Here is a 144179-nt window from a genome sequence, read left to right as displayed (position 1 = left end):
GTAGGCGGGGCAGCATGACAAACTCCTCTCCTCTCACAGTCCGCCCTGAAGACCAGAACTGCGCGGGAACACGGCGAGAGGAACGCGCGGAGTACAGGTAAGTGAATTGACACAATATGGAAATGAATTACTATAGGGGGGATGAATTACTATATGGGGGATGAATTACTATATGGGGGATGAATTACTATATGGGGGATGAATTACTATAGGGGGGATGAATTACTATGGGGGATGAATTACTATATGGGGGATGAATTACTATAGGGGGGATGAATTACTATAGGGGGGATGAATTACTATGGGGGATGAATTACTATATGGGGGATGTATTTTCAGTTTTAAAAATGTGGCTCTCAAAATAAATTTTAATCGTGGTTTTGGCGAGATTTGGCTCAGTTGAAAAAAAAAGTTGCCCACCACTTAGGTCCTAAGGCTATGATTGTGATTATGATGATACACTGTGGCCCTGATTAACCCTTTGCTTACTGGGCCCTTAAACCCCCTTCATGACCAGAGCGCTTTTTGCAATATATGCAGTGTCGGATTTGTTTTAAATGTTGCAATGGTTTTGCGGCTCCCAGTCTTTTTTTCCCTCTCGGAAACGGGTCCAAGTGGCTCTTTATGTCTTAAAGGTTGCAGACCCCTGCCCTAGACCTAATCTTTTGCTGTACCCTATTGCTGCTTTTTCCTTGCCATGCATTAATTGTTAAACTTTGATTGCTACCCAACCACCCTAGACTTGCTCTTTGATGTTCCATATTGTTGCCCTATGTTTCTGTTGATTGCCTTTTGCTGCATGCTGTTCTGCTGTCCTGTCATCCTGCTACCTGTCCCTTTCTGTGCCAAGATTTCTCAGCAATGATTGCTGTCCTGTGTTAAATGTGCTGTATTGCCACCATATTTTTCTGTTAGTTACCATTTGCTGTGCCTTGGACTGATATACCCTGTGACCCTGAACTTATTCTCTATTATACCAGATTGCTTCCTTATGTACTTACCCCTTTGATAAACCCTCTGTTGGTTAAACCCCTCAGAAAGGGTTCTTACCAACTCTTGACCTCTATGTCTGCTTTGTTCCATCTCACATCTCCATCACATCTAGTTATTTACACATAATTAGGCAATAAAGTGCAAAAAAACTATCATTTTTACAATACATTAAAACATTTTATGCCAATATCACTGGGAATAACCTGAAAGGGCTCGGTAGCAGGGGTGGACTGACCATTTGGAAACTCGAGCACTGCCCGAGGGCCCGGGGTCAGTAGGGGGCCCCATGAGATGCCCCTGGTACCTTTTTGATAGGCTTTTTTGAGTTTGGGCAAGGATACAGGGGCCCCATGATCCCCTATTGCCCGGGGGCCCCATGAGTTGTCAGTCCGCCCCTGCTCGGTAGCATAGATTTCATCAAGAAATAGCTTTATTCTTTGGTAAAATAGCCTTTGCCTGTAACCAGACTAAGGACAGTAAAGTATATATTCTTAACAATCAGTAATATAGCTTTACAACAAAACCTCATTCAACTCTGTAGTTATAACCACTGTAGAGAAATTAATCTTCAAAATTTACAGTGGAAGCTCTGAAATCCCAGCTCATCTCCCCTTCTCTTTCACAACATCAATGACTTGGCAGTCTGCCACCCTTCTACAAAAACATTAGGTACTGTAAGCTGACATATGTCTTCAGAATTTCTGTTGTGATCTTTCATTAAATGAATGACTTCACAGTACATGCATCTGCAAAGTGACGACTTGCTTTAAAGCTATTTTACTGTTTATTAAAAAGATGTAAATACTTTAATGTCTAAAGTCTAGACGCAGTTGCACTTTAAGATCATCTTCACAAAGATAAAATCTACTGCTAGTGATACGCACCCACATTTCGGATATGGGCACCACATAAAGAGTTACATGATCATTGTACATGTTTGGTGATGTGGCTGCCATATAAGTGACCTTTCAGTTTTGCCTACTCAGTATCAGAATGATTTAACTGGTCATCAAAAACAGACAAATTTTACGGCTAGTTGACAAATACATAACATGTTTAGCATGCAATTTACTAATGGAAGCAATTTGCTAATGGAGCTTTGCTTATTCAAACTCCAAATTGGTTAAGGAAGAAACTATAGGAAAATTTAAAAGACCATCATGTAATCTACTTGGATTTCCTTTTTTCCTTTTTTTTTTTTAAGATGAGTTTGTTTTTGTATTAGGCTTCTGTAATCACTAGCATAGTAATGGCTTGTTTACACTTGTGTTGGCCTCCGAAAAGTGATCTATACTGCTTCACCCTTTATAGAACATTTGAATGTCATTTAGGAGGCATTATGGTGGATTCAGTTGTGGTGCAGCCCCAGTCGACACAGCCCCATTTCAGTAATGCCTTTCAAATATGAAAATGGAGATACATTTTGCTGTGCCATGATCTTTGCATATGTACATGCCCCATACTCTGCCTTTGCAGCTTAAGGTGAAGCAGCTTGGGGGCAGTAAAAATGTGCCAGTGACTTTCAGTCGCCTGCTCTTTGCTTGACCTTCCAGCGCTCACTGGAGCACTGGGCTGTGGAGGGGTCAGGAGCGGCTGGATCAGGCTCACTGAGAGGCTGAGCAAGCTGCTGGTCCAGGCATCTGGGCAGATCCTGACTGTAAAGTCTGGACCTTTCCTGAGTCTGGACCAGCTGACTGACGTCAGTAGCGGGCTTTAGCCGAACAAACTGCACTTCTGTGGTCCCCAGGAGAAGTACAGCCAAAATAACTTTGGCTATACTTCTCCTTTAAGCTATTTGCCTACAAGTTTAAAGAAAACCTTTGCTAAGGAAAATACAAACACTGCTACAGCATACCTCGTTCTGAAAATGCTTGGTACATAGAACTCCAACTGATTCTTTGTCTTCCACAGTTTATAATGCATTGACCCAGAATAGGAATTCAGCAAATGAATTCAGAATAAAACCAGATTTCCTTACTTGTTCTGGGTCAGTGACTCAGAAAGTATTGAAGTGACGCTGTGTCATATAAACTATCTCATGACATGGCACTGTAACTTGCCCAAACCTTAATAGCATCATATGACAGTTCTAATGATTATCACATTCGGGTAACTGTCATCTGGACCAGGTACCTTTTCAGCTATAATCATGTTCAAATGTAGCTGTACATTATCAGATAATACACTTGATATGTTATGGCCTACATAATTATATACTCTATATATCCTGAATTTACTAGTAGTTTTATTCTTTTGTCTAAAAAAAAAACAAAATTAACATCTGAAACTGTGTTTCATGTTTTGCACTTGCCTAAATTGCAAATTTACAGTTTAGTGACCCATGATAGTCTTGTTTTACATCACTGCCTGCATCTGAACTTTTCAATTATTTAACAGTTTAAAAGATTTAATAACGATCTCAGCTCTAAAGCAGAATTCTCTAACTTGTTAAATATACAATTTAGAAAGCATAATCAGCAGCACTTTATGAATGGTTAATAAACTTTAATTGCACAGACAGGGGCAGACTGACAACTCATGGGGCCCCCGGGCAATAGGGGATCATGGGGCCCCTATGTCCTTGCCCAAACTCAAAAAAGCCTTTGAAAAAAGTGCTAGGGGCATCTCATGGGGCCCCCCACTGACCCCGAGCCCTCGGGCAATTTCCAAATGGTCAGTCCGCCCCTGTGCACAGATAAGATTAGTAGAGAAATATAAAGTGATGCATGAGCTGCCAAATTTATAAATCTATAGGGTATTAATCACTTGCTATATAAACATTCAGCAGAATGTCAATTATGCCAAACTATATACTGTATATGTATATGCAGTTCACCCCCTACTGTGCACACTCTTGTGCATGTTCCTGCCAGGGCTGGCTGTCATTTTGACAGCCAAATTCTTGGTCTACAAAGAATTTGGCTGCAGAGTAGCTCATAATTCAGTGTATGAGTAGCTCATACTTCAGTGATTACTGTAAAGAATTGTTAAAAGCAACTTTTCAAAATGTTACAGCTCCACTGCAAAGGATAATTTTGAAGTTGCCAAGAGTTGAGCTTAACCAGTTGCCGACCGCAGATAGCCAAATGATGGCTACACTGCAGCCGGCCAGTTCTGGGAGGGCGTCATATGACGGACACAGCTGATCATATGATGTGGTAAAAGGCCAATCACAGCGGCTTTTTACCACATGATCAGCCGTGTCCAATGACACGCTGATCACAGGGAAATGCAATTGACGGTTCTCGGCTGCACTTTCCTCACACTGTCAGATCATGGGGAAAGTACTGCTGAGAACCGGCAGTTGTCAGAGCAGAGATTGGCACTGATCATCAGGGCACTGATGATCAGTGCCCTGATGATCGGTGCCCAGCAGTGCCACCCACCAGTTCCACCCACCTGTGCCCAGCAGTGTCACCCATCTGTGGCCCATCAGTGCCACCCACCTGTGTCACCCAACTCTGCCCATCAGTGCCACCCACCTCTGCCCATCACTGCCACCCACACCTGCCCATCAGTGCCACCCAGCAGTGCCCATCAGTGCTCCTAGTCAGTGCCCAGCAGTTGTGCCAGTCAGTGCCCAGCAGGTGCGCCAGTCAATGCCCAGCAGTGCAGCCAGTCAGTGCCCAGCAGTGCAGCCAATCAGTGTCCAGCAGTGCCACCAGTCAGTGCCCAGCAGTGCCACCTATCAATGCTGACTATCAGTACCCATCATCAGTGCTGCCTATCAGTGCCACCTCATTAGTGCTGCCTATCAGTGCCCATCAGTGCCGCCTATCAGTGACCATCAGTGCCCATCAGTGCTGCCTATCAGTGCAGCCTCATCAACGCACATCAGTGAAGGAGAAAAATTACCTGTTTGCAAAATTTTATAATAGAAACAAAGAAATCTTTTTTTTCAAATTGTTTGCTCTTTTTTTGTTTATAGGTCAAAAAGTAAAACACGCAGCGGCAAGTAAATACCACCAAAAGAAAGCTCTATTTGTGAGAAAAAAAACGATAAAAATTTCATATGGGTACAATATTGCATGACCACGCAATTGTCATTCAAAGTGTGACAGCACTGAAAGCTGAAAATTGGCCTGGTAAGGAAGGGGGTATAAGTGCCCGGTAGGCAAATGGTTAAAGTGGTTGTAAAGGCTCAAGGTTTTTTACCTTTATATATTCAATGCAGCCCCCCTCAGCCCCCCTACACTTACCTGAGGCCCATCGCGATCCAGTTATGTGTACAAGAGCCTTGGCTGGCAGTCACCACTGTCTGCAACTGCCCTTCCAGTGCACACTGGTGCTCTGGGCTGTGGAGAGGGCAGCAGTGGCTGGCTCAGGCTCTCAGTGGCTCACTCAGAGGCTGAGCCAGGTGCCAGTCCATGCTCCTGGGTGGATCCTGACCATATGGTTGTGATCTTTCCCCAGCCTGGACAGTAGTGAAGTCAGACGACAGCAGACTTTAGTCCATTGTCGGTTGAAAACGGGTCACAGGAGTGCGAACTGTACTCTTATGATCCGCAGGAGAAATATAGCCAAACAAACTTTGGCTGTACTCCTCTTTTAAATTTGCCACTAATTGCACCAAATTTTCTTTAAAATATTTGTAAGAAAAACATTTCATGTGGTTTTGCTTTGGTGACAGAGATCCCCCTGCGCTACTATGGAACCTCATTTCTATATGCTGCTAACACCCTATCCTCTACCTATAAATGGACAAATATAAGTGATAAAATATAATAGTGGTGTAGCACTGATAGCTAAATGTGCAAAGTCCACAATAATAAGATAAAAAACATAAATCACATAAATGAATGAATATAAATATATAAGTGATAGATCTTTCAAGATCTAGAAAAACAGTGTCTCAAACTGTGATATTATCAGTACACAAAGTGCATATGATGAAGCTGGTCCTATGCCCGGACCTTCATACAGTGACAATACCCAGTCCCACTTGGGACCAAACCACAAAAGACTAGGTGCTATATACAGTGGATCCCAAAATAAGGGATATGATCACAAACAAAGTGAATGATATATAAAGTGTATCCCAAAATTGTGATATAAACCAAATAAAATGACTGGTGAATAATGTTAAACACAATATATAAACATAAACTTCATAAACGCATAAAACGATAAAAAGTGTCCAACAGGATAGCAAAGATGGCAATGACTGCCCAAATATGCCTATATCTTCAAACCACGTACTATAGTGCTGGTGCAGATGGTGAGCATATATCCTTAGATGGCAGGCATGCCCCCTTACCTCCTTACTGCGACCCAAAAGGGTCAACACGCCTCTTGGATCACTCTGGATCCTACAGGTACCAACTCTCCAGGTTTCCACTGAACCTCACTGGTAACTTCCTTCCAATATAAATCACTCTTCCATTCAGGGATAAACGCAGTGCAGGCCAATAAATGAGTATCACATTACAGCCATGAAAGGACAAAAAAAAAGTGTCCCATAGTGCAACACTATTTAATATGTTAAAAGCATGTTAAATCGTCAAATATTGCACTCACATTAACGCAGATCAAACAAGGCTTGTCACACCAGTCAGTATGGGTGTACTGTGTAAACCTGGTGTAGCAAGATGGCGCTCTGCCAGAAGTGCATCACCACGTCGCATCTACACGTTGCGTCACATACACTGACTTCCTCAGGATAGCATCGCTGTGTACAGCATCCATGACAAGGTAAAGGTACAAACATTAATGTTATGGGTTCACTTACAGCAAACAGGTTTTTTTTTCCTTTAGGGATAAAGATTTTACATAAATAAATAAAAGCTGATCATTGTAAGCATCCCTGTCAGTGGTAAATGGTTTGTCATATCCCTCTAACTGCTACATCTGCAGGAGAGCTTGTGCTGTTGAAAAATAACAGACTTACTGGTCAGATCACCAGATGAAAATAAAGAAAATCTATAAAAGAAACCTAATGTGGCCATCACATTTAAGAGGGGTACCTGGGCAGTGTGACAGAAGGGGGGAAGTGTTATAAGAGGGGGGCAGTGTGACAGTAGGAGGGCAGTGTGACAATAGGGGGCAGTATGACAGGAGGGGGGCAGTATGACAGGAGGAAGGCAGTGTGACAGGAGAAGGGTACCTGGGAAGTGTGACAGGAGGGGGGAAGTGTTATAAGAGGGGGGCAGTGTGACAGGAGGAGCAGTGTGACAGTAGGAGGGCAGTGTGACAGGAGGGGGCAGTATGACAGGAGGGGGCAGTATGACAGGAGGGGGCAGTATGACAGGAGGGGGCAGTGTGAAAGGAGGGAAGGCAGTGTGACAGGGGGATATTGTGACAGGAGATGGGCAGTGTGACAGGATGGGAGCATTATGACAAGAGGGGAGAAGTGTGACAGGAGGGTATTGTGACAGGAGATGGGCAGTGTGACAGGAGGGGAGCACTGGGACAAGAGGGGGGCAGTATGACAAGAGTGGGGCATTGTGTCAGGAGGAGGGAGTGTGACAGGGGGCAGTATGACAGGAGAGCGCAGTGTGAGGGGAGCAGTATGACAGAAGGGGGGAATTATAACAGAGGAGGCAGTATGACAGGAAGAGAGAATAGTGTGACAGAAGGGGCATTATGACAGGAGGGGGGCAGTGTACAGTGTTACGGGGGAGTATGAAAGGAGGGGGGTAGTGTGCAGTGTGATGAGGGAGTTGGACAGGAGAGGGCAGTATGATAGGAGGTATTGTGACAGGAGGGGGGCAGTATAACAGGGTTCTTCTGTATGCCACCCCACTGCCCCTCTTATCCAGGTGTAGAGAAATGTGACAGCATGGGGCCTGGGTCCCAATTGTGACCCCTGCAACCCCTATAGTTAAGTCTCTGATTTAGTGTAATTTTGCAATTTATTGCACAAGGAAAGTACACCTGCAGTAAATATTTGGAGAATGTTACATTCTTTATTAACATACTCCTTATAACCATTTTGGTCCGATTTGTTTCTTGTTGTAATAGACATAATATTGTTCTACACTGTTTCAACTAAAAGGTAGCAATATCATACTTAAAATATATTGATAATAGCTTTATCATACAACTGCTTTGTATGTGTCCATAAAACCACTGAGAGTTACAACTGGCTTAGCATTTCCTATCATTACAATCTTGCTTTCCTAGCGTGCCATGGATTTGAGCTCAGCTATCTTTCTGAGATGTAATTTTATGAAAAAGAAAATATTTAAACAGTTTGCAGGCACCCGTACAAATCTTGTGTATTGATCCAAACTCTGTGTGATAATAATAGGATTTCATTTTTACACATAGCTGAAATGCTGTTTGGAATATGAAACAGAGAATGAGATTTCCAAAAATGACAGGTATGTTTTGTAAGGCAAGGAACAAAAGCATGTGCTATGTTAGAGTTTTCCACTCCCTCCAATACTCGCATTGTTTTATTGTAAGTGTTTTTCACAATTTACAGCAACTGTAGCTTCACCTAAACAGCACCTGTTGGTTGGTACAAACATCCTGTGCTGTATCTTTTATTTTCTCTTCTTGTCTGAAGCACAGACAAAACTTTTTTTTTTCTTTTTTTTTAACGTGTATGGAAGGGATAGAACCTATTTTGATTTTTATTATTGTCTGGCTCTCCCATTATGGAGAATTTGATTCACTGGCTTCCTGGATCACTGGAATAAAAAACAAGGAATGCTGCACAATAGGAACAGGAACAGCATTTTAGTAGACAATCACTAGTGCCTCAGTAAATGTTTTAATGCTGCTTTTGTCTTCCTATCCCAGTGATTTCTGTTATCTTCATTTATTTCTTTCTGGAGTCAAAATGATTAAAAAGTAAAGGAAAATTCCTCCAACTGGGTCTCAGACATAAATAAAACATGACAGCAGTTCTAATCATTCCCTTATGTATGCAACCCCCCCTCCCCAAAGAAAAAAAATAGCTGGAGTTTTGTTTTATTGTAATGCTAAAGAAGATACTATAGCTCCAATGTTGCCCCTTACAGCTCCATGTCTCTCTTCCAACTGCTGTTGAAAATGTAGCCCATCAGCCTAAAATTCCAGTGTTTTCAGGTGCCTGGGAGGCACAGGTGCAGCATTTTTGAAATGTATGAAATTTGCTGCAGCTGCATATGACGGGATGCTATACCAAGCAGTACTTGCACTCAGGTCAGTATGTGTCCAGGAACATTTTCCCCAAACACAGGGGCATACCTCCCTTGGAGATTACATTTTAGTACCTTAGTACCACTCAGTACAAATTACAGCCATTGGATATTTGAGCTTGTCACTGCACAGAAGCATATCTTTAGAAACCCCCCAAAAATGCATTTAGGATTTAGTTCACAAGTTTCTTACGGGCAGGCTCATGACCTTAATGAAAAACACTAAATTGTTTCACAAATTATCACAGTAATATCAGCTGTCCCTACTATAGATGAGCTAAGTGTTCAGTCTGAGTGTAAGTTCAGACCAAACACAGACTGTTCAGATGTTAGTCCGAATGCTGAACATCTACTGTAGAGCATTCAGCATGGGTGAATGTGACAGATTCCAGCTGTCAATGGTTGCTATGAAACAGGGGCAGACTGACAACTCATGGGGCCCCCAGGCAATAGGGGATCATGGGGCCCCTGTGTCCTTGCCCAAACTAAAAAAAGCCTATGAAAAAAGTACCAGGGGCATCTCATGGGGCCCCCTACTGACCCCGGGCCCTCAGGCAGTGCCCGAGTTTCCAAATGGTCAGACCGACCCTGCTATGGAAGCATCAGCTGCTTGCAGCCCATGTGCCCTTACCAACAGCCAACATCACTTGGCTCATCCCCTTACATGGCCAGGAATTCCTGGCCATGTAAACAAATGGACAGGGAATGGAGTGGGTTGCTTTATTGCCTAAATATTGACACATGGGCATATTTGACCAGTGGTGTCAATGATTGTTAAGGAAGCAGCAGCTACTTGCAGCTGCCATGTCCTTACCTCAGAGTCATTAGGCTCTGAAGAAGAGGTTCTGCCTCGAAATGCATCAGCCATTTGGTGGCCTACAGTCCCCCAACAGCCACCATCTAGCGAGATTGGACCATGCTGTCTTTTTTGTGGTGTTCCTTTGATTTTATTCTTTTGTGAGTATACTACTTTTTATTCAATAAATCTCTAGGCCCGTGCACCTCCTTCTTGTTTCTTTGCATACATGTCCTTACCAACCACTGACGTCACCTGGCCCATGACTTACATGGCCAGGAATCTCCATCTATGTAAGCAAATGTGCATCAAAAGCAGTCTAACATCATTGTCTAAATATGGCCATGTGACTATATTTGGGCAATAACATTTCGGCACTGTCCAAAAAGAGTATTCCAGTAGTTAGTGGTGTGGTTTCCCTGAAAGATATACCATATAACCTAGAATCTGAAAATTAAATATGTGACAATATAAATCTGTCCAGGATGTGCAGCAATATTCAGTTATCTCTACCTGTTACAGGTGCCTGGAGGTAGTAACATTTTGCCGATTTGTACAAGTATTCAGCTGCAAGTTGCTTGTATTGTCTAATGCTGCACATAAATAAATACTGCAATGTTTTCTGTGTTTATTAGTTGATTCTACTGTGCAAAATAGTGCAAAATTCAGAGTATTATGTTCCTAAAACATCAGCATCAGGAAGTTTTATTTAAGTGCTGTCATTTTGTCAAAATACATAGAAGTCATAGAAGGACATTTTAAAGTGTATACTGTATATAGCCAAAGCTGTTTTGGATTAACCACTTGTCCTCCGGAAGATTTACCCCCCCCCCCTTCCTGACCAGGCCATTTTTTGCTATTAGGGGCTGTGCTATTTCAACTGTTAATTTCATGGCCATGCAGCACTGTACCCAAACAAAATGTGTGTCCTTTTTTTCACACAAATAGAGGTTTATTTTGGTGGTGTTTGATCACCACTGCATTTTTTATTTTTTGTGATATGAATTAAAAGATACCGAAAACGTTGAAAAAAATATTTTCTAATTTCAGTTACAAAAAATATCCAATAAACTGAAAGTTAGTCATAAATTTAGGCCAAAATGGATTCTGCAACATGTCTTTGGTAAAAAAAAAATCCCAATATATGAATATTGATTGGTTTGTGTGAAAGTTATAGTGTCTACAAACTAGGGTATATATACTGGAGTTTACACAGCTTTTACTTTCTGACTGCCTATCACATTTCTTGAAGTGCTAAAATGCCAGGATAGTACAAACACCCCCCAAATTATCCCTTTTTGGAAAGGAGACACCCCCGAGGAATTTGCTGAGAGGCATGTTGAGTTCAAAACACATTCTGCTACTTCTCCCGAGTATGAGGATTCCACACGTGAGAGACTTTTTGGCAGCCTAGCCACATACAGGCTCCCAAAATCCAATGACCACTTTCAGGCTTTCAAAGGACATATTTCCTCATATCACTTCCCCACTACCTATCACACCCCAAAATGACCCCTTTTTGGAAAGTAGACAATCCAAGGAATTTCATAAAGGGCATGGTGAGTATTTTTCAGATATAATTTTTGCCACAGGGTTTTGAAAATGAAAAAAAGAAAAAATAAATTGTTTTGATTCTTCATTTTCCAAAAACGTGTGGCAAAAAATTAGATCTGCAAAATACTCACCATGCCCCTTAGCAAATATCCTAGAGCAGTGGTCGGCAAGCCGCGGCTCGCGAGCCACATGCGGCTCTTTACAAACTTAAATGCAGCTCTTCTGTGTGCCGGGCGCCCGCTCCCCTCCCTCCTCTCGGGCGGCCGCCCGCTCCCCTCCCTCCTCTCGGGCGGCCGCCCCCTCCCCTCCCTCCTCTCGGGCGGCCGCCCCCTCCCTCCTCTCGGGCGGCCGCCCCAAAAGTCAGGACTCTGCAGCTGTCAGGATGTAGGCGGGGCAGCAGGGATGTAGGCGGGGCAGCCAGGATGTAGGCGGGGCAGCGTGACAAACTCCTCTCCTCTCACAGTCCGCCCTGAAGACCAGAACGGCACGGGAACACGGCGAGAGGAACGCGCGGAGCAAAGGTAAGTGAATTGACACAGGGGGGACTTACTATATAGGGGATGAATTACTATATGGGGGACTTACTATATGGGGGATGAATTACTATATGGGGAATGAATTACTATATGGGGGATGAATTACTATGGGGGATGAATTACTATATGGGGGATGAATTACTATAGGGGGGATGAATTACTATGGGGGATGAATTACTATATGGGGGATGAATTACTATGGAGGATGAATTACTATGGGGGATGAATTACTATATGGGGGATGAATTACTATGGGGGATGAATTACTATGGGGGATGAATTACTATATGGGGGATGAATTACTATGGGGGATGAATTACTATGGGGGATGAATTACTATATAGGGGATGAATTACTATATGGGGGATTAATTACTATGGGGGATGAATTACTATATGGGGAATGAATTACTATAGGGGGGATGAATTACTATAGGGGGGATGAATTACTATATGGGGGATGAATTAATATGGGGAATGAATTACTATAGGGGGGATGAATTACTATATGGGGGATGAATTACTATATGGAGGATGAATTACTATATGGGGGATTAATTACTATGGGGGATGAATTACTATATGGGGGATGCATTACTATGGGGGATGAATTACTATATGGGGGATGAATTACTATATGGGGGATGAATTACTATGGGGGATGAATTACTATGGGGGATGAATTACTATATGGGGGATGAATTACTATATGGGGGATTAATTACTATGGGGGATGAATTACTATAGGGGGGATGAATTACTCTATGGGGGATGAATTACTATATGGAGGATGAATTACTATATGGGGGATTAATTACTATGGGGAATGAATTACTATATGGGGGATGAATTACTATGGGGGATGAATTACTATATGGGGGATGAATTACTATATGGGGGATGAATTACTATATGGGGAATGAATTACTATATGGGGGATGAATTACTATGGGGGATGAATTACTATATGGGGGATGAATTACTATAGGGGGGATGAATTACTATGGGGGATGAATTACTATATGGGGGATGAATTACTATGGAGGATGAATTACTATGGGGGATGAATTACTATATGGGGGATGAATTACTATGGGGGATGAATTACTATGGGGGATGAATTACTATATGGGGGATGAATTACTATGGGGGATGAATTACTATGGGGGATGAATTACTATATAGGGGATGAATTACTATATGGGGGATTAATTACTATGGGGGATGAATTACTATATGGGGGATGAATTACTATATGGGGAATGAATTAATATGGGGAATGAATTACTATAGGGGGGATGAATTACTATATGGGGGATGAATTACTATATGGGGGATGAATTAATATGGGGAATGAATTACTATAGGGGGGATGAATTACTATAGGGGGGATGAATTACTATATGGGGGATGAATTAATATGGGGAATGAATTACTATAGGGGGGATGAATTACTATATGGGGGATGAATTACTATATGGAGGATGAATTACTATATGGGGGATGAATTACTATGGGGGATGAATTACTATATGGGGGATGAATTACTATGGGGGATGAATTACTATATGGGGGATGAATTACTATATGGGGGATGAATTACTATGGGGGATGAATTACTATGGGGGATGAATTACTATATGGGGGATGAATTACTATATGGGGGATTAATTACTATGGGGGATGAATTACTATAGGGGGGATGAATTACTATATGGGGGATGAATTACTATATGGAGGATGAATTACTATGTGGGGGATTAATTACTATGGGGGATGAATTACTATATGGGGGATGAATTACTATGGGGGATGAATTACTATATGGGGGATGAATTACTATATGGGGGATGAATTACTATGGGGGATGAATTACTATGGGGGATGAATTACTATATGGGGGATGAATTACTATATGGGGGATTAATTACTATGGGGGATGAATTACTATGGGGGATGAATTACTATATGGGGGATGAATTACTATATGGGGGATGAATTACTATGGGGGATGAATTACTATATTACTATATGGGGGATGAATTACTATGGGGGATGAATTACTATATGGGGGATGAATTACTATGGGGGATGAATTACTATATGGGGGATGAATTACTATGGGGGATGAGTTACTATATGGGAGATGTATTTTCAGTTTTAAAAATGTGGCTCTCAAAATAAATTTCAATCGTGGTTTTGGCGAGATTTGGCTCAGTTGAAAAAAAAGGTTGCCCACCACTGTCCTAGAGTGTCCTTTCCAAAAAGGGGTCATTTGGGGGGGTGCTTCTACTATCCTGACTTTTCAGGGCCAACATTAGAAGCTTCTGCAACACATCTAACCACCTGAAGAACAAGCCTTTTCTGACACTTTTTCTTTACAAAAAAAAATTTTTTTTGCTAGAAAATTACTTTGAACCCCCAATCATTATATAATTTTTAAAGCAATGGCCCTAGAAAATACAATGGTGGGTGTTGCAATTTTTTATGTCATATGTATTTGTGCTGTGATTTTTCAAACTCAAATTTTTGGGAAAAAATACACTTTTTTGAATCTTAATGCACAAAAACAAAATATATTGCTCAATCTTTGATAAAGTATAAAGATGATGTTATGCCAAATAAATAGATACCAAACATGACATGCTTTAAAATTGCATATGCCTGTGCAACGGCAACAAACTACGTAATTTTTTATATCGATAGTCAACACTTTAAAAGCCTTTACAGGTCACCACTTTATATTTACACATGAGATCTAGTGTTGACATGCCCTTGATCTGATGTTCGTGATGATACCTCACATGCATGGGGAAATCTCTGTTTACATACTGACACAGAACGCCTTTTAGCTTCACCTTTGTGCATGAGCACAGAAAGGGGGGTGAAGCATGAGTGATTTTAATTTTTTTTTTACACTGTCTTTTTCTTCTTTTTTTGATCATTTTTATTGTTAATGTGATCATATGCTTTCCCAATTGCTTTCCCAGTTGAAAAATGGTGCTGTTAATATCCGGCAAATTGGAAATGATGAAATGCTCGTAGCTTCCGTAGGCCATTTTGGTCTCCGATCAGCTCTATGGTCAGTTGGCGGAACTGCTGGCTGCATTCTTGGATTCCCCTGTGGGACAGGAGAGCCCAAGCTGTGAAAGGCAGCTGGGGGAGGGAGAGACATGTTTGCAAAAACATTCAAGTATGTTGCTGGTCCTTGTTGGGCATATGAAATAGCAGAGTACGTGGGCATATGACGAATCTGGTCTGTGGACCAATATGACCGCAATTCATAATTTTTTGTAATGCCCATTTTGAGGGTTAGGCCCAGAAGTTTTACATTCAGAAACTGTGATAGATTTCCATGCAAATTGTCTGGCAAGAGCTGAATTTGAGTGGGTGGCCATGTATTTTTTTTACGTATAAATTGCTTTGGCCTGCTATCAATTGGTATAAATCTTCTGTGAAAAACAGCGGATGGGGCTAAACTCTAGTGCTGGCAGCGAACGGGGCTGATCCTACTAGCACTGCATTTTGTGCACACTATACAAAGGAGGACTAGTATAGTTCTGTTTGTGCTATGCTAGTAATGGCGGTGATCAGCGATCTATAGCGTAAGTGTGATAGTGTGCAGGTAATCTAACACTAGCTGACCCTGGCTGGGAGGGGAGCTAACTGACCCTGATGTTATCTGATGTTGCTAGTGGCAGGAATACAGTGATCAGTGAAAAATTCTATATACTGACACTGTACAAATGGCACTGGCTGGGTGACAAGGTGATCAAAGGGTTACTAGGGGCTATCCAAGTGTTAAATGTGCTAATCTAAGGTGTGCATGTAAAATGTAGTGCTTTTACTCACAATGCGATGTTCTGTCTTCTCTGTCTGGAGCTGGGGGGGGCAGTGGGGGACACAGGTGCATTCGCAATCTGAAAAGGAAAGCAATGTAAGTTTAGGTCGCTTTGCCCAGAGCCACTACTCACCCACACAATTTCTTACATTTTTAGATATATATTTTTCAATACTGTCATAAAACTAGTGCAATGTTACTATAGTAACATTATACTACTTTGGGGGGATGATCAGAGTTTTTTTTTAACACTTTGCATTACACGAGCAATGAAGATCATGAATAAGTTAGATTCATGACAGTTCAATATAATAGTGATCTGTGATTGGCTAGAGCTGGTCACGTGGTACAGGAAGCTGTGATTGAGCCAATCACAGCTCATCAGGAAGAGTAGCAGAGCTGTTATGAATCAGATTGATTCATAACAGCTTTGCTTACATTGTGATCAGATGATCTCATAGTGATGATCATCAGGTCCCTTTCACCGGGATCTTCATTCCTCTGTGTCCCTTGGACACAGCAGTCGAGGGTGGGGAGCACTGCTTGCGGTGCCCCCCTCTGTTAGTACAGCCAGAGCAATGTACGGGTACTTTGCTTTGCCTGTAGCTGCAACCTATCTGCAGTACATTGTGGACGAGCGGGCGGCAAGCAGTTAAACAGATTCATAAAAATAAATTATTAAAGTAAATCTCCTGTTTATTTTTTTGCTGCCAGTTTCCATTTAGAGTGTCCTGAAATGCAACAAAAAGTGAGAGGAAAGTTCAATAATCTCTCCAGAACTCAGTCTGGTGCACCGGGCAATACAGGCTGATATCTTGATGACTCGAGGTTCTCAAGTATGCAGGTTTCCTGTTCTTTCTGCTAGCAGCTCATATGCCTTCCAGCATTTAGGGGATGCTACTATAAGGGTAAACTATTTCAAGATTCAATAAACAATAATCTCTGTGCGTGTTCCAGTGCTTTGAAATGCCACAGAGAGCAATAATTCAATGAAATATTTGTTATTTAATACAAAAAAGAATTTCTAAATGTTTGCTGAATGTACTCCTCATTAAAGGGATGATAAATGACTCATAAACTGCAGAAATGGCCAGAGAAATATACAGAGAAACACTTTTATTTTCCACCAATAGCACAGACAGGGCGTTCAATACAAACACAGAATAGAACAATGTTTTTCTATAGATAACCAGTTACACTTATTTTTTTTCAGGGAAATTGTGTAAATGTGTTTTCTGTTCAGATATTTTCTATGAATAATCTAGTTGTGAGCATTCACAGTCAAGTGCACTTACAGCTTTATTTATTTTTGCTTAGGAGGAGGTTACAAGATCTGTGATGTCTCTATCATGTCCTCTTTTGAGGCTGATGTGAAATAAATGCATAACAGCACATATTTATCCTAATTTTAAGAATTGAGTGGTAACTGTGAATCGAGACTACTGAGATATGTCAAAGTAGCAAGATAGTTTGTTATAGTTTTAAAATAGATTAGTTTACCTGAAAATAACACTTTAAACATTTCAGCAGACCTTCTGTTATCTGAAAATATTATTTATGTAATAAATATATTGTATTTACTATGTATACATTTAGTGTTATAGACTGACTGTATGCCTTTAAAGTGGTGGCAAAAACATGCTGTGATGGAGTTGTTTAAGAATAAAGGTGGGGGGCCATGTCTTGGACATCCTGACCTTACCCATTTTGTATCGGGATCTATCCTCTTGCTGCCTTGCTCACCTCCTTCCTCTTGGGGTGTCCTACTTACAGGGAAATATGACCAAGAAGAAAAAAGATGATCCAGCAGATGCGGATAATTCCTCTCAGGATGGCGCCAGCACCCAGCCTCAGTGTTCAGTGAAAGAGAAGCTCTACCGCTGCCTGTATAGAACGCTTCGCTTGTACTCCAGCTAAGGAATCCAGCAGGTCCAGTACTGTGTTGGATCTGGTTAATTTGGTGGCTGCAGCAGACCCCCAAACTGCAGGTTCTATGGCCTGGGAGTAAGATTCTACCACTTGGAGCCTACCTGAAGGCTCAGTGCGTAATCTGGCCACGGACATTAATTTCTGTTTTGCAGACTCTCCTGCCCCAGATCCTGAACCTACCCTAGTCAATATAATGAAGGCAATCACATCCTGCTATAGTTAATTGACCACTCTCACTCAGTGTGTCAATGGTATGAGGGAGGACATAACATTGATACAGCTGAATATGCAAATTTTAAGGAAAGGGTCTCTGTGGTGGAGGGAACAAATTAGCACTATAGGGGACTCTGTCCAACCTATTATTCAATCCTCTAAGGTCACGTCCCAGAAACTTGTTGCACATGACTCCCGCTTAGAGAATCTGGAAAACCAACTTCGCTGGAATAAAGTCTGAATAATAGGCCAGTGGACCAGTGGACTTTATTGAACGGTGGCTTAAAACAACATTTGGGGCCGAGAATTTTACCCCTCTGTTTTCCGTTGAGAGATCACATGGGGTCTCTGCTAGATCACCTCCTGCAGGATTGGCCTCCAGCACCTTCCTTCTGAAAATGCTAAATTACAAAGATAGAGATTTTATTTTCTAGAAAGCTAGACAACAAGCTGATTTGAAGATGGATGGCTCCATGATCTTCTTCATTCCAGACTTCTCTGCAGAAGTACAATGCCAACGAGCCAAGTATGCTGCGCCAACTTGACCTATCCTATTTTACATTGTATCCAGCCAGATTGCAGGTAGTTGCTCAGGGCACTACTTTTTTTGGAATCACCAGATTTTGCCACCCACTGATTAGATACCTACAGGCACCCACACCTCATCCAGCCTGACCATTTGAGTTCCAATGCCTGCTGAAGCCCCATACCACTTTTATGATCTACAATCAAGACATATGCAGATCTACCTTGTCTAAAAAATGATCAAGTTATGTTTCAGGTTATTGCCTGGGTCTGGGTGAAAGTTTTTTCTGTTGTGTGGGCCTTTGTTTGCATCCTGCATTGGTGTGCTCATAGTTCTTTTCCTAGTCACAAGGACCGCCAGGTAGTGGCTCCCAAGTGGAGCAAATTTTTGTGTTACTCTGTTGATCTTATTGACTGGTTCTTAAGTTACTTTTTCAATTTTTATTTTTTCCTGCTTTTACAAATTTTTATTCTGATTTGTGCACTTCACAACCTTTTTTATTGTACAATTCAAGAGACTCTACCAGACAGCACCAACCATTGCTTACCAGAGTATGATGCCGCTTTGCCTTATGATGTACATGGGGAGAGATCTGATATTGGCTGGTCCCACAAGGACTTTCTGCACTTTTTATTAAACATTTACCATCCTGTTTTTGATTTTCATGATTTTCCACAATTGATGCTTTGATTTCTTGGAGTATTAGGGGTTGGCTATGTTTACTACCCTCAAAAGGAGTTCTCCTTCAGTAATCTGCTTGCAGGAAACTCATTCCCACCCAGACACTTTACATTATTTGAAAAGGAACCAATACAATCTCCAAAACCACTCTACATACACTTCCTATTCCAGGGGAGTTTCCATTTTAGTGGCTATCAGTGTGGATTTTTCTTGCAGGTAGGTTCAAAAGAACAATAAGGGGTGGTTTATCTTCTTATATTATACTCTGTTCAAAAAGCCTTTTGTATTAGTCAATGTTTATATTTCACCCCCATATTCTCCTGAGGTCTTTAAAGAATTCCTGAAATTTGTCTCATACAAACTTGATGTCCCATGGTTATTAGTGGGGGATTTTAATAACTATTTTTAGATAAGTAGCATTCCACAGTGCACCAGTCAATTTCCGCCTGTACTGCTTTCGCTACTTATCTCCAGGAAATTAGGTTACTAGATCTCTGAAGACAGTGCAACCCAGTTGATAGGTATTTCTTCTGATTTTCTTGCACCCATAGAGCTCTGTCCAGAATTGACTTGGCACTGGGTATGCCCTCAGTTCTGCCCTTTATTTCAGATATAACCTATGCAGTGAGGGGTTTCTCTGATCACTCCCCCCTAGTTCTTACACTATTATTGTAATTAGATCCAACCCATTCCTTTTGGAAAGTGAACCCCTATTGGTTATCATTAATTTCTTCCCCAGAAGGTATACTGATAGACTTAGTGGTATACGGTACCACTAATAAGTCCTCAGTGGCACTCCCTGTACATTGGGATTCACTGAAAGCTTACCTGAGAGGGATCCTTATATCACAAATCTCTAAGATAAAAAAGCAATCCAGGGCATGGGAAAAGTTGCTAGCAGACAGAGTAGTTTGGGCAGAGTTACAATATATTGTCAACCCTACCGCGGACAATCAACTTGAATGAATGCAGAGCCAACAGTCTTATGCAGAAGTTTCTCTTAGTAAGGCAGAGCAGAAACATTTTTTTCTCCTACAGCCTTACTATGAGAAGGTCGAAAACAGAGACCACCTATTAGCTACTATAATAAAGGCCCAAAGACCGCCAACATATATTTCAGAAATTCAAACACCCTTAAACACCATGGTATTTGATACTCAGGGGATCTCCAGTTTTTTGTGACTTCTTTCAGAATTTGTACGGTAGTAAGGTTTCTTACTCCATTGAGGACCTATCTAGTTTCCTTAATCATATTAAGCTGCCAGTACTGTCAGTAGCAGATAGAGAGTCCTTAGATGCTCCATCAACTCTGGAAGGATTGCAGACGGCTGTTGCTAGTGTCCCTAATAACAAAGCTCCTGGAGTGGATGGCTTGCCCAGCAAGGTGTACAAAACTTATGGGGATTTTCTTTTACCATAACTATTGGAGATCTTTAGTGATGCTTTTGACAAGGGGTTTCTTCTGTCTTCCATAACGGAGGCTGTTATTATAGTTTTGTTGAAGCCAGTAAGAACCTGCATAGCCCAGAATCTTACCGCCTGGTATGTTTACTTACCTCAGATGTTAAGCTTGCAAAAGTATTGGCCACTTGGCTTTCGAAACATATTGCTAAAATGATTCACAAATTACTAGTGCAGCGCAACTCTCTAAATTAATAATTGTTAGAAAACATAATTACTCCTGTGAAAAACATATACAAGTGATAAACTAAAAAGTCCATAAACTATCCCCTTAGTGATGTGTATCACTTCTTTGACTATCTTATTTAGTAATACAGTGGTACATCGGTTTACGAATTCCACGGTTACCGTGATTTTCAGTTTACAAATGGTATGGATTTTGAGGGGAACTCCCATGCCAAAATTAAAAAAAGAATTGCGTGGGGGGCCCCCCCAAAATCGATACCAGACCTTTATCCGAGCATGCAGCCTGGCAGGTTAGGAAAGGTGGAGGACGAGCAAATGCCCCCCTCCTGAACCATACCAGGCCACATGCCCTCAACATGGGGGATGCTTTGGGGCAGGGGGGCTCCCCCCAAAGCACCTTTTCCCCATGTTGATGGGGAAAAGGGCCTCTTCCCCACAACCCTGGCCGGTGTTTGTGGGTGTCTGCAGGCAAGGGGCTTATCAGAGTACGGAAGCCCCCTTTAACAAGGGGGACCCCAGATCCCAGACCCCCATGTGAATGAGTATGGGGTACATGGTCCTCATTCACAAAAAACAAAAATTGTAGTGTGAAAAAAGACAGGACACGGTCTTTGACAAGTCCTTTATTAAAAGAAAAAACTAAAATAATGTCCCCCACAGTAGATCCAACGTCAACCATGATGCCCGCCTGCTCCGTTGGTTTGACAGTGCTTAAATAGGTAAGGGGCAGGGCCACCCGGGGACATCACACATGTGACCCCACCCCATGAGACATCAATGATGTCCCATGGGGAGCCTGCCCCCTAGGGTGTCTTAATAATTTTGATTTATATTGTTTTATTAGTAATAGTTGAGTGTTTTAGTCGGTATATATTCTTGTAGGCATGTGCATTTTGATTTATTTAAGTCAGATATTGTAATGATACAGCCTGGGTATATGCATAATATTCATCATTTATGTTTTTATGTATCAGGGTTTTGGGGAGGTAGCCTGGGTAGGTATGGGGTTAATGTAGGCATCTGGTCTTTTGTGTGGAGAATGGGAGAGAGTGTTTTATGCCATGGTTTGGTGGAAATCTCCTGTCACCCTCACTTAAGATGTCCACCGGTGTACTTCCGGTGGTGTGTGTGCAGTTCATGAGCAGAGAAGAGCCCAGTATTGGCACTTCTGCCCAGGAATGATGGCGCACTTCTGGTGTCTGTGTTCGGTGGAAATCTCCTATTACCCTCACTTAAGATGGCCACCGGTGTACTTCCGGTGGTGTGTTTGGGGCTATAAAAAGGCTGTGTTAGAATGGCTCCCCACCTACTGAGGAAGCCCTGAGATGGGGCGCAACGCATCTAGAAAGCAGGAGACGGTACTGTGTTACCATGCCACCACAGTCGGAGCGGTGAGCTAGATGTGTATACAAATTTTATGCTTTTTGTGCTTTTATATCTGTAAGTGTCATTTTAGTGGAGGATACAATAAAGTGTTATACAGAGAGAACTATGTTTCAGCCTTTCTGTTGCATGAGATCAATTTTGGCCTGATGCCAGAGTGAGTGGAAGGTGAGAGGAGAAAAGAAATTTGTCACTGCGCCTGAGGAGTTGAGTACACCCAGATGAGTGCATATTTTCTTTTCTTGAGGTGAGCAAGTTTTTCACCTGATGTGGTGGTGGATCACTGAATATTACTAAAGAGGATCGTCATGGAAGTGATACACGTCACTAAGGGGATTGTTTATGGACTTTTTAGTTTATCACTTGTATTTGTTTTTCACAGGAGTATTTATGTTTTATAACAATTATTAATTTAGAGAGTTGTGCTGCACTAGTAATTTGTGAATATGTTTAGATAGTGAGGTGGAATCCATTGTTTTTGTGTTCAGCAAGCAACAACGAGGTATTTAATAGTATTTTGGATTTAGGTGGGGATTGAGATTGCGCTGATTGAAAGAATACAGATACACATATTCTATCTATTTATTCTAAATATGTAAGTTATAGTATATTTTGAAAGGTACCATTAAAACCCCTCCAGGCAGTGCCATTAAAACTCCTCTCCCCCTTAATATGCTTGTACACCTTGCAACTCTAAAAGATTAGGATGAGTAAGAATGTAATTGGTTAGTAGGGCCTCCATACATTATATAATGCTTATAGGTTAGCATTGGTTTACAAATCAGCAGACCATGAATGCAATTTTGTGCAATTTTGTTCTGCTAATTTGTGGACTGATATGTAAGGGCTGATTTACTAAAGGAGTAGAGCATGTTTATTTTTCACTTAGTTTGGTGAATGTGGTGAATAGTAACCTTGCACAGAATACCCAAGCAAGAAAAGTAAAAAAGAGGAATGTTTTTGCTTGCAAATGATTGGATGCTATCAGCCAGCATAGCTTAAACTTTTACAATAGGTTAAGGAAAAATTACCTTGCAGCGTGAAAATTCACTTTAATAAGTATATAGCCTATTTGCCTTTAATAAATCAACCTATGGTGTATTATGCAGAAATGTATGTTGATCTTATTTATGACTAGAGGTCTTCAGATGTTATAGCAACAAGAAAACGTTTATAATTTTAAGAGCGAAAAGCAGGATCTAGCCTTTACATGATATCTGCTAATAAATGATATTTTCACTTTAAAGTGCTTGGCTATAAGATTTACACACTTTTTGCCTAAGCTTTATACCTGTGTCTATGTTATACAAAAAGGGTGTGGTTATTATATTATTATTATTATAAATAATAATAATAATCTGTTTATTTGTTTTTCTCAAGAAGAAAAAAGCAATAAGAAAATATAATAAAATATTCCAGCAGGTGTTTTACAACTGAGGAAGCTGTACATCTGAGTTTCCATGCAATCACAACAGTAATGGTGGAATTCAAAAGTATAATCACCATTGCAGTGTCACAATACAGGGAATGAGATGTAAATAAATCACTTCTTTTCCTTCAGAAAAAAAGCTTACATAGCACCCTTTAAGCATATACAATGCCATAATGTCCAGTAACAATACAGTTGAACAAAAAGGGATGATTGTAATCATAGCTCTTTCACAACTGAAACATTTTGCAAAGGATATACATATATCAAAGAAAGTCAATATATAAGAGGTGGAGAAGGGGGATGAGTGGCAGTAAATAATACAAAAATGTGTGGGGGGGGTGAAGGTCACCAGGAGAAGAGAGAGGTAAAAGTTGACCAGGGTACTACAAACCCCCTCAGACTGAACAGGATCTAATTCACCCCCAGCAATGTCAATAGGATCCAAAAGCTAAAAATAAGAGATAAAGTCTGTAAAGTGCCAAAAGCTAACCCGCAAGGACCACAATTGCTCTCATCCGAATGAGCATTTGTTCCATGTGGAATATAGGGGGAGATTTACTTAAGCCTGGTTCACGCCTTTTACTTTTTTAAAGTGTGTTGAAGAAACACACTACAGTCCATTTAACATAGTTTCTTATGGATTATGGATTTAGTTCACACCTGTTTGTTTTGAGCAGGTGCGTTTTTTTCAGAAAGGGTCAAGGACTTTTTTTCCCACAACAGATTGTGTTTTGCATTTAATAGACTTCAATGGACCTGCTCCCAAAATACACGTGTTGCATTTTTTATGTGTTTTGCATTTTGCTGGGCTTTTTTTCTAATAGAAAGTATGACAGTTCTGTTCATGTAGTATAACTTTGATGCGACTTTGATGCAACTTTGATGCAACTTTTCACTCTCTGGCACTCAAGTAGTATCAAAGTAGCATCAAAGTGGCATCAAAGTCACATCAGTGTAGTGTAGGAACCTTTTTGCATCCAAAGCTGCATGTTAGGGGTTAGGATTAAGGGTTAGGGTTAGAATTAAGGGCTAGGGTTAAATGTTAGGGTTAAGGTTAAATATTAAGGTTAGGTTTAAGCTCTAGGGTTAGGAATAAATGTTAAGGTTAGGGTTAAGGGCTAGCATTAAATGTTAGGGTTAGGGGTTAGTGCTAAGGGCTAGGGTTAGGGTTACATATTAGAGTTAGGTTTAAGGGCTCAGGATAGGGTTAAGGGCTACGCTTAGGTTAAATATTAGAGTTAGGGTAAATAAGAAGGTTAGGGTTAAGGGCTACGTTTAGGATTAAATGTTAAGGTTAGGGTTAAGGGCTAGGGTTATATGTTAGGATTAAGTGCTAGGGTTACATGTTAGAGTTAGGTTTAAGGGCTCTGAATAGAGTTAAGGGCTAGGGTTAGGGTTAACTGATAGGGTCAAAGTTAGAGTTAGGGTTAAGAGCTAGGGTTAAGGTTAAGGCCTAGGGTTAGATGTTAGGGTTAAGGTTAGGGTTAAGGGCTATGGTTAGGGTTAGTGTTAGAGTTAGGGTTATTGGTGATTGTTAGATTTAGAATGCTAATTCTAAAAATTACCACTAACCCTTACCCAATTCCTCCTAAGCCTAATGTTTACTGCTAACCCTAACTCTTACTCTAACCCTGACATACTGTATAACCCTAACCCAAGCCCTTAACCCTAACATTTAAATATAACCGTAGCCCTTAACCCTAACATTTAACTCAAACCCTAGCCCCTAATCCTAACATTTAACTCTAACCTTTAACCTTAACATTTAGCTATCATCCTAGCCCTTATCCCTTACATTTAACCCTATCCTAGTCATTTACCCTAACTCTAGCCCTTAACCCAAACCCTACCATTTAACCCTAGCCCTTAACACTAACCCTAACATTTAAGCCTAACCCAAATATTTACTCTAGTCTTTACCTCTAACCAGGGGCGGGCTGACCATTTGGAAACTCGGGCACTGCCCGAGGGCCTGTGGTCAGTAGGGGGCCCCATGAGATGCCCCTGGTACATTTTTCATAGGCTTTTTTGAGTTTGAGCAAGGACACAGGGGCCCCATGATCCCCTATGGCCCGGGGGCCCCATGAGTTTTCAGTCCGCCCCTGACTCTAACCCTAACATTCAATCCTACCCTTAACCTTAACCACTAGCCCTTAAACCTAACATGCCACTTTGGACACATAAAGGTTCATGCACTACTTTGATGTATAAAGAATCAGCAAGCGCTTAAATAAAAGAGCAGCTATGAACTAAAAGGAAACCATAAAACCTTCAGAAAGACATATACAATATTTGTGCAGTGCTAAAATAATAAATATAATCCTGATGCGTGTAAATTAACATCACAAAAATGTACATTTCCAGCTTGTGATAAATAGAATATAATCCTGATGTATATAGATCATATATCACATGAATGTATTTAAAGTCTGTGATCAATGTATGGATGAATAAAATTAAGACCCAAGGTGACACAGTTATTCAGTATATCAATCAGCAGGGTTCTGTGAGTGGCGATAAATAGATAAAATGCGCACTCACCAGATGCGCAAAAGGTATTGCACAGTATATTAATCAATGGAGGTCTTCCAGGAATCCCTCTTTAAGGTGGTACAGGAATCAGCCCAGGATAGATGAATATCATCAGGGTTGTAAGGTGGCGTTAAAACCAGAGGTCTCCTTTAAGGACGTGAGTGCAGCCTCTTTCAAATACAGGGATGGTCACCAAGGGGAGCTCTTTGTCTCTTCTTCTCGGCTTTCTCATTTGCATATCTATATCTCCCGGCCATGTTTGTGTGGTCTGGGAGATGTAATATATATATTCTGATATGCACTATAAAATTACTGATCTAATGATCCACTAGAAATAAATATAACTTCTATAGTGATAATATTGTGTGTTAATTAGGTAAGAACAACAGAATATTAAATATGAGAAACCCTAACTCCATATTAATAAAACCGAAGGGCTGCCATATAAGTGGAGACCAAAAAAATAAGTGAATGTGATATGAGGAAAGATCACCAAAGATAATTAGAAATAAAAAGAATTAAAACACATTTATTAATAATAAGATAAAAGTAAAAAAACTTTGGTACCTCCCATATTTCTTAGGAACTACCACATGGTTAAAATTAAATGGCATAATGTCTATAAAATCACTAATATTAATTACTAAACTATATTTATATTATATAAATAGAATACTTTATATATGAAAAAAATAAAAATAAATATAGGTATATATGATAGTGTATTTTGAAAAAAATAAATAATAGAATAAAAATAAAAAAATATTAAAAGATGGAATAAAATTACTAAAAATATATATATATATATATATATATATATATATATATGCATATACGTAAAATTAATTTGAGGTAAACCTGTTCTACCCTAACTGTACCTTCATGAAGTCACGTGACATCTTGATATAATGCGTGGGCTCGTGGTGACACAACTTTCGGCGTGTTGGCTCAACTTCCGGGGAGGACGCCATCTTGGAACTCCTATTGAGGTCAATGTATTAGTACACCCACAGCATGTGGATAGGTACTAAAAACTTATAATTTCAAGTTAAATTGTGAGTGGAATTTGATACGTTTTTATTCATTTTGAGTCATTAAATGTTAATACACTATGGGAGCACTTTGCATTCTCTTTCTGGGCGAATGAGGAGCTATCACTTCGAGGACCACTGAGAGGAGGCTGTATGCAGGACCTTGGCCATCAGAGAGGTAACTGACATGGCGGTGGACCTGACATCTGTTGGAGGGAGTCCGGGTTCCAGACCGGTGGTATTTGATTGTCTAAGGTGTTATGACCCCGCAGGGTCACTGCAGGGAGGTGAGGGACCATTGCACCTAGAGTGAGATTCATAGTATCCTGTTGCACAGTTTGGTGATCACAGGACTACAGTACACCTCCACCATTTGGATGGTTCTGGACACTTTTTTAGATTGGACATTTATTTATTTTTATTTTTTTCACTTTTTAGGATACGATAATTTTTTGTAGTTTTTGGTTTTGTTTATGTAGGTGGGTGGATTATCCACTGTTGATTTATGTTTGTGGATATACGGAAATTGTGAAGCACTGTTTGAAGTCACTTATTTTCATGGTTATTCAGAACTCGCATTTGGGGTTACGAATCATCAGTATCTATAGGCATTTAGCCTATTTTTTTGGTGTTCACTTATCCCGGTAGGGGGTCACTATCGTTTATTTAAGTGATTGTTAATGATTTACAGGCGGTGAGCCTGATTTTCTCTTTCTTTCACAATTACCACCATTTGTGGTTTCACGGATCCACTGTATTTATCCCATAATGGGATCACTGGCATTGTTTAGATTCACAAATCATTTTTTGCATATTCATGCGTTTGACTTTTTGATTCCTCTTTTCCTTTTTTTTTTTCATGTTTACCACAAGTAGTGGTTTCACTGATTCACTTTGATTTTTATCCCCTAGTGGGATCTCTATTATTTCTTTCAACCTGCTTATCCAGGGCATGTAAAGTTTACATGCGTTTATGTCACTATATTTATTCACTGGTGTTGCCATTCAGGAGTTAATTCGGCATCACGGCATTCAATATATGTGTATAATTATTGTGTATGTATGTGTGGAATATTTTGTTTATGTACTCACTTAGTAGAGGTGGTGTAGAGGTATATTTTGGGGTATATGTCATATTTTGATTTAATTGATTTATAAGGAGATATTGTTTACCCATTCACTGAATATCACGTATTGGGGTTCACATATAGTTTATTAGCGCTGCTGATTGATATACTACCAATAATAACTGTGTCACCTTGGGTCTTAATTTTATTCATCCATACATTGATCACAGACTTTAAATACATTCATGTGACATATGATCTGTATACATCAGGATTATATTCTATTTATCACAAGCTGGAAATGTATATTTTTGTGATGTTTAATTTACACGCATCAGGATTATATTTAATATTTTGGCGCTGCACAAATATTGTATACTACTTTGATGTGACTTTGAATCTACTTGAGTGCGAGAGAGTGTAAAGTTGTATCAAAGTCATGCTACATGAACAGGACTGTCATACTTTCCTATTAGCCAAAAAGAAACACAAAACACATTCCCCTCTCCCATTGACAGCTACTGATCTTGGTTGTAATGCTCTGCAGGGTCCTTTAAATAAATAAATGCACTTTTTTTTTTAAACCTGCAACAAATGTATATTTATTATTTTGTTTTAAGCAAGAGCTGCACCTTACAATGTTTCCAAGATTTTTGATTGGGAACTTACATTTATTAGTATACAGTTTATAGTAAATGCAGCGATTCACAATTGTATACTCATTAAGATTCCCCATGGTTCCAGCTTCTCTGTACAAATTACAGTCAGTGCTTTCAAAACAATCCCACAAAGAATTTATAGCTCTATCTGACAAAAATGTCAATGTTTTTATTGATGGCTTTGTCTTTTTGATAGCCTGTGCATACATTGATAGGAGAACAATTGAAATATGGTCTGATGTTATAGAATGTGGATACGGGACAGCTTTAAAACCCCCAGAAACATTTGTATATACATGATCCAGGGTGTTTAACCCCCTAAAAGGGATATGCACATGTTGGTAAAATTTGGATAAGTAGATCTTACTGTAAGTCTGCAGCATTAAAATAACCAGTCCATTGGGATGTCTCACCATTTGCGCACTAAACATTTCATACACAATCAATAACCCATTTTCATAATTAGCATCTGTTGGAATGCATACTGCAAAATAAAAATATTCATGAAACTCTCTTGGTAAGTAAAAATGCCAATGTTTTATCATTAAGACCTCCACATCCAACTCACCACCAATACAATACTTTTCCACCAGGCATCATTTATAAAAATCCAGAGACCTTCACCCTTTAGTTTGCCTGAACTCTGCATTCTGTCTGTGTGATATAAAGTCCAGTCCTGAAGCCTAATGACCTCATCAGGCACATTACAATGGAGCAAACTTTCTGTAAAAATGCATACACAGCAGTTTCTCAGATTACTATGCTGTTTCAGGCACAGCCTTACTTCATCCATTTTCCACGCTATTGACTGACCATTAATCAGCAGTAGACTAGAAAAGAGAGTTAGCTTAGGATCCAGTTGCCTCATCCTCATTATAATCCTGGCTCTTTTCCCTCCTTCTTCCTAGGGTGATTGGTTCTGGTGATGTTACATTCCATTTACCCAAAAATGGAGGACCAGGGGACCCAGGAGGGGGAACAACAAACAGCCAAAGAAAAGAAAACACAGATTGGGATCAGGCTCCAGCATGCTTGCAGCCAGGTTAAGCCCTGTACATCCTCTCCCCAGCTTCAGGATTGTTGAGTGGTGCAACACCACCAAGGGCCTCCTTGAATCAGGCAGCTCATGATCAAACACAGCACAAACCACACAGCACAAATAAGAGCTACTGGCCACAGCATTTGCATGTGCCACAATCTAGTGGTTACTTAAAGTGCACAGAGACAAAGCGCATCATTGATCACACTTTTTCACAAAGATAAGCACTTGGAAGGTTCTCATGACTGGAACACAGATGGGCAACTGGAGATGTGGGGCCGCCTAACTTGAAGTTTTGTTCTCTGGTAGCAATTGGAGAAGTGCTTTCCACAATCACTGGTTTTCCATGAAAGCTGCATGCTTTTGGAATTCTGCCCAACTGTGGACATGTGGGTAATAACAGTGGAGAACCTTACTTATATTTGAATATCATATGCCTAGCCACCTCTGCTACATCAGGTGTAATCTCTCTAAGCTACTGAGGGTGGGAAACATATTCACTTGGTGTATACAGGGTCGTTGTTACCACTAGGGAAACTAAGCAGTCACCTAGGGTGCAACCACGGCCGCTGGTTTCACTATGCCATGGCCAGATCTAGGGGGGTGCTGGGGTGGGAAACTCCCCCCTCAGATTTCATTTGTGCCCCACAGGCTGGTCTTTCCATGGATGCTGTGCCTAACCACTCGGTGCCTTCCCCCATCCCCGCACTCACGGCTGGGAAAAGGGGAGAGCAGCCTGGAGAAGTGAATCCTGCAAAGGAGAAGGGACAGAAGAGAGGCAGGAGGTGTGGGCTATGCTCTCATCTTCTGTCAGTAGAGCGATCCTCCGTAAAGCAGATGACACAGCATCACTCTTACATTAGCATGTTCAGTGATTGATTCATTCCCTGGCTCCCTGATGCCAAGAGATAAGTGGCCATTGGAGTTAATAGGGGGCAGGGTAATCAAACTGTGTACAGCCTGATCCAAGAGCAATTTTGTACCATCTGCTGTATGGAGGATCTCTCCACTGACAGGAGTGAGAGCACAACCTACAACTCTACCTGGTGGTGAGCTTACAGGCCAGGGGGGACTGTACTCAATGAAAGGAGGGGGAGGGTAAGAATCATTTGTGCTGATATGAGAGGTTTGTGCAGGAGGGAGGATGGGGGCTATTTATGCTGGGAAGGGTAATGGGGATAATGAGGATAGGGGATTGGGGGGGATTGTGCTAGGAGGGGGGATTGGGAGGGGTTGTACTAGGAGGGGGGTTTGGGTGGGGAGGAAGAATTTGTGCTGGGAAGGGTAATTTAGAGGGGTTGTGCTAGGAGGAGGCATTAAGGGGAATTTGTGCTAGGAGGTGGAATTTGGAAAATGTATTCTAGGAGGTGGGATTTAGAGGGATTTGTGCTAGGAGGCGGGACTGGGGTGATTTATGCTTAGAGGGGGATTTGGAGGAGAAGATTTGTGCTAGGGTAGAAAATTTGAGGGGAAAGAGGATGTGTGCTAGGAGGGGTGAAGTCAGGGGTGGACTGACAACTCATGGGGCCCCGGGCAATAGGGGATCATGGGGCCCCTGTGACCTTGCTCAAACTCAAAAAAGCCTATGAAAAAGGTACCAGTGGCATCTCATGGGGCCCCCTACTGACCCCAGGCACTCGGGCAGTTCCAAATGGTCAGTCCGCCCTTGGGTGAAGTAGAGTTATAGAAGTTTTATTGGGTTTTTTTTGGTGGGGTGCAAGTAGCTGGTGTTGCCTTTTTTGGGGTGATGAGAGAGGTTATGCATTTTTGTTTTCCAGTGCATGGAGAACCAAACAGAACTAGCATGGAACTGAGATGGATGACCAATGGGCTGTGTAAGATTGTCAAGTTCCATGGCTTCTCCTAGGGGTTCTTAAAAATAATGGTAGAAAAGCAGGAGGCAGCCCCTATTGAATCACTGGTAGCCATAATGTTTGTGACTCACTCGAATTGGTTCTTCAAAACCTTCCTCCCCCTATGGGTCTCTCTGTGTTTCTTGATGCATTTGAGGAGCTTACATTTTAGTTGTCTTGTTTTTTCTTCAGTTCTTTTTCTCTGGATATCATAAACTTACACATATAAAATAGGCTTCTATAGGACAACTTGAGGAGCTTCTTTCCACAGTGTTTGCAATTTTTCTTGCATGAATGTGCTTTTACATTGGACTAGCACTCTGTCCCCAGGTTCAAGGTCGATGGCTGACATTGCTGACTCTCTTTGCTCCACATATGACTGCTCTTTAATGAACTGTTTGTCTTCAAACATGTGTAATTTTCATTCATTAATCCAGGACAAATTATTATTATTATTATTATTATTATTATTAATAATAATAATAATAATATTATTATACAGGATTTATATAGCGCCATCAGTTTACACAGCACTTTACAAAATGAAGGTAGAGATTACAGTTACAATAAAATTTGGTACAAAAGGAAACAGAGAGCCCTGCTCACTAGAGCTTACAATCTAGGAGGAAGGGCTGAGTGATACAAAAGGTAATAGCTGAGGGGTTTGAACTGATGGAGGAAATAATTGGCAGTTTATTAGTTAGAAGCAGGATAGGCTTCTTTAGAGAGAAAGGTTTTCAGGGATTGTCTAAAGGTGGATAGATTAGGAGATAGCTGGACAGATTGGGGTAGGGAGTTTCATTGGATGAGAAAAGCTTGGAAGAAGTCCTAAAGGTGAGCATGGGAGGAGGTGACACAGGAACTAGAGAGTAGAAGGTCTTGGGAGGATCAAAGAGAGTGGTTTGGTTGATATTAGAGACTAGGTTGGTGATGTAGCTGGGGGCAGAGTTTTGGATGGCTTTGTACGTTGTTGTTAGTATTTTGAATTGTATTCATTGGGCGAGTAGAAGCCAGTGGAGGGATTGACAGAGAGGGGTAGCAGACACTGAACGGTTGGTAAGGTGGCTGAACCTGGCAGCAGTATTCATGATGGACTGGAGGGGAGATAGCCTATGTAAAGGTAAGCCAATGAGGAGGGAGTTGCAGTAGTAGAGGCGAGAGATAACCTGGGAGTGAATAAGGAGCTTTGTGGTATTATTGGTTAAAAAGGGACATACTCTTGAGATGTTGCAGAGGTTGAGGCAGCATGATTTGGACAGGGATTGGATGTGGGCCTGAAAGGATAGTTCAGAATCCAGGGTTACCCCTAGCACCCTGGCAGGGATGGGTTGATAGTGGTGCTATTGATCCTAACTGAGAAATCAGAGGAAGAGGCACATGGGTGAGGAAATATCATGAGCTCAGTTTTGGATAGATTGAGTTTTCGGAAGTGGTGTGACATCCAGTCTGATATGTCTATTAGTAAATCGGTGATAAGTGAGGAAACTGATGGGGTGAGCTGAGTAGGAGATAGATTTGTGTTTCATCAGCATACAAATGGTATTGAAAACCATGGGAAACTATCAGCTGACCTAAGGAAGAAGTGCAGATCGAGAATAGGAGAGGTCCAAGGATAGAACCTTGGGGAACCCCAACAGTAAGATGAAATAGAGGAGGAAATAGAGTTGTAAGTGACACTGATGAGATGATGAGGCGTGATGAGATAGGTAACATTTGAACCAACAGAGAGTACAGTCATGGAGACCAAGTAAATAGAGTATTTTGAGGAGGAGGGGGTGGTCAACTGTGTCAAAGGCAGCAGAGAGGTCCAAGGGTAAGAGTACGGAATAGTTACCATTGGTTTTAGTGTCTTGTAAGTCGCTTGTGAGTTTTATGAGAGCAGTTTCTGTGGAGTGTTGTGGGCTAAATCCAGACTGAAGGGGATCGAGTAGATTATTCCGGTTGTAGACTAGACATTCAAGGAGTTTGGAGGCAAAAAGGAGTAAGAAAATGGGTCTTAGGTTGTTAAGATTGGAGGGGTCCAGTGTTGCATGTTTTAGAGAGTTGGGGAAGATGCCAGTAGAAAGGGAGGGATTGAAGATATGAGTTAAAGAATGAAAGATAGAGCCAGAGGGTGACCGTAGTATTTGCGAGGGAACAGGGTCCAGAGGACAAGTGGTTAGGTGGGCTTTAGAAAAAGGTTTATCAACCTCCTCTATTGAAGCTGGGTTAAACAAGGGAAGCTTAGATTGTGCAGGTGGACAAAGAGTGTAGGGTGAGGGAGATATCTGTCTCGTCATGAATTGTATCAATACTATTTTTGAAGTGATTAGCAATTTCCTGGGCAGTGAGTGAGTTAGTGGGTGGAGGTAAAGAAGGACGAAGTAGAGAGTTAAATGTAGAAAAGAGTTGATGGGGATTGCATGAGAGGGTGTGAATGAGAGTGATGAAATAGGTCTGTTTGGCAGTGTGGAGACAGGAATTGTATTTTTGAAGGGCAGGTTTATATTGGTCAAAGTCTTGCTGGGTCTTAGTCTTACGCCATAAATGCTCAAGAGCATGGCTACATTTTTGAGGCATCTGGTATTGTCTGTTTGCCAGGGCTGTAGTGGTCGTTGCCTAATTCTGTGTGCGGTGAAGGGGGTCAATGTGTCCATGGTGGATGACAGTGAACTGTTGTATAGATAAGTAGTCAGGTTGGGGCAGGACAAGGCTGAGATTTTGTCATAGAGACAATCTGTTGCTGAAAAAGAAGAGAAGGGTTAAGATATCATAGGTTTTTATGGGTAACTATTTGGTAGTTGGAAGACAAGTAGGATGAAGCCATGGAGAGAGTGAAGCTAATAAGGTAAGGTGATCAGAGAGAGGAAAAGGAAAGTTGGTGAGGTTACAATGAGAGCATAGGTAAGAGAATACAAGGTCGAGGCAGTTACCATTAGAGTGAATAGAAGCATGTGTCCTTTGTTTTAGGTAAAAAGAACGGCTCAGAAGTTTAGAGGTAGCAGGGGTGTTAAGATTAACAGGGATGTTGAAGTCACCAAGAATGATTGTGGGAATTTCAGAAGAGAGAAAGTAAGGCAGCCAGGCAGAGAAGTCATCAAGGAAGCTTGATACTCATCCAGGAGGACAATAGATCACAGCAATTCTTAAAGAAACTGGAGAGAATAGACAAACAGAGTAAACTTCAAATGAGGAGAGGGACAGAGAGGGAGGTGAATGAAGGACCTGAAAAGTGGTTTGATGGGATAGGAGGATTCCAACTCCACCTCCTTTCCATACAATAGGCCTGGGAGAGTGACCACCATGGGAGAGGGAAGCAGGAAAGGGAAAGTCAGATTCATGAAGCCAGTTTTCCGTAATTGCAAACAAGTTTAAGGAGTTTTTGATAAAAAGGTCATGGACAAAGGTGAGTTTGTTACAGACAGAGGCATTCCAGAGGGCACAGGAAAAAGGAAGGCTGGTTCTAGGAAGACAAGTAATAGTAACTAGCGTGTGTGGATTGTGGCTGCTGTTAGAGGATAGGGGGTGCTGGATGTGTTGATCAAAGGATAAAGATGGTGGTCTAGGATTTGGGAAAATGTCTCCAGTTGTTAGGAGAAGCAGAAGGGTGAGAGAGGTAATACAGGAGTATGACTTATATGGAGGGACATGTCCCAGTGTCTTGGAAGTTTTATTAGTGTGTGGGTTCCGAATTAGCAGGAGTTGATGAGTACAGTAATAAGGTGAAGACAGGAGTGAGGGTGATATATATATATAAGCTGCGGGGTGGAGGAGAGAGATTTTGAAGAGATAGGATACAACTATGAGAAGGAGGAATAGGGAGTGCATGTTACAGAGTGGTGAGATGAATAATCAGACTGGGTAAGAGCTAAAAGAGCTGGATGGGGAAACAGGTCACCTGTAGTTTGTTTAGTATTTGAAATTGTTGGCTTCTAACTTTGTGCATTCGCTGAAGGGCAGAGCCAAAATGCAATGCTCAATACTTAATCCAAGATCAATACTTTAGCCAAGATGATAGTTTCCAGATAGTTTTCCGCTCTCGCCTTGCTCAATAGCAACCCGCAGTAACTACAGGCAGCTGTGAAAGTCGGGTCACACACTGCTCCGACACCCAGCAACCCAAGGGGAAAAAAAACCCTAAAGGACCATGGAGACTCACAGAGTTCTTCCCGCGGCCTCACTCTGCACCCAGCCAAGATGGCGCTAAAGCAGGGACACAGGCCAAGCAGTCAGAGCTGCAGCAAGATGACACGTCCCTGTCCCCCTTGGCATCTGACACAGATATCGCAGATCCTTCCTTTCCGGTGAAAGAGATCGGTAAGAGACCAGCTACATCTCCTTTGCACTCACGCTGTACAAAGGCCCCAGCAGGGGCTGACTGACCATTTAGTCACTCGGGCACTGCCCGAGGGCCCGGGGTCAGTAGGGGGCCCCATGAGATGCCCCTGGTACCTTTCATAGGCTTTTTTGGGTGTGGTTTGAGTATGGGTGAGGACACAGGGGCCCCATGAATTCCTATTGCCCGGGGGCCCCATGAGTTGTCAGTCCGCCCCTGGGCCCCAGTGAACAAAAAAAAAATCAATATACTTTTCTGATGAAAACCCAGGAATATCCGAACCTATACATTTAATGGCAAAACTACCAGCCTCAGATACCCCTATTACAGCCTCCCTCATGAAACAAATGTTACTATGATTATATAAAGATATACAGTTGGATCTGCAAAAATCAGTGCACCATATCCAATCACAAGTCACACATCTTGGAGAGCGTATAGACTCAACAGAAAGAAAAATTCAAGAATGTGTAGCAGCACATAATACCCTGATAGATGCATTTGAAGCACAATCACAGGAGCTCACAAAAATTGCTCACATGGAAGATTGTTCAAGGAGAACAATGTAAAATTCAGGGTGCTCCCTGAATCAATAATCCCATATAAACTACCCCAATATTTGGGGCGACTCCTTAAAACGCTTTTACAATCAATGTCACCAACTGAGCTTATTATAGATAAAGCTCACAGGTTACTGAAACGTAAGCATCTAGCTGATAACATCCCACAAGATGTCATTGCCAGAATTCATGATTACCATGCTAAAGAAGCACTCGGGAGGGCTATGAGGAATCTCAAAACTCTTCCAGCTCCATATGAGAAATTTGCAATATTCTCAGATATATCCGCATACACTGTACAAAAATGCAAAGAATTTAAACAAATCACAGTGGCACGTCTAAACCATAAAATAAAATACCAATGGGGGTACCCTACAAAAATCTTAGCCACCTATCAAGGCAAAGTGACCCAAATTATGACTCCTACTGAAGGGCTGAAAGTTCTGACATCCTGGAATATTCCTATACCAACAGAACCACATCACATGTGCAAAGAAAAGCAAACCAAAATTCCATTAAAATGGAACACCATTCCTGACACTTGAACACTGGCTCCTTTGTCTTTTATACTGCCTATCTTCTTATTAATAGGGAGAAGATAAATCCTGGATATCTCAGGTATATTACACACCCCACGAATCAATGAGCCTGCTATGCATACTCAAATTTAGTGCACTTTTGTTACTCTTTTCAACTTGTTATTTTTTCATGTTACTACTATGTTTGATACATACTCCTTCCATTAACAAGAAATGCATATTTGTACTGCTGGATATATATATATGAGGAAATGTACGCACTCACAGACACAAGGGGGATAGCCAATGCTGTGCTCGGTACCTACATTCCCTAATATTATCTCTATATACTATAATGCAAACCTATAGAACCCAAAATGGTTTTATAATGTCCCTTAACGCTAGAGGACTCAACAGCCCATACAAATGCACATCTTTATGGAGAGAATCCCTAAAATCTAAATGTGACATCCTGTGCATCCAAGAGACCCACTTCAATAAAACAAACCCACCCATATGCAAACACCGAAACGTCACTCACTACTTTTTTACAAACTCTGATAAAAAAAAAGAAAGCAATGATTGCAATAAAAGACACCCTTAACAATTCAAATTCATTCAATATTCTCAGACCCACATGGCAGATACATTATTTTAGTGCAAAAATGGACAACTCTTTAATGACACTAGTAAATGTATATGCTCCCAACAAGGGATATAAATCCTTCTATAAAACACTATCAGCCAAAATTTGCATAATAAGACAAGGAGCTTTAGTTATTTGTGGAGACTTCAATGAGATAATTGACATAAGTCTAGACTCTACTAACAAATCACAAAGACACTCCAACACCCTCTCCTCTTTTTTAGAGGAAGAAGATCTATACAATGCATGGAGATGTCTCCATGGAGAAGAAAAAGATTACACATATTTTTCCCAATCACAACAATCTTATTCACGGATCGACCTGCTATTAATAGATAAAAGGTCCTTACAACATATAACAAAAACAGAGATCGGATCAGTAACGTGGTCAGACCATGCCCCACTTACATCCAAACTCTTTAAACAGCATTGCCCAGCACCCACTCTATATGGAGATTGAACTCAGCCCTACTTACGAACCACACATACAAATCTCAGATAGACAAGGAACTACTCTCATACTTCAAAACTAACTCTAATGATGATATGGATGACTGTGTTTTATGGAATGCCCACAAGGCATACATAAGAGGAGTATTCATCAAATTGGGAGAATACGAGAAAAGGAGGAAAACTAAACAAATCACAGACGTCCTAACGCAAATTAAAGTCCTTGAAACAAAACACAAACAAAATCTTGACCAAATCACACTATCTCAACTACGTTCTCTGCGAGAGAACCTAAGACTCCGTCTTATCAAACAATACGATTTTATGGTGAAAAAATTGAAATTCCTTTCATACACACAAGCAAACAGAGCAGGCCCATACTTAGCAAAATCATTTAAAAAATTTAAATCTAAACCTAAAATTGCTTACCTAAATGATCCAATTAAAAGAAAAATTGCGAACCTGCTAGATATAGCCAATGCATTTAGCAAATATTACGCAACACTATATATTACATAAATTTCACAGGAATTTATTCCACCCACGAATGAACATATCAACACCTTCCTAGACTCACTATAACCCCCCAAAATATCTACGGACCAATTAGAATCACTCTCACAACCCTTTACCATCGCCAAAATTTATAATGTCATTCAAAGTTTTCCAGCCCATAAATCACCAGGTCTAGATGACTACACCAATGAGTATTATAAAACATTCCATCCGACTCTCATTCAATATCTATGTAATTTTGCCAACAAACTAACTACGCCTGAATCCATCCCAAAAGAGAAATTAAAAGCCCTTATCACATTACCCAAGCCAGGAAAGTCTCCCACATCACCTCTTAATTTCAGACCCATATTGCTTTTAAACACTGACACGAAAATATACGCTAAACTTCTAGCCATTAGACTTCAGTCACTAATGCCAAAACTAATTAGCCCAGACCAAGTAGACTTTATTAATGGGCGTCAAGCACCGGATGGCACACATAAATTCATAAATTTAGCTCAATAGGCACACCATACACAAACACTTTCTCTGCTTATGTCACTGGTTGCAGAGAAGGCGTTCGACAGAATCTACTGGCCATATCTATACCTGATCCTTAAAAAATTTGGATTATCAGCAACATTTGGATTATGGCACTATACACTCACCCCAGTGCCAAAGTATGGACATCGGGACTACTATCAGAACCATTCCAGATCTCTAATGGTACTAGACAAGGGTGTCCTTTATCACCCATAATCTTCGCCTTATGTATAGAGCCGCTAGCAGAAGCAATACGTATTCAACATGACATCAAAGGTATCCAAATAGGACAAGTAGCACACAAAATAGGACTATATGCAGACGACATCATAATTGCTATAACTAACCCCATATCAATAGTGGCACTAAATAAAATCCTAGCACAATTTAGCACAATATCCTTATACAAAATAAACGAAACAAAATCATCTATGCTACCTATAGAAATCTCATCTAAATTGCAGACACAAATATCATTGATCTCCCCTTTCTCCTTGGCAACTTCCTCTCAAATTACATACCTAGGAATACAACTAACATCTCCATACTCGTACATACTCAAAATCAGATTTTCAAACCTACTTATCAAAATTTCAGAATTATGCAAGGAACTATCCAATAACTTTGTCTCCTGGGCAGATCTTTATACCACATATGGTGGGACTGTACACATATTAGCAACTTTTGGAAAGAAGTATTTTCACTTATAGTGCACATTTCAAGCTCATCTCCAACTCCTGACCCAACCTTGGCACTCCTAGGTATAGGAATAGATTCCTGGCCTCCTCAATCCAGAACTATACTAATTCATACTTTGATAGCCGCAAGGCTGAGTATTGCAAGGCTCTGGAAAACGCAAACCTCACCATCCACTCAATCAGTAGTTGACTTATTGAACATAAAATTTCAGAATTATGCAAGGAACTATCCAATAACTTTGTCTCCTGGGCAGATCTTTATACCACATATGGTGGGACTGTACACATATTAGCAACTTTTGGAAAGAAGTATTTTCACTTATAGTGCAAATTTCAAGCTCATCTCCAACTCCTGACCCAACCTTGGCACTCCTAGGTATAGGAATAGATTCCTGACCTCCTCAATCCAGAACTATACTAATTCATACTTTGATAGCCGCAAGGCTGAGTATTGCAAGGCTCTGGAAAACGCAAACCTCACCATCCACTCAATCAGTAGTTGACTTATTGAACATAAACATGGCCTTTGAAAGAACCTTTGCTTGGATACACAACTCGCTTGACTGATTTAAAAAAAAAGGAAACTATGGCTCAAAGATCATCGATGTATTATGGTATAAAGCAATTCTTTGACGTACCCAATAAGTACACCCTCAACCACATCTCATTCATCTTTTCACATTAATCTAAATATTCAACATCTCATCTAAAGAATCTGTATCTAAAGAATTATGTTATCTTGAAGGAAATATGTAATGTTAAAGACCTAATTCTCACCTTACTACTTTGTTCTAATTTCTATACTGCTTCCCTTCTCATAATTTCAACTTTCTCTCTCAAATTACTATACTACTGAAATCCCATCAACGCTATAGGAACTCTAAACAAATGTACTAACGATAGTAACAACTGTTGAAGAAAGATAACCTGTATCGTTTGTATGTAATTGTTAACATGCTTCGATTCTAATGTTTTAAATGTTACAACAAAGTATTATCATATTACGAAACCACTGCCTATTATTGTAACCTGATAAACGTTCAATAAAAATGAAAGTTAAAAAAAAAAAAGAATTAGCATTTATACATGGCATGGGCTATAGTACAGATGGCTATTGCTCGCAGACATTTACCTGTAGTGGGATAGAGAAGAGTTATTCAGGTGATGCAGAGCTAAAGTGCAATGCTCAATACTGAAGCCAAGATCAATACTTTATCCACGATGATAGTTGCCAATGCTACCCCTGGCTGTGTTGCCCCGGCTGTCAAGGTCTTTTGTGGTAACTGGGGCCCAAAAGGTCTGTGAACCCCCAAGAGTCAGGCAAAATATAGTATTGTACTGTGAATGGCCTGTCCCTGAATGTACCATGAATAGCTGTATTTCCAAACCACTTCGGCCAAGTAAAAGTTCAATTTGCTTTGCTTCTCCCAAGCTAAATCTCTAAGCAATTGTATCAGGGTGAGATTGAATCTCTCACATGAAAGGTGTAAGGTAGTGTAGTATATGTCTCCTTAATGTCTATTGAATGGCAGCATTCTTTGAAGAACTTTCCAAACAGGGCTGATTGAGCTATCATGCCAGGACATAGTATTGTCTGAATTTTGTTACGCTTCTAGCATCTTAAGTACAGAATTCCTCTCTAGCTATAACTGGGAAAGAATCTAGAAAGTTTAATAAAAGACCACATAGATGAGTTATTGCTAGAAAAATAAAACATTTTAAGCAACAGACAGCAACATGGATTCATGAAAGACAGAAGTTGTCAAACAAATTTCTTTATGAGAAGGTTAGCAAAACCTTAGACAAAGCAGTGGCTGTGAACATAGTATGCTTGGATTTTCCAAAAGCTTTTGACACAGTTTCCCACACATGGCTAATGTGGAAGGTAAAGTCTACGTGCTTGGAAAAATCAGTTTTTAAATGGATAGAAAACTGGCTAAAAGACCACATTCAGAGAGTAGTGGTTAATGATTCATACTCTGAATGGTCTGAGGTTTTTAGTGGTGTACCACAAGGTTCATTGTTGGAACTCTTACTTTTTGGTATATTTATAAACAATATATGGTCTGGGATTGATAGTACAATTTCAGTCTTTGCAGATGACACCAAGCTATGCAGTGGAACAACATCCTTACAGAATATTTCCAACTTCCAAGCTAACCCCAATACACTGTTTGATTCAGCAACTACTGTATGTGGCAAATTAGGTTTAGTGTTGATAAATATAAGGTTGTGCACTTGGAGGCTAAAAATATGCATGCATCCTACAAACTAGGGGGAGTTCAACTGTGGGAATCAATGATGGAGAAGGATCTGGGTGTTTTGGTAGATCATAAGCTAAATAATAGCATTCAGTGCCAAGCTGTGACTTCCAAAGCAAGCAAAATCCTTTCTTATATTAAAAGAGGTATGGACTGCAAAGAGAGAGACATCATTTTGCCCCTCTACAAATCATTAGTAAGACCTAATCTGGAATATTCAGTTCAGTTTTGGGCATCAGTAAACAAAAAGGATATAGGAGAATTGGAGAAAGTGCAGAATAGGGCAACCAATCTGATAAGAGGCATGGAGGAGATCAGCTATGAGGAAAGATTAGATGAACTGAAAGTATTATCTCTTGAGAAGAGATTAAGGGGGATATGATCAACATAAATACATAAATGGTCCATATAGTGAACTTGGTGTAGAGTTATTTACCTTAAGGTCATCACAGAGTACAAGGGGGTACTCTTCATGGCTGGAGGAAAAGAGATTTATTCTGAAAATATGGAAAAACTTCTTCACAGTAAGAGCTTTGAAAATGTGAAATAGACTCCCTCAAAAGCTGGTTCTGGCCAGCTCAGTAGATTGTTTTAAAAAAAGGCCTGGATTCTTTCCTAAATGCACATAATATAATTGGATACTAATATTTATAAGTAAAGTTGATCCAGGAAATATCTGATTGCCTCTTGAGGGCAAGTGGTTTCCAGCAGAGATGTGAGCAGATGTTTGCTGAGTTCTCTGCTACACATATCCTGTACTAACCAGCCATAGCCATCTCCAACTAAAATAGTTTCAGAAGCCAGAGATAAATTGGAAAGATTTCACTGACTGAATAAGGTCTGCCAAACTCCCAACCCAGAACATGTTAAAGTTATGAAGGCAATAGCTGTCTGTTAAAAAATCACTGACCTCCACAAAAATCATGAAGTAAAGATTGACATCTCTCTGCTCTGACAGGTTTTACAAAAACTCAAACACAGGTGGTGTCCTGATTAGGCAGGCTGAATGACAAAACAAGGCCTATGCTGCCATTTCTCACCGACATAGATAAGAGGCTGGAAGTTGTGCAACAATGCAAGAACCTTTCCTGCAATCTGTGGTTAAACCTCATTTCTTCTAACCTCAAATAGTGGTTGTGATTCCTCTTCAAGGACCTAAGAGTAAATAATTTAATACAATCACTGAAGTCACCTTTAATATATTTGTATATTATTATTATTATACAGGATTTATATAGCGCCAACAGTTTGCTCAGCGCTTTACAATATAACGGGAGACAATACAGCAACAATACAGTTCAATACAAGAGGGATAGGAGGGTCCTGCTCCTTGGAGCTTACAATCTAGGAGGGAGGGGCTAGTGGTAGAAAAGGTAGTAACTGTGGGGGATGGACTGGTTGGAAGAGTAGAAGATTCCATTATTAGCAGGATAGGCTTCCCTGAAGAGATTTTCAGAGGTTTTCAGAGATCACCTAAAAGTGAGCAGAGTAGGCGATAGTCTGATAAATTGGGGTAGAGAGTTCCAGAGGATGGAGAAGCTCTGGAGAAGTCCTGGAGACAAGCATGGGAGGAGGAGACAAGGGAGCTAGAGAGTAGAAGGTCTTGCGAGGAGTGGAGAGTACGGTTTGGGTGATATTTAGAGACAAGATCGGTGATGTAATTTGGGGTAGAGTTATAAATGGCTTTATATGTTAGTGTTAATGTTTGAATTTTATCTGTTGGGCAATGGGAAGTGGAGGGATTGGCAGAGAGGGGTGGCAGATACAGAACAGTTAGTAAGGTGGATAAGTCTGGCAGCAGCATTCATGATAGACTGAAGAGGGGATAGCCTGCAATTAGGTAAGCCAATGAGGAGGGAGTTACAATAGTCAAGGCGAGATATAACAAGGGAGTGAATAAGTTGCTTAGTGGTTTCCGAGATTAGGAACGGCCGTATCTTGGAGATATGAGCTGAACACACCAGGTTTTAATTTGGGGTACATTCAGTGAACTGTACCTAAGTTTGAATTGAATTCAATGGGTGCTGAATCTTAGAAATCAATAATAGCCATCTTCTAGGGTAATAAGCATGTGACTATCAAACAAAGGCCAAGGAGATGTTAGCAGTGCAATGGGGGACATCTACTATACTAACAAAAAATGGAATTCACTGCAATTTTAATCATGCTCAAGGTGAAACATTAAACATGCAAAATTCCTTTACCTAATATGTTTGGGGATGCCTTGAAACTGCCTGTGAAGTGGCACCTCTGTGGGCCAAGGATTACCTTCATCTATACCAGACTTTTATCCTAGTTGAGGGCCTGGTATAGATATTAATGAAAAAATAGGAAAAAGTAGGGTTTTCCCTAAAACACATTCCAGACATTTATCTTTGATTAGAGTCTAGTATGGATATCAAGATGGACCCCCCCACAAAAAAAACCAGTAGACCAAAAATTCCAGACCATCTTCCTGAACCATACCAGGCCACATGCTTTCAACAAGGGGAGGTTACCTTGCTAGGTGGTCTATATTGATGAGACCAAGGGCTTCTTCCCTTCAACCCCGGATCAGTGGTTGTGGTGATCTGTGGGTTAAGCACATATCGCAATCTGGAAGCCACATGTAAAATGAAAGGCCTTTTCTGGTCTCTAATTCACACAAAAAAGAAAAGTAAATAATACACTGACATTAAAAAAACTGAAACTAAAAAATGTGTGGTCACTCCCTTCTTTAACTATTACAAATCATGGGGTGAGTTTCCCTAATACATATTAACTATATTAAAATAAAGGTTAAATTACAGGTAAAGGAAACCACTCAAATATATGCAAAAAAACTCTATTTAAATTACCCCTAATAGGCTCATTGGGAAAACATTTTGTGGAAAATCATGGGGGTTCCCCTAGGGGCATTGAATTGAAATGTATCTTTGCACTCCACATCAGTCCTCAAAGGAATACTTTGATACCCTTGTGTTACAAAAGGAATGCTTTTAGATATATATATATATATATATGTGTGTGTGTGGAAAACTAGCCCCAAAAGGACTAAAAAAGGAATTGAAATTAAATGTATTCCTTTATACTTCAATATTTTTATTGAGAATTGGTTTACAGTGGTATGCATAGGAACAATAACATTTCCGCCCACATGGCGAAATGGTGAGAATGAACAAAGTCAAAGAACATATAAGCACATATATAAAAACCAGCAGGGGCAGGGGGGAGAGGGAGAAAATGAGAGAGTCAGCTGCGGCGTTGTTAAGCAATGGAGATATATCTGATCCATGGTTCCCATATTCCCTCAAATCTAGATTCATCATTATTGACAATGCTAGTTAACTTATCATTTACCATTATCCAATTAAGTTTTTGTTTAACCCCGTCTAGCGGAATCAATGATTGTCTCCAACTTCTAGCTATGGTAATACGTGCCGCCAGTAAGAGGTAATGAATTAGTTTAGTCGACTTTTTGGGAACGGTAGTAGGTAGCAGATGAAATAAGGCCACTTCTGGTGTTCTACGAATATTAATTCCCATAGATAGTAGATAAAATTAAACATTCGGATCCAAAATCTATTCACTACCGGACATTTCCACCAAATATGGAACATAGTTCCCTCTTGTCTGCAGTGCCGGAATCAATTAGGTGATACTGAAGGACATATTTTAGAGAGGCACGTAGGAACCAAGTACCAACGAAGTAGCATTTTGTAATTGGATTCAATAAGAGCAGTATTAATCAATATCTTTGATAGAGAATGGGCCGCAGTCTGCCAAGTTTTCAGATCTAAGGAGCTATTCAAGTCCCTTTCCCATTGAGTCATATAGGATAATTTAGTGAGAGGATCGACAAGGAAAGCATAGACAATGGACAAACGACCCCTCATCAACTCAGTTGCCCCACAGGAGACTTCTAAAGGAGTGAGTGTACAAGGTTCCGCGATTAATTTAAGTTTGCTAGAGATAAATGAGATAATTTGATAATAGCAAAACAATTCTCTGGGAGGCATCTAGTACTGCATCAGAAAATACTGGAGAGAACGAGGATGAAGTCCATCCAGGAAGCCTCCAATACGCAGCAAACCCTTATTCAACCACCATTGAAATACTGATGGTGACACCCCAGGAATAAGCTCAGGATTATAAAAAACTAGAGCTAATGGAGTATGTGGGGAGAAGAAAGGTTTGCGAGCCCGCCATCTGTCCCAAACCATCAACGAATAGGACAGCGTAGGACACAAAATAGGAGGACATAAGCGACTGGGGAGCCACATAAGAGCACCAATAGCATAAGGATGGCAGGATAAGGCCTCAATGCCAACCCACTGGGGGACATAACCCCTGGCTGTAGTACAAGTTAACTGTGCTATCTGAGCCGCATGAAAATAAGATAGGAGATTAGGAAGTCCCAAACCGCCATGCTTCTTTAGGGAAAAGAGAGTTGACCTGTTGACCCTAGGACATTTTCCCCTCCAGATAAATCTAGAGACTGCAGCCTGTAATAGTAGCAGTTCCCATTTGGGAACCATGATCGGTAACGTCCTAAAGTAGTACAATAGGCGCAGTAAAAAAGTCATTTTAATAGAGTGGATTCTACCAAACCAGGAAAGTGGGAGATCCTGCCATTCTAGTAAATCAGATTTAAGTCGCTTGAAGAGCGGAAGATAATTGGTCTTGTACAAGGATGAAAAAGATTTCGTGAGGTGAATCCCCAAATAGGGGAGAGAACAAGGGGCCCACTGGAAATCAAAAATTGTCCTGAAGGTAACAAACCTCCGAGTCAGGCAACAAAATATTTAAGGCAATTGTTTTAGAGGAATTAAGAGTAAGACCAGAGGCCTCTGAGAAATGATGAAACAGGTGAAGGAGACCGGATATAGAAGTGCGAGGATCAGATATGTACATAAGGACATCATCAGCAAATAGAGCGCATTTATGATCCCGCTGACCGCAGCGGATGCCCGAAATAGTGGGATCAGAGCGAATGGCGATCGCAAGCGGTTCCATTGCCAGAGCGAATAATAGTGGAGAGATAGGACAACCCTGTCTAGTACCATGCCCTATCGACAGGGAGGCTGACTTATAACCACGAATGGAAATTTGAGCCGAAGGATTAGAATAGAGGGCCCGTAGCAAGGTTGTGAAAGAAGGGCAAAACCCAAACCTATCTAACATCTGAAATAGGTAGTCCCATGATAGACTGTCAAACGCTTTATGAATATCCAATGATAATAAAATTTCCCTCTATGAAGATTTGTCCCAATTAGAATGTACGGCTGACAGCAAAGCTAAAGTCCGGCGAATTTGGTCAGATGTTTGTGGACTGCTGATAAATCCTGACTGATCATCATAAACATACAGTGCTAGGAATTTATGGAGGCGTAAGACCAAAATTTTAGTGAGAATCTTTAGATCACAATTAATTAATGAGATGGGCCGATAATTGGAAACTTTAGAAACATCTTTGAGGGGTTTGGGGATGACACTAATGAAAGCCTTATTTTCGTCGGGGGGCACCAGTCCCCCATCCCATAGATAATTAAATTATTGAACCATATGGGGAACCAGGATATCAGGGAAAACTTTGTAATAATTGTGAGGAAGACCATCCGGTCCTGGGGATTTATAAGGAGCAATAGATTTCAAAGCATCCCTAATCTCTTCACACGAAATGGGCCGTTCCATCGACTCCCTATGAGCCTCCTGGAGACAGGGAAGAGAAACAGAACTCAAGAAGGAGTCGAAAGATGAAGAAGCACCTCCCTGAGGCGTACTATAACGTTCAGTGTAAAAAGAGTGAAATTTTTGAAGAATCTTACCCGGATCTTGGGATAAAGTGCCGTCGTCTAATCTGAGCTTAAGAAGGGCCATTTGAGAATGTCTGGGAGTCAACTTGCGGGCCAATAAGGTACCAGGTCTATCCCTCCAAGTAAAAAATTTATGGTTAGACCATCGTAGTTGTTTGTCAGCCATAGTAGTAAGACAAAGATTTCGTTCCAGCCGGGCTTGATCCAATTTAAGCAACAAGTCCGGACTGGGATTTTGCTTATGCTGGGCAACCAAGTCAGAATATGCTTGAGTTTTGGTGGCTAGAAGGCCATTTCGGGCTTTTTTAAGTCGTGAAGAGAGCTGAATAATAAACCCCCTAACCGAGGCCTTATGGGCTGCCCAGTTAATGGCCGGGTTCGTATCCTCTGACTTACTAAGTTCAAAGTACATTTGTAAGTGAGAGGAGATGTCCTGACAATAGGAAGAATTACCCAAAATAGATTCATTAAGGCGCCAACAATAAGCAGTCCTACCAAGCAGCCCGGATGACAATGTTATAGAAATCGAGTCATGGTCGGACCAAGGAGGGGAGAGGATTTTAGCAGTGAGGAGTCTAGGGAGCGAATGTGTATGAAGAAATATATGGTCAATGCGAGAATAACAATTATGAGCCCTAGATAATGGGAATAGTCTCGAGAGGTTGGGTTAGCCTCCCTCCAAGCATCAACAAAGTCAAACCGATACAATAGCTGGGCCAATTTACGGCTTTGTCTAGAAGGAGGCTGAAGCACAGCGGTTCTGGAACGATCCAAAATCTGATCTAAAGCTAACTTAGAGTCACCAGCCAGAATGACATCGCCTTCGAATTCGCTAGCCATAGAGTTCAATAGGGAATGAAAAAATGCCACCTGGTTGGTATTTGGAGTGTAGTAAATTAAAAAAGTAATCAAATGTCCTTGCACAAGAAGATACCGTCCCTCCTTGTCCCGGATAACTTTAAATTCGGTAAAGGAAATACGGCGAGATAAGCAAAGAGCAACCCCCCATTTCTTCTCTGAGGCATTAGCAAAATAACAGACAGGATAATCTTTATGTACGTATCGTGGGGTAAATGAAGGTGGGAAATGCATCTCCTGTAGGGCGACTATGTCCGCTCCAAAAGAGCGGTATGAATTAAAGGCCTTTATGCGTTTGGAGGGGGAGTTAAGCCCCTGAACATTATGAGAAAGTAGACGGATCGTTCCGCTATGAGACCGTAGGGAAGACATAATCGGCAATTAAAAAAACTAGATAGAATGGGGACCCTCTACTCCTGGAGCATAAAAAGGGTCCAAAGGATCCAGATACGCCGACAGATGACCCTGGCAGAGAAAAAAAAAAAAAAAAGGAGGGAGGACAATAAAGAAAAGAGAGGAAGGAAAAAAGAAGGAAGAAGAGACATCTGGAATAGAGAAATCCTCATGTCAAGCAACCAAAGGTGATATACAAACTTTTGTAACATAAGCAAATCAAACTTCACACCCGTAATAGCAGAGCAATAGCCCTGCAAAGGAATGGGTCCACCCAGAAAAAACAACTCAGGGAAGAGTCTTCCAATCAGGGAGGGTGCATAGACACTCCCCGGAACCAACAACAACCCACCAATAACATAACAATTAGTAGGCAAAAATGCAACCGATCCCTCCAATAAAAAAATCAGCATGTAAATAAGAGGTAACCCTAAGGCCCCTACCCCCGCCAAATCTCTTACAACAGCAGAAAAGTAGTGGCCAATGTTCCAGAGGAACCACTGAGAGGCCACCACCCAACCGTGGAAGAAAAAGAAAAAAAAAAACACCCAAGGAGTCCCATGAAAAGCTGTAGAAACTTAGGAAGTCTACTTGGGTGATTTCCGCGGCCCGGTTTTTCGAGGATTTGAAGCAGTCCACAAAGGTGAGAGCGACTGAGGTCGAGAAGCTGATCTTGCTGGGGAACGAGATGTAGGACTCTGAGATATAATGCCCAATTGAAATAACAATTGCTCGCCATCCTGGAATGTGGAGAACCCATAAGACTTTCCATTAAGATTGAATTGTAGATGAAAGGGGAAGGCCCAGCGATACCGGATACCCTTCTGCACCAAATGGGAAAGTAGAGGCTTAAAGGATCACCGTTTCTGGATAGTAGTCGGAGAAACATCAGCAAAAATTTGTATCTTATGACCTTCAAAATCCAGATCTGGAGTCTTTCTGCTCTACTTCATTACCGCTTCTTTGAATTGGAAAAAATGAGGCTTTACGATGATATCTCTAGGAGGCCCGCCTTGTCTAGGGGGAATCAGCGCTCTGTGGATACGATCGATTTCAGTATGGAGATCATCGATATCGGGTATTGCAGATCGCATGAGGGTGTGTGCGCAGCTAGTGAGATCTTTAACCGATTCAGGGAGACCTCGAAAGTGGAAATTATAGTGCCTTGCCCGATTCTCCAAATCATCAATTTTAGAGTAAGCCTCCTCCAAGCGATCTTGCAAGTCGGTAATCATAGTAGAGTTTTGGGAAACTCTATGAACTGTCGTAACAACTTTAGCCTCAATACTGTCTAGGCACTGGCCCAACTCCTGAAAATCCTGTTTGAGGTTTGCTGTCAATTTTGAAGTAGCTCTATCCAGTTCGCGTTGCAGTAAATCAGCGAACCGAGCTATTAGGGTTGCATCACTCGAATATTGTGGCGGATCAGGATGGATTGCTGGCGAGTGAGCGGGGCTGGCATCCTCGGGTTCGGGGCCACTATGCTGGCTAGAAAATATGGCCTCTATCTCGCTTCCCAGTGGTGAGGAAGCAGGGGAATCAAGGCCCAGTGAACAGGCCGAAGCCTGGGACTCGGGTACCACAAGGCTGGAAGGTGACTGAGGGGGCTGTCGAGATTCACTCACCCCATCCTGTGCAACATCAGCGGTCCGGTCCCGGCCCATGATGGAGGGAGAAGCAGGGTCCTGTGTCACCCTCTGTGGGAGAGGTGCCGCTCTGTAGACAGCAGATGAGGCGGCACGAGCCGCAGACGCCGAGCCGGGTGCCATCTTGGGTCCTTTCCTCCCTGCAGGGAGTAATGATTGTGAGTCTCTTCCCCGCCTTCCTTTCCTGCATTGTGCAGGGGCACTAAAGTCCGGGCAACACCCGGGGGAAATCCCGGAAGCAGCGGGGGATTGGTGCCCGTGCACAGGCTGTCACTGGGTCCGGGGATGTGCGGAGCTAGTGCCGGACCATCCCGTCCTGCCGGCCGCGCATGCCCACTCTGTAAATGTATTCCTTTAAATGTCACTCCTGGAAGAAGGCAAAAAATAACAAACTAATAAAAAATATATAAAATGTAATAAATTTTCAAGGTAGATACCTAACGATTGGAAAAATTGAGGAAACAAGATCCTCAGAAAATTTTGAGTGCAATGGTTTTCTCACAGAGAGGTCCATTTTTAATATTTTTTTCATATCTGTAGTATAAAGTCTAATTTAGTGGATATGTAAATGCCATGTCAGCAAAGTATAAAGAGGTTAGTGAAACGCAACCATGTAGTTGATTCCCCTGTGTATGGTGTTGTCACATAATCATATGAACAGAATGACATTGATTGCCAATTCATTTTTGGACCCTACTAACTGACTTCAAACCCTAATAGGGATGGATTTGTACGAAAATGGACTATTACCCAGTCAAAAGATAAGTAACTTTTTTGTTTCCACATAAGTGTGGAAACAAAAAAGCACAGTGCAAACATGGAGCATCTCTGATATCAATGAGGAGTATACTGAATTGGCACTTGTGTGGACAATGGATACAATAGACACAGAATATAAAGTGTCAATGTTTTGTTACTTAAACAACCAAAGAGGACTTTCACCTTTTGCTCACTAATCCAAGAAAATCCAATCCTGATTCCACAGGGTCTGTTCCCTAAAGATTACTCACTCCAGCAAGGAATCATTGCTATTTGGATTCATGAGCTTTCAGTGGTCTTTTAAGTCCACTTATACTGTAAGTATAAGTCATACTTATGCAATATTACGTATCCATACAGTGTAGCTGAAGATAATATCTTCAATATGATAAACACATTGTCCCAGGTTTGGATCACTTTTGGAGAATGAACATTAACTTTGATATTTTTCTACGCCAATATATATTTATTTTGTTTACTATTCATGTGGATATGCTACTATCTGAGCAATTGGTTTGAATGATGTCTTCTGGGAAAATTAACCAATTGTCTAATATTAATATGGTGTGTCATGGGGGAATTATTTAAGTTGGTACATAGGTAATATAAATAAGGTAATTGTGATCTAAAGATTCTTACTAAAATCCTGGCTTTATGCCTCCACACATTTTTGGCCCTTTATATTCATGATGATCAGTCAGGATCAGCAGTCGACAAACATTCGTCAGACTTTGGCCCTGCTGTCAGCTGTACAATCCAATTGGGACACATCCTCACAGAGGGAAGTCTTACTGTTATTACTAGATATTCATAAAGCGTTTGACAGTTTATCTTGGGACTACCTATTTCAGATGTTGGGTAGGTTAGGGTTTGGCATTACTACGGGCCCTATATTCTAACCCTTCAGCTCAAGCCTCCATTCACAGATACAAATCAGCCTCCCTTTCGATAGAGCGAGGTACTAGACAGGGATGCCCTCTTTCTCCACTACTATTTGCTTTGGCAATCCTTGAACATCTTTACCTGGTTTCCTCCACCTGTTTCATAGTTTCTCTGAGACCTCTGGTCTTACACTTAATTCCTCTAAAACAATTGCTTTAAATATCTCTTTATCTGACTCGGAGGTTCATTACCTCCAGGACAATTTTGATTTCCAGTGGGCCTCTCGTTCCCTCTCTTATTTGAGGATTCACCTCACAAACTCTATTCCATCGTTATATAAAACCAATTATCCCCCGCTCTTCAAATTACTCAAATCTGACTTACTAGACTGGCAGGATCTTCCACTATCCTGGTTTGGTAGAATTAGCTCTATTAAGATGACCTTTTTTACCAAGACTATAGTACTACTTTAGGATGTTACCGATCATGGTTCCCAAACAGGAACTGTTACTATTACAAGCAACAGTCTCTAGATTCATCTGGAAAGGAAAACATTCTAGGGTTAACAAGTCAACTCTATTTTCCCTAAAAAAGCATGGCGGTTTGGGATTTCCTAATCTCTTGATCTATTTTCAGGTGGCTCAAAAAGCACAGTTATCTTGCACTACTGCCAGGGGTTACGTCCCCCAATGGGTTGGCATTGAAGCCTTATCTTGCCAACCTTACACTATTGATGCTGTCATGTGGCTCCCCAGTTGATTGCGTCCTCCTATCCTATGTCCTACGTTGTCTTATTCGTTAACGGTGTGGGATAGATGGCGAGCTCGCAAACCTTTCTGCTCCCCACATACCCCATTAGCTCCAGTTTTTTGTAATTCTGAGTTTATTCTTGGCTTATTACCGTCTGTATTCCAATGGTGGATGAATAAGGGTTTACTGCGTATTGGAAATTTCCTGGATGGACTTCATCCTCGTTCTCTCCAGTGCTTTTTGACAAAGTATCAGATGCCTTCCAGGGAATTGTTTTGCTACCATCAACTTTTATCTTTTATCACTAGTAAACTCAAATTACTCGTAGAACCTTGCACACTCACTCCTTTAGAGGTCTCCTGTGGGGCAACTGGGATGATGAATGTTCAGTTGTCCATTATCTATGCTTCCCTTGTTGATCCACTCACTAAATTATCTTATATGACTCAATGGGAAAGGGATTTGAATAGCTCACTGGACCTGGACACTTGGCACTTGGCAGAATGCGGCCCATACTCTATCAAAGATTTTGATTTATACTGCTCTTATCGAGTTCAATTACAAAACACTATTTCGCTGGTATCTAGTCCCTACACGCCTTGCTAAAATGTATCCATCAGTATCACCTAATTGCTTCTGACACTGCAGACAAGAGCGTACTATGCTCCATATCAGGTGGAAATGTCCGGCAGTGAGTAGATTTTGGATCCGAATGTTTAACCTCATTTAATCGGTAACAGGAATTAATATTCGTAGATCACCATAAGTGGCTTTATTTCATTTGCTACCCGCTGACATTCCCAAAAAATCAACTAAATTAATTCTTTACCTCTTACAGGCGGCACGTGTTACCATAGCTAGATGTTGGAGGCAATCATTAATTCTGCTAGACGGGGTTAGACAAAAACTTAATTGGATAATGATAAACTTACAAGCATTGTCAATAATGATGCTTCTAGATTTGAGGTGACCTAGGAACCATGGATCAGATATATCTCTATTACTCAATAATGCTACGGCTGACCCTCTCTCTCTCCCTTTTTTTTTTTTCTTCTCTCCCCTTCTCCTCCCTTCTTTTCTGACTTATCCTGGATCTTTTCTTTTGATTTTTCTATTTTTAATCCTTTTTCATCTTTTTTGGTTTTCTAATTATTGGTAAATCTATGTGGAACTGCCTATGTTTACTGTCTGATGGAACATTTGCTACCCTGTGGGGATGGTGTTTCCTGTTTACAACATCATTGACTAATGTTTTTTCACGTGCCTATATATTTTATGAATATGTTTATTCACCCCATCTCACTATGTAGTTAGGCAATGTTTCTATTGCTGTGTATACCAATTTTTCAATAAAAATATTGAAAGATAAATAAGGTGATTGAGGTGATTCAAGTCTTTTGGCACACCGCCTAATTTTGTGCATATGTGGTGGTCCTGTCTATGTATGCAGGGCTACTGGTAGCAGGTTGTTAATTTCATGATGTAACTGGGTCCCCTCTGGCTCTTGACCACATGGGTATGACTCCTTTGGGATACTAGGCTTTGCCCTATAGGGCCATCTCTTCAACAATGTTTAAAAGAAATAACCTTTATTGCATGAAAATGTCTTTCAAATTATTGAATAAAACTTGAAACTTCCAACTTGGCAGAATAAAACAAAATGCTAGACGTCCTTACTAAAAATTGATTTACATTTAAATAAGATTATCAGGGAAAATGTAACAGCATTTAGAAATATAGATTTACCAAGTAGAAATCTTACTATCTGATCTCTCTTAACAGGTGGTTGATCTCAATAAAACATGATGGTAATAAACCCTTACATGTATACACTGAACTGACTTGCCTCAGTTGATACACAGAGATGAAACAAATCCTCCTAAACAATTTGTACCTGTTTATCTTCAGCCCTCTATTTTCAACATCATCCTAAAATACATTGATCAAAGGTTATTTCTCAGCAGTAGAAGGCAGAAGGCAGGGATCTGACATTATAGACACTACACAGCTAGAACACAGGTCTCAGTGAAACCTGAAACCCCAGTGGAGGGAATGGACACATACTATTCTACACAGAATCATAGGGAAACATTAACAGCTGAGGCTCTCAGTCAGCTGCTGTGCGCTGGGGGGCTAGCTGTCACCCAGGATGCTGTGGAGTCAGTGTGTACTATCAGTGACCCATGCAGATAGCAAAGGGAAGAGATAGCAGAGAGACACTCTGTGTTTTGGATTGAGGCTATTACACACTGCAGAAGAATATGCTTTGTTAATTTTTCATTTTAGAGGTTTACAACCCCTTATATGCTCAGGTTCTGTGACTTGTTTATGGGTGCAACTACTCCCATGCTTTGCCTAGCCATGTCACTCTTAATGCTTAATAGGGAATATGGACCTGATCTGCATACATGGCTCCTAACCACTGTACATGATGCTTAAATTCTTGTACTTCCACTTTGACTTTTATCACTGTACCATACGTTTTACATTCTTCTTTTTATAGTTATGTGTTTGTGTGTGGTGACTTCTATACTATAATGCAATAGCATTGTGCCAAACATTGTTTTTGTTTTATTCTTTATTATTAAACCCATTGCTTATTGCAAAAATGCCTACTAATATAAGGTAAACTGTCACTGTGACACGATGTAAAACACCATGTAGTCATTCAGAAACCAATCTACGTCTCAGTGTGCTAATTCCTTTATTATAAAAGATAATCTAACTTAGCTGAGTACTCATAATTATAGCTGCTCACTCCACCGGCACTGTTTTTACCCTGTAGGTTTTCAGTCCTATGCAACATCTTTATAATTAGTCTGTAGGGAGTCCCAATAGTGTAAGGCAACTGTTTTAATTGAGCTCATCATGACTTGACCATGAGAAATCACAAAACTCTCTGGCTATAAGGCAAAGATTTTTCTCAAAGTTCTGAATGTCAAAGAGCTCATTTTAAACTGAAGCAATATTGTCTGTACGCTCACCAATGTATAACATTTACTAGATGAATTAAGACAAGATGTTATCAGTGCACAGTGACTATATGGCATATTTGACAAATATCTGTTACCCCTAAACAGTGTAATTACTATACTTAATTAGAAACTGTTCCATACACACCAGTCCTATTAGTTTAAAATGATTATTTCTTTAAAAAGGGATCTGTAGACAAACTATGCAATTAATAAAGTATGGCTTAATGCTTCTTGGAAGTGACTTATTTTTCTTGGTATTTTTATTTGTTACTAATGAATGCTTGGTACTTTGTTTGGGAAAACATATATTCACCTCTGGGTCAAATATATTTTATTTACTGCTTTTTCACTTTATAACATATTTTATCATTTTGACTCTTTACATGCTTGGAAGGTTTATTATTTAAGCAGTGAAAGTCTTTTTCAAATGGAATGATCTTGCACCAAGAAAAAGCATGTTGAATATCCATTTCTTAAAGCAGACCTTAGACTCCAGTAAGTACCAAATGAAAGCTTGAAGAACTGAATGTGGTTCTAAAAGCTTAATTTTTTTTGCCTTAATGCATTCCCTGCAAGGTAAAAAACGTTCTGTGCCACAGGATCCCTCCAGCCCTGGCTCTCTGCTCTCTCACTTCCAGCACAGGTTGGTATTCAGCCCGCACGAGTGCCTCCATATGCTTCCTGTGGGGCATTCACTGAAAAGGTGGAACCCGGAGTGCTGGTGGAGGACCTCAGAAGAGATGGATTGGGGCCATTGCCCAGAGCAGGTGAATAGAACATGTTTATTATTGTTTAAAAATGTGAAGGTTTACAATCACTTTATTCTCTATCAAACTTATCGAAAATCAGTCCCATATATGGGGTTAAGAGAGAGGGCAGTGGCACAGAGACCATTACTAACCAGGCTGTCAAACCTGAGCTTGGTGGATGTCCAGACTGATTCCTTGGGAGATTAGGCAGTAGGGATCAGATTACTGGAACAGTTGTGGGTGGGAATGAAACAGGAGGACTGAGGTGATTATGAGGACTCTGCCACTGGGAAAAGAGTTTGTGCCCCCAAGTCTGTGAAGTCTTGTCCAAATATAGACTGGTCAAGAATGGAGTTTGAGAATCTAGCAGGGAGGTCACCTTACTCATGTTTTTTTCTCCAGTACTGGAGACCCTAAAGAACTACCTAAATTGATCCATTTTGAGAGGATATTATTTAGGGGAGGGACAGAGCATAAGAATGACAAAATCACATTGTCTCAAAAGCTATAATGAAGGAAGAAGAAAGCCAACATGATGAGTGGAAGCTTTCTGGGATTTCTTAGGTGTTCCCAAACTCTCTACAAAAAAGGACTGTCCCCTTTTTATGATTTTAAGTTTGCTGGCTGTTTGCAGCCCTATAAGTGTGGTTGGCACATTTTTGCAGAATGAGTGTGATCCAGAGGCCCCATCGCATGGATACAGTGTTCCAAATAACTGCTGGACCCCAGATTTTATTGGTGATCCCTTGGTGAGAAATGCCCTCTAACATTGCACTAGGCATTTCATTGCCAGAGGTACATGATGTAGAAGTGTATAGATAGGGTAACCTTGCACTTGGACCATAAGAATCTGGAGCCCTCTCTTCCTTGCATGAATTGTGAGGAGCATAAAATTTTGTTTTATCATGGAAACTGAATGGTGTCCAATGTTTGCAACCCTGTAACACATGCTGAGTACTCAGCCTGGGGTAAATGTAAGTCCATCTGGACTGGAAGTGTTTTTCTGTTCCCAAGGGGAGTGGAAACCATTACATTACCTTCCAACCCCACTGTCCACTGTGCTTATTTAACCCATCCCCATCTTCTCGTTTGAATACTCCCTGCCCATAGAAGTAGATGGGGTTGTAATTTACATACATGCACAGAGCAAGCATAGGACAGCTGAGGCATGTATCACTGTATTGGAATCTTAGCGAACACATTGCCAAAACTCACGCAGTAGGAGGTGGAGGGGGTTGGTAAGAAAACTTTCATTAAATCCTTATTGAAAGTTTCCCTACACTTTAAAGCCAGCCATAGATGGATCAAATCTCAACCTGCTCATGCAATCACTACCTGTGGTTATAGCCTCTAGTACTGAATATTGTGTTCTGCCACCAGGAAAGGTTCCCCATTGGCAGAATACAATAGAGCTGCGGGAGGGATTCTCACATTAACACTGATTGTGTTGATGGAGGAGCTAGCAATTATATAATTAATGGCTTGCTTAAGTCTATAATATTGTTTATTGGAGAATCTCCAATGAGCATAATAGGTTTTCAAACTAGGCAGGTCAATTTATTAACTTCAAAGTAAAACCAATAAAATGGAATTTTAAATAAGTGAGGCTTTCAAACAGTTTGGCCTTACTAAATGGGGAGCATTATTTTAGACACAATTTATACCAGTGAAATGCTTTTCTTAGAAACAATGATAATTGTAGTAGGGTATGTATGGTGTTCAGTGAGCATAGGTGTACCCTTTTGTGAAACGATTTCCAATCAACACTAATTCTAGCTTTAATGCTACCTCTGATCCTTGATGTCCTAGAGGCCGTCTGACGGATGAATCATGAGAGACATTAACATCCTAAGCTATAGGTTCTTACACCTGCCTGCAATTTTATTGGTGATATGTCAAGAAGCCCAAGTTTGCTTGCTGCTTACCTCACGGTGCCAACGACAACACAGCTTCCAATGCTGTAGCTTTGCATATACTATACTACATGAGACAAGTACAGTAACAATACAATACACGAGGGGTTCGAGGACCCTGCTCTTTCGAGCTTACAATCTAGGAGCGAGGGGGTAGAGGTACAGGAGGAAGTGGCTGTGGGGGATGGAGCGGTAGGAGGAGTGGAGGAGAATGGCTGTTAGGTGAGGGTGGGGTAGGCTTCCCTGAAGAGGTGGGTTTTCAGGGAGCGTTTGAAGGTGAGGAGGGTAGGTGATAGTCTGATGGATTGGGGTCGGGAGTTCCAGAGGATGGGGGAAGTCCTGGAGAAGTCCTGCAGTTGGGTGTGGGAGGAGGAGACCAGGGAGCTAGAGAGTAGGAGGTCTTGTGAGGAGCGAAGGGTGCGGGTAGGGTGGTATTTGGTTATCAGGTTAGTGAGGTAGTTTGGGGCAGCGTTATGAATGGTTTGTATGTCAGAGTTAGTAATTTGAATTTAATGCGTTGGGCAATCGGGAGCCAGTGAAGGGATAGGCAGAGGGGGGTGGCAGAAGTGAAGCGGTTGGTGAGGTGGATGAGTCTAGCCACTGAGTTCAGGATAGACTGAAGTGGGGATAGCCTGCGTTGGGGTAGGCCAGAGAGAAGGGAGTTGCAGTAGTCTAGGCGTGAGATAATAAGGGAGTGTACAAGTTGTTTAATGGTGTCTGGGGTTAGGAAAGTATGTATCTTGGAGATGTTGCAGAGGTGGAGCCTGCATGAATTGCCAGTGATTGGACATGAGGTTGGAAGGAAAGGTTTGAGTCCAGGGTGACACCTAGCACTTTGGCTTGCTGGGTGGGATTGATGGTGGCGTTGTTGGTCGTGATGGAGAGGATATGGAGGGGTGCGGGCTGGGGGGAAAACTAGGAGCTCGATTTTGGAAAGATTTAACTTGAGGAAATGGAGCGACATCCAGTCTGATATGTCGTTTAGGAGGTGGGTGATGCGGGCGGAGACTGAGGGGGTGAGGTGAGGGGTGGAGAGGTAAATTTGTGTGTCATCGGCGTAGAGGTGATAGTTGAAGCCGTGGGAGTGTATAAGGGAGGAGGTGTAAATGGAGAAGAGAAGGGGTCCGAGGACAGAGCCTTGGGGGACCCCAACAGAGAGGGGGAGTGAGGGGGAGGTGGCAGCGTTATAGGTAATGCTGAAGGAGCGTTGGGATAGGTAAGAGGAGAACCAGGAGAGAGCAGAGTCCCTGATGCCAAGGGAGTGTAGTTTATTGAGGAGAAGGGGGTGTTCTCCTGTGTCGAAGGTCGTGGAGAGGTCGAGGAGTAGGAGGACTGAGTAGTGGTCGTTAGCAGGTCGTTAGTGATTTTGAGTAGGGCGGTTTCGGTGGAGTGTAGGGGACGGAAGCCGGACTGTAGTGGATCAGTAAGTCAGTAAGGTGGGCACTTAGGCGATTGTAGACTAAGCACTCAGCTTGAAAGTGAGTGGCAGCAGGGAGATGGTTCTAAGGTTGTTCAGGTCAGTGGGGTCCAGGGAGGGTTTTTTTGAGTATGGGGGTGATTTGCGCGTGCTTTAGCAGGGAGGAGAATGTGCCAGTAGAGAGAGAGAGATTGAAGATGTGGGTGAGGGAGCGGATGATGGAGGAGGGGGGTGACCGGAGGAGTTGAGAGGGGATAGGGTCCAGGGGGCAAGTGGTGAGGCGGGCTACTGAGAAGACCTTAGTGACCTCCTCGGTGGTAGCAGGGCTGAAGGAGCAGAGTGCTGGGGAGGTTATAGTGTGCGGGACGTTAGGTGTTGCGGGGGTCAGTGCGGTTGCGAGGACAGAGGAGGGGAGAGTTGAGGGGGTGATGGAGGGGGGGAGGCTAGGTGGAGAGGTAGAGTGTGAATTGACAATGTCCTTACGGATTACGTCAATCTTGTTTTGGAAATGATTGACAATCTCGTGGGCGGTGAGTGAGGTACTGAGTGGAGGTGGGGGGGGGGAGAGCAGGGAGTTGAAAGTGGAGAAGAGCCAGCGAGGACAGGTGGAGAGGGTGTTAATGAGGGTTACGAAGTAGGCCTGCTTGGCAGCGTGGAGGGAGGAGGTGTAAGTGAGGAAGGCGGATTTGTAGTGGGAGAACGCTCGATGGGACTTGGCAACTTGGTAGGCCTCAAAACTCCCACCTCATCGTGAGCTTTATGAGCATTATCGCAAAACTTTCACCAACTCATTAGACATTCTTTATGTTATGATATGTGGAGTGGTCACCGTTCTGTAAACAAACAATACTCTTTCTATTTTACAACACATGAAACACATGCTAGAATAGAGTATTGTTTAGTGAACCTTTCACTGCTTTTCCACTCTTCCAACTCTGGAACAGGCCCAATCACGTGGTCTGACCACACACCAATTCCTATGACCTTCTCACTCACACCCTAAACCTTGAAGCATTGCCATTCTCATTTAAATGTGAGTAATATAAACTGCTGTGTTCCACACTTGTTGAGAAGCACATACAGCTGTTTACCTCGGTAAATGCATTGTCATAGCAACACAAATTAAGCGTGATTCAAATAATCTACCTCGAATCAACACTCAAATACCATCTACCGCTACCCTACATAAAATCAGGAAACATAGGACTCAAGTAAAACAACTGGCCTTAAAGTGATTTAAAGGAAAGTTTTTGGTTTTTAATAATGTTATACTTACCTACTCTGTGCAATGGTTTTGCACATAACAGCTCCGAGCCTTCTTTTTGGGTCCCCCCCTCGGGGCTGGTCCTTGCTCATCCCTCCTAGCAAGTGCCCCCAGTAGTAGTACTCCTACTACTTGACCTCTCTGCGGCTTTTGACATGGTTGACCACCCCCTCCTCCTCAAAAAACTGTACTCTCTTGGCCTCAGAGACTCCGCTCTCTCCTGGTTCTCCTCCTATCTATCGCAGCGCTCCTTCAGTGTTCCCTATAATGCTGCCTCCTCCTCTTCACTCTCTCTTTCTGTAGGGGTCCCTCAAGGTTCTGTCCTTGGACCCCTTCTCTTCTCCATCTACACCTCCTCCCTTGGCCAATTGATAAACACCTACAGCTTCAACTACCATCTCTATGTGGACGACACACAAATCTATCTCTCTACCCCTCACCTCAGCCCCTCAGTCTCCAATCGCATCACCAGCCTACTAAGTGACATATCAGCATGGATGTCACTCCACTTCCTCAAACTCAACCTTTCCAAAACTGAGCTCCTAGTATCCTCCCCCCCCCCCCCGCCTTCTCCATCAAGATCAACAACACTATCATCAGAACCACTTTAGAACCTTTAGAACCACTTTAAATAGAGAGGAGAAGCAGCTTGTATCATTGAAACAATGGTATTATGAAAAAGGAAATAAGGTCCAGACACTCTTTGCTTGTAAGCCCAGGAAATCCAAGACTGTGCATACTATTAGGGATACAAAAGACATACGCCACTATGACCCATTTAGGATTGCTCTAATATTCAGACTACTACACCAACTTTATATTCTTATGGGCACAGCCTACACAGAAACTTGTGCCATGCTTCACTCAAGAATAAATCTCTACCTCAAGTCTAGTAAGATCTCTACATGGAAACATCAAACATGGAACACTCCTACTGAATTCAGGGACCCAATTAGGGCCATACCAGGCAGCAAATCCCTTGGTCCAGATAGTGTTACCTATATGTCCTACAAGACATTCTATTCCAGTCTTGGGCAGCATTGCAATGACTTTCTACAGGTACACCCTATCACTTCTTCCATGGCACATTGATATAATAATGTAAATCCCTAAGAATCCCTAGGAAAAGAAAAATATTTTTCTAACTGAACACATTACTGACCAATATCCCTACTGAATTCTGAGCTATTTTTTTTAACAAATATGTTTATTTCATTTTAAAGTAAGGTAACAAAAAAGCAAAATACCAGGCATTTGTGACTGTAAAGTCTTCATCACAATGCCTGTGATAAGTACATATCCATGTAAGATATCTAGTAGCTAAGGAAGACAGGCCTGATCTATTACATATGGAACTGTTAACTATAAGGTACATACAAGATATCCTCAACCCAGGAGACTGAGAGTATACTGCATTCTAAGCTAGAGGCTTGGACTCATAACACTGTCACTGGAAAAGAGAGATGGTATCTTCGCACCTCTGTGGCCTGAGTAGATCATAGGAGCCTGCTCTAGGAGAAAGTAGGATAACTCCCCACAATACTATAAGAGAGAACAAAAACAAGTCCTGCAAAAATAAACTAAGCACTGGCAGCATTGAGAAAAATAAATAAACAGTGAATTTGTATTTTGGCAAGGGAGTTAAAAAAGGTCTGCTTTAAGATACCACACAGTATATCTGAAAGATTACATCAAAATTGCTAGTTCAGGCGATGAAAGGGTGTGCTTGATGAAAACTCTCCATTTGCAAGAGAATTTAACTCTACGTCTAACTTCTCTTTATATAGGAAAGCAATGATTCCTTTTAATCATGCTGATTGTGGGGGTTGAAGGGGTTGTCCAAGCCTTTAGGATTAACCTTCGAGCAGCTGGTAGGCACAGGTGAGTCCATGTGAACATCACTATTGCTGGACCATCTGAAGGAAGAGAAGCATCTTTATTGTAACTGAAGACATGTGAGAGGCGCTTTAGGTATCCGTGTCCCTGTGATACTATGGATATAATTAAGGATTTGGTCCTAGAAAACGGTTATTGCTGAACACATCCAAAAATGGTGAACCAGAGATGGCAGAAGTTGACCACACTTAGTAGGTAGGAATGGCATCTTTAGTAGGTAGGAATGGTACAAAGGCCCTATGTTATAATTTAAACTGCAATTCTCTCCTGGATTGAAGCCAATGGGAGTGAAGGCACATAGCTGCTGATTAACTGTAGATATGCAGTAGAACCAGTCCTTTATTGGACAATCAATCAGAGAGGTTTTGAAAAGGTTGGATTGGTCTGGGTGATCTCAAAAAATTTCAGCAAGATTATAATGAATAGGCTTCTACTGGTTCTTCCAGTGCTTCTACATAAGGGCCAAGTGGGTTTCCTCCCTTTCCAACAGACATGTGACAACATGCACAGAACTATTGACTTGACTGACATTCTACAATGAAATTGTGATAAAGAAGTTATACTTGGTTTGGCTGTCCAAACAGGCTTTTAACTGCCTAGATTTGGCCCTTCCTCTTTGCCATATTAAAACACATAGGCATAAATGGACCCCTGCTATGAGCTATTCAAGTTTTATACTCAACCCCATCAGACTTCCACATGCTACATCCACTCCATTCCCAATGAAAAACGGCACACATCAAGACTGCCTGCTTTTCCTTCTACTCTTTGTCATGTGTATTGAGCCTTTTGCCAACATAAAGCTCTTTTTGCTAATGACATACTGCTGACACACATCCTTTAGTCACTCCCCCAAACTTACGTTATTATTATTATTATTATTATTATTATTATTAGAGATGAGCGAATTTCTCAAAAATTCGATTCGGCTGATTCGGCGAATTCCAGTGTGAAATTCGATTCGATGCGAATTTCTTCGCTACGAAGATGACTTATAAAAAGGGTTTCTAGGCTTCAGAGAGCCTTTAAATTAGTGCAGAACACTGTACCTTTAATTTAAATGCCCTTGGAGATGAGGAAAGAGAAGGAGAAGGAGAAGGAGAAGGATGAGAAGAAGGAGAAGGAGAAGGATGAGAAGAAGGAGAAGGAGAAGGATGAGAAGAAGGAGAAGGAGAAGGATGAGAAGAAGGAGAAGGAGAAGGATGAGAAGAAGGAGAAGGATGAGGAGAAGGAGAAGGATGAGAAGAAGGAGAAGGATGAGAAGAAGGAGAAGGAGAAGGATGAGAAGAAGGAGAAGGATGAGAAGAAGGAGAAGGAGAAGGATGAGAAGATGGAGAAGGAGAAGGATGAGAAGAAGGAGAAGGAGAAGGATGAGAAGAAGGAGAAGGAGAAGGATGAGAAGAAGGAGAAGGATGAGGAGAAGGAGAAGGATGAGAAGAAGGAGAAGGATGAGAAGAAGGAGAAGGATGAGAAGAAGGAGAAGGAGAAGGATGAGAAGAAGGAGAAGGATGAGAAGAAGGAGAAGGATGAGAAGAAGGAGAAGGAGAAGGAGAAGCAGAAGGAGAAGGATGAGAAGAAGGAAAAGGAGAAGGATGAGAAGATGGAGAAGGAGAAGGATGAGAAGAAGGAGAAGGAGAAGGATGAGAAGAAGGAGAAGGAGAAGGATGAGAAGATGGAGAAGGAGAAGGATGAGAAGAAGGAGAAGGATGAGAAGAAGGAGAAGGATGAGAAGAAGGAGAAGGAGAAGGATGAGGAGAAGGAGAAGGATGAGGAGAAGGAGAAGGATGAGAAGAAGGAGAAGGATGAGAAGAAGGAGAAGGATAAGAAGAAGGAGAAGGATGAGAAGAAGGAGAAGGAGAAGGATGAGAAGATGGAGAAGGAGAAGGATGAGAAGAAGGAGAAGGAGAAGGATGAGAAGAAGGAGAAGGAGAAGGATGAGAAGAAGGAGAAGGATGAGGAGAAGGAGAAGGATGAGAAGAAGGAGAAGGATGAGAAGAAGGAGAAGGATGAGAAGAAGGAGAAGGATGAGAAGAAGGAGAAGGAGAAGGATGAGAAGAAGGAGAAGGATGAGAAGAAGGAGAAGGAGAAGGAGAAGCAGAAGGAGAAGGATGAGAAGAAGGAAAAGGAGAAGGATGAGAAGATGGAGAAGGAGAAGGATGAGAAGAAGGAGAAGGATGAGAAGAAGGAGAAGGAGAAGGATGAGAAGATGGAGAAGGAGAAGGATGAGAAGAAGGAGAAGGAGAAGGATGAGAAGAAGGAGAAGGAGAAGGATGAGAAGCAGGAGAAGGAGAAGGATGAGAAGAAGGAGAAGGAGAAGGATGAGAAGAAGGAGAAGGAGAAGGATGAGAAGAAGGAGAAGGAGAAGGATGAGAAGAAGGAGAAGGAGAAGGATGAGAAGAAGGAGAAGGAGAAGGATGAGAAGAAGGAGAAGGATGAGAAGAAGGAGAAGGAGAAGGATGAGAAGAAGGAGAAGGAGAAGGATGAGAAGAAGGAGAAGGATGAGAAGAAGGAGAAGGATGAGAAGAAGGATGAGAAGAAGGATGAGAAGAAGGATGAGAAGAAGGAGAAGGATGAGAAGAAGGACAGTTCTGTGACAGTTTCTGTCTATTTCTGACAGTTCTGGGACATTCACTCCATACAGCTGTTTCAACCGCTGTATGGAGGGAATGTCATGGAACTGTCAGAGTCCCAGAACTGTCATTAATAGTCTATTTCTGACAGTTCCATGACATTCCCTCCATACAGCGGTTGAAACAGCTGTATGGAGTGATTGTCCCAGAACTGTCAGAAATAGTCTATTTCTGACAGTTCTGGGACATTCACTCCATACATCTGTTTCAACCGCTGTATGGAGGGAATGTCATGGAACTGTCAGAGTCCCAGAACTGTCATTAATAGTCTATTTCTGACAGTTCCATGACATTCCCTCCATACAGCGGTTGAAACAGCTGTATGGAGTGAATGTCCCAGAACTGTCAGAAATAGACTATTTATGACAGTTCTGGGACATTCACTCCATACAGCGGTTGAAACATTGTATCTATTTTTATCCATAAATGACATTCTGCAGATACACTTAGAGGAGCGCTGCAGATACACTTTTTGCCGGCTTGGAATTATTCTTATTTTCATCCTACTTCTTCTTTTTCTTCTTATGAGGATGAGGATGAAGAAGAAGAAGTAGGATGAAAATAAGATTAATTCCAAGCCGGCAAAAAGTGTATCTGCAGCGCTCCTCTAAGTGTATTTGCAGAATGTCATTTATGGAAAAAAATAGATACAATATTTCAACCGCTGTATGGAGTGAATGTCCCAGAACTGCCATAAATAGTCTATTTCTGACAGTTCTGGGACATTCACTCCTTACAGCTGTTTCAACCGCTGTATGGAGGGAATGTCATGGAACTGTCAGAAATAGACTATTAATGACAGTTCTGGGACTGTCCTTCCATACAGCGGTTGAAACATTGTATGTATTTGTTTCCATAAATGGATCCATTTATGGAAACAAATACATACAATGTTTCAACCGCTGTATGGAAGGACAGTCCCAGAACTGTCATTAATAGTCTATTTCTGACAGTTCTATGACATTCCCTCCATACAGCGGTTGAAACAGCTGTATGGAGTGAATGTCCCAGAACTGTCAGAAATAGACTATTTATGACAGTTCTGGGACTGTCCTTCCATACAGCGGTTGAAACATTGTATCTATTTTTTTCCATAAATGACATTCTGCAAATACACTTAGAGGAGCGCTGCAGATACACTTTTTGCCGGCTTGGAATTAATCTTATTTTCATCCTACTTCTTCTTCTTCTTCTTCATCCTCATCCTCATCCTCTTCTTCTTCTTCTGAGGATGAGGATGAGGATGAAGAAGTAGGATGAAAATAAGATTAATTCCAAGCCGGCAAAAAGTGTATGTGCAGAGCTCCTCTAAGTGTATCTGCAGAATAGAGGAACTCTGCACATACACTTTTTGCCGGCTTGCAATTATTCTTATTTTCATCCTACTTCTTCTTCTTCTTCTTCTTCTTCATCCTCTTCTTCTTCTTCTGAGGATGAGGATAAAGAAGAAGAAGAAGAAGAAGAAGTAGGATGAAAATAAGATTAATTCCAAACAGGCAAAAAGTGTATGTGCAGAGCTCCTCTAAGTGTATCTGCAGAATAGAGGAACTCTGCACATACACTTTTTGCCGGCTTGGAATTATTCTTATTTTCATCCTACTGCTTCTTCTTCTTCTTCATCCTCATCCTCAGAAGAAGAGGATGAGGATGAGGATGAAGAAGAAGAAGAAGAAGAAGAAGTAGGATGAAAAGAAGAATAATTCCAAGCCGGCAAAAAGTGTATGTGCAGAGTTCCTCTATTTCTGACAGTTCTCTCACAGCTTCTTCACATGTACAGCGGTTGAAACATCTGTATCCTAAATGGAAACTAATAGATACAAATTGTATCTATTAGTTTCCATTTAGGATACAGATGTTTCAACCGCTGTACATGTGAAGAAGCTGTGAGAGAACTGTCAGAAATAGAGGAACTCTGCACATACACTTTTTGCCGGCTTGGAATTATTCTTCTTTTCATCCTACTTCTTCTTCTTCTTCTTCATCCTCATCCTCATCCTCTTCTTCTGAGGATGAAGATGAAGAAGAAGAAGAAGTAGGATGAAAAGAAGAATAATTCCAAGCCGGCAAAAAGTGTATGTGCAGAGTTCCTCTATTTCTGACAGTTCTCTCACAGCTTCTTCACATGAACAGTGGTTGAAACATCTGTATCCTAAATGTAAACTAATAGATACAATGTTTCAACCGCTAAACATGTGTTCCTTCTGTCAGAGAACTGTCAGAAATAGCGGAGCTCACTGCAGGGACACTTTTGCCGGCTGATCGGGAAATGTTCGATTCGCGCACCCGAAGTAGGCAAAATTTCGGTTTCGCCGCGAATCGAATATTTCCTGAAATTCGACTCGAATTCCGGTTCGCCTGGTTCGATTCGCTCATCTCTAATTATTATTATTATCATTATTATAATACAGTATTTATATAGAGCCAACAGTTTGTGCAGCACTTTACAAAATGAAGGCAGACATTACAGTTACAATATAATTTAGCACAAGAGGAATTAGAGGGCCCTGCTTGTTAGAGCTTGCAATAGAGGTTATTTACTAAAATTGGAGAGTGCAAAATCTGGTGCAGCTCTGCGTAGACACCAATCAGCTTCCAGGTTTTATTGTCAAAGCTTAATTAAACAAGCTGAAGTTAGAAGCTGATTGCCTACCATTCACAGCTGCACCAGATTCTGAGTGCACCAGTTTTAGTAAATTTTCCCCCGTGTATTAGTTACAAGCAGGATATGCTTCAATAAAGAGAATGATTTTTAGGGATAGATTAGGAGATAGTCAGACAGATGCATGCATTATTGATATAAATCAGATATAGTGAATGCAGGGTCCTGGATTTAGTAACACTTTAACTCAGATATGTACACAGTATAATTGTTGGGCTCTCTCCCATCCACCATCTCTGCCGCTCCCCCTATCTACCCTACTTTTTCTCTTTCTTACTTTCTGTGATGATAGTGTTTAACTGTCCATCCTGATGTTCGTTTATGTTATATTGTTCTTGATGGTACTTACCTCCCCTGCATTTTGCCAGAAATACATGAGATATGCATGAGAGATTGCTTTTTTTGATCTATTACTATACTACTTAATCTAGTTTTGTATCTCCTTCTGCATGCTTGTACATTCATTATGAGGCTCCTTTTTTTATATATTATATCCTTTATTACATTTTCTTTTTAAAGTACATTGCAAAACAGTCATAAATTCTTATTACATCATACACATATACACTTAATCCCCAATCCCCCCCGCCAGTATCCCAGTACAAAAATCCCTGTCCAATTTTGTCCTATCTTCTCTTTCCCCTCCTATTGATCTAGTCATGTATAGAGGTCTATTTAACCATTTAGATTCTCTGACTCAACTACCGGGGCCTTTCATTTTTAAATATTTTTCTGATGTTTTAAACTTATACCATCTACCCCACGTCTCTCTACATTTTCCATTTCATCTTTTTCCATATAACAAACTTCCTCCATCCCGTTAACATATTCAATTCTGTCTATCCAATCCCTCATTGTTGGATGATCCTGAGCCTGCCGAAATTTAGGGATTAAACCTTTGGCCGCACTAATCAAATGGTATAATAAACTATTTTTTTTTTTGTTTCACTGACATCTCTGTTTTATAGAAAGACACACCCATGAATCCTTCTGAATAGATGTCCCCCAAATCTCCTGTATATGATGAATTATCTCCTGCCAAAACAACTGAATTTTTGGACACTCCCACCATATCTGAGCCATTGTCTCGATTGCCCCACATCCTCTCCAGCATAAAGGTGATACTTCCTCTCGCTGTTTAGGTGCCACACTCAGTGTACAATACCATCTAGACAAATATTTATAATTCATCTCAACTATATTTGTGTTCATCACTCAGTGCATCAACTTATACATTTTCTTCTTCTGTTGATCATTCATTTTTGCACCCAATTCTCTTTCCCACCCCTCCAAGAATGAGGGGGATCCAACTCCCACAAGTTTGACCAAGATCTTATAAATCCTAGATATTATATGTCCACAGACCGTCTTAGAACTCAGCAATTTTTCAAATGGGAGCATGTTCCCCGCTGTCCTCAGAGGCTGAGGGAGCATTGAGACAAAATGTCCCAATTGGCAATATCTCAAATCATCTAAAACAAAAAACAAATCCCTTTTATTCTTTAATTCTTGAAAAGTGCATAACTTCCTTTTGTCTACTATATCTCCCAAACGTGCATTTCTATCTGTAAACCATTTTCTCAAAACGTTTCCTCTCCCCAGGGGAAAAAATTCTGTGTCCATCAATGGCAACAATAATGAATTATATTTCCATCCCATGGACTTGTGTAAACCATCCCAAACTCTCAATATATCTTGTGTCAATGTCTTACTATTTTCATCCAATGCCAAAACTCTAATGGGATCCAAATGATCCTCTCCAACTGTGTTTTACTTAATATGCTTTCCATTTTAATCCAACATTTTTCTTGTGAATTATGTGTCCAATCCACCACCCATGATAATAACACTGACAAGTAATATTTCCTCATATTTGGCAAACTTAGTCGTCCATTCTCTATATAAGGACATAAGGTTTCATACCTAATTCTTGGTTTCTTGTTAGCCCATATAAACCTTGATATTTTTTTTTATTATCCAAAAAAAGGATCCTGGTAAGTTTATAGGGAACATCTGAAACTTTTACAGGATTTTGGGACTATTACCATCTTAACCGGATTTATCCATCCTATCTATGAAGCCCACCCTCCTGAGAGTCTTCTCAACTCCTCCTTAATTTCATTTATTAGAGGGATATAATTAGCCTGGTATAGGTCATTTGTTACAGGGGTTAGTTTTATTCATAAATGCTTTAAATCTCTTTCCCTCCATGCAAGTAAAAATTCTTCTTGTAAGTTCTTCCTTTCTACCTTCGACACATTAATATTCAAAATCTCAGATTTTGTAGGATTTATTTTTAAATTAGATAGCTCTCCATACTGTTTCAACAGTGCCATTAAGTTAGGCAGCGCCACTCTAGGGTTCACTATATAAAACAGCATGTTGTCTGCATATGCAACTACCTTATGTTCCACCCCTCCTATCTTAATTCCTGTAATATCTATGTTCTTTCTTATTGCTGCCAAGAGAGGTTCCAGGGATAATACAAACAATAACGGGGATAATGGGCATCCCTGTCTAGTTCCATTATGCAGTCTAAAAGTCCCAGACATGGCCCCGTTAAACTTCACCACTGCTGAAGGGTGATTATAAAGCCCTTTTATCCACTTCAACATTTTTTCCCCTAATCCCAGAACCTCCAGTGTATTTAACATAAACCCCCAGTCTACCCTATTGGAGGCCTTTTCTGCATCTATCGACAGAAATGTTGTTGACTGTCTACCTCTCTCTGCTTTTTGTAGAAGGAATAATGTCCTCAAACCATTCCTTCCCTTCCTGGAACAAAACCTACCTGATCTAAATGTACCCATTCCGGCATCAACACCTTTAACCTGGTTGCCAATGCTTTCGCAAATAATTTGATGTCAGTATTTAGTAATGATATGGGTCTATAGCTCTTACATTGTGAGCTGTCTTTCCCTTCCTTGAGAATGATTGTTATATGTGCATGCAATGATTCTGCTCTCATTTCTGTTCCTTCTCCCAATGCATTCATATATCTACAAAGTTTAGGGACCAATAACTCTTTAAATTTTTTATAATATCTCACCGTATAACCATCAGGGCCCAGACTCTTTCCACCCACTGTATTCTTCAGAGCCATCCTAATTTCATCTTGGGAGATTGCTCATTCTAGAGATATTAATTTCTCTTTTGCAATTTTTGGTAAATGTGCGGCAATTAAAAATTCTTGTCTTCTCTTCCTCATCTCTTCTTCTGTGGCTTTTAAATTTGTGGTGTCCACCTCATACAGCTTACTATAGAACTTTTGGAACACATCTGTGATACCAGTGGTGGAATAGACCAACTCCCCATTTTCATCTTTAATTTTTTCTATATAATTTATTGATTTCTTTTCCTTCAATCTGTTCATCATAAATTTTTCTGCCCTATTCCCCCACTGGTATCTTTCCTTTGAGACTCTATTAAAACTTTCCTCATTTCCTGTTCCATTAGGTCCTTCAATTATTCTCTTTTAAAAATAATCTTCCCATATAAATCGGAATCCTGCTGTATTTTAAATGCCTGTACTAATTTATGTAATTCTTCAATTACCCCTTTTAGCTTCCTCTCGATCTTTTTTTTTTCTGTTCCTGCAGCAATCAAAATTCCCCTTATATAGACCTTATGTGCCTCCCATGTTGCCTCCGATAATTCCTTTCATTCATAACAAAGAATTGTTCTAATTCTTCCCTAAGCCTCTATTCTATATTAGGATCCTGCATAAGTGTCTAATTTAATCTCCACATGGCCCTCTTATTTCCCTCTCCTCCCAATTGTAGTCTCACTGTGACAGGAGCATGATCAGATACAGACATAACCTCTATGTTAGTTTCACCAAACATTCCAGATGCCTGTGCTGTATTAATACATAATCCAATCGTGAATATGATCTGTGTGCAGAAGAAAAGTAGGTATAATCCTTATCTCTGGGATATTTTACTCTTCAGGTATCTATTAATTGATTTTGATATAATTCTTTTTTCAACTTTCCCTCCCTCATTCTACTCACCTGAAGACGTATCCACCTGTGGCTCCAAACAACAAATAAAGTCTCCTGTCACAATTAGACTACCTCTCTTAAATTCCATAATTTTCTTCATTAAGTTTAAAAGGAAGCCCTCTGGGTTCTTATTTGGGCAATAAATATTTACCAATGTATATCTTTGCCCCAGCAATTTCCCTCTTAATCGGAAATACTGCCCCTCAGGATCCACCAATTTTTCCTTAACCTAAAAGTTTATATTTTTTGTGAATCCTATTGCCACTCCCTTGGCCCTCTTTATTGGTGAGTCTGCATAGTACCAGGTTGGGTAGTACCTCGAGTATAACTTAATGTTGGTGTCATATGAAAGATGTGTCTCTTGTAGAAAGGCCACGTCTATAGAGTGTTGGTGTACTTCCCTAAGTATCTTATGTCTTTTAGTCAGACAATTAAGATATTTCACATTATAAGTTAAAATGCTAATCAGACTCATGTCTGCTATCTTTTCCTCTATTAAATCTACATGTCCACTTATAGGTAGGGGAACCATAACTATTTGACTCATAAACAACCCCACCCCCCTGCCGTCCTCCCCACGTCCACAATCCCTCCTCCCTCCCCTCTCCAACCTCTCCTCCCTCCCCTCCCCTCCTCATCCCCCCCAAAACCCTCCTGGCCTGTATATTGCCCTAGAATCTGATGTGGGACCCTTCCCACTAACGATTCCTATTCTGGGGTATGACTCTGAGCATATACACCTAACTTGACCCCCTGTTCTCAACATAGGGGCTTCTCCTTTCTTTCAACAATTTCAAGACCCTGGAGAGCTCCAGACGCCCACGTTGCTATACTTCTTAATCACAATTCTTCTTGTAAAACAGATGTGGTTCCATGGGGAGCGATCTGTGGGGGGAGCAAAAAAAACGGCGAAAAAAAAAAAAGGAGAGGAGGAATGATGAAGGGGACGAGCAAAAAAAAAAAGTCTCCGCCCCATCTCCCCGATTCCTTGTATGCAGGACTCTCTGGCTCCTTATAGATGGATGGATAGGTGATCTGGGCGGGGAGTAAGACGATTCAAGGCTGCTTGTGCTCTTGGATGTCTCAGGGTCTTTTATTCTCTTGACAGATACTTTCCATACGATATCTTCAAAAATCTTTCCCTCATCTGATCCCACCAAGGAATCTGTCCTCGGTCCCTCCAGGAGCTCCAGTCTCCTCACAGAAGCCACAAACAGAGCAGTTGCAGAACCTCCACTTAACTCCTGCAGGAGCCCGACACCTTCACTTCACCTCATCTCGTCCCCTCCTCTGCAGACAGTCCTCCCGGGATTTCCCCGAGCCTGCCACATGGGTGCCTCCCAGCTCCACTGATCACTGCTGCAGTACCGCTCGACTGCTGAGGGAGATTGAAGCCTCCCCTCTTGTCCACCCGGCCCCCAGTGAGACCCGTAAGGTAGGTCCTAGGAGTATTGCACCTCCAACTAGGCAGCCCTTATTTGTCCATCGGCTTCCAGAGCTCCCCTGCATCCAGGGCTCACGGTGCCATGCTCAGACCATTATGAGGCCATTATGAGACTCCTTTTTTAGACTGAACTCGTAAAGCAATATGTCTGCTAGTATGTAGTGTCAAGCTATGTTGTGTGGTGACTTTTGAAAAAAATCAAATAAAAATACGATTACATAAACTAAAAAAAACTGTGCTAAGCTTTTTGGTGCTTTCAGTAGCTGTCTCAAACATCTTCAACCATTCCTCATGAAGAAAAACCTTCAATTTTTTGGACTGACAGGGGAAATCTTCTTTGCGTTCTGTTCTCCAAAACATTATTAAAAGGTTTGGTTATGCTTAGATCTGCTGATTAGGGAGACAATGAAAAGTATATTATGTAATCTGGTATTTATAAAACTAAGCTTACATTTATGGGAAAATATTATAAACCCAGATTTTACGAATATTATTTGGAAAGAAACATTTGCACCATGGCATTGTTTCTGGCATTTTGCACTTTTCCTTTTGTCTCCTTTTTTCAGACTATTCTATTAAATGCAATAAACCAGTTTCACATGTTTTAAATTGATGCACCTGCAAGGCATACATTTTTTTTAATGTTTTACAACTCTGTTATGTGCTTCATATTGTTTTGAGAACACATATCAAAGTGCTAACTGACACACTTGACAGTGTTGACGCATGATGCTAGCTGGCAACCAACATAATTTGACTCACCATTCTAATTGTGTTTGCAGTTGGGATTTAGCTACTTTGGAGGTCTTGCTTCTGTTCTCATTTTCTGTTATTTATTTTTTTATTTTGTCAATATTAGTTGTAATAATTATCAACCAGTGCGTAATCATATTCAAAACAGCTTTTATGGCATGCACTCGTCTGATGATGAAAACATTATTAATTTGTATTATTTTGCCTTTTCCAGAGGAAATTTCATTATGGGACTTCATATACTGTATATATATATATATATATACATTCATTACTGCCTAAGTAAGTAACTGACTATTTTATGCAAGAGTGTTAAAAAGAGGAGTGCAAGCAAAAGACAAATATCATTATTATACCAAACAATATACCATTTTATCAATTTTTTTAGATGAGCTCTGGGAAAAAAGATGTTAAACAAAGTTTAGGATTGTGAACAATAAATCAATCTTGTTTTTAACAATATACTTCATATCTCTGTTGTAGACTAGTGATGAGCAAATCTGCTTGGGTTCAAATTATGGGCATGTTTAGCAAAAATTTCCAAAAAATTGTAAATTGCTCATTTTAATGTAAACCCTTTAAGTATGGCAATACTTTTCTTGTGGGTCACATGAGTGCACTTATTTTTGTACTCTTGTGACCCAGAATTAGTGATTTGCTGAACATACAAACAGTAAAGGTATTTGGAAGGCTGTTTGACCACTGAGCCCCACAATGCACTGCTCCCTGAAAGTGCATTGTGAATAGTCAGAGCAATGCACCTGAACACAGGTCAGGTGCAATGCTTTGATCAATCACAGCACATGATGACATCACAAGGGAGCGGGGGTAACCCCTCCTGCCCCGGGCATGTGGCCTGGCAAGGTTCAGGAGGGAGGGGCACTCGCTTGTCCCCCCCCCCCTCTCCTGACCTGCTTGGCTGAATGCTCAGATAAGGTATGGATTTGGGGGGCCCCAAGAAATTTTTTTTTCAATTTGGCATGAGGTTCTCCTCAAAATCCATACCAGACTCAAAGGGACCCCACGCCATTTAAAAAAAATATTTAATTGTTGGGCAATGCCAACAATTCTTTTGAAATTCAGCTATCAGCAGATGACAGATGAAACATTAAAGAATGTTTCACTACAAAAATACTGTATGAGTTAATAATATAACTCATGCAGAATTTTAGTAGCTGAGCTGTATCTAACTGGTAAGATACCACTCAGTAAATTTTCCCTGTTCAAAGTTCATGGTTGAACTTTTGCTAGTTTGAATGTTTGACCGCGAACCGAATAGGGGGGTGTTTGGCTCATCACTACCCAGAATCAGCCAACAGCAGGCTATTGCTCACTGTCAGCTGAACTCATAGATCCAAATTGTTAGGATACACCCAGCTGCCTGATTGTCAGCTGGCTTCAGCTATTAACATACAGTGAGAGCTGAAGCCAGCTGCACCCAACCCCTCTCCTGTCCAGCACTCCAGTTAGCACTGGGCGGATAGAGTGGAGATCAGTGACTAAAAGTCATTGCTCTGCATTCTGAGCTGACCAAGAACTGAGCAATCAGTGGTCATATAATCACTTAGTTCTCAAGCATAGGGCCAATGGGGGACAGCTATAGCATCAGGCCAATGCTGCAGCATGGAGCTGAGAATGTATTGTTTTATTTTTTTCTTTCTTTTTAATTCTTATACATCTTCTTAAAGTTAATGGTAGGCAAATCTGGAAAATACATTCTGACCATTTGCAAGTAGATAAGTGATTGTCAAAGAAAGAGCATGGAGAGATGAGAACTTCCCTGGGGGAGCGGCATAAGAAAGGCTTAAAGGACAACATTCCAAATACACGATTTCCTTAAATAACATGTTTGGGTGAAGGATCAAACCTTCCACTGAAATAGCACACCTGTAGGATGTACTAAAACAAATAAAAAAAGAAAAACATTTAAAAATATATGTTTTAAATTGCCATCAGCAAAACAATATATCTCTGCAACTTCATTCTGTTTATAAGCAAGGTGGCCATGGATTTCTTTCATCTATACCAGATCTTTATCCTAGATGAGTGTCTGAAATAGATTGAATGGGGGTTTCAACAAAGAAAAATAAAAAATAAAAACGAAAGAGGAGTGTGGTTCCCTCTAAAAATACCCTGCTCAAGAAAATTAAGGAACACTTTTTAATCAGAGTATAGCATCAAGTCAATTAAACTCCTGGGATATTGATCTGGTAAGTTAAGTAGCAGAGGGGGTTGTTAACTAGTTTCAGTTGCTTTGCTGGTAATGAAATTAATAACAGGTGCATTAGATAGGCAACAATGAGATGACCCCCAAAACAGGAATGGTTTTACAGATGGAGGCCACTGACATTTTTTTCCCTCTGACTGTTTTCCACTAGTTTTGCATTTGGCTAGGGTCATTGTCACTACTGGTAGCATGAGGCGATACCTGGACCCTACAGAGGTTGCACAGGCCGTTCAAAGCCTCCAGGATGGCATATTAAACAGACTTCATGAGGGTGGCCTGAGGGCTCAGCATCCTCTAGTAGGCCCTGTGCTTACTGTCTGGCACCATAGAGCTCGATTAGCTTTTGCCATTGAACACCAGAATTGCCAGGTCCTCCACTGGTACCCTGTGCTTTTCACAGATGAGAGCAGGTTCACCCTGAGCACATGTGACAGACGTGAAAGGGTCTGGAGAAGCTGTGGAGAACGTTATGCTGTTTGTAACATCATTCAGCATCACCGTTTTGGTGGTGAGTCCTTGATGGTCTGGGGAGGCATATCCATGGAGGGATGGACAGACCTCTACAGGCTAGACAATGACCCTATGCTTGTGCAGTGGGTCCTGGTTTCCTCCTGGTGCACAACAATGCCCGGCCTCATATGGCAAGAGTATGCAGACAGTTCCTGGAGGATGAAGGAATTGATACCATTGAATGGCCCCCACACTCGCCTGACCTAAATCCAATAGAACACCTCTGGGTGTTTCAGTCCATCTGACGCTGCTAGGTTATACCTCAGACTGTCCAGGAGCTCAGTGATGCCCTGGTCCAGATCTGGGAGGAAATACCCCAGGACATCTGTTAGGAGTATGACCCGACATTGTCAGGCATGCATACAAGCACATGGGGGCCATACAAACTACTGAGTACCATTTTGAGCTGCTGCAATTCATTTTCAGCAAAATGGACTAGCCTGCTGCATCCTTTTTTTCACTTTGATTTTCAGGATGTCTTTGAATTCAGTTCTCTGTAGGTTGATCATTTTAATTTCCATCAAACGATGGGGCATTCTTACATTCTTAACACATTACCCAGTCCATATCACTATAGATATCCAGCATGATATTTTTCCCCATTGAGCTCTGATGTGTTTTCAAAGTGTTCCTTTAATTTTTTTGAGCAGAGTACATACCAGACATCTATTCTTGATGAGCGTCTGGTATGGTATTTAAAGGGGATCCCACAGCAAAAAAATGTCATGTATCCCCCCAAAAATTCACATATCACACATTTATCTAAGCATGTAGCCTGGCTGACCAGGAAAGGGAAGGAATAAATAATTCAGATCCTCCTGAACCATACCTGAACAGCATCCTGTGCTGCTTGGATGCAGGCAGCACAGCAGGAAGTTGTCATTTTCTGGCTTTAGTAATTCCACCACAAAATGAATGACTTTGTACTGTAGTAGCAACTAGGGTTACACATGGGCGAACAGACCAAATCTGACCATTTAATTCTCATAATCTACTACTCACAAATATGCAAAATTTGGTGCAAACCTTGTATGGCCACTAACACAAACCTCATTCCTGTTGCAAATTAGGGATAATTTTGCTGGATTTACAGCAAGTTCTGCACGTTCAAGGTTAGTCGACCCAGAAAATCACTGGAGGATTTCACAAAAAAACAATTATTTGCAACCATAATCTACTGCCTGGCCTTTAAACATAAGTCAGCTGGTATAGAAGGGTCAATAAGAGGGCTTTTGCATATGTAAGCACCCTTACTATGAAAATGTTAGGTTACTGGAACAATACTGCTAATGTGCTTTAGCTCTGAAAGGGAGAGCATAAGGAGTGCTGCTGATAAAATGCATAGGGTGCAACTGAAGAAGAAAGACTGGTGTAGGGGTTGTATAGGCTCTGGCCATGCTGTTAAAGTAGCTCTAAATCTTTACTGAGTGTATGACAGATAGCAAAATGCCATGTTTTAAGGTTGGGAAAGAGGGAGGGTCTTTACCTATTTTTCTCTTCATCCTTTGTAATGACTTAATTCTGTTGATGTCCTGCAGTCTCTTTACAGTCTGTCCCTGTCCACATGCACTATAATGTTAACAGGTTTTTTTCACAGGGTATATATCCTGGCTATAATTGATTTTTACAGGCCTTCTTTTAAAGCAGATGTTTCATGAAGCAGACCATATGGCCTTTCTGGGTTCGCAGCACAAATAACTTGTACTAGGTTGACACTGAGTAAATAAAATTCAATCAGCAATTGGAAAAATACATATATTTTCATACTAGGCATTATGTATTGTTGCAAGTGATGATTGAACTGTATTTATTCCTTAATGTACTAATGGACTTGTGGAAGGTTTGTCAAATTAATTCCAAATGTTCTGGTATGCATTTTTTTGGGGGGATGGGGAGCTCTAAACAGTTTTATTTTCATTCTTGCTGTAGGACATGCTACAGCAAAAATGACATTTGTAAGGAAAACAATTTTAACTTGCTGGTGAAGGACATTCATTAATTAAAAAAAAAGCACACAGACCTCTCCAAATGTCCCCCAAAATACATAGCAGACCCTTGGTGTGTTTGTTTTTGTGTGTATGTGTGTGAGGAAGGGGGGGGGTCTGTGTGCCTTTTAAAAGAGAAAAACAAAGATATCAATGTCAAAATTTGGCTAAATTTAAAAATTTTTTTCTTTTGTCAGTGTCAAAAAAAACTGTTCCTGGCTGCATGGAATTTTAAAAGTTTTTGCATTAGTATGTGTTCCCCAGGACAGTGCCCCCCCCCCCTGCTATTTTTGACATCCCCTTGCCTATTAGCCTAGAAAATTGACATTTTTAATTTAACTTATTCTGTTCCCATTGATTTCAGTAGGGTTAGGGATTGGCATCTGAACTTGAGGCTCACCAAACACAGGGCAGTTAGACTCATCACTATTACTTAACATTGGACAAAACATACAGTATTAAAGGCAATATTAGTGGATAAGACTAACCTCTGCTGTGCAAAAAATAAAAGCTATATTCTAAAATATGAATATTTTATTTTAAAATACCTGAAGATGAAAAACATTGAATAATTATGTTTTTGTAATTGAATGCCAAAATTAAGGTAACTGCACGATTTATTTAATGGTTAGGCCAGTGTGGCAATTAACCCCTTCCAGCCCAGTGCCATTAGTACAGCGTCAGTGCTTTTTATTAGCACTGATCACTGTATTAGTGTCACTAGGGATGTCAGTAGCAGTTAGTCACTTCCCCCCCCCAGTGTCAGAATGCCCGCCGCAGTCCCGCAGTCCCGCAGTCCCGCTATAAGTCGCTGCCATTACTAGTATATAAAAAAGAAAAATTCCAGTATATATACCGCCATTTGTAGACTTTCATGTAAACCAATTAATTTACATGTATAGGGATTATTTTTAGCAAGGACATGCAGCAGAATACATTTTGGCCTAAATTTGATTTTTAAAATTTTTTTACTAGATATGTTTTATAGCAAAAAGTAAAAAATATTGGGTTTTTTTTTCAAAATTGTCGGGGTTTTTTTGTGTTTATAGCGCAAAAATTAAAAAGCACATAGGCGATCAAATACCACTGAAAGAAAGCTCTACTTATGGGGAAAAAGGACATAAATTTCATTTGGGTGCAGTGTTGCATGACCGCGCAATTGTCAGTTAAAATAACGCAGTGTCGTATCACAAAAAATGGCCTGGTCAGGAAGGGGGTTAAATCATCTGGAAGGCAAGTGGTTAAATAAAATAATAACTCCCATTCTCTGCTTTATAATAATAAGGGAACTGGTTAGGTAAATACAAAATATCTTTCTGAATGTTAAATATTGAAAGAAAATAGTATCAAAAATCACACACACATATATAAATACCCTTCATCCACCAATAAAAAGGACAATGTTGTAGAAGGGTATTTATAGAAGTGTGTGATTTTTTAGACTATTTTCATTCAATATTTGACATTTATAAAGATATTTTGTACTTACTTCATTTAACATAGTTGTTTTTGATACACCATGTGTGTCCTGTGAAAGCAGTTTCCCTCTGACTGGTATTCCAGTCACCTTGTTTCTTTCGTATTAATACATCTGCTGAAGGGACCGCACTGAGTTAGTGAATTGCTATATTTCTATGGTTAAACCATTTTACCTCCTCATTAATAATAAAAACTGACAGGGATTCTAATTCTTCTCCACTGTATCCACCCCACTGAATATCACATGAGATAAAATACCACATGGCTTCATGGGATAAAGACTGCATATTTTGATGAAATACCTTATTTTACAAAGGTACATAGTTACATAGTTAGTCTGTCTGAAAGAAGACAAAAGTCCATCCAGTTCCACCATTAAAGAAAAAAAAAGTTATAATTCTACATCCACATCCAGAGGAAGGCAAAAAACCCAGAAAAGCATGATCCAATTTGCTCCTGCAGGGGAAAAAATTCCTTCCAGATCACCCGAGAGGCAATTGGATATTCCCTGGATCAACTTTACCTATAAATGTTAGTATCCAGTTATATTCTGTGTATAATTCAGGCCTTTTTTAAAGCAAACCAGTGAGCTGGACAGAACCAACTCTCAAGGGAGTCTATTCCACATTTTCACAGCTCTTACTATGAAGAAACATTTCCGTGTTTGGAGATTACATTTCTTTTCCTCCAGATGTAAAGAGTGTCCCTTTGACCTCTGTGATGACCTCAGGGTGAATAGCTCTACATAGTGTTCACTATATGAACCACTGATGTATTTATACATGTTGATCATCTCCCCCCTTAATCTCCTCTTCTCAAGAGAAAATAACATTCAGTTACTCGAATCTCTTCTCATATCTGAGCTCCTCCATGCCTCTTATCAGTTTGGTTGCCCTTCTCTGTACTTTCTCCAGTTCCCCAATGTTCTTTTTGTGAATTGGTGCCCAAAACTAAACTGCATATTCCAGATGAAGTCTTACTAATGATTAGTACCGGGGTAATATGATATCTCTCTCTCTGGAGTTTATACCTCTTTTAATACGAAAGAGGATTTTGCTCGCTTTAGAAACTGCAGCTTGGCATTGCATGCCATTATTAAGCTTGTGATCTACGAGAACTCCCAGATCCTTCTCCACCATTGATTCCCACAGTTGTACTCCTCCCCCCTAGTATGTATGATGCATGCATATTCTTAGTCCCCAAGTGCATAACCTTACATTTATCAACATTAAACCTCATTTGCCACATAGTTGCCCAATTAAACAGTGCATTGAGTTCAGCTTCTAAGTTGGAGACAACCTGTAAGGATATTTTTAATCCACCTCTGTCCAAATTTTAGAAATTGAAATTTAGCTAAGAGTAATTTTTTTTAGTTTTGGATAGAGTGAAGAGGGATTAGAACACCTGTCAGATTTTTATTGTTGTTTGTATCCCCATTAGGTAGACTAAAATCCAGCAATATCCTCACTTTGGAAGGATTGGATTTTTTTGTTTCTTTTTGTTTGATTTCTTGTTTTGCCTATGTCCTTATTCTATTGAAAATGAAAAGTATTTTGTCTTTAGTTCTGCTTTAATATATTTACATATTATCACCAATAGTAAAATAGCTTTAAAACAAACCACCTTAACGTGAAATTAGTAATTCTCAAAAACCCTCAAGTGTCACAAGAAAGATTTACAGACAGCGTAGAAACACCAGACTTTTTTATCTACATTAAAAGGGCATCAGACTGCCAAGATCTACTCTCCAAAGATAAAAGTGGAGGCTGAGTTGTGAATTTTGAAAATTGATTTCTCCACAATGCTTATATATACTGTGCATAGCTAAATGAGGGCTTTTTTTTATAGTAAACGTGCATTATATGGGTACAGGTTCACTTTAAGTTTCAAATAAAATTGTCAGCAGAAATACTAATTACCATCACTGAATGTGGGTGGGTCCAATTTTAGCAGAGATATGTGCTGAACAGACAAAGAACCATGCATGCATGACAAAAGAACACATTTTAGGCTCAAGCTGAAACAGCTAAATAAACAGATGAGAGCTGTACCTGCCAAATTATTTGTATTTCTGTCCAACCAGTCTTGAGAATTCTAGAGCTCTACCCCAAAGCACAACCTTGCTTAGCAAGGGAAGGGACCTGATCTTTCTCTGCTGTAGTTTCCCTTTGACTTACAAGTCTCCTCCCTACCTCAACCCTCTAACTATGTATAGTTAGAGGGTTGTACTGTAGTACAATGAGAAACAGCAGACCAATGAGATAATCTCTCCTTCAATCTGCTCTCTCCTCCTATCTGCATAGTTCCTTGCACTGAAACCCTGCCAGCTGGTTTCTTGTACTGCTTCTCCCTTGCCCTTTCTAACCTCCACTTTACAAGGGTTGACATTAAGTCAATTTCAACTACTTACACTTCTTGCATTGAAAAAAATAATGACAAATTATGATTACAGTACATAGCTAAAATAATTTGTGCCTCTTATATATGTGTGGCATAAATAAAGAAGGCTGATATCCCATGCAGATTGCTAGAATTTTCCTTAACAGTGGCTGGTCTAGAAACAGATTTTCTACTGATGTTTGTTTTGGCTCATCATCATAATTGTTAGAAATGCCTAATTGTTTAGGCTTATTCAGAAAGATGTGTAATAAAAAGAAAGAAACAAGGGACAAAATGCTGGAATTCTAGGCCTAAGTCTGTGTTGCTTTTTCCACAGATCTAAGCCTAGTACTTGCAACTGTTTAGCATGTGTGAGCTTCTAGGTTTACTGAGACTGCTTTATAGAATATTATATTATAGCATTGCTATATATTTCTCACTTTGCAGAAGACAGAAACACATCTAACAATTAATATAATCCTGTGGCTCACTAGAATTACCGAGGTGTAGCTGAAAAGCATGGAGAGAAGAGAAAGAACATTCTGCTGTTCAGAAAAGCTAAAGTATAAATGTGAACTATACATATATGTCAAGAGGATGAGTACACAGTCACATTAAAAGATATCATTTAACTTTTAATAGTTTTTCAAATGAAAGATGGTTAAAATGAAAGATTGGTAGCAGACCGAACCAGGGGCGGACTGACCATTTGGAAACTCGGGCACTGCCCGAGGGCCCTCGGTTAGTAGGGGGCCCCATGAGATGCCCCTGGTACCTTTTTCATAGGCTTTTTTGAGTTTGGGCAAGGACACAGGGGCCCCATGATCCCCTATTGCCTGGGGGCCCCATGAGATGTTAGTTCGCCCCTGGACTGAACAATCAGAAAGATAGAATAAAACAGTACAACTTAGCTGGCCAGCCTGAGAACAAATTAAAGCAGTATATACTTTTTCAGTGATTTCAAAACTGTTACAATTTATACATATGACACTTTTAGTTCCAATATAAAATATAAAAGACAAGAACATTTTTAATAATAGACTCTATAGTAGAAAAAGAGTATGTCAGTCAGTAGGATCCATTACATTATAACATAGAAATATGTGTTCCCTTGTTCATTTAAACTATCTACTCCTGTGCCATATATCTGGCATCAGTGTTTATAATTGTTATTTTCTCTTGAAGGCAATTTATTTGGCAAGGCATGGCATGGCTAGGGGAAGAATTTAGCTTCACTATTAAACATGATCTGCAGCAGACATTAGAGCCCAGTAAAACAAAGCTTTAAAAGCAGTAACTTAGATCCCTAAAGACATTATGGGGTTGATTTAATAAAAGCAAATAGGCTGTTCAATTTGTAAGGGAAGTTGAACGTTGCAGAAGGGTTTACCCCAGAGCTTAATGAATGTGGTGAAGTTTCACTTTGCAAAGAAAACCCAAACACAGGAAAATTAAAAAAACAGCATCATGAAAGTAGGCAGAACTTCACACAATTCACTCAGCTCTGGAGCAAATTCCCTTGCAAAGTGCAATTTCCTTTAAAATGTGAACAGTCTATGTTGCCTTTGGTAAATCAACCCCTATCCGTTTTAAAACCATGCATTTAGAGACTGGATTGTAATAATATGATTTAATGCAATCATTTAGTAAGGCAATTCAAGCAAAGAACACATAGATACGATCAAAATAGATAACTGCAAGGAGTCCCAATAACGACAGGAAATGGTTTTCTATTGGGCAAGACTGAAGATTATGTCAGCTTACTCTCTTTGAAATGTATGTTACCATAAACAGTTTTTTTTCTATATGTGTGCTCACATACTGTTGTAGATCATTCACCTTATTAGCACTAAATAGTTAAAAAAAACCCTTCTATTTAAATATTGCATTTATATATATGTAAAACTGAGCAACCATATTTAGAGGTTATATTCCATAGTTTTTTTTCTTGATTATACCCACAACACAATGCTATTGCTTCTTACCCATTTGAATTTATATGAAGTAAAGGCTTCCAATAGAAACAATAAACTCTCTGTGTGGATTATTGAGTAAATTATTTTTCCATTGCAGTTACCCACAAGCTTTGTGAAAACCTACACGTCATCTAAAATAATGTTCAGGTAAAAGAGGTCTGCATAATTAATTCCTGATATGTCACAGTTTGCAGAAAAAGTAAACATAAGTAAACAAAATTTACCAACACAGTAGAACCTTTAATTATAAGAAAAAGCTTCTGCCTGAGAAAAACATAGAGAATGCTGCCTGAAAATGATATACCCAGTGTGCTTCAGGCAGAAGGAATCATTCTTTCAGTCTCCACTGCCTTAGTGATCATATACTGTACTTACAATTTTCTGACAAGTAACAATATTTAGAATGCTGAGATTTAGTATTGAAAATATATTTATGTATTGGTCAACTTTAGTAACTGTAAATTAATACCTACAGGAAACAGTTTCTCTTTAACACATGAAAATATGTATTGTTCAGTAAATAACTGATTATGCAGTACCCTATGGCAAAAAGACTATATATGAATCAAGATGGGTGAAATGTTATCGTCTTTCATTGGTTTTTAGACAGTGAAATATGGTATGCAAATTCTGCAATATATTGTTATCACACATTTTACTGCAGCAAAAATAAAAATACTTTACCACTGTAAATCCATAACCATATTCTACCTCTTAGCAAGCAACCAACAAGTCTTTAAATTGTTTCATTTTAAGGGCAGTAATTAAATCATAAAACATGTTTCTTAAGGAAATTATATTATTTAATAAAGTATCTGATATTTCAAATATTTCTTGTAAACTCTTGGGGAAACAAAACAATATTCAGCTTTACTCGGGATCTCATTTAATTGTGGTTTTAGGGAAGAATGCTGTTTTCTTTTACCAGGGTGAAGAATACATTTTCCTTGGGGCATTTAGATTGCCATAGGGGACCATTTATTTTTTTTTAACCTACATCTGCACTAAATACTAATGAGACCACAGGGATGTCTGGATTCCAAGCATTGTGAACAGTGCTATCCTACTATAGCCACAATTTCTAGTAAGAGACTTTTTTTGCCTTTTCTGTGTGTTTTACATTTATTAAAGGAAAGTCATAAATAAGAGATATTTATAGTCATTTAGTACTTTGATTTATCTTATTAAGAATTACAGTTTGTAGTGTTGAAATACCAGGTATAATTTGTAAGGTAAATGTTGTCTTTTACAAAGTTGTGTTCAAGCAAAACAAAAGTGCCAAAACTTCCTCTTTTAGATTTGTGTGCTGTTAAACAAATTAAGTAAATGTAATGTAAGTTATACATCTTAGGCTAAGAGTATTGCCTTGTTACCAGCAGCCTTGAACCTTTCCTTTAATATGAGCAATGTTTAAGTTATCAAAGTTAAAAGTATTGAGAGTTTAAAAGCTGAAACATGTCACTGATCATGAGTGAGAGACTGAGAGATCATATGATAAGAGAGGTGACTGCAGCAAAAGATACTGATGTATAGAGCCATAAGTAGGGGCCTTTTGTTTAAATGTGGCACATGCATGCTTGTTTAGCACTGTCACATCACCAGGCAGTCTTTTTGTAGACAAAAGAGGGGGAAGAGAAAGACAGTGCCACTGCTTTGGTGTAATATGTCAATGTAAGCCTTTATTAAAACAATGTAAAAAGATCCAGCTCACAAAGGTAGATGCATTGGGAGCAATTAAGGGCCAAAATGTGTGCCAGTGCAAGTGCACTGTCTCGAGCTGCACAGGGGATCAGTCCATAACCCAGATCGCTAAGAATGTGCCTTCTCTTCCTAGTCATCCCTCCTAGATTGTAAGCTCGTAAGAGTAGGGCCCTCTTACCCCTCGTACGCTGTCTGTCTTTGTTGTACTGTGCCATGTATTGTCCCCCCCTATTGTACAGCGCTGAGCAAACCCTTTGGCGCTATATAAACTCGTAGTAATAATAATAATAATCCCCTAATATCCAAGTGCCAAAAAGGTCCACCACACTGATGACACCACCAGAGGATCCAGATTGCAATAGGATGTGTTTCAAGGAAATCTTCCTCTTTTTCATCTGACCTATGCTGGGCTACCCTGCTCAGAAGATAAACCCTAAAACAGAAAGCAGGGAGGGGCAGCTGAACTATCAGGTGTTGGGCGTTGAGGTATTGTGAGTAAATATTACAAAGTGAATGAATGAAAAATTCCCCTAAAGGCAGAACTCAGCAGCCAACAGTGCCATGTAAAGTGTCCAATAGCTATGGGAAAAATATCTGTCTGTAACAAACTCACCTCTGTCCTTGACCTTTTTATCACAAATTCTTTTAACGTGCTTGTAATTATGGAAACCTGGCTTCATGAATCTGACTTTCCCTCTCCTGCTTCCCTCTCCCATGGTGGTCGCCTCTGGACTCACTCTCCCAGGCCTAGAAGATGGAAAGGAGGTGGAGTTGGAATCCTCCTATCCCCTCAAAGCACTTTTCAGGTCCTTCATTTACCTCCCTCTCTGTCCCTCATCTCATTTGAAGTTTACTCTATTCGTCTATTATCTCCAGTTTCTTAAAGAATTGCAGTGATCTATCCATCTCCTGGACCAGTGTCAAGCTTCCTTGATAACGTCTCTGCCTGGCTGCCTTACTTTCTCTCTTCTGAAATTCCCACAATCATTCTTGGTGACTTCAGCATCCCTGTTAATCTTAACACCCCTGCTACCTCTAAACTTCTGAGCCTAACCACTTCTTTTGACCTAAAACAATGGACACATGCTTCTACTTACTCTAATATTAACTGCCTCGACCTTGTATTCTCCTACCTATGCTCTCCTTACAACCTCACCAACTTTAATTTTCATCTCTCTGATCACTACCTTATTAGCTTTACTCTCTCCTTGGCTTCCTGCTCCTTGTCTTCCAACTACCAAACAGTTACCCGTAGAAAACTTTGCTATCTTAACCCTTCTCTTCATTTTTTGGCAACAGATTGTCTCTATGACAAAATCTCAGCCCTGTCCTGCCCCAACCTGGCCACTTCTGTATACAACAGTTCACTGTCATTCACCGTTAACACATTGGCCCCTCTCACTACACACAGAATTAGGCCCCGACCACTACAGCCCTGGCAAACAGACAATACCAGATGCCTAAAAAAACATAGCCATGCTCTTGAGTGTTTATGGCGTAAGACTAAGACCCAGCAAGACTTCAACCAATATAAATCTTCCCTTCAAAAATACAATTCTTGTCTCCACACTGCCAAACAGACCTATTTTATCACTCTCATTAACACCCTCTCACGCAATCCCCGTAAACTCTTTTCTACCTTTAACTCTCTACTTCATCCTTCTTTACCTCCACCCACTAACTCACTCACAATGAGATTGCTAATCACTTTAAAAATAAGATTGATACAATTCATGACGAGATCTCCATTGTACAGGTATCTCCCTCACCCTACACTCTGTCCACCTGCACAATTTATACTTCCCTTGTTTAACCCAGTTTCAATAGAGGAGGTTGGTAAACTTTTTTCTAAAACCCTACCTAACTACTTGTCCCCTGGACTCTGGACCCCTTTCCCTCGCAAATACTACAGTCACCCTCTGTCTCTATCCTTCACTATTTAACTCATATCTTCAATCTCTCCCTTTCTACTGGCATATTCCACAACTCTCTAAAACATGCTCTAGTCACCCCCATACTTAAAAAGGCCTCACTGGATCCCGCCAATCTTAGCAACCTAAGACCTATCCCCTTACCCCCTTTTGCCTCCAAACCAGCTGAGCTGCCACCTTCTTGAGAATAACCTTCTTGATCCCCTTCAGTTTGGATTTCACCCACAACACTCCATAGAAACTGCTCTCCTAAAACTAACACACAACTTGGACCTCTCCGCTGCCTTTGACACAGTTGACCACAAGGGTTGATGATCCCTAAAACCCTTTCTCTTTAAAGAAGCTTATCCTGCTTCTACCTAGTAAATTGCCATTTATTTCCTCCATCAGCTCATCCCCCCACAGCTATTACATTTTGTATCACTCAACCTTTCCTCCTAGATTGTAAGCTCTAACGAGCAAGGCCCTCTGTTTCCTCTTGTACTGTTGACCAAATCTATAGATTATGAAATATAATATTTCTCTGATATGATTTGGTAAATGAAGTGTTCGTACCCAGAAGTAAAAGGTTTAACACAACAACCAAAATTTATTGGTGAATAGGATATAGGTCTAAACTAACACAAACAATCTATCTAGTTACATAAAAGAAACATTATTAAGAAAGCTCTAAGGTATTACAAAATACAAACAGTAAGACAGAAAAGACATAAGACAAACATTTAGATATAAGTGCAAGGGATAAATTCCACAATTATCATGGAGCTGGACATACAAGTTCCATTCCCTTCCCCTGGTGTTCCAAAGAGAACCTCTCTCTCTCCAGTGTCCATAGTTATAGGCTTCTCCTCCATTAATGTTCATGGAGTATCTCTGATAGGTTCGCAAATCTATTCCCTTTCATGATTGGCTAACTTCAAATCCCCTGTATTTATCATACATCAACACCTTTAAGGCAAATCTTGGCACACCCATCATGGCATTTAAGCATGACAGTTCATGACCTTTTCCTGGGAAATTAAGTATTCATGAATGGCCATCAAGTTGTCCCAGATAGCTTTCTTTATCCCCTCTCCATTTGGGAATGAAGTAGGTGATGTGAAAGGCATTAGGAATTATCCATATGGTTGGTGGTCTGGAAAGATAGCAAATATCACTATGTAAGTGTATACTGTAACTTTTGGATATGCATGTACAAAAGATTTTACACAATATTTGTATATATTGACTATTATTTTTATTTTAATGTTATGTTATAGATTTTCCCTCCTGTTGTTCTCTTGATGAAGCTTTATAAGTGAAATACATTAAGAAATAAACCTCTGCTGGTCCCAAGACAAGTGAACCTCTGGACCATTTGATAAAATTCTTGCACATATCAAATGGTTGGTCACTTCTTTCAAGTTTTTTTTATCAGAAATGGAAGGGAAAGAAGAGGGAGCATTAACATTTTTTATAAAGACTATGTAAACCCAACATTTCATATTCCTGATTTGTGCCTGCTGTATCATGTACTTGTATGAAAACATATCCTATTTTCTTTGTGTTTCCTTTGCGTGAAATCCCTGGTGCTTCTGTCAGTCTCTCTGCTTTTCTATTAAGAACTGAGAGCACAGTGCGGTCAGTGTAGTCCGGCTGTGCTTAGAGATAATCCAATGATCAGGCTTGTGCTGACACCCCTCCCGCCCCCCATCTCCCTATATAGCCATTCATTGGGAAGATCAGTGTCCTACTGTTTCTTCTTCCCTAGCTCTCTGAGCTTCCTATGCAGAACAGAGAGTATGTGATCACTTATTAAAAAAGGGGGAAAGGTATTTATACTGATAAAAAGATTGAATGCACTGCCACACAAGCGACCAAACAAATAAACAAAAAAAAAACAAAACAAAGAACAGCAAGTAACCAAAAACATGTTCCACCACTAAATAAATTTATAGAAGAAAGATAGTGCTGTGCTCAAACAAAAAAGAACTATCCCTACAAAAAAATACATTAAAATATATATATAAATTATATTCAATTAAATACGTGATAAATAGTGAAAAAAATTGTATATACAGTATATTATATTCAGCTTGCTACGTAATAAATGTTGATAGTGTCCTCAAAAAAGGAAAAAAAAATGTATAAGTGTAAAAACACACAAATAATGGTAAAATATACCAACTGGTGTAAATAAGGTCCAAACAGCCCACTGTAACGAGGTATACACCATGATAAACCAATAAATATGCACAATAAAATAAAGGATGCACAATAGATCATATTAATATTGTGAAATTAAATTATGTGAAATTAAATGCAAAGTGACAGTCCGTATAAAGGTGAATAGCAAAAGTGTAAATCCGTGAATCTTCTCCTTTTAAATACACAGGTAATATCCACCACCATCAGGCATACACGCTCACTTCCACCAGTTGACCCACATCACATTGGTCAAATAAAGCAATACTCCAAATCCTCCTTTCCTCTGTGTGTCCTGGTCACTGGGAACTCCACATCACCGGAACCAATAGAGCAGATATCATGTATGGGTAAATAAGAGAAAAGGGGCTCCTCATACTGCAGTACAGTTAATTTATTAAAACTTAATTAAAAGCAAAAAAATGCACTCACAAGGATAAAGGGGATAAAACACCCTATAACAGCATGGATACATATGTTTTACTGTAAGGCTAGTATGAATACTTTGACTTTCCATTATCAATGGCTTCAAACCCCTTTCTATTGTATTGTTTTTTTTTCTAGTCTAATTTTGATATTTAAACGCATTTTAGGAAAATTCAGTTATTTTTTTTTCTCATCAATTACATTTTTGTTGAGTTATCAAATAGAAACAATAACAAAGAAAATCAGATTTACGTATACAAACTGTGCCAGGTGGTACAAATAAAAAAAAAGCATTCAATATACAATTATAAAGGAGCCATGCAGGGTTCACAAGTAAAGATTAATCTGATATAGTAGAAATGGGAGAAATGGAAGAAAAAGAGAAAACTGATAAAATCCCACCAATATACTGTGTATTGATCTGTGTCATGAATTATTCCAATCCACCCAAAATTACCAAGCCTGCACATATTTGGGGAGTGAATAAGGAGTGAATAAGCTCCAATAGCAAGTGATTTTTCATATTCGTATTGAAGCTTAACTAGGGCAATAATTTCTGTCTGTCTGTCACCAAAATGTAGTAAATAGAGTTTTAACTGCTAAAAACATGTGGGCTACTATAGTGCAATAATGCAGAGCACTCAATCCCCAAAATTTAAAATTGACAATGCTGGGTCTGGTAAAAATCAATACGCCAGTAAAATCTGATAGATAGGGTTTCTACCAGAAGCTGGTCAGATTTTTACAAAACCAGAAGATGTGAAAAATATTACCTACTTGTCCGAATCCCTGCTAACATAGCGAAGAGATAGAGGAAAATTTAGCAAGTCTATAGGGAGTCAAATACCAGTGGGTTGTAATCTTTTGGGCCAGTTCCCAATAATTAATACAGTGAGTAGTGCTATAAGAATAATAAAGTGCCTTCAACCATTGGGAATCCGAGAAGGTGCAATGCAAGTCTAACTCCCATTGGCACATGGCTGGGGTTTTGTAGAAGGTCTCTTTATATCGTAGGAGGGTGTAGGGATATGGAATATGTATAAGACCTCCAAGCTTGTGGATGCATTTAAACCAGAGGCTTAGGGTTCACAGTTAAAGAATATGAAAGTTGTGATGCTTATACTGTGTTAGGAACTCCACAGATTTTTTACATTACTTTTCTGTGTTCTATTCCCCAAATCCACCAGTTTCACCTTAATCTACATGATATCCTCATAGATGTGGCTAGTGATTTCACCACCAATGTTGCCGCTAGCTCCCCCCAATTATTTACATCTGACCTGATCAGTCATGAGTGCTTGGCGGATGCAGACGGGTGGCAGTTTTTTTTTTAAATTTCGGTGAGTCGGCGTCATCGGGACAACACTGGACTCTCTCATTGATGATGGATTACATTGATGGAACCATTTGTTGTCTTTTTTGTTTTTTGTCAAAAACTGTTGTTTTGTTTTTGTTCAATTAAAGGAATTTTTCAAAAGTCTAGCATTTTTATTTTTACTAAATTTAACCCTTTAGTGAATGGGTACCCCTTATACATTCACAAGGGGGGGCAGCATCAGGGTGCCCCCTTATTTAAAGGGATACCATGATGTTAAGGAGCCCTTCTGCCCACAGAACCCCACAGCCACCAGGCCAGGGTTGTGGGGAAGAGGCCCTTGTCCCCATCCACACTGTCCCCCCCCCCTGTCCTGCCCTGCCAGGCCTGTACTCAGATGGTAGGAATTTAGGGGGGACCCCATGCTTTTTTCCCATTTTTGGGGGGTGGGGTTCCCATTAAAAGTCCTACCAGGCCTAAGGGGCCTGGAATGGCTTTTAGGTGGAACCCCATGCACTTTCCCCCCCATTTTTTGGAGGTTTTAGGGGGAATGCCACACACTTTTTTCTTGAATTTTTTTTACTGTGGCATCCCTCCTAACCTTCCTATGAGATCTAAAGGGCCAGATATGGATTGGGGGGGGGGGGGGGGGGGCACGCTGTTTCTTTTTTACATTTAGTTTTGGTGTATTTATATTTTTTAATTTCTGTTTATTATTATTATTATTTATTTATTCATTTATATTTTCGGGGATGATATTCTCCTCTCTGTCTTCGGCAGTGTCCAGCAACACACATCATAAGGCTGCAATGTAAGCAGCCGTATAGAGTGTGGGGCGTAGACTTAGCTGTGAGCCATGAATGGTCAGGTGCATTGTTTTGGCCAATCATTGCTTTCACAATGCACTATGAACACATGAATGGCCAATGTTTTAACATCAAGCCCAACACTAGTATCTGATACTGGTTGCCCAGTAGTTGGAAACTCAGTGTTATGATCAGTGCTTGTATTGGCTGCTCATGATGATTCTGTATATGTGCTCACCTCTGCTGGCATATCCTCACCGCAATGTTCTGAAGAGTTACTGAGCAGCTTTGACTTCGCTGGACTGTGGAAAGTGGGTGAAGAGTTGTTGAGCCCGCTGATTCCTGGGCCACTGGAGCTGCAGCATCTAAAGGCTGCAGGAAGGCTACCGCTAGAGAGCTGACGGCAGAATGTGTAGCTTGGGACCTGCTGCCATTTTGTTGAAGCAAAGGAACAAGGGTTAGAGCCCTGGTAAGATTTTTACTGCTATGCTTATACACCTTAACTTCCTATCCTGCTGATAATGTTTTACCAGGCTGGAAATTGGAGGAAGTGAGGGTAAATTTTTGCAAAAGAGCCTCTAATAGCAATAGAAATCTAACTGGAGTTGACTTGAGTTGGCTAGGTATAAATACTATCTTATACATCTCTTTTGTCATCTCTGTGCAAAAAATCATACTATGCAACACTCAAAGAGTGTTCCCATGTTTTCTTAGGTATAGGTGGATTGCTTTGCTTCACCTCAGAAGTTACTTATTAGTGATTTATACAAGATTTCAGAACTGTTTAATTACTTTGTGATGGTGGATGGAATTTTATACAATATTTTTTTTATCACGGACATCATTATTTTAAACTCATTATTTTTGTATTTACTTATATTTAGAGCATTCTTTGATTTATTCATATTTCTGTTAACATTTAATTTTGGGGTGCTGGTGTATTATATATCTCATATAATCTATATGTCAATGTTCTTATTTCTTGCTCATATGTTTATGGCCACACTGCCATGCCAAGTGGATGCTTAAAACAAAATCAAAAGCCAGGCCACCCAGACAGTGCATTGTATTCAACAAGTGTCCTTGGTGGAGGTTTTGTTCATTGTCACTACCATATCTGCATTAAATTCTTAGAGACTGGGTCATCTGTATACTTTAGGTGAAAAGAAAGAGTCAAGCACAACTATTTGAAGTGTGTCCCATCTGTGAGACAAAGCATGCTATTCCATTATGAAAATAGTTTTCATTTCTATATATGTGTAATTATAAACTGTAAATCAAGCAAATGCTTTTTAAATACAAAAGTTATGTTTCCTTTTTATCTAATTAGATACAGTATGATATGATATCATGTACTGTATATTTGTTGCTTACATTTCAATACATTTAAAAGAACAGTCAATTTTAATGAAAATCATTGACTGCTTCTAATTCACATATTGATATGTGATAGAAAGCCAACATTCCAATAAATATGTTCAATACTACTTCATCTTTGTATTGCATTTTAACACAGTTCGATGAGAAATAAAAAGTGCTTACTTCTATGTGAATTAACTTTCCATTCCCTGCTGTAGATCAAATGGCAAGCTTTATTGACATTTGGCAAATGTACAGAAATAAATAGAGACTTAAACAACAAAGCTGGCTAGAGTTTTAATTATTTCTGTATCCATCACTTTTTCCTTATTAGAGATAGCGATGCCTGTAGCCCTTAAATGATATCATTTTATCAGCAAATCCTGTCATAAAACCCTGGAATTCCTCCCATGGGAAAAGTTAATCTTCAAAATAACCTTAGAAAAGATTGAATGAAGCATGAAAAATGATCAAATTAGCTGATATCAGCAGAGAAACTGATTAGACCCTTGTCCCTACTTCTTAGTAAATTATTTCGTTTAGCATATGTTCTTGTCTCACATTCATTGCTTAGACTCTTTATTACACTGAATCACACAATCTCTTCAGTTTTAAAAGAACCCTAACCTATATCTAGTAGAAAAATGGTGATTATTGTTTACTCACTAAAACTAAAAGCCTTTTGGATGGTGAGATTAAGCCCTGGTTCACACTGAATGCAACTTTGAAATCACGCTACTTCCCTTAATGTAGCATGATTTCAAAGCTACAGATCAGTGCGATTTGTACCTCTGATTTCACTGCAACTTGCAACTTCATTTATCAGAAGTCAATGCAGCTTTCAATGACATCAGAAAAAAGTAGTGCAGGAAATATTTTTCAAATTGCACTGCTTCAAATTGCACCGATTAAGACGGTGACATAGAAATATATTAGAGGCTACTTCAGGTGCGATTTGTAAATCGCATGTCACGCTGGTTTACAACATGGTTTACAATAAATGTGTAGAAGCCCTCTTTGTCCAAGAGGAGGCATTATTGGTGTGTAAGATTCCCGTGACAAATTATATGATTGAACATATACCCAGTAATATATTGCATACAGAACTTTAACAAGGAACTACGTTTTGAAAGCTTTGCCCATGCAGAGAACAAAAGGATTAGTTAGCAGTATTCCCTGTGGTCTCTTTCATGGTATTTTTTCCCTGTTACTGGCTTGTCATGCCTAGTTCTACACTGTGTCTCTGTATGTGTGTGATCTTAATAGGGGCAGGGCTTTTCTTTCTCATGTCTGTGCCTTTCTCTGCCTTCAGCAGAGAGAACAGCAAGCAGAACAACAGTGAGATGACCAAAACTTACACCAAATGTGCTAAAATTATCAGTCAGATGCAGCAATGCCTTGAATCTCACACTGCAGATATACAGTTATGAGGCCAAATAGGAGTGCCCCCACAAACACACATAATGGAAATGCACTGCTTTTTGCAGGAAGAAATCAAGACAAAGATGCATTTTCAGGGTTAAATTAACTATTCTGGATGTTCCTTATAACATAGAAAAAATGCTTTAATAGTTAAATTCCAATTTAAAGCTACACACATTCCAGATGAACCCAGACTCAGTCTAACATTCTGGTAAATCTAGCAGAAGCTAGAAAACCTTGTATCTCTAGAAACTTCTGTAGCATATACAAGTTCATGGAAGCTGCTCCAGTTCCATAATTTTACTGAGACAATATTGGCACTGTTTGATAGACATTATTGCACCAACAGACTTTGCAAAGTTAGGGGACACAAATACAAGGCAGCACTTCTTCATATCAAGGCTTTCCTGGCAACAATGGAACATACATTTTTATACGTGTTCAAAGCTGCAAAATACTCAATGTGAGTACTGTTACTGCATATGTTTAGCAGGGTCACTTGAAAATGTAGGGCATGAGGAAGGCAGTAAGGCAACTGAGAGCTCAGAAGTAACACAGTAATGGTAAGTTGTACATTTTTTAAACATGCATTCTTTTTGATTCTTTTTTATTTTACAAGAATACCTAAATTACATCAAGCATGTCAATATACTTCCTGTGTTTCAACCGAATGAATTAGAAGGTTTAGATTTTTTTTTACCTGTTTTAAATTTCAGGTAAGATGCTTTCATTTGCTATGCTTTGTGTCACTAGATTATTAACATGTTAATAAATTATAATTCTAACTCATTTTGTGCATTTATTGTTACTTTAACATTTTATCTTTAATGAAATAAAAAAAAAGTTAACATATGACATGCTTTATTTATGTGCTAATTTATTCTCTAATGAAGTAAATTATTTCTAATAAATATATTTGCACAAGAAAATGTTTTAAAACCTACATATTCATATCAGCTATCTTTTGTGTATATCCTGAATCCTGTATGTAGTTTCATTATCAACCTATTAGTAGTACACTAGTCTGAAATATATATATATATTTTTTTTCAATGTACTTGAAAAGATGTTCTCATATATAGATTAACATTACAAAAGTAGGTACTTACAGTTGTGACCAAAATTATTCAACCCCCAATGCTGTAAAGGGGTTTAGGGACTATAGTGTACATTTGGAATTGTATTCAGAATCAAATCCTACAAGGACGTTGTAACTACCCAAATGCAACTAAAATGACATCAATTGTTTATGTAATACAGTAGTAAATGGTTCTTATGTGGTTTCTTCATTGCCACAATTATTCAACCCCTTAAAGACTACCACTCTGAAGAACAGAGGTTCATACAGGTGCTTTCCATCAGGTATTGAAAACACCTGTGGATGTCACCGAGCAGCAATCAAGCATAATAAGCACCAATTAGGCAGCTTTAAAATGACTGTGATACTCAGCTCCTTCTAGACATTTACTGGTGTGGTTACAAACATGGTGAAGGCAAGAGAATGGTCCAGGAAGACAAGAGAAGAGGTGATTTCTCTTCACAGGAAGGGCAATGGCTATAAGAAGATTGCAAAGATGTTAAACATACCAAGAGACACCTTAGGAAGCATCATTCGCAAATTCAAGGCAAAGGGCACTGTTGAAACGCTACCTGGTCGTGGCAGAAAGAAGATGCTGACTTCGACTGCTGTGCGCTACCTGAAGCGTAGAGTGGAGAGAAGTCCCCGTGTGACTGCTGAGGAACTGAGAAAAGATTTGTCAGATGTGGGTACAGAAGTTTCAGCCCAGACAATAAGACGCACACTGCGTAATGAAGGCCTCCGTGCCAGAACTCCCAGGCGTACCCCCTTGCTGTCTCCAAAGAATAAGAAGAGTCGACTGCAGTATGCCAAAAGCCATGTGGACAAACCACAAAAGTTGTGGGATAGTGTTCTGTGGACTGATGAAACAAAATTAGAACTGTTTGGGCCCATGGATCAACGCTATGTTTGGAGGAGGAAGAACAAGGCCTATGATGAAAAGAACACCTTGCCTACTGTGAAGCATGGTGGAGGGTCAATCATGCTTTGGGGCTGTTTTGCTTCTGCAGGTACAGGGAAGCTTCAGCGTGTGCAAGGTACCATGAATTCTCTTCAGTACCAGGAGATATTGGATGGAAACGTGATGCAGTCCGTCACACACCTGAGGCTTGGGAGACGTTGGACCTTTCAACAGGACAATGATCCCAAGCATACCTCCAAGTCCACTAGAGCATGGTTGCAGAGGAAAGGCTGGAACATTTTGGAGTGGCCATCGCAGTCACCAGACTTAAATCCGATTGAGAACCTCTGGTGGGACTTAAAGAAAGCAGTTGCAGTGCGCAAGCCTAAGAATGTGACTGAACTGGAGGCCTTTGCCCATGAAGAATGGGCGAAGATACCCGTAGATCGCTGCAAGACACTTGTGTCAAGCTATGCTTCACGTTTAAAAGCTGTTATAACTGTAAAAGGATGCTGTACTAAGTACTAAGATTGAATGTCACTTGGGGGTTGAATAAAACTGATAATGCTGTGAGCACAGAAAAGACATTTGTGGTTATTTCATTATAACTGTTATGTTATATTTGTCTGACCTACAAGTGCCTCTTTAATGTAAATGTAAGCAAGATGACTGAATGATCAAAAGCAATGTCAAACTGGCCAAAACACTCAATTTCAGTGGGGGTTGAATAATTTTGGTCACAACTGTATGTGTCTATTGTACTACAATGGTTAAATCCTCTCTTTTAAGTGGCTTATTTTGAAATCCTGGTGCACTGAGATAACAGACCTCTTAGTGTGATTGTCTGACCAGTCAGTGAATTGCTGCTCCAGCATTTTGAATCACTTATATATTGTCAAGATGGAAGAAAAGTTCAATCCTTTTTAAAAATATATAGCTTTCAATGTAAATTAAAAAAGAAGATTTACATTTCAGATGCCTTTTTCTATAATTGTTTTAATTAAATGCCTTTGAAATGATATTGTATAAGCAATGTAAGTGATATAGATATATATAGATATAGATATAATGTATTTTAGGTTACTATCATAAAGTTTTTTCTGTAATTTATGTAATATTTAATGCAATGTTATTATGACACACATTTCACATATATTTTCTAGACCATATTTCTTTCACGGAATAATATTGTTTAAACATTTTTACCTTTAATTTTTTTTAATGAATGTACAGTAAACAGTTTTACATGCTAATCATGAACAGTTTCAGTAATGTAAGTGGCTGTTACTCTAAAATAGTATTTCAAAAGTGAAACTAACTTTAAGGTTACCAATCATAGCAGGTTAACCCTTACATGATATACATTTGATAGTAAAAAGAAAAAAATGTTAACAGTCAGTTATACCTGTGTACTTGAAATCAAATACTTGAATCAGTGTTTTGCCAATTTTCTACACCATATCTATTTAAGCACTTGCCTATTGCGCTATAGCCGAATGACGGCTACAGTGCTTCTTCAGGGATCAAGAATTCCAAGCGCATTGGGCGAAACATGTTGGATCACACTCCCCCATGTATGCTCCATATGTGACATCATCACACATAGCTGTGTCTCTGGCCTCCATTGCCTTCATGGGCAGTACTACTACTGAAAATCCCTCACCTACAGTGATATTCCCCTCCAGCCATCACTGTACTTTATTCAAAGCGCAATACAATCGCCACCTTGCGGGACTGTAATGCCACTTCTCCAAAGATGGCTGAAGTAAAATGGAAAGTATCTGTCACAAGGGAGGGTGAGACACTGATAATGGTATATGCCCATATATGACTACATTCATTTGCTTACCATGCATGTTGCCTTAGGACTCACTCTTTGAGTAAGAAGTAATCTATTGCCCATCTGTGTTTCACGTTCTGATGTCATTATGTACCTATCGATGGTCATCTAGTGGACATATTACTTATAAGTCACAGACTCATTTCATCCTTATTATATGCAGCAATTATTCTCTCCATATGTATTGCATATGTGGACACTTAGCTGATCAACAATCCCTCAACACTATGGTATTCATGTGCCATCCGGGCGACCTATGGGATTTTTTTTTTGCATATGCAACTTTAATGGCCTCTAACTTATAGGATATCAAGTGTACACTATGGTAACACAGTCACTCTCAGTTATGATGGCTTCAGCATTTCTAATGTGACTTAATTTGCTTCTATCCAGCTCATTTATGTATATGTATGCATGTGTATGGCCAGATGAGCAGATGCCTGGGTGTTTAGACAACATTGTCTTTTTAATTTAGCGAAGTGCCAGTGGTGGTTGTTCATCTTTTTAGTCTGTTGTGTTACTTTATACTTTTTTCTAATAAAGCCAATTTTTTTTATAAAGCTTCATGGTCCCTAATGAAACTTTCTCTAGGGATATCCTTCAGTACCTCTATCCTTTTCCAATCAAAGAAAATACCCTTTCAAATTGTGTTCAGAAAACATCTACATAAACATTTATGGATGGCTGTGAATGGTGAAATAGGATCAATTTTATATAAAAGTAACTAATAATTTGGGCTTACCTCCTCACACCAAACTGTTTTTCTTGCTGGACAAAACATTTTAATCAGCAAAAGTCTATATACTTTTAGAGACTACTACTTATCAATATTAGACTAAGAACATGCATCTAAAGTGTCTGCAGCTTATCAATATTACGTACTTTAACATTCACTTCTACAAAAACCCAGGTTCCAGGTAAAACATTTTGTTTTTGTATTTGTTTTTTGCAGTTAGAACTTATTTCAGATTTTAACCATTGTCTGTAATCCAGGTAGGGAATTATCCCCTTATTTTTGACATGTTCACATCAGGTTCTAATCCTTTCCCACTTTACAAAATGCAGATTTTTTTTTTTGCTTTCACTGTCCCCATTGTTGACATTTTGCTTCACTGCCTTTAGCTGTGACACTCTGTTACAGGGGCAGTAATGGTAGATTTATTCGCTGGATCAACAGACAGCATTACAAACCTTAATGTAAGAGGAAATCACCAAGCAATTTGTCCAAAAAATATTTTTTTAGAGGGTTTAGCTACAATTTGGCTTTGAAGAACAACTCAAGTATGTACAATTTGCGTTAATATTGACACACAAGTTTTAGAAGCATGATTACCCTTTCTGCAAACTGTTCTCATGACAGTTTAGGCATTTTTCTAACACTTTTTTTTCCTTTCATTGCTTATTATAAAAATGTATTCCGTGTATTTTCAATAAAAATCAAAAGGTGGCCTCATCTGTGCATAAAATAAAATTGTGAAAATTATTTTGATATACAACTAATTTAAAAGGTAATTATAAAGGTATTGAGTAAACTAGTTCACAATTGTCACAGTCAGGGGTCAGGCTTGGAGACCAGTAGCTACAGCAGTAGAGAAGCTCCCAACCACTCAGCAGGATAGGTACACAAGCAGGTTACCCTGGCAGATGACACAGGCTTACCTGAGGTGCATGGTCTTAGCCCTAACCAATATTCACCAAAGCTTCTGATGGTGGAGATGGGTTTTGTTGCATGGCCATGGTCCTCAGGATCACCCCACCAGGAGGTGAGCAAGCTGGGGTCCAGTAGCAGATATATATAATAGCGATCAAGCAGACGAGTAGTTAGTAAACAAGCCAAAGGACAGTGACAAGTGCTTGTAGGTTGGAATCAAGCAGAAGCATAGTCTAAGAACAAGACAAAGATTGGTAACAGATGGTAGCAAAGATACGAACTGCAGCAGGAGTGACAAGAGCAAGATATTGGCTGGAAAGAGCACAATAATCTGGCAAATAGGAAGTGCAAAGGCATTGCTTAAAATAGGCAATTCATGGGAAGAGCAAAAGGTTAAAGGTTCAAGAGAGAAACAAAGCAAAAGGCAAGATTGTCCAAGGAATCAAGCAGGGAGCATCTCACAAGGCTCAGCAAGAAGAGATACTGCCAGACACAGCAGAAGTTATAGGTTCAGATCCAGATCCTGACACCAACATTTTGACATATTATCTGGTCAGAAAGGTTTTGATTACACCTTGACATGGCAAAGGTAAAAAAAAGCCTGCTTTTTTATTAAATCAGAATTATTTCCCAACAGATTAAAGATTATTATATAAGTACTTGACATATATTATGCTATGCTTTCCTTACATTAACACCCACTTTGCAATATATATGGCTTTTACCTTGAAATTTAAAGAAAATCACAGTGTAAAGAAGTTAAATTCAACTATGGCACATTGTATAACAATACTAAAATGTCAAAACATACGTTCACAATTAAAAATGCTGTATAACATAATGGGAAGCTACAGAGAATAATAAAAGATGTGTAAATGGTTTCATATGCTACTAGTGGCTCTATTTTCTAGAGCTAAATTTCTATGCTAAATTTTTGCTATTCATCTTTTAAATTACTTTTTATATCCTCAAATTCTGATGACAAATATAAACAGGTAAGCACTACAACATTTGTACTATAATTCATTGACTTGTTTAATCATGTGACACATTATTAATGTGACACATTCCTATTTTGTGTTGTTATGGTAACATGTATCTTACAGGGAAATTAAATGGTTTTAGTCAAAGTTTAATAATTATAGATTTTTTATATAGTATATATTTTGTATAGTTTCATTACTTGCCGTATGCACATATAATAAAGGGATTGCTCATGATGCTGATTTTGGACAGCTTTATTACCTGTTGCACCTCTTCCTGTCAGGTTGATACACTCTACTCTCTTTGCCGCACTCCAAGAACTGCACTCACCATATGTGTTTGCCAGTCTTATTCCAGAATAGATAAGCACAGTTTGTGTGATCTCAGTCCAGATGTGGAATACACTTGGCTAGCACTTGAAATGGTCAATGGTACCATGCAAGGTGTAAGGGAACACACAGTGTGATAATGCTTAAAAACTCTTTATTAACCACTTGACAACCAGGCTATAGCTGCATGACAGCTACAGCGTGGTCGTCTAGTTCTGGGAGAGCGCCATATGGCGTCCTCCTGAACCGCGCCTCCCCTGCGGCACTCACACAGGGAGCTCTGTGATTGCTGTGTCCTTTGGACACAGCTGATCACATGACATGGTAAAGGGCCAATCACAGCACCCTTTTACCATGTGTCCAATGACACAGCTCATCACAATGTAAATACGGTTGCTGGCTATTGACTGCATTTTCCTCACACTGTCACAGCATGAGGAGAGAGGAGATCCAGTAATTGGCAACTGCATATGCACATCCAGACATCAGTGCAGCCCCAAGGGAACATCAGTGCAATATTCATCAGTGCAGTCCCAGAAGTATCCATCAGTGCAGTCCCAACAGTGTCCATCAGTGATGCCAGACAGTGTCCATCAGTGCTGCCAGTCAGTGTCCATCAGTGCCGCCAGTCAGTGCCCATCAGTGCCGCCAGTCAGTGGCATCTATCAGTGACCTTCAGTGCCACCTATCAGTGCCCATCAGTGCTGCATATCAGTGCAGCCTCATCAGTGACTCCTCGTCAGTGCCCATCAGTGCAGCCTATCAGTGCCTGTCAGTGATGCCTATCAGTGCAGCCTTATCAGTGCTACCTCATCAGCAGGGCCGTGGATAAGGGGGTACCACCAGTCCTTCTGTATGGCTGTCTCTGCAGCAGCAGAAAGCTGGTTTCTTCTCCTCTTCCTCTTCCCCTTTCTGCTGCTGCAAGGAGCCATACCCTCCCTGTGCACCAGGTCCAGATCGCCCCTGCTGTCCAGGCCCCCCTGTGTGCCCTCACCCCTGCAGTGCTGCCGGCTTCCCTCCTCTCCTTTCCACCAGCAACTGCAAGCACACAATAAGGTCTACAGGATGAAGAGTGGGAGAAGGGTCACTACCAATCACTTACTGTGCTAGATTATAACTGAAGCATCGTAAACTGTGTGTGGTGTGTTTTTTTTTCCCTTTTTTTGGGAGGGGCCCTGTCAGGTTGGCTGTATATGGCCCAGTGGTTTCTAACAGCAGCCCTGCATATCAGTATCCATAAGTGCAGCCTATCAATGCCCTCCAGTACTGCATATCAGTACCCATTAGTGCAACCTCATCGGTGCACAACAGTGAAAGAGATAAATTACCTGTTTGAAAACTTTTATAACAGAAACTAAGAAAAAAAATATTTATTTCAATATTTTGGTCTTGTTTCATTTGTATAGCAAACAATAAAAACCCAGTGGTGATCAAACACCAATAAAATAAAGCTCTATATGTATTAAAATTATAACAAAAATTAATTTGGGTACAATGTTGCATGACTGCGCAATAGTCATTCAAAATGCAACAGCACAGAAAGCTGGCAATTGGCCTGGGCAGGAAGGGGGTAAAAGTGCCCAGTAGGCAAGTGGTTACAAACAAGGTAGCATACTCACAAAATTAAAAAAAGCTGTAGGCACAATTATTAACAAAGTACCGCACTTGTGTAGTCAGATAGTGCTATAGATGAGCTACAGACATTTACCAGCTGCTGGCTATCCTGCTCTCAAATGCTCACCAAGTTGCAGTATGTTTACAATCCAGACTGACTGAAACTGTTAGACTGTGTTATGGAAATAACATTTTAGTATATATTTTTGGATCCAATCATTGAGAGTTTATTTAAGTCTTTTATGGATTTAATTCTATAGTGGAGCTAGTTTTCTTATTTTAATGCTGTACTGATTGGGGGATTTTAGTGTCTCCATTATCGTCCCAATTTGTCATATATATTGTCAATTTGTTTATATTATATGCTCTGGAGACACATATGGTATTACAAAATAATGTGATTTTCATGAACAGAGTCAACCATACACTGTTCTGGCATCAAATATTTTGGTTGATTAATTTAATATTAACCTTTACATTTAGCTTGGTTTAAAGAAAGCAACAACAGATCTAAAAGCTACAGGAAGGTTTCTTCTATAAATATTATAAATAAAATAAAGTTAATGCTCTCAGCCTAATACAAACTGGTCAGTGGTACAGTTTAATAGTATAGTTTTAGTTGAGATGCACAACCATGCACAAAAAAACTTCAAAATTACTCGTATTCACAATTTAAAAACAAAAATTAGTCTTCAGGTATGTTTGACAAAAACAATCCAGCACCAGGATGGTATGCAAGAAGTTAAACAGGCAGAAAAAAAGTAAGAGACAATGCAGGTTTTATTTTTTCATCAAATATTACAGCCATAATAGAAAATAGCCACACGTTTTTATGCTGCCCACTAAAAAAAATATCCCCAAGTGAAATATAATCAATACTACAAAAATAATCCAAAACTAATGAAAAATAATTAAGAATGAATAATCACTGCTGCTACATGTAACTCCTTCTATATATAAAAAACAGTAAACAAACACTAAAGGTGCTCACTTACTAGTAGCACTGTGAAAAAGTGTCCATATAAAAGTGCATCAAAAAAAGTCCATAGCGTCCAAACTCAATAAAACCTGCAATACAGATAGTGATATCCAAAATAAATCTTTTTCCACCAAAACTGCACACCTCTTGAAAACAAATACCACTCACCGAATATAATTGTCTAAAACCCATTCCATGAAGCTCTCCACGCACTGTTGTTTTACTAATCTGAAGGTCACACAAAGTTTGGAGGTCTTTAGCTATTGACTCTGCAGACAGTTGGTGACTTCTGCACACTGTACGCTTCAGCATGTGCTGACCTCGCTCATTTTACATGGCCTATCACTTTGTGCCTGAGTTGCTGTTGTTCCCAATTGCTTTCACTTTGTTATAATACCACTAACAGATGACTGTGGAATATTTAGTAGCAAGGAAATTTCATGGATGGATTTAATGCATAGGTGGCAACCTATCACGGTACCATGCTTGAATTCACTGATCGCCTGAGAGTGACCCATTCTTTCACAAATGTTTGTAGAAGCAGTCTGCATGCCTAGGTGCTTGATTTTATACACCTATGGCCATGGAGGTGATTTGAACAGCTGAATCCAATGATTTGAAGGGCTGTCTCAATACTTTTGGCAATATAGTGTATATCCCATGGACATGTATAACATTACCACTATATATAAAAGTGCTAGCAACCACACAGCAGAGCATCTCACCACTATGATCTGCACCAGTATGGAGTCACTGCGGGTCTCATCAATCAATTTCCATGACAAAATACATTATTTCAGATTTTAAGGAGATTGGTTAGGCTATACATAGGAAGGAAGATGGGAGAAAAAAGCTCTAGCAAAAAAATTATATCTCCCCCAAAACTCTAAAATGCTAAACCCTAAATATGTCTTTAACCTAGCATAAAATCATTTGATAAATGTGAAAAAAGGAAAATAAAAAAGCTATAAACTGAAAAAAAAAACACTTCAAGGGTCGCCCAGCAATACCAAAAAATACAATGGTAGTTATGAGGTCATTGCGTCTCTGAACTGTGAACATGGGGATGATGGTATATAACAATATGTAGTCCACCACACTTAAATCCACAGTAATTTAGCACAATATAGTACCATATACCTGTAGCAACCAAGTAAACTACAGCAACACACAATCACAAATGGTGTCTAGGAACCCACTATTAATAGTGAGGAGGCTGAGACATAACAAAATCCCCATTATTGGCCATTATGACCCTGCTGATGTTGGTTGAAAGCTCATGAAGAGCATTGTGGGTTCTTTAAAATTTGGTCCCATTAATTTCACCATACCTTCAGCAGAACTGTGAATTTTGAACCCTAATACTCACCACAAACTTACCATCCTGGGAATCTGAGCCTCCCCCCTGTTGTGTATTGTCACGTTTACATGCCAACACTGTAAGTAAATTCTCTATCTGCTGTATGTTTACCTTCTATTCATAGACCCATTTGTGTTCTTATTCTATTCACCTCCTGCCTCATGCCCATCACTAGTGACCGCATTGTTTAACCATGATCTGTTACACCTCTTTCTCTCAAGCCATCACTAGCTTCTGCTTACTGTGCATCAGTGGATTATGAGTCTGCTATCCTGGGTACAACCATTAAATATGAACCAGTGTTCACTTTTTCTTGTCACATTTACCTCCTTATGTACACTTCAGGATGCCATTTGTACATATAAACAGGCTCCTCAAAATCAGATTTGATCCACTGCAACTCTGCCACTCTGACAGTCCCTGCAAAGAAACAAAGTTTTAACACTCTGACCCACAATCCCCTGAAACTATTTTTGCATGTTTTAATTCAAACAAATTCCTCCATGACTCTAAGGAAACTACTTCTACTACTGTACACAGAGCCGTGGATAAGGCGGTATCACCAGTCCTCCTGTATGGGGCCCAAGACAGTAGGGGGTCCCAGGCAGCTGGGTGAATCAGATTTGGGCAGGGAGGGTGATTGGCAAGGTGGGGGCAATTACTGGAAATGATCCCCTGTATGGCTCTCTTTGCAGAAACTGAAAGCTTGCTTCTTCTCCTCTCCCTCATGATGGCATTCAGATGCTGCATAGAGAGCCATACAGGGCATCAATACTAGCAATTGCACCTCATCACAACCATCATTCTTCCTGTGCACAATACTTTTCCCCTGCTGCCCAGACCCCCCTCTGTGCCCCCACAGTACTGATGATTTCCCTCCTTTGCTCTCCTTCCCACCAACACCTGCAAGCACACAATAGGATACTTCAGGATGGAGTGAGAGTTGGGTCCGGTAAATATGGCACATTTACCAGCCCCTTCCTTTCCTGAATGAACACAATCAGTGATTGATACCTATCACTCATTGTGTTCACTCCTACCTGAACTGTGTAGCTTTTTTTTTTTGGGGGGGGGGCATGTGGTTTCTAATAGCAGCCTTGACTGCCCATAAGAAAGGCAGGCTAAGAAAAAAAGAACCACCTTTATGTTCCCAACAAGACCCTTCTAGCATTAAAAGTTAAATTGGAAGTTCTTTGGAATGTTTAGAAATATAGTCACTAAGACTCAAATTTCCATGGCATTGGAGCACATGACACTGACTTTTCAAGCCATTTCAATAATAATAATAATAATAATAAGATTTACTAAAGCTGGTTCACTGAGAATTTAGTGTACCTGTGCATGGTAGCCAATCAGCTTCTAACTTCAGCTTGTTCAATTAAGCTTTATCAGTAAAACATGTAAGCTGGTTGGTTTCCATACAGAAGTGCACAAGAGTCTCAGTGAACCAGCTTTAGTAAATAAACCCCACAGTTCTTTTACATCATGTTAAAGACGTCTAGACAAAGCTTTTTTTGGTTGTAGTTTTCCTACGGATCACAAGAGTGTATTTCTTTATGCAATCCTGTGATTCATTTTCAGCTGACAGCAGGCTTTAGCTGACATCACAGAACCAGTATAGGCTCTGAAAAGACTCCAACCACATGGTCTGGATACACCCAGATACTGAGCCTGGCACCTGGCTCAACCTCTCAGAGCCTGAGGCAGCCACTCCCGCCCCCACCACAGTCCAAAATTCCAGTGAGAGCTAAAGGGACAGAGCAGAGAGCTGTTGACTGACAGTCACAGCTCTCTGCTCAGAGTAGAGGAAAAAACTGAGTGATCAGCAGTGTTTCATCACTCATTTCTCACTGTAGAGCCAACGGGGGACAGGTGCAGCATCAGATAGATCCTGCAACCACCTAGGTGGGTATAATGTTTTGGGGGTTTTTTTTGCATACCCCATACTTCTCTTTTAAATTGCTAGTTGTTAATATAGTTTTATATTTAAAAGAATATTTGTGCTTAGTGAAAACCAGTAAGTGCTATTATTACACTAGTGAGTGCTACTACCAAAAAAGTCAGAATATAAGACTTGTATCAAAAATGTATCAAATCCCTGGTGCTCTACCCTTCATAAAAACCAATTATATAAATGATATGGGGACCTAGCCAGTGACATCACACATGTGCCAATACACAAGATTTCGGTGTCTGTTTTGTTATGCACTCTGATTCTGTACTTTTGTGAGTATATGTCTGTTTTTTAATAAAGAATAGTTTGAAATTATATAACATCATTGCGGTTTCTTCTGATCTAATCCTTGAAGGGATTATCTGCCTATACCATTGGAGGCTTCCTTCCTTGTCTTTTGATCCTTGGTTGGTCACATTGTGAAGAGGTGATGAGGGTTTACCAACACAGTGATGAGTGCTGATCGAGAGCACACAAGTGTGTATTGATCTCTGGATATTGAGATCAATAATTTAGGTGAGAGTCAGATTATGTATTTGGTCGAGGAATCAAGGTTGAACACCTTCAAGATTTATTTTCACTGTTGGAATGTGTGTTGGACTGAGCACTTTTAGTTCACTTTTTTGGGTTGATTGCATTAATCCATATTATGTTAATACACTTGTGCCTATGCTGTTACAAATTATTTTTCTTAATGACCCTCTCTAGCTGTTTTCAAATAAAAAAATTGCAGTTTATTACATTCTGTTCCCCCTTGAATGCATTTGAAGTGGTCATTGCTTTTCCTCTGCTTGTTTTTCAGATTATCAGTTCTGCAAATAATTGAAGTAATTTGATGTGTAAATTATTTCAGTTATACAGACTTGCCAAAAAAAAGTTCAGTTCTATCTTGTAATTCTATTTCACTGACTGATTCCCAGGATAGTAATTGATTTTGTGAGGTCCAAATCTGTAACATGACAGTCAGCTTCAGAATAAGACTGCAAGTTCCTGGTATCTCTCTGGGTTACTATCAATCTTCAGGGCACTTTGAGTACAGATGTTGTCCTACATTTTACTTTGTAATCTGCTCTCCTTATTTTTTGTTTCAGATTGTGTGAATTTTATGCAGTACAAGGTGGGAAAATAATCCTTTGTGGCATGGAATATTGAATTGATTTTTAGCACAAGATTTTCCTAATCATTTCTAAATGCTATTATTTAGCTGTACTTACAACACAAATTAGGATTTATGTAATATCTGTTTGTTGAAGGGTAATTAAATTTTTTTTCTTAATTATTATTATTATTATTATTATTATACAGGATTTATATAGAACCAATGGTTTGCTCAGTGCTTTACAGTATAAAGGGAGACAATACAGCAACAATACAGTTCAATACAAGAGGGATGGGAGGGCCCTGCTCCTTGGAGCTCACGATCTAGGAGATTGAAAAAAAAGTGTTATTATTTTTAATTTCGATATGATTAATTACTCTGACAATAGTAAACTGACATATGTTTGGCAGGTGTAACCTACTATAATCTGCCAAGTCTTATTGTTGTAGCATTGTCTATGTAATTATTTTTTTATTTTGCTCTTAGCAATGGATCCCATGCAGGATTCTCACAAAATACTACATATGCCTTGGTGTGCATTTATTCATAAAAACCAAGAATTTACAGTTTCATCAGTTTCATGGATATTGAAAATCTATAATTGGCTCTTGCAAGCTACTTTACCAGCTGATTTTTAAACTTTGACATTAAATTGACATCTAAATAATAATGCATTTCTTGAAATGTATAGTTACTTTTTATATAGTTCATTATTTTACATTCATGGTACAAAATGATCCATGGAAACTATGATTTTATATATATATATATATATATATATATATATATATATATATATATATATATATGGGGCTATGTCACCAGTATTTATGTTTTTATCCAATAAAATACTTTTTTCTAAGTCATGTGTTTATTTACTTTTCAATTTTTTCACGAATAAGTAACTTATATGAGATATATGGTCTTTTTGACCACCTTTCAATATCTTTTATGGGGGTATATTCTCTCTGATGAGACCTTTTAATATAATTGTACAATAAACATAATTTTTTTCATATGTTGGCACATGCATCCTTACATTGGTTAACGCTGGACCAATGTAAATATGGAAAATAATCTATACCTTATTTCCAACTTTAAATAACATGATGGGAGCACCAAAAACTCTATGAAATGATCCAAAACTGTACAAGTTCAAATAACTTAGCTTGCATATAGCAGCAGCATGCAAATCTAGGTAGTTTCAGTTTGAAAAAAAAATTATTTCCCAGGTAACTTTAGTAGTGACAGCAATATTTTTATCAAATGGTAGTAGTCTTACTTTGACCACAGACAGAAATTGTCCAGCAGTTCATTGTGTCTGTCCCGATCAGGGGCGAACTGACAACTCATGGGGCCCCGGGCAATAGGGGATCATGGGGCCCCTGTGTCCTTGCCCAAACTCAAAAAAGCCTATGAAAAAGGTACCAGGGGCATCTCATGGGGCCCCCTACTGACCCTGGGCCCTCGGGCAGTGCCAGAGTTTCCAATGGTCAGTCCGCCCCTGGTCCCGATTGTAACTGATGCAAAACTGCTCTGCTACTGACCACTTTCTATCATTCTTTCATTAGGAATTAGGAGACTGTAGATCACAGGTATCAAACTCCAGCTGATGAAGAACTACAAGTCCCATCATACCTCTGCCTTTATGAGTCATGCTTGTAATGGTCAACCTTGCAATACCTCATGGGATTTGTAGTTCTACAACAACTGGAGGGCCGCAGTTTGACACCCTTGCTGTAGATGATACAGCAATGTTTATTTGGACAGCAACATGACAATTTTAAATAGCCAGACTAAGCCTAAATTTGCTAGAGACAAAAAGCACAAACTGGGGCATTGCTACAAGAATTAAGATACTGCAGAGGAAAGTTGGGCAGTGTAAATAATAATTGCAGTGCTATAAAGCCAAATTAACATTGAATGAATGGCAGCTCCACTAAAATAGCAACAGTTTCTGCATATCATCATGCTCAGTTCACACCTCTATCTGATACGTATAAATTGATGTTCCCAATCTCCTTCAGTAAGAATCAGAAAAATTTCCAAATTGTCAGAAGTGTATGCTGCATATATAGAAAAAGGGCAGCATGAAAGCATCAAACAACCATCACAAGGCCACCCATCTGCTCCTCTGACTCTCAGGGAACTGCTCCATTCACTCCTCCATAGTATGTTATGGTTTGCACCAATGTGCCACCAAAACAATAAAAAACTAAAAAACGGTTGGCGCATGTGCGGCTGGCTCCAAGATGGCAGCTCAGTGAAGAGAGCTCTGTCTCCCCGCCAGCCATAACACGGCACACACCGGACCCAGCGGCAGGATGGACCTTTCCCCACACTGAGAAGGGGACGCAGGTCACCACTAGATCCCCAGGGATATGCCTCGTCGCTGCAGATCACTAGGGAAGTCGGGAAAGCTGACAAGCTTTTTCCCAACTCTCAGCCCCTGCAGCCAAGATGGCGCCGGCTCCTCACAGCACGATGCCTCACAGCAAGAATGGAGCACAGAGCACATCACAGACCCCAGGCTCAGAGCATCATTATACCCTGGAGACCATGGTGAGTCCTTTCTACCCCTGTCTCCCACCACAAGCAGTCCTGCTAAGTCCAGACCTAGGCTGGACATAGAAAATTCACCTATTACTCAGCCTTCCTATTCTGCACTCAATACTGCTATCTCTACTCCATCCTTAATAGAAAATTTTCCTGCTTCAGATCAACCTATCACTGAACTGTCTATGAAAAATATGCTTCTCTCACTGCGACAAACATTACACGACGACCTGATGAAAACACTATCTCAAATCTCAACCGCGGTACAACAGAATCACCGTATCCACCATATTGAAAATAAAATGGGGGAAATGTTTGCAGCACACAACAACCTAATAGATGCACACGCAGACCATGGAACCGATATAGAACAGATTAACCTCAAATTAGTGGATCTAGAAGACCACTCTAGGAGAAACAATTTCAAATTTTGCGGAATCCCAGAAAATATCAATACGGACGCCACAGTACCATATTTACAACAGTACATGAAAAATCTCATTCCTTCCCTATCAGATGTATAGCTCGCCATAGGTCGTGTGCACAGATTACCAAAACCGTCGTTCCTACCGGCCACAATACCTAGGGACATCCTGGCACGCATCCACTTCTACCACGTGAAAGAAAAAATTATGATAGCCGCGAGAAACACTACATCAATACTACCAGATCAAGCGAATATAAAATTATTTGTAGACCTATCTAAAACCACACTCCTCAACCTCAAGAAACTAGTCACCATAACAAAAGCATTGCGGAACCACGGAATTGGCTACCAATGGGGTTTCCCCACAAAGCTCATTGTTAAACAACAAGGAAGGCTCTTTACAATTAAAACCCTTGAAGCAGGCATTGATTTCCTGAAAACCTGGAACATCATACCAGTGGACTCCCACCAATCCACCTCCAACCGACCACAACACATGGACGCAGAATGGTCCGGATCCTAAGGTTCTTAACATCAACAACCACCCAACAAGCTGGGAATCTATTCATAAATCACTAATGGCTGGCATACGACCCCATTACGATCATCCCCGAACCCCACATTTTTCGTCAACATGACTTCCCACGTAAGTCATGTATGTTCAAATCACCCCGTTGCACAGTAGCAATAAGTGCTACAAATACCACTTGTTTTTTCAACAAGTTCTTTTTACCCTCCTACCTCCACCAGTCGATCGACTCAACCCCTCCTCCCTCGAAAAAACGACTTACAAGTTGGAACATCCTCATCAAACCAGCGACCGTATCTAGCACATTACCTCTTCTCTGTGGAAACTCCTCCAAAACAACAAAAATATAATCCACCACTCTACACAACCTACAAAACACCTCTGCTACCTCAGACAACTCACCTACATCTAGCACTATGATTAAAATATCATCCTTGAATGTCCGTGGCCTTACTCACCGTTCAAAAGATCTCTACTACAAAAAGAAGCTCGCTCCTTACTAGCTGATGTCCTATTCCTTCAAGAATCCCACTTTGCCACCGACAAAATCCCAAAATTTCACATACACCATTTTTCTCCAATATATATGGCAACCAACCCCAAGAAGAAGTATGGCGTCATCACAGCCATAAGAGACTCTCTCCAATACCACTACATCTCAGAAGTTGCAGACCCACAAGGCCGCTACCATATCTTGATATGCAAAATTAATGGAATCCTATACACCCTGGTCAACATCTATGGTCCAAACACCAACCAACTCCAATTCTACAACAAAATCAATTCAACTATTTCTTCTCAGAAACAAGGCAGACTAATCATAGGAGACGACTTCAACATTATCGGCAACCCACTCGTGGATTCTTCTTCTAGCAAACGCTCCTCCAAACACTCTTTTAACATCTTTCTACACAAGAATGATCTCTACGATATTTGGCGATGGCATCGCAGTACGGAAAGAAACTACACCTACTATTCCCCATCTCAACTCTCCTACTCCAGAATTGACTTTTTCATCACAGACAAGTGGACTTTGCAACACGCCACATCCTCCAAGATTGGTACCATAACCTGTTCAAACCACGCTCCAATCTTCATCTCTTTAGACCACAATCAACACTCTTCAATCCCTCGTATGTGGAGACTAAACGTGTCCTTACTGAAGAACCCAGATCACAAAAAATATATATTGGATGCTCATAATATGTTTTTTTACATAAATGACTCTCCTGAAATATCGATACCCACATTATGGTTCGCATATAAGGCATACATGAGAGGTATCCTTATACAACTAAATTCTCGTATCTCCAAACAGAGAAACCAACAAATCGACGCTCTCCTCCTCTTATTTAAAACAAAATTAGAATTAAACAAAAAATCCCCAAATTCCATAACTTCCTCCCAACTCACTAATGACAGAAACAAACTTAGAACCCTCCTACTCTATTAATATGACCTCAACCTTCAAAAAACAAAAACTAAATTCTACTCCATTAGCAACAAAGCCTACTCCTTACTAATCAAAATGATTAAACAACGACGGCTAAAAACTAAAATATCTTCAGTTTATCATCCATCTTCACAAGCCTTAATCACAAACCCGCAAGAAATAGGTAATGCCTTCGCGACCTACTACCAACAACTATACAACCTTAAAAACGAGTTTAACACCATCCAAAAAACACCTACGTCCATACAGCAATTCCTCCACACAATTAAACTCCCTCATCTTTCTTCATCCCAACTTGACGACATATCAATCCCGATCACTCCCACTGAAATAGAATCCACCATTAAAACAATCCCTCTTTACATGTCTCCAGGGAACGACGGTTATACGAATGAGTATTACAAACAATTTGCCACTAACCTTTTACCATACCTAACCAAACTCTTTAATCACGCAGCCATCACTGGCACATTCCCCAAAGACATGCTACAATCGATAATAACCACAATACCAAAGCCTGGCAAAGATCCACAATCTGTCTAAAATTATAGACCAATTTCCCTACTCAACACAGACATCAAACTCTATGCAAAAATTATAGCACGCAGACTACTCCCCTACTTTCCTACTCTTATAAAGCCAGACCAAGTAGGGTTTATACCAGGCCACCAAGCACCTGACGCTACCAGAAGACTCAAGTCCCTCATTCATCACTTAGAACACACCAAACAACCCTCATTGCTTTTATCACTAGACACTGAAAAAGCATTCGACTGCATACACTGGCTATTTATGCAAATCACCTTACAGAAATTTGGCATTACAGGTTGGATGTTAACGGCCATATTATAACTATACTCCCTCCCTTCAGCCAGAGAATTAACAGACGGAAAACTATCAGATCCCTTTGATATTACCAATGGTACCAGACAAGGCTGCCCTCTATCTCCTGTCATATTTGCATTACTCATTGAACTCCTAGCCTCTAAACTTCGAAACGACCCAATGTTCAATGGCATAAGACACCTTAACACTGAGCACAAAATTAGCCTATTTGTAGACGACATCATATTGATGATTACCAACCCAACCAAATCCCTTTAAACAATATGCACCCATCTTCAACAATATACGACAGTCTCCTACTATAGACTAAACGAGCCCAAATCCTCAATCTTAAACCTCCATACGCCATATTTCACTCAGCTATCCCTTGCTAAACAATTCCCCTTCACCTGGGAAAAAAATAACATTCCATACTTAGGAATCAAACTCTCTGCCACAACAGACCAATTATTTACTTTGAATCACAAAAAAGTACTTAGAACTACACCCCAAGAAATTTCCAACCTTCGTACCTCAGAACTATCTAAAATTGGTAGAGTGGCAACATTAAAAATGCTCATCCTACCAAAAATTCTCTATATTTTCCACACACTCCCCACCCTGGTCCCTAGTACCTTCTTCTCCAAACTTCAATCCATACTTACCAGATTTTTATGGAATTCCAAAAAACCTAGATGTACCACCAATCTCTTAATAAGACCACCCTCCAAAGGAGGCGCTGGCCTTCCACACGTTAAATCCTACTATAATGCCACTCTCCTGGACCAAATATATTTTTGTGGAACCCAACCAGAGAAAAAACCTGGTCCACAATGGAAACCTCACCCTTCCTTCCACTTAAACCCCACCATCTACTCTTAACTACAACATTCTCACAAACGACTTATCATTTAAAACACCCATTTATCCAAGCCACTCTTCAAGCTTGGAAAGATCTCCAAACAACTCTGTACCCCAGTCGATATACTACATTCCATTACACGCTGCCTAGATCTAACCCAATGGGAAAAACGAAACATACATCACATAGCAGACCTCTACAAAAACCACACCTACACTCATTTCAATATCTCCAAACCACATTTAATCTCCCTACCACTGAATACTTCACCTACTTACGAATCACCCACTGCATCCAAACAAACATCATACCCCATGCCATAAAAATCCCAGCTACGGCTTACACCTTTTTCTCCAGACCACAATACCAGGTAAAGGCATGTCTACCTTCCACAAATATTTAACGGACCTACAATTTATTCTAAAATCTACCCCCTATCCAAATGGGAAAAAACCCTAGTAGAAACAATTCCAACTCATACATAGATTTATACATTTAACTCCACCTACAAATCCTCTCACTGCAGCTCATATTGGGAATCCTACTTGAAAATACTTAATCAGTAGTACCTAACCCTTACCAAACTAGCCATTTTCTACCCAAACCATTCCCCCTCTTGCTGGCGACAATGCAGGGACACAGGCTCCACTCTACACATACTATGGTCCTGCAAATCCGTTAAATCCTTCTGGAATAGTGTATTCCAACTAATAGCTGAAGTTTCCAAAATAATGATAACCCCGAATCCGGCACTCGTGCTCTTACACATCGGGATTAACAAATTCCCATATACTTGCTGTACCACCATTATCCAAATACTTTTCGCAGCAAAACTAAATATAACCCGATTATGGAATACCACCACTGCTCCTTCCCTTAAATCGCTAATTTCAGATCTTAACTTCCAATGCAAAATGGAAAAAAGACTTGCTCTTAATAATTTCACCCAACACAAGTTTAATTCCTTATGGTCTACCTGGTTACAAAACCCTAACTGCTCTATAAAACCCTGATTGATCTACCCATCCACTTCAGACTGGTACTCCCTCTCCACTCCATCACAATTACCCCTCCCCTCCCCACTATCCCCCTATTATTCTCCCCCTTGTTCAAAACCCCCTTACAACTTACTACTCCACCCCACTTTCAGTTTAACCCCAAGCATACCTCTGATGTTTATGCCGCAACTCTAACTCTAACCCCAGCCAAAAGGTGGGGTGACTTCCTATTAAAGTTATATTGTATGCATACAATCTATACTGTACCAAATGTCTTCGTCCTGTTACATTTTTGAAAATCTTCAATAAAAATTATTGAAATTAAAAAACTAAAAACCATAGAGTGCATGCTTACCACCAATATGTGCTGCTTAGGAGATATGCAGCAGATAGCATATCAGGAAAAATGGAATGCAGGCTTCAGTCTTATCCTCCACAAAGTTAACTCTTCTGTTAAACCTAATCCTCCACAGGGGTCACTGTTCTGCTCTCACAGTTAAACAATACCACAGAGCATCATGGAAAAAATCACCATATAGTGTAGTATTTATTAACCTCCCTAGCGGTCTGATTATGTCCATATTTCTATGCTCAAAGTGGTACTTCTTTTGCACGGAAATATGTACTTTTTAATTGTAGACCTGTAATTTTTAGGAATAACTCACTGAAATCTGTCCGTACAAGAGTCTAGTAAACATTCCAGGTATGTTAAAATTTGAAACACGAAATCATAAATTATAATTTAATAAATAATCATAAAAAATAATAATATAATAATAAATTTAATTCAATAATATAATCAAACCAAAAACACTGAAATTTGAAATATAGCACCAAGTTTGCACATTACTGAGCAAAGTTGCAAAATCGTTTTCACTGTCTGATGACGAATTTACCCACAAATCATTATCACTCAATTCTGCAAGTGGTTCTGATTTACTATCGCTGTTCTCTAGCTGGTCTAAAACTGCTTTTGACCTAAAGGGACGCTTTTTGGACGCCATGGACGTTTCTCAGTTTCCAGGCAGAAAGAACAGTAAAAATGTAAGCAGGGCGCAGGACAAAGCACTAGGGACAAAATGTATGTGAAATGCTTTGATACAGTAATGTTTTACTATGTGATTTTAGTGTATTTAGTGAATGTCACTTTTTGTCATTTTCAAATTTCCTGCCGTTCTGTCCCCGTACGTCCCGACGTAGCAGGGGACGGAACCCAGAAGACAGATGCCGGCATCCGCAGGAGGACATTACAGGGGACACTGCAGGAGGGACATTGTGGGAACGCAGGACAAGGTAAGAGAAGAACAGATCCTGGAACAGTGCCGCATGGTAAGTCCGAGTGTAGCTCGGGGTTACCGCTTGTGGTAATGAAACTTTACCCCGAGCTACACTCGGGAATACCGCCAGGGAGGTTAAGAAACAGACAAGTAGCAGAACAGTGTAATTACATACAATACTCGCATTCCACCATCTGGTGGTCAACAGCATGCAAACATGAAAAAAAGCCCCTCAAATGTACATCACTTGCAGCCACTCTGAGTATTGATGTAGTAATGGGGTCAATTGCTCAAAGAGCTAGCAATTAGAATTAAAGTACAATTTCCAAACTGACTCTTATCTCTGCCTATGCAGTTTTCAGCTTTCTCTATGCTTTCTCTGCAACAGTTTCCAGTTCACTGACACTATAGTTGCCCTGTGTCCCCCAGCCTAAAAGTGAGGGGACTGGCTTGAGCAAAAACCCCCCATATTAGATCTTATAAGTGCAATTTCCATAGTTTAAGGGCAGGACAGCACATTATGATTTCTTAAGATTGTTCCATTGAATCTGCAAATAAATTAAAGCAGGAATCTAAAACTATCCCTACTGATGGCCTAGTAGCTAGCTTGAAAATTAGGAATCAAATTGAATTCTCTGCACTGCTGTATCGCTCTTCCCCGATAACATATTCTTAGCACTGTCCCCTTGTAGTGTGCTATGGTGTACTGACTACTGATAGCTCTTCAGCAGCTTTTCATCAGTTTAGAAATACTTCAGGTTAGTGCTGGGCTCTGTTTTTCATTTAACTTTAAATAATTTTGGATCAAGCTGGCCCATAGGAACTATTTCCTTTACTAATACAGCACTATATAAACTGTATGTAGCATCAGCAACTCTGTGTTCCAACAGTTATACGGGAACTTCCCAGCCTGTCTAGTTGTGCTGAATTCTACTCAGTCATTCACAGGAAACTTTGTATTTTATGAATATAAGGCTTCCTGTGATTGGCTGAGGTGGAGATTGTGACATCATCTACCCACCTCTCCACCTCATTCAATCAGAAGAAGCTTAGTATTAATTCACAAAATACTAAGCTTCCTGTGAATGACTGAGCAGTACTCGATTTTACTCTGAGAACAGGAAGGGAAGTCCCTATACCGCTGCTGCAACACAGCATTGCATACTGTTTGTAGCTGATGTTACATACAGTTTATACAGTCCTGCAAGTGGGTGCATGAATTAGTGAAAAAAATTGTTTGTTTAGACCAACTTGGTAAAAAATAATTATTTAAAGCTAAATGAAACCTGGAGTTTGGCTTTAGGATTAATGAAAGTATTGTTACAGTTGACATTGTCAAGTTCTAGAGGGAATGTTGCTGAAGGGCCCCATAAGAATCTTGCTATGGAGGCCCATGATCTGTAGTTATGTCCCTAATATTACTAGTGCTCAGGGACCTGTACATTCTAGGCCTTGAACATGCCAATATGTATGCAAAGTGTACAAAACTGGCATAAATAGTGAAAAAAGGCAGATCGATCTGTTCACATTTGTTTGTTTTCTTTTTTTCTTATATTTCTTAGGCTTGATTTAGCAGTTCTTTCTAAAAAAAAATAGCCAGTACATACTGTCTCACACAGGAGATGTGCAAAATGCAAATGACAGCAATTTTATCATAGTAAAACTGGAAACTGGAGAACTTCAAAGTACTATTAAAAAGCATTGTAGTGAATGCTGTCTTTGCAGTGACAGGATGTGCATCTTTATTGACTTTGTATATTAGTTTTGATTTTTCCAGTTGCATTTTTTTCCATAATCTGTCTCTGTGCCATAGTTCTGTTTGTATAGCATATTCCAATTTGATAATTTTTCTAGCATCTAGGATAAGCAAAAGTTTTAAAATTAAATTTTATTAATAGATTTGTGTGTTATCTGTGTTTCATAGTTCATAGCCTTGGTCACACATGATGCACAATATATGCAGTGAAACCGTATTTGCCCCCTTCCTGATTTTTTTTTCTTTTTTTTTTCCCATATTCATCACACTTAAATTATTCAGATAAGCAAAAAATTTTATCATTGCACAAAGAGTAAATACAAGACACAGTGTTTAAATGATGATTTAATTTATTAAGAGAAAAAAATCTGTCCAAACATGCCTGGCCTTATGTGAAAATGTATTTGCCCCCCTTGCTAAATCATGAATGAACTATGATTAACCACATTTTTAGAAAGCTGAGTAAAATTTTGCTTGCCACAACCAGGACTAATTACTGCCAGACCTGTTGAATCAAGAAATCACTTAAATAGAAGCTGTCTGACAAAGTGAAGCACGCTACAATATTTTTAAAATCAAAAGAAATTCAAGAACAGATGAGAAACAAAGTAATTTACATGTATCTGCAAATGGTAAAGACCTATGCGTTGCTATGTTCCAACTATAGTAATAATATCAGGGAAGAAGATTGCTGCACTCACTCCTCTGGTGTACTCACACTCAAAATAAATAATGTTAAAAAATGTGGTGCTGTATCTCATCATATATAGAACCATAAGCTTTGATAGCTTTGATAGTGACAGTCCAAAAAAAGTTAATAGATAATAAACGTCCAATCCAGTATATGTTGCATTAACATCCAGTCATAATCAACACCATGCTTGACTTGTGGCCCCACTGCCTGCTCACCTTGACCATTGACCTATAAATCATAATAGGCCATAAACACACTTTATAAGGAAAATGTGTCTCCAAAATTCTGATCCGTGATGTGTTCCTTCCACGTATTATGCTTGTTTAAACTCCAGATCCGTGAAAAATAAAACAAAAACATACCACAGTGCAACACCATTTTATATAACCAAAAATTAAATGTGTTACAATATCCACTTACATTAGACAAATTATTATTTGACGCCGAATTATGGTAAACATACATGCATTACGCCACCATGCTGATTATTGTGGTGTTTCCCATCACCAGGTAGGTGCACCATGCACCCATCTTCTTCCCTGACCAAACAGATAGGTCATAATTGCTTAGGAATGAAACCAGATTCTGCTTATCCACTACCGATCCTTAGTAGCTACTTTATTAGTTCTGGCCCTTTAAGGGAACATGCTCTCGGATATCCAGTGGAATTAAGGTGTATATGATCAAAGATAAAGGGAATAGATCATAGAGGAACCCTATAAAATATGAACCCTTTATTCAAGTAAAAAATGCACTCACAAAAGTAATGAATCAAAAGCATATCATAGCCATCAATCAAAATGATTCCTCACATCACTCGTGCCAGTTTGAGCATGACCGAAAGTGACATCACTAAGCTCCAACATAAATGTTGCATCACAGGTCACGTGACTTCTTTAAGGTCTTCAGGGCCTAAAGAAGTCTAACAAAATTACTCCAAGAGCAAAACGACAACTCATCCGGGAGGTCATAAAAGAACTCAGAACAACATCTAAATAACTGCAGGCCTCACTTGCCTCAGTTAAGATCAGTGTTCATGATTCAACAATAAGACAGAGACTGGGCAGAAATAGCATCCGTGGGAGAATTCCAAAGTGAAAGCTCCTGCCGAACAAAAAGAACACAAAGGCTCATCTCACCTTTGTCAAAAAATATCTTGATTATCCCAAAGCCTTTTGGACAAATATTCTGTGGACTGATGAGACAAAAGTTGAACTTTTTAAAAGGTGTGCATCCCATTACAACTGGCAAAAAAATAACACATCATTTCTTAAAAAGAACATCATATCAACAGTCAAACATGGTGGTGGTAGTGTGATGGTCTGGGGCTGCTTTGCAGCAAAGTGGGCCAAAATTCCTCCACAGCGATGTGAAAGACTCAGTGGCAGTTATTGCAAACGCTTGATTGCAGTTGTTGCCGCCAATATTGGCACAACCAGTGATTAGGTTTAGAGGGTAATTACTTTTTCACATAGGGCCAGGCAGGTTTGGACAGCTTTTTCCCCTTAATAAAAGAAATCATTATTTGAAAACTGCATTTTGGATTTACTCAGGTTATCTTTGTGTAGTAATAAGATTTGTATGATGATCTGAATCATTTAAGTATGACAAATTTGCAAAAAAAATCAGGAAGGGAGCAGATACTTTTCTACAGCACTGTATATATGTATACACAGTTGTGCTCAAAAGTTTGCATACCCTGGCAGACATTGTGAAATCTTGGCATTGATATTGAAAATATAACTGACCATGCCAAAAAATGCCTTTATTGAAGGGTGATGATCATATGAAGCCATTTATTATCAAATAGTTGTTTGGCTCCTTTTTAAATCATAATAAATAAAATCATTCAAATGACCATGATCAAAAGTTTACATATCCTGGAATGTTTGGCCTTGGTACAAACACACAAGATGACACACATGGGTTAAAATGCCAATTAGAGGTTAATGTCCCACATCTGCAAAAAAATTTGCTATTTTATTTTTGTCCAAAAGATGAACTTATCCTTTAATTTAAACTGGTCCTGAAGGCTGCAATTTATTTTTACTTTAATGCATTCTCTGCATTAACATAGAAAACCTTCTTTGTCCAGTTCCCCTCCCAGCCCCCCATACTTACCCAAGACACCATAACAAACAATAAAATTACCAATAACAGAAAGTTAATATACAATAACCATACACTAAAAAAAAAATAATACTATACTGCAATAAACCATACCCTCATATTAAAACACTACATAGAATAAATAACACAGCTTAAAAAATAATGGAAAATCAAACTACAAAAAATGGAAATATTGCACCACTTTGTCTAAACATTACTGTAAAAAGTATTATCTATAATAATTTACCGTATTACTAACATTACTAATATTACTAAAAACTGCATAAAAATCTCGATTATAAAACAGATTAAAATCCTCACATCCAGCACTCACAGAGGAGAATTATATAATCTGATGGCTACATGCAAAACTGATTTCCTGTATTACTCTGTGGTGCATAATTGTTGTAACAGTCTATCACTGAAAGTACTTGAGCGTATTGTGTTGTGAGTGGGAGGAGGTATCCAAGATTAAAAAGTTTAGACAGCATCCTCATCTCTGACACTGTTGTTAAAGACTCCACTCAAACCAAGAACAACACTAGCCTTGCAAATCAATTTATTGAGTCTGTTGGTGTCAGCTAGATTAAGCCTGCTTCCCCAGCATGCCACCCTATACAACAGAGCACTGGCCTCCACAGACTTATAAAACATCTTCAGCATTGTCCAACAGATGTTAAAAGACTTCAGCCTCAAAAAGTAGAGGTGGCTATGGCCCTTCCTATAGAGCATTTCAGGGCAGAAGAGGGCAGATGTCCATAGGTACCACCTATTGATGGAAGGAGAAGGCGAACTGGATGTGGCCTTGTGTTTACAGAGGATTTTGGAATGCAAGCTCATTTAATCCAGCTGTGGAATTCAAATGTTATTGGTTAAAAGGATCATGTGATGAGATTACCTAATTACATCTATGGATATACAGTATATGGCCCTTTGTCTTCCCCTGGATTTTATTTACCATGACTGGATGTAGCCATTGGGCTTTCTCTTTTTTACAAGCTATTGATGTCTCCTGTTCATGTACATGTTTTGTTTATTTTTTTTTATTTTTCACTGCACAATCCCTTATTTAGCTTCCCAGCACTTGTAACATCTTAGTGATTTAGCATATACTGTATAATTATTTTTTTTTAGATTGTGTTTTGTTTATTTGTAGCACATTTGGGATTGGGTTTTCCTACTTTGCCAATAGTAAAGCAGCAGTTAAGTATATTATTATTATAGTGCCTAGGATGGGGTTTTGTGCACACAATATTTCCTTTTTTCTTCTTTTGCAGTTATTTTCATACTGGTTAATCTGAAGCCGTATACACTTCCTTCTTGTTGTATACTATGTGGTTGCAAATAATCAACTTTCTGTGGCCATAAAGTGCTTCTAAAGCCTAACCATGTTCTACCTTAATGCATTCTTTACATTAGGGTAAACAATTTTTAGGCCTCAGTATTACCCCTCACCTCCCCCTTTTTACTTACCTGAGCCCTCATTCAATCCAGCTCTGTGCCCATCTGCAGCTCTACTCTCCCCTCACTTCCTGGTCTCTCAGACTTTGCTGAGGCAGTGGAGCCATTGACTCTAAATGCTGAACACAAATAATCCTGCGCTTTGGGGTGAACATGGTGTAACTATGGATCCGTGTGGCAGATCCTTGATGTTGCATACCTTGCTGCCCTCAAAGGACTGGGGAAGTCCAGAACACTAAATGCGAAGAAAACAAATATTTCGGGGACTTGCCCCTTCCTTGAGGCTCTGAGGAAGGGGCAAGTCCGCGAAACGTGTTAGCCTATTGGAGGTCCATTATTCCTGTGGGGATCACCGTAACAGGCGGACCGGACATTTTATGATGAGCTTTTAAACCATTAACATTTGTGAGTATATCACCATTTGTTACTTTTATCAATACATTTATTTAGGTAATGCACTAGGCCAGTGTGCCCTCTGTTTGTTTTCTTCGCATTGAGCCATTGGCTGTAGCTGATGTCAATCAAAGCCATTGACAAGGAAGCAAGGGGTAGGGCCATGTCCCATTGTCTGTGTCAATAGACACAGACAGTTAGGCTCGGGAACAAGCCCAAGCGGCTTTCTTTGGGGGCACTCACCAGAGGAGGGGGGCCAAGAGCACCAGCTAGAGACCTGAGAAGAGGAGGTTTGGAGCCACTCTGTGCAAAACAATTGCACGGAGCAGGTAAGTATAAAACTGTCTGCTGTTTTAAAAGAATAAAAAAATAGCATTTACAATTACTTTAATATTCAGGGGGATATTTTTATATATTTAAGTTGAAGTTGGTCTTTTTTGATTAATTAGTAGCTTTTTTGTGAGTTATGGGGCACTTCTGTGTTCATAGGTGGTAACAGTTGGGATGCAATGGAGGGCTCTTCTGTCCATTCTTTCCTCCTTTAATGCTGCAGTGCTTAGTGATCATCGATCTTGATCCATGGGATTGAGCTGTTTCAAATCTTGTACATATCTCAACCTATTTCATGTAAGCTTATTTCATATAATATGTATGTTTACATATAAATGTTACATATGTTACACATAAATGAGTAAGAAGTTTATATATCATATTGTATTGATACTTTTATTTGCATTTTACATAGTTTTTGCAGATTCTGATTTACCCCTGAAAAGAATCTAAAATTGATTGAAACGCATTGGTTGTGTATTGTTCCTATAGGAATTTGGTATTTTGGAGATGCAATATAAGTATTATGTGATTTGAGAAGTAGACAGCTTATTAACATACAGTTAATAGAGCTTGGAACCTCTGTACAGGGGTCTGCTGTTATTGCTTTTAATGGTGAATATTTTATTAACTTAAATCAGATTGTGTATTTTATTATTAGATTAGTATTTTGTGCTATTCATGGTGCCTAAAAATCCAATTGTTGCTTTATGTTAAAGTTTTGGTCCATTGAGGGATATGGCACCACCTCATTTCTTTGTCATGCAGAACCCTCTTACCCATTCTGAGAAGCTGGAGGAGATCAGTTGCACTGAAATGCAACAAAAGATGAAAAAGTTGAAACTATATTTTGTAAAAATGTTTAAAATGAACAGTGTCTCAGCAAAATAAATGACATCCAGTAGGGTTTTATATTTACTTCAAATAATTATTTTTTTATAGAATATAAAATAAACTGTTTTGAGTACCATTTCTTTTCTTTTTAGATATACATCTGATAGAGTTCAGCTAATGTAAACAGTCTTGCCAAACTACATTTGTGCTTTAGCAATCTAATTTTTATGCATATAGTCATACATGTATAAAGGGTAGTTATATTTGCTTTGGTTTAGTGCTGATCCTCTTATTTTATTGCAAGTAAATAGGGTTTGTCAAATAAAAATAATAGACTGTGTGGTGTCTAATGATTTGAAACATCCACAATGTCCTTGATAGCTTGTGTTCATTTGCTCATAGTTTATGCTATGGGATCTCAAAGCAGCATTTTTATCATTTAGGGCAATCTAAAGTACATATTTTAGCTAAAAAATTGTAATTTAGCAATATAACAGAAGGTGTAGAACAATTTCAGTTTGGTATCCCAGCCTTGCATTTTTTTGGAGGGAGGGGAACCAAAGTGCAGCAAAAAAAGTGATCAAGAATGAATATAACAATTTTATAATCAAAAAACGAAGTGTAAATTATATACTTAAGACAAAAATAATCAACAAAAACAAATTCCCGCAAACATGTGACTCTTCTTAGTGATAAATAATAACTCCAGCAGTTATCCGTGTGTAATATTCATCCAACAGTCCAAATGGTAGATTGAGCAGGTGAGTGTAACATGTTTATTATTTTAATTAAAAAAAATTACTTAATAACACTTTTAAATCTTTGAAACAATTAATATGTCAATATCGAAATATAAACCTGCGGCACTGAAGGCTGCATATGTAATGCATGTATACAATATCGATCACATTTTATTAAGGTCACTTGTATATAAAAAATAAAATGAAGTGAAAATTAGAGTAAAAATACAGAGAAAATAAATAAAAGCAAAGTGAAATTATTCTAATAATAGCTGGAGAACCTCCTAAATTCATAAACTATTATCTATGAAACAAGTTATGTCAATATCAACATTTAAACTCTGTGGCACTGAAGTTTGCATATGATATATCTAATGGGTCTATCTAGTCTAGAGACCTCACATGTTTTCTTACACCCTCGTCAGTGTGGATTAATTTTGTCGACACCGACAAACTTAATTCCTGTGGGGTCTTGGGATGGTACTTTCTAAAATGGGCTGATAAGATATGACCCCGAAAACCCCTCCTTATACTGTACATGTGTTCCTTTAGCCTTTGCTTCAACATTTTTGCTGTCCTGCCAATATATTGTTTATCGCATGGACATTTTAATAAATAGAGTACATATCTTGTATTACAGGAAATATAAGAATCAATTTCATAATGTGTACCTGTTAAACCTTTTAATTCTTAAAAAAATTCAATCCTAGTGGGAGGATTCACAGCATATGAAAAATAGAGCTCAAGACAAACTCTCTCTTTAAGATGCTCCAATGTTTATTGATAATTATTTTTACTTCAGATTGCTGAGTGGAAACATTTGTAATAAATGGACATTTTTCATTCAAGCCACTAATATTATTCCCTCCAGATTCTTGTAAGGTAGATCTATCCAATTCTCTAACTTGCTGTATTACTTTATCAAGAGGACTCTCAACTTATCCCCTTTCCATAACCTAGTTTTAAGGACTGAGGACTGCACAGAATAGTCCTTTGGAGTGTCACGGTTAGGGCAAATTCTCAAAAATTGCCCCTTGGGATATTATTCAACCACATAGGGTGATAACGGCTTTCTCTTGGAATAAAACTATTTTTATCTGTTGGTTTAAAAAAGTATTAGTGGTAATAGTGTCTCCTCTTACCATCTAAGAAATTGATATCCTCCTTACTATAAATATACGTTAAGTTAATGTTTCTAATTTTATTAGTATTCTAAAAGGTCATAAATCTTCCTAGAGTAGTGACTTCACCCCTCCATAGAAACAGCACATCATCTATATAGCGTCGGTAAAAAGTCAATTCAGTCCAGACTGTAAAAAAAATCAACTCATCCTCTCACCTAACAAGTAAATAAGTTGGCTAGCCTGGGGGCAAATTTATCCCCCATTGCAACTCCTCTAGTTTGTAGGCAAAATCACCTATTGTACCAAAAGTAGTTGTGTAACATTGAACAATCAAGTAGTTGTAAAATAAATTGCTTTTGTTTGGTGGAATGTCAGCAGCTCCCTCCAAAAATAATTGGACCACTTACTTTCCTCCCTTTGTCTCAGTATTGGTATATAAAAAGATACATCAGCCATCACAGTCAAGGTGTTGTTGTCTACTGTAAGGTCATTCAGGACCTGTTTGGTATCTTTCAAATATAAAGATGTATTTACAACCAAAGGCCTGAGAAAATGGTCTATATATTGTCCAGCAAGAGCCAATAAGGAGCCTATACCGCTAATAATTAGTTTTCCTGGGGGGGTTGACAGATTTTTATGAATTTTAGGAAGACAATTGTAAGGGACCGCCCGGCGGTACCACTAGCACTCCACTGGTCGGATGTTCCCAGCGCACGGAGTCTAAGCCCCAGGGTACTTGTTCACCAGGGCCCCTGATGGTGGGGATGGACTTGGAGTACCCCAGGACCAGGTCGTGACTACTGAGGACACCCGTCAGTGGTAGGGGTATTCGCCAGGGGCTCCCACGGGAGAGAGCCAGGTATGAGGAGGTCTGGAGACCCTGTAGAGAGGGACGGATGGATGGATGGATGGCTGAGCAGGAGCAGGGTCATACAAGCCGGGTCGGTAACTATGGGGACGGTGCGGTACAGAGCAGCGGGCAGAGAATAGTCGGGTCACACGCCAGGTCAGCAACAGCAGGTCAGATCCAATAGGGGGCATACAGGAGAGAGGTCAGGCAAGCAAGGGTCAAAACAGGAGAAAACAGCAAGGTCAGGGCACAATCCGGGTCAGCAACTTACTTCAGACAGGTTCACAGGTTCACAGGATACAAAAGACCAAAAGGCACTGAATGACAGCTCAGGGCCGTTTAAATATCCCGCCCTGCGCTGTCATTGGTGCCAGGCGCGCGCCCGCGGTCACTACTGCGCATGCGCGAACCTGATTGCCGCGGTCGGCCAAGTCCCGGCGCTCGCGTACAGGGAGGTGTACTGCGCCTGCGCCGGGACCAGCGGCGCGACGATCCCCGACATTGCCCCCCCCCTACGGGCAACCTCCGGATGCCCACCCGATCTCTCCACCACGGGTGATCACGAAGAAACTCCCGGACCAGTCTAGGTGCGTGGACATTATGAGCCGGTTCCCAGGAATTGTCCTCAGGACCATAGCCCTTCCACTTAATTAGGAATTGGGTCTGGCCCCCCCTTCTTCGGCACTTAAGGATCGTTTCCACCTCAAATTCCTCTTGTCCTTCGACCGTTATGGCCTCAGGGGGTCGGGATTCTCGTTCTGGGAAGGCATCTGGGATCACTGGCTTTAGCAGAGATACATGGAAAACTGGATGAATTCTGAACGTGGCCGGAAGGATCAGCTCATATGCCACTTCGTTGACCATCCGCTTTACCTGAAAAGGCCCCACAAATTTAGGTCCCAATTTTTTCGAGGGACAAAGCATCTTTAAGTTGGTTGTGGCCAACCACACCTTCTGCCCAGGCCGCAACGCCAAATCCCCTCTTCGTTTCTTGTTAAACTCCTTCTTATTGTCCTCTTGGGCCCGAGCGATGGCTTCCTGGAGTAATTTGTTATTGACGGAAAAGAAGGTCAACGCATCCTGCGTGGCTGGAACCGGGCATTCAGAGACCAAGTCAGGGAGAAAGACAGGGTGAAACCCATAATTCGAAAAGAACGGGGACTGCCCCGTTGCCGAATGGCTTGCGTTGTTATAAGCGAACTCCGCCAGGGGTAAAAGAGACAGCCAATCATCCTGCAGGAAAGACGTGTAGCAACGCAAGTATTGCTCCAGGGTCTGGTTCGTCCTCTCGGTCTGACCGTTGGTCTGAGGGTGGAACGCGGAGGAGAGGGACAACTTGATGTCCAGGGCCTTGCACAGAGCCCTCCAAAACTTAGATGTAAACTGGACCCCTCGATCAGAGACGATGTCCTCGGGTACTCCGTGAAGTCTAACGATCTCCCGGATAAATATTCGCGCCGTCTCGGTTGCTGACGGAGTCTTCCTTAGTGGCACGAAGTGAGCCATCTTGGATAGGCGATCAATAACTACCAGAATTGCTGTGTGGTCTTGTGACGGTGGGAGCTCGACTATGAAGTCCATCGCGATCTTCTGCCAAGGCCGTTCGGGAATCGGCAAAGGTCGCAACAGCCCCCAGGCTTTGCTCCTTGACGGTTTGCTCTTCTGGCAGATGGTACAGGATCTCACGTAGCGCTTGCAATCCTTAGCCATGTTTGGCCACCAAAACGAGCGCCGGAGAAGCTCCAGAGTCTTGACTGGGCCAAAGTGACCCGCCAGCGGGTGATCGTGGCAATGCCCCAAAACCAGGGTCCGGACTTCCTCAGGTACCACGATAGAATCCTCCTTCCACAGGAGTCCGCCTTTGTTCTGGAGGGATACCCCAACTGGGGTTGGTGTGGCCGTAGATGCTTCTATTAACTTGGAGCGAAGGTCCGTCTGGAGCGCCAAGAAGTTCCCTGAGGACAAGATAGTGTCGGGTACCAGTTCTTCTTCGGAGTCCTCAAACATACGAGATAGCGCGTCAGGCTTCGTATTTTTAGATCCGGGCCTGTAAGTAATATGAAAATTGAATCTGGAAAAGAACAGGGCCCATCTTGCCTGCCGTGGGCGTAGACGCTTGGCAGTCCTCAGATATTCCAGATTTTTGTGGTCTGTGAAAATCAATATAGGGTGTGAGGCACCTTCCAGCAGGTATCTCCATTCTTCAAGCGCTGCTTTGATAGCCAGCAGCTCTCGATCCCCGATATCGTAATTCTTCTCTGCTGGGGTGAGTTTCCTCGAGAAGAATGCTACGGGATGGAGTAACTCTTTGGTGCCTTTCCGCTGAGACAGGATGGATCCTACCGCATTCTCCGATGCATCTACCTCCAAGATGTAGGGCAGGGCCGTGTCCGGGTGGCCCAGGATGGGTGCCGAGGTAAACAGCTTTTTCAGAGCTTCGAAAGCTTTTTGAGCCTCTGGTATCCATTTGAACCGGGTTCCAAGTTTGGTTAGTTGGGTAATGGGGGAGACCAGACCCGAGAAGTTTTTGATGAACTTCCGATAAAAGTTCGCGAACCCTATAAACCGTTGGACACCTTTTTTGTCCGTGGGTTCAGGCCAATCTAAAATTGCAGAGACCTTCTGGGGGTCCATCGCGACCCCCGCAGTGGAGATAATCAGGCCTAGAAACGTGATACTAGATTGCTCAAAGCAACATTTCTCCGCCTTAGCATATAACCCATGCTGCCGCAATCGCCCCAAAACTTTTGCCACATGTATCCTATGATCCTCTAGAGAGGGTGAAAAAATTAGTATGTCGTCCAAGTAGACGATAACGAAGACATCCAAAAAATCCCTGAAGATGTCGTTCACAAAGTGTTGGAAGGTGGCTGGTGCATTGCACAGCCCAAATGGCATGACCAAGTATTCAAAGTGGCCAAACCGGGTACGGAAAGCAGTTTTCCATTCGTCCCCCTCTCTTATGCGTACCAGGTTATAGGCCCCCCTTAAATCAAGCTTTGTGAAAATAGCCGCAGCCTTTAGGCTCTGAAACAGTTCTGGTACCAATGGCAATGGGTAACGATTTTTTATCGTGACCCTGTTCAGCTCCCGGTAGTCAATACAAGGTCTCAGGGTTTTGTCTTTTTTCTCCACGAAGAAGATTCCCGCTCCTGCTGGAGAAGTGGAGGGGCGGATGAATCCCTTCTGGAGGCTGTCCTCGATATATTCCTTCAGGGCCCCCAATTCAAGCTCAGATAGGGGGAAAATACGCCCAAAAGGGATTTCAGAGCCTGGTAACAGGTCGATTGGACAGTCATACGGGCGGTGGGGGGGCAGAGTGTCGGCTCCCCGCTTACTGAACACATCCAGAAACCCATGATAGGCTGCGGGAATAACCTGTTTCAAGTCGGAGTCTCCTTCGGAGCAAAGGAGAACTCGGGGCCCCGCGGGGCCCGAAGTGCGACAATGTTCCCGACAGTATGGGGAAGGGAACGAGATTGACCCGGTCTCCCAGTCAATCTGGGGGTTATGGGCCCGTAACCATGGGAGCCCCAGAATGACTGGGAAAAGAGGTGATGCAATAGCGTCCAGGCGGAGGAACTCCTGGTGCTGGTTGGCAATGATAGTGGCAATGGGGGGAGTTTCCTGATTAACTACCCCCGATTTTATCTGGGAACCATCAGCCAAAAAGATGTTGAAGCCCTTCTGTCTGTGTTGGAGAGGGATACCCTGTTGGTGAGCAAACTCTAGATCCAGGAAACAGCTGCATGCCCCCGAATCAACTATGGCTGTCACCTCCACGATCTTTCCTGGAAGCTGAAAGGAGAGGGGCACTACTAAGTATTGCGAAGGACAGGTATTGCTAATAGACAAGGAAGAAAAACGGGTGCACTTACTCATTTTTTGAGGGCAAGATCGCACCATATGACCAGCTTCACCGCAGTAAAGGCAGAGGTTCTGGGCTCGTCTGCGCTGGCGTTCCTCCGGTGATAATTTAGGCCGTGCCAGACCTAGCTGCATAGGTTCCGGAACATCTCCTGGTGGTGGGTTCTGGATGCTTTGTCGGGTTGGTGGGCTGGGGCCTAGGAATGGACCCCAGATATTTCCGCGACCCTGGCCGGACCTCTCAAGCCTGCGTTCCCGCAGTCTTCGGTCAATCTTAATTGTCAGGGCAATAAGGTCTTCTAGAGACTCGGGAACCTCCACCCGGGCCAGCTCATCTTTCAAGGGATCGGAGAGTCCCATACGGAACTGGTGCAATAGAGCGAACTCATTCCAGCGTGTGTCCCCCATCCACCGCCTGAAATCAGAGGCGTATTCCTCTGCCGCCCGCCGGCCCTGTCGGAGCGCATATAAGGTCGCTTCGGCAGAGGCCGCCCGCTGTGGGTCATCATACAAGATGGCCATTGCTTCAAAAAAACTATTGACCGATCCCAGGTGAGGATCATTGTTTCCCCTTAGCCGGTGGGCCCAATCCTGGGGTTCACCCTGTAGTAGTGAAATAATGAATCCTACCTTCACGTTTTCGGTCAGGAAGGTACGGGGTTGTAGCTCAAAGAACAAGAGACAGGAGTCGCGGAATGACCGGAAGCGTGTGCGGTCCCCGTTAAAACGCTCCGGTAGGGGTACTCGGGGTTCTACCATAGGGAGCGGGGCGGAAGCCCCTGAGGCTGGCTCCTGAGCTACCAGGGCCGGGGGTGCAGAAACCGGGGCCTGTGGGGCAGGATCAGAAATAGAGCCAGTCTGGATGCGATTCTCCAGCTGCATGCATCTGTCCTGCAGGACCGTTACGGCCTGCGTCAAAGTAGCTAGGTGCCTGCAAATTTCCTCTAACGGGGAGGGCCCTCCTCTAGGCTCAGTCATGGCCTTTTGGTACTGTAAGGGACCGCCCGGCAGTACCACTAGCACTCCACTGGTCGGATGTTCCCAGCGCACGGAGTCTAAGCCCCAGGGTACTTGTTCACCAGGGCCCCTGATGGTGGGGATGGACTTGGAGTACCCCAGGACCAGGTCGTGACTACTGAGGACACCCGTCAGTGGTAGGGGTATTCGCCAGGGGCTCCCACGGGAGAGAGCCAGGTATGAGGAGGTCTGGAGACCCCGTAGAGAGGGACGGATGGATGGATGGATGGATGGCTGAGCAGGAGCAGGGTCATACAAGCCGGGTCGGTAACTATGGGGACGGTGCGGTACAGAGCAGCGGGCAGAGAATAGTCGGGTCACACGCCAGGTCAGCAACAGCAGGTCAGATCCAATAGGGGGCATACAGGAGAGAGGTCAGGCAAGCAAGGGTCAAAACAGGAGAAAACAGCAAGGTCAGGGCACAATCCGGGTCAGCAACTTACTTCAGACAGGTTCACAGGTTCACAGGATACAAAAGACCAAAAGGCACTGAATGACAGCTCAGGGCCGTTTAAATATCCCGCCCTGCGCTGTCATTGGTGCCAGGCGCGCGCCCGCGGTCACTACTGCGCATGCGCGAACCTGATTGCCGCGGTCGGCCAAGTCCCGGCGCTCGCGTACAGGGAGGTGTACTGCGCCTGCGCCGGGACCAGCGGCGCGACGATCCCCGACAACAATACATCACAGTGAGTCTTGTAGCTGTAGGAATTGTCTCTCCTTTTTATTCAAAATTCCTTTCTTATATCCTTTTTCAACAAGAGATTTTAGCTCCTTTTAAATTTCATTGTAGGGTTCTGAGGCAGTTTCTTATAAACTGCGTTGTCTCCTAAAATATTTTCCATTTTCTTCATGCAGTCAGTTTTATCACAGACTACAATCCTCCCTCCATCCCTTCCCTTATTGGCTAATCTAAACAGTAGGTATTTTCTTTCTAAAAGGCTTTTCTACTTCCTGACTATTTCTAGGATTGTGTGCATTTAATATCTCCAGGTCCTTTTAGACCATGTCCTTAAACACAGAGATGTGTGGGTTAGATGCTGAAGGTGAATTAAAGACTGAAGCATTTTTTAAATAGGTGTTCTTGCATTGACAATTCAAATTGACATTCCTAATAATAGGATTTTGACCAAGGTGTTTCTGAAGGGCTACCTGTCTTGTAAATTTGTTTACAACAGTATACATTTGGAAATGATTTAACTTAGTATGAGATGCAAACTTTAATCATCTATTTAATACATTTAATTCCTCCTTCATGAAAGTGGTCTTACTGAGGTTAAAAATACCATTACTCATCACATTTTTTCCCTTTTTTGCGTCTATCCTCTTCTATTTGAACGCTTCTTTTTCTGGAGGTCCCCCTAAAAAAACAATGATTCCCCACTTCCTGAGAATGATATGTGCAGGGTTTCATATTATTACTTTTCCTGTCTTTCTTTCACCCTTCTATAAGTGTCATTTCTCCTATCTAGTACCCTAATCTAGTTTTCAGTCCTCCATTTTATATGTTTGATGTTAACTTGGGGCACAGGGTGGTCCACGTGTAGGGTATTGAGGAGCAAACTGGGAATAATCCTTTTTATCCTCCCTGGTTTTATTGTTGATGACCCTTATTGTATCCTGATCCATTCCTCCTCCCAGAGGGTTGGGTGTGGTCCCTGAAGTCTCTATATCCCACCTCATCATCTTCTAGATCATGCAGATTATTATATCTATTATAGGTGGGAACCCGAAGAGCAATATTAAATCTAGGGTCCCGATATTCATTCTGCCCCACCCCTCTTGGTGGGTAATTACTCATTTGTGCTGTGTAGGGGTTACTATGATTCCTAATCCTTCCTCCTATAGGAATGTTCCCTCCTATAGGGAGGTGCATGTTGCCCATGGGGATTCTTACTTCCCCTGCCCCTATGTAATACCAGTGGGTTTTTGGGTGTATTGTGAGATGGTTGTTCTTTTTGTTGTGAGGAAGTACTTGCTTCCTCCCCCTCAGCCTGTTTCAAGCTGGGTATTTCATCTCCTTGCTATTTAAACACTCTACCATCTCTATAATCTTCCAAATCCCTATTGTATTTCTTCTTTTTCTTATATTTTTGTTTTGATTCTGTATGTTCCAAAATGTTCTTCAATTTATCTGATTCAATTCTATACTCTTCCTTCTTCTTGAAGGGTTGGAGGTCCTCCTTAACTTTATTAATTTCTCCATCTTGATAGAAAAGTTTTTTATTTGTTTCTAAATAAAAATTTTTAAAAGGCCTAGTCCTGCATTACTGAAAAACTGGTACCATTCAAGGTTATCATTTCTATCTATCACTTTCTAGAGAGATGTCCCACTGTAATGAATGGAGGGCCATTCCTTTATATATCTCTCCAACAAGGAAACAACCAAATCTGTTCTAATTTGATCTTATATCACATATATCTATGTTTTCCTTATCTGCTTAACCATTGCATATTAAAAATATGAAACTCAAAAGAAATAGCAAGCACTAGGGAAAAAAATAATATTTATGCAGCTTGCAAGTAAGGTATGGCAGTCTCTCATCCAAGTACTGACAAGGTTCAACCCTGCTTAGCTTCCAAAATCAAAAAGTGCAATATTTAGGTAGGAAGCAAGTAAGAGAAAATGCAAATCCCAAAATAAAATGAAAACAAAAGTGCAGCACCTAAATGATCAAGAATGAATATAACAATATTATAAACAAAAAACAACATGTAAATAATATACTTAAGACAAAAATAATCAACACAAACATGACTTTAAAAAGTGCATAAAAAGTCCCACAAACATGTGACTCTTCTTAGTGGTAAATAATAACTCCAACAGTTGTCCATGTGTAGTCTCCATCCAGCATTCCAAATATATTACCACGTGTTGCTCCAAAACATCACCTTTGCACACTTATCAGCTATTAAGCTGCATCAGAAAGGCAACTTAAAAAGGGGTTAAGAAGTGCTAAGGACAACACTAAGCAATACCTCAAAGGATGTTAAAAAACTAGTATGCCATCCACCACTCTACTGCCAGCTAACCTTACTATAAATTGGTGTGATCCAACTAACTCAAAAGAAAGCATCAATGCAAACATAGCTAACAGAAGCCTGAAAGGAAATTACTAGTTGGACCATGCGGCATATGTAGTATAGGGCTTTATTGAAGATAAAAAACTAAATTGCAGCTGCTCAGCCAGCACACACATCACGCACTATTCACTAGCTACTATTAAGTTTGTTTAGTAGAGGCCAGGTGGGGGCAGGCTGGTTAATTGCGATGAGTGGAAATCCACCAAACAAGTAGGTGAAAAAAACATTTATTGCTCCCGTACCAGGCAATGTCCACTATAATGTCAGCCAAAAGGTACCCTGGTATCCACAAGTGGTGAAGCAGGCTGACAAATTGATTGCAGCCAGATGGCTGATATAGTCCAGTGTGTCCAATATGCAAAAAGACTTTTCCAGAGAGTGGTATGCATTATAGGTTCTCATTATCCTCATTATCATACGGAAAGTAAAGCAGTTGTACTGAAGAGAACCTCCTGAAGTAGAATATTCTTGGAGAACTTGTGACCAGACTATACACAATGGGGTCCAACCCACCCACTCACCAGACCTATGGATGCCTTCCATCGGCATCAGCAGAATAATTCAGGAGAACTACAATACATCCATGGCCCATTGGGTGGCAGTCTGATGTCTGATACTGGATTCCTCATAAATCATAGAGGATTAAGCGATGTGCACAGCCAAGGACAACTGCCTTGCGTGGTGACATCACATATGTCACTGACGGGATGACATGTATTCCGACATGATTCACCCAATCAGATTGGGCTTCTTCAGGGATGGGGGGGACCACCAGTATGAGCAGTGCTATCACAAGGTGTCACCATACTACATATACAATCATACAAAGTATACTGCATAGCGTGCCCAGAAATAAGGGGAACACTGTTATCAAACACATAGGCTCACAGTCAGAGATCAGATCAGACTCCTTGGTGCACTCAAGAGTTTAGGAAAAAGACTGGTAATTAACTAACTGACAAGTTTACCTCCTTTGAAAGGCATAAATGCATGTGGTCACTGCCAGATTTGTAAGTATGTAAATAAGACAGATGTGCTAACCAGATCGGACCAATCCAAAAGGTTCAAGATTAAGGACTTTATAAACTCCACTACCCATTTTGTCTATATGCTGGAATGCCCCTGTAACAAGTACTATGTTGGGAAGATAAAGCGGCAACTGCGTGCATGCATTGGAGAATATATCCGAAGTATTAAAAAGAAGGATGATGTGAGCCCACTGGCATTGCACTTTATTGAGTACCATAATAGGAAACCAAATGGAATGCGAGTGAAGAGGATTTTTGTTCTCAATCTACCACTATGTAGGGGTGACTTTAATACGATCCTCTTGCAGAAGGAAAAGCATGTGGATTTGTAAGCTAGGTACACTTGCCCCACATGTATTAAATATTAAATGTAATTACAGATGTTCTTGGAGTCATAAAGCCATGCCAATAATATTATCTATGATTTTTGCCTTCCCGGATCAGCCACATTTGTTTCTAAATTAATTAGTAGTATTTTTCCTAATTTTCTAACCTTACACTGATTTATAGTAAGGTGAGATGGTGGCAGAGTGGATGGTATACTAATATTTTTTTTACCATCCTTTGAGGTATTGCTTAGTGTAGTCCTTGCCACTTTTTAGAACCTTTTTTAGTTGCCTTTCTGATGCAGCGTAATAGCCGATAAGTGTGCAAAGGTGATGGTTTGGAACAACATGTGGTGATATATTTGAACTGTTGGATGAAGACTACACACGGACGACTATTGGAGTTATTATTTATCACTAAGAAGAGTCACATGTTTGTGGGACTTTTTATGCACTTTTTAAAGTCATGTTTTTGTTATGTATATTAAGTATATTATTTACACTTTGTTTTTTGATTATAAGATAGTTATATTCATTCTTGATCGTGTAGGTGTTGCACTTTTGTTTTCATTTTATTTTGGGGCTTGTATTTTTGCCTTGCTTGCAAGCTACCTAAATATTGCACTTTCTAATTTTGAAAGCTAAGCAGGGTTGGGCCTTGTCAGTACTTGGATGGGAGACTGCCCTATCTTACTTGCTAGCTGCATACATATTCTATTTTTCCCTAGTTCTGACTATTGCTTTTGAGTTTACAATTTTTTTTTGTTCAACCAACAAGTTGAACACAAAAATGACTTGATTTCCCCATCCCATACATTCAAAGGGGATTCTGTAAACCACCCCATTGTATCATTGTATTCTGACAGCAGCGAGACTCCCCCACCATCAGAATAAAATGGTAGCAGTTGCAATTTTTTATGTCACGTGATTTTAATGCAACTTTTTATCAAACCCATATTTTTAGTGAAAAATACACTTAAATTAATTGTGGTGCACACAAACACAATACATTACCCACTTTTTTTGCAAAATGTAAAATAAGAGATTGTGTTGTGTAAACAGATACCATGTCTAACAAACGTGCATGCACATAAAATGGAAAAAATCTACACTACCTAAAGTGACCCATAAGAGATACTTTAAGAGTATTTAGAGTTCATCAATTTAATGTTAATAGTAAACAATGGATGTGTGCAAAGGGGTGGAGCCTGACCTTGGCGGCTGAGGAGGGCTTGATGTAGGAGCTCTTTGACAAGCTCCGCTTTCCGACCTCCCCAGGAGCCCTCGTGATGAAGGAGATTGGCGGGGTGAGACCTACCTCTGTTTGAGGGGTCTCGGGGGATCTGTGGCTGTCTTCTGGTGCGGTGGACCGGGAGTGAGAGATGGAGTTCGGCCTGTTCGGGGCCTGGCAAAGACACTGTATCAGGTTGCTGGGAGACAAGGAGGCATGGCGTGACCATGTGGTCAGCTGCTGAGGCGTACTGGGAGGTGAGGAAGCCGGCGTCCTGTGGAGAGAAGGAGGCGCCGGTCCGCTCCTCAGTTCTCTATCTGGCTTGTTGCCAGGGCTGAAGAAAAGCCTAATACCCCAGTCTCGTGTTAACGACCAGAAATAACTCTGAGGAATCCCCCTGAGAAATGAACTGCTGAAAGGACTGACATCTGAAGCCTGGAGCCACCTCGCAAGAAGAGAAGAGAGAGGAGGGTGAGTGAGACTGGCTGAGGCTTAATACATGTCAAATGTTACACTGTGCTGTTTAGAAAAGCAGAGGGTGAAGGAGAGAAAGGGGGATTCCCAGGGAATACAAAGGAGTGGAAAGGAGAAGAGGACTAAGTGACATAGAAAGGGAAGTTAATGGACAAATAACCAGGCAAGGCTGAGACCCGAGTATATATATCTAACCTTTACTTACCCTGAGTTTATAAAGGAGAATAAGATCCACAGAAGATATGAAAAACAAAAGTGCTAAAGGAAGTGGGCTCAAAGGGTCCCAAACTGGCACAATTAAAAAATATACGTCCCAGGGAAATGTGACCCCAGAAAGGCCCCAAGGCATAAATGAAAAAGAAGAAGTGGATCCCAGTCTGGAAAATGTTAGCAAGTAAACAAATATCAGGAAATATGGAGATGAAAGAGCTTGAAAGAGAACTACAAGTACTGAATAAAAAAGAGATGGGAGAAATGTTCAAAGAATTAGAGAAAATAAGAAAGCAAGAAATGGAAACTATTCGGAATGATTTGGGGCAGCTGTTAATGAGAGTTGAAGAAACGGAGGAGAAAGTTAAAAATCAGGCCAAAGACATTTCCGAATTAGAAAAGAAGATAATCAACATGGGGAAAGTTCAGAAAAAATTGCTTTAAAAGGTAGAGGTACAATAAAACAGGGACAGGAGGAGCAATCTTAGGATACGAGGGGTCCCAGAGATTCCAAAAGGAGAAGTATTGCAAGAAGTAGTATGTAAAATATTAAACTCCATATTGGACAGATCTGATATAGAAGTGATTAAATTAGATGGAATTTTTAGAATAGGAAAACTCCAGCAAAGCACTGGGAAGGAAAAATCGAGAGATATAATTGTTAAATTTCATAAGTATCGGGATAAAGAAGAAATTTGGAGGAAGATCAAAGGAAGAACAACAATTAAGTATGGAGAAATAGACATTCAGATTTTTGCAGACCTAATACCTGAGACTTTGTGGAGAAGGAGATCCCTGAAACCCCTGTTAGAGCAGATGAGAAAGCAGAATGTGCATTATAGATGGGGGACCCCAGAGTGCCTAATAGGATGGAAAAATGGAGTTACAGCTTATTTGAGATTTCCTGAGGACCTGAGAGACTTCTGTGATAGACTCGAATTGCAAAGAATGGAAATTGCTGGATGGGAAGAAGGAGATAGAGAAATTAGAACTTCAAGAAAAGAGGATTGGCAGTTTGTTAGGGGGGAGGGTAGGGGGGGAGAGGGGAGGAAGGGGGAAGAGTGGATTTTTTTTTTGCTTTCCCTTTTGGTCTCCTTCTCTCCCTTGTGATATCCCCGCTAGATTACCGGTCTTAGGGACCTGTGGAAAGTTATTGAGTCAATTAGATAGCTCGGGGGTAATTGGGGAGGTTGGAGAGAGGGAGAGCCGTTCCGAGTTTAGCCCCAAGGATTAAATCAAAGGTGGGACTAGGCCAACAAATGATTGGTAGGCATACTAAAAGCCTAAAAAGAGAGGGGGGAGGAGGGGGGAGGGGGATGGGTCAGGGGGCGCTGAGAGCGAGGGAGTGGATGGGAGGATGGGATGGGGTGGGGGAGGGGTATTGGGGTCAACTTCCTGCATGATAGAAGGAGATATAAAAGCAAGGAATAAGGAAGAGCATGGATAGAGGAGTAGAGGGGAGAGTTAAGAAGGATGGAAGAAATACAGTTTATAACTTATAATGTAAATGGGTTGAATTGTCCTGGGAAAAGGTTTAGGCTATTTAAAGAGCTACAACATAGAGCATCTTCAGTGTTTTTTTTGAAGGAGACACATTTTGAGATAGAGTCAAATGTTAAGTTAAAATCAAGGTACTACCCAGCATGGTACTATCCAAATTCCCCGATTAAGAGAGCAAAGGGAGTAGCAGTAGGGTTTGCAAAGAATATTAGGTTTGAGCTGGAGGATAGGAAGATGGATCCAGAAGGGAGATTTTTGTTTTTAAGAGGTAAACTACAAGAAATTGAGTGTACAATGTCTAATATTTACTATCCAAACAAAAAGCTGAAGTTATTTTTGAAAAGTGTGCTGAAGAAGCTGATGGACTTTAAAAAAGGCCACTTGATTTTGGCTGGAGACTTTAATTTTTGTATGGATCCACAAAAAGATGCAACCTTTTTGGCGCAGAGAGAGGGGTGTAGGGCTCTGAGATTATTAAAGAAAGAAATACTGGTGGATATCTGGAGATATGCATGATAGAGACTATACCTTCTTCTCAAATGTTCATGAGATGTATTCCAGACTAGATTATATATTGACAGAACATCAACTCATTGAGTTTGTGGTTAAGGTAGAAATAGAAGCAATGTCCTTCTCAGATCATGCCCCTGTCACAATGAAAATGGAGTGAGGAAGGAGGGCGGCAAGAGGTCTAGGATGGAAGCTGAATGAGGCACTTCTCCTAGATAAAGATATTGCTCAGAAGATTGGGGAAGAGATTAAGTGATTTTTTAAGGAGAATGAGACAGGAGATGTGTCGATAGCCACAGAGTGAGAGTCTTATAAGGCATATATAAGAGGAATGTTGATTGCGATTGGGGCAAAAAAGAAAAAAAAAAGAAGAGAGAAAGTTAGTGGGCTTTTAAAAGAAATATGTGACCTGGAACAGATACACAAAAATAGAATAACAAAAGAAATAAGGCAGAAGGTAATAAAAAAGAAAGAAGAACTAGAGTCTTTGATGGAGGAGGAGAGGAGAGGAGAAGAGTCTATAATGGAGTGTTAAGTGAGAGGTATAGATGGGGTGATAGACCAGGAAAATATTTAATGAGAGCCTTGAGGAAAAAGAAAAAGAGGAACTACATAGAAAAAATAAAAAGCTCCAAGGGTGAACTGGTCCACTCAACTAAAGAAATTGCTAAAGTATTTATGAAATATTATAGAAAGTTGTATAATGTTAGTCCCCATGACTCTTTAAAAAATACTGAAACTGAGAGGATTCAAAAAAGAAAGATATATCTGGAGAATGCGGGCCTATCGAAAGTAAACGAAATACAACTGAATTCCCTAGATGCAGAAATTACACAGGAAGAAATAAAAGCAGCATTAAAAAGCACAGTGTCGGGGAAAAGTCCAGGACCAGATGGTTACACTGTGAGGTATTATAAAAAATACAGCAAACTATTAATACCTAAACTCAGAAGATATATGAATGCTTTGGGAGGAGGGATGGAAGTAAGAGGAGAATCTCTACAGGCCTATGTGGTGCTTATCCACAAGAAAGGAAAAGATGCTTCTCAATGTTCGAGTTATAGACCTATCTCATTACTGAACACGGACACTAAGTTATACGCAAAGGTCCTAGCA

This window comes from Staurois parvus, unplaced genomic scaffold (assembly GCF_062004578.1).
Source record: "Staurois parvus isolate SC_StPar_1 unplaced genomic scaffold, SC_StPar_1.0 ptg000396l, whole genome shotgun sequence".
Lineage (NCBI taxonomy): Eukaryota > Metazoa > Chordata > Amphibia > Anura > Ranidae > Staurois > Staurois parvus.
This window is presented reverse-complemented; position numbering follows the sequence as displayed.